Source organism: Mauremys reevesii, linkage group 17 (assembly GCF_016161935.1).
Source record: "Mauremys reevesii isolate NIE-2019 linkage group 17, ASM1616193v1, whole genome shotgun sequence".
Taxonomy (NCBI): Eukaryota; Metazoa; Chordata; order Testudines; family Geoemydidae; genus Mauremys; species Mauremys reevesii.
Genome location: NC_052639.1, coordinates 3606899 through 3747840, shown reverse-complemented (window position 1 = coordinate 3747840; position 140942 = coordinate 3606899). Strand labels below are relative to the sequence as shown.

General features: G+C 54.6%; 2 protein-coding genes across 2 annotated transcripts; both read left to right on the top strand.

Annotated features, from left to right (window-relative positions):
* Positions 1-20726: 20726 nt before the first annotated feature.
* C1QL1 (complement C1q like 1) lies at positions 20727-85521 on the top strand. The gene is made up of 2 exons (XM_039504275.1): positions 20727-21281; positions 85040-85521. The coding sequence occupies exons 1-2, from the start codon at positions 20733-20735 to the stop codon at positions 85217-85219; spliced, it is 729 nt and encodes a 242-aa protein (XP_039360209.1). The 5' UTR covers positions 20727-20732; the 3' UTR covers positions 85220-85521.
* A 20948-nt stretch (positions 85522-106469) lies between these two features.
* KIF18B (kinesin family member 18B) lies at positions 106470-140670 on the top strand. The gene is made up of 16 exons (XM_039504015.1): positions 106470-106528; positions 111281-111627; positions 113076-113233; positions 114140-114244; positions 121151-121261; positions 127919-128116; positions 128541-128717; positions 129239-129313; positions 132568-132680; positions 133189-133309; positions 133668-133768; positions 134887-135104; positions 136807-137398; positions 139192-139305; positions 139682-139779; positions 140424-140670. The coding sequence occupies exons 2-16, from the start codon at positions 111306-111308 to the stop codon at positions 140528-140530; spliced, it is 2610 nt and encodes an 869-aa protein (XP_039359949.1). The 5' UTR covers positions 106470-106528; positions 111281-111305; the 3' UTR covers positions 140531-140670.
* The last annotated feature ends 272 nt before the right edge of the window (positions 140671-140942 follow it).

The following is a 140942-nucleotide window of genomic DNA, read 5'->3' as shown; positions in this document are numbered from 1 at the left end:
TCTGCCCTTCTGCCTCGGGTGCAAATGGCAACAGCAGGTGCAGAGGGGCCGGGGCAGGCCCCTGGGTGCTGAAAGGCCGCAATAATGTGGTGAAAGCCACCAAGGAGCCTCCTTCCATGGGCCCTGCTGAGCCTAGCGGGCGTGTCGGAGATAACGAGGCAGCTTTGCCAGCCCGCAGGCCTCCCTTCCCTGGCCTGCCTTGGGCCCAGCCACTAACGGCCTCCGTGGGCTTTCTCTCAGGCCTTAAATCTATGCCGGGAAACTGGGCGGTGTCTGAGCTGGCTGCATTTCCGAGGCAGTGGAATCTGGGGCCTCGCAGTGTGGCCGTGTGCCACATCCCACGTAACAGCCTCCCGCTGCTCTCCCACTCTGCACCCTCCCTGGCAGGGGTCTCTGCGCCGTCTGCCTCTTTCCACTGCAGCTGGAATTCACCCCTCCGCTGCTCACACTGCACCAGACCCAGAGCCTGCAGCCCTGCAGGTGCCCTCCTGCCAAGGAACCGTGACTGTGTGGAAGGGAAGCTAGACCCTACGGCCCCCTAAGATGCTCACGAAATATCCCATGGCACTTTCTGCAAGAATGAAGACATTAGCAGCAGGTCCTGGCCAAATCCCCACTGGGGCAATTCCATTCTGCCCTCCGAAAACGCTTCTGCAATTTCAACTGGACACTGGGTTCTTCATTTCCTACCCCACCATTGCAGTTGTGCAGCTCTTCTGTGTGCTGTTAAACAGCTGCCTTGTTCCACTACAGAGGTGGCTGCATTTCAGTGACAGGGCCAGGCTTGGAAAGTGAATTCCGATCCTTTTGGCTAGAAGGTAGTAGGGAGATGAATTGGTGGCCCTGGTTAATAATATGGCAAGAGAGAATTACTGATGAACTGGCAGGGTTGTGAGAAGATACAAACTGGCTGGCGGCCAGAAGCAGCCTGGTTTCTGGGCAATGGACTCAAGATGTCCATGGAAGTGTAAGATGCAATTAGCTGAGTGAGGAAGAAGCTGTTGGAAGAAATTAATCCAGGCCAAATGAAAAACAGAGCTTTGAAGAGTTGTAAACCTCCTTCCAGACCCTAAAAGGCTTCTGTACACAGGGAGATTTACCAGCATAGCTCTAGGGGTTTAATTATACCACTAGGGTTCCACGCTAGAATTCCCCACCTGGGCATGCTTATTCCGGAAGAAGAGGGCCTTGTGGTTTAGCAGTTACTGCTTTCAGCCCAGTAAAGAGCCACCTCGCCTTGGCACTGTGTTGTTCCTCCAGCCATGGAGCAGGGCGACACTCCCAGCCACAATGGGTTTTATTCTAATTTCAGAATGAAACGAGGACTTTCTAAGTGGTTCTACATTTTAAAGACCCCTTCTGGGATGTTCCATGATTTTTATGTTCATGGCATGCAGAGAAAGTGGATAAGAACATGAAATCCTCCTGCTGGAAGATTGTAATGTAACGTGACTTTATTGCGTAGAATTCAGAATGACAACACACGGGAACCCAATGCCAGAGAGAGACAAAGCAGGCTGCTCCATAAAACAGAGAGGCACAACTCACCTCACTTTATTCTAGGCTGGGTTTTTTCAGATTGACTCAGATTACAGGCTTCCCTGCAGAGCCCCTTGGCCTGCAAGCAGGACGGGTAGCCCCTTACTCTTAAATTGACAGCTTACTATTGGAACACCGTTTTCAGTACACCACAATGATGAGCAAAAGGGTTTGGCTGATATATTCAACTGAGCCTTATGGAGCTAGGGGCTCAACTCGCAGAGGATTCCCCTGGGATCTGGGCTCCCCTAGCCTCGTGGAAAAGCCCAGCCTCTGTGCCATAGATTTGGTTTGATTTTAATTCACGCCAAGCAAGCACTGTTGCTGAGAAACTCCGGACAAAGCTGATTTCCTTAGCTCCTGCGCTGAGGCTCGCTGAGCTCCGAGGGAGCACGCTGCTGTGGATGAGGGTTACATTGCTCCACATCTGTTCACAAAGGCCCAGGCTTTGCAATACAGACCCGTTGCCCAGAGGGTTGGTCCCACTGGAGATGCCACAGCAGGTGATGCCCAGGCAGCAACCTTGATCCTTACTGTTCACTCCATGATGCACATGCTTCCGACTCCATCACTCAGCCAGAGAGAGCGCTTCAGGCTGCTGGCAGACGCTGAGCAGTGATGGGCTCCGAGGAGCACGCTGGAAAGGCATCCAGGAGGATGCACATTGAGCTTTTCATGAGCACACACCAACCACTGGCCTCCAGCACTCAGAACATCTCAGACGTTTCTGGGACGCTGCTTCAGAAGGCCAGGCAAGGGCGTGAGCAGCCCCACGAGGCACTGCCTTGGGTGGGGCTGTCCCCCTGGTTACCTGAGATCCCTTGTGGGATGTTCTGTGAGAAGCGCTTGAGGACAGCTGAGCTTGTGGATAATGCCCTGCTACTGGTCTCATAGAATCATAGAATATCAGGGTTGGAAGGGACCTCAGGAGGTATCTAGTCCAACCCCCTGCTCAAAGCAGGACCAATCCCCAGATTTTTACCCCAGTTCCCCCAAATGGCCCCCTCAAGGATTGAGCTCACAACCCTGGGTTTAGCAGGCCAATGTTCAAACCACTGAGCTCTCCCTCCCCCCGTCTCGCCTCACCTCTCTTGGGCTCTGTTCCCAGCTCCGATACAGACTCTGAGCCTCAGACCTGCCTTGTCCACTCAGACGTCTCACTCTGCATCGGGTGTAGTGCTCGGCACGATGGGGCCCTGCTCTCAGTGGGCCCCGGGACAGAAACCCCAATAAAGTCTGTCTGAGGCGAGTTTCTGGCTCTCCAGGCTGGATGCAGCAGGGCAGTTTTGTCGTTCATGCATGTCTAGGACTCTCCCAGACGGAAGTGTTCCAGGACTCAGCACATGCAGGATGCCGTATCCCACCTCCTGACATGTACAAATCCGGCTGTATCACTCCCTTCTCACCAATTGCCCCCGCCCCCCGTGACACTCCAATGTCATGTCATGAGGATGTGTTCTGTACAAAGTATGTCCTGGGAGGTGTCATTCTAACAGTTTTGATCTGCTAGACAATGATATCGCATTGGATTGTCTGTGCTATTGTCGTATGTGAAGTTATGAAGTTTCGCTATGTGTGTGTTACTGAAACAGGTTGTGAGGTTGAAAACACCCACAAGCAGCCTTTTAGGTACAGCAGTAAAAAGGCCAAACAATGTTAATGGCTCATTGAGGAAATGCGCACAAGCACCAGGCTTACCCCAGGAACTGTGTGCAACAGAAACCTCTCCGAGCCAGCACTGCTCAATGGGAACGGTCTGACCCAGGGCACAGCACAAGAGCTTTCCAGCGAGTGGGAAAAAGACATAAAAAAGGCACAGTGACATCATGAGGGGACCTCGCTCTCCCTACAAGCACGCACCTGGGAACACCTGAGGGGCAAGGACTGAACTGGGGGAAGTGATGGTCCCAGGCTAGAAGGATCTTTAGCCTGTGTATGAAAACCTGGGAAAGCCAAGGCAGCTTGTGCCTTAAGTATCTGCCAGCCTGAGTATCACTCAGGGTGAGAATTTGTTAATTTATCTCTTACCTATCTGGTGTGTGACGCTCAGTTTGTGTGTTTGTTTTATAGGCCCAGTAATCTGCTTTGATCTGTTTGCTGTCGCTTATAGTCACTTAAAATCTCTCTTTTGTAGTTAATAACCTTGTTTTTGTTTTCTCTAAAACCAGTGTGTGGAATTCATAACGGGGTGGGGGAGCTGTGCAGATCTTCCTCCACATTGAGGGGGGGGCGGATTTCCTGAGCTTACCTTACGGCTCTCTGTGCAGCACAAGTCGATACGATTTGGGAGTGTGTACTTGAGTGCTGGGATTTCCGTAGCTGAGTCTTCCCATGCAGAGCTGACCTCAGTGTCTGTGTCTTTCTGCAGCAGGGTGTGTCCCTACCTGTGTGTGCTGGAGGAGGCTTGAGGGCCGGGCTCAGCAGGACGGTGTAAGGGAGTCCAGGCAGGGGGAACAGGTGGGCTCAGTGGTACCCCAGTACATCAGGTGGCACCCCGGGGAGGGGGGTCACCCGTCACACCCCCATTCCCATCAGTCCTGCTCAACCCCGGCCCCGGGCTTTGGCAGGCATTGCCTGTCACCCACTGCTTGCCTGGCCCCAGCCTCCTCCCTCCCTCCCTGACTCTCAGCCTTCTCTGCGGCTCCTGCATCCAGAACAGACCAGCGGCCTGATGCTCCCGCTCATTGGCCTGCTAGGACCATCCCTTCTCCCACTTGCCGTCACGCCTCCCAAGCGTCCTCTCCCTGGGATTGAACTGCACCGAGTGCTGGGCAGTCCCCATGTGCGTGACAGCTGGGGGACGCCTGCGTATTAGACGTGATTTAAACACAGACCGTGCTTAATGGGCCCCCACTGCTGCAGTTCTCCCCTCTTACCACCAGCTGCCTTGTGTGACTTTCCTCTGGCAGAACCGAGCGTCTCGTTAGTATTTCTACCCCAGGAGCACTCCCGGCTCCAGCTAAGCTCAGGCCCTCGCAGTTCCGGGTGCTGCACGGACACAGGGTGAGACAGTGTGGTGCTGCAGAGGGGACCCGGGCTGTGAGATGTCTCGCTACCACCTGCCCTTAGCGGGAGGTGCCTTGGCTGTGCCTGCCGGGATCAGCACCCTAATGCCACCAGCCGCTGGCAACACCAGCTCTGCCTGCCGGGCCTCCACAGGCCCTGCTCTCTCCACAGGTTAGCGACTGGCACACTCCAACCTGAGCCCTCTGAGCATCCCCTGCAGAGCCCAGCCCCAATCCACTGGACACCCACAGACGTCCCAGCCCCTCGGCTCCCAAAGGGACAGCGCACCCCAGATCACACCCTAGATCTCAGCTCCCCTTAACACAGCACGGAGATTTGTCTACAGCAACAACAAGTGTCAGTTTATTTAACAGAGCAGAGACTCGGGTGCCAGCAGGCAGAACTATTGGAAACAAATGGCCACATATAAAATAAAACCAGAACATGCAAACTGGAACCCAAGTTTAACTAAGAGTCGTTCTCATGGCACGAAAGCAAAAGCTCACCCCAAATCCTTCCAGCGTATCACAGCCAGGCTTGGCCGTGATCTTCCATCCATGAGACAAGCATGCTGCTCTCTCTCCTCCTCCATGGAAGGATGCCCGGTGTGTGTCCGTCCCTGCCGTTATAGACCAGAAATCCACCCTCTGCACTTGCAAACAGGGTCACGCCCCCACTGCCTGGGTTTCCTGTCCAGGGTCTCCCCTGGAGCCTTTGCAATCACTCGATTAGCATTTTGCTCAGACTGTAAATAGGGGCCCATTGTGACCCATACAAAACTCCATTGACATGTAGACAGACAGACAAACATCTCTGGCCTGAAAGACACCTGTTTCTCCCCTTTTCCAGTGACCGGCCCCAAGTCACAGACCTTAAGAACACTGTGTTCAGTGCCTGTACATAACGCCCCGTGTTAGCCGTACACATGTCTCACCATGAAACAGGCTTTCACTGGAGACCTCTTTGGTGAACTAGACCCAAGGATGCCTGTAGCCTTTGTGCATTCCTGTATCCTCTGCCAGTTGGCACCAAGAGGCCTCTGGGTCAGAGACAGGCCTTGCCACAAGGATCTCACAATCTGAACAGAGAAAAGGTGTGAGGGGAAACTGAGGCACAGGAACTTGCCCAAGGTCACCCAGCAAGTCAGTGTCAGAGCTGGAAACAGAACCTAGGTCTCCTGAGCCCCACAGAGCACCCATTGCACCGAAGCATGGGGCCGGCTCCACCCCAAAGAGCCTCTGCTGCTGCTGAAACTAGGTGGCCCCATAAATATCCTGCTTCTCTGTTTGGCTACAGGAGGGAGCCTGAAGACGCTTGGCACGCGGGCAGGAAGAGCTCATGCCACCCACCAGGCTCATCCCTTTCCAGTGCTTCCAGCCCCAGCTCCCAGCCTGGGTGCTGCACTGCCTCCCCCCCAGCTCACCGAGCTTGTCACACTGCCCCGCACTGGCACCCGCCCCTGGACTCAGCACCAGGCCATTTGCTGGGACAAGCCTCTGCAGAGACACAGTAAAGCTGAGTGATATGGGGCACTGCGAGCAAGGAGCCTCTGCCCACGGCACCTCCAGGCTGGGCTCCAGGAGGGAGCAAGAGCTGCCAGGTTCCACCTGGGCATTTGATGCTTCTGTTTCCAGTGAGTGAGACAAAACAGCTGCCCCGCACCCTGGCTGACGCCGGAGGAGAGGCAGCAAACGGGCTCCGGCCCAGGGCTCAGGAGAGCGATCTGGCTTCTACTGCTGCTGGCTCTGCGACTGAGCTCCTGGGTCAGTCGCTGCCCCGCTCCCACTGCTCATCCAGAGGGGCCTGTGTCAGAGCAGCGCCCGGCATGATGGGGTCTGGCAGCAGAGGGGCTGCTTCCACGTATGCTCTGCAAAGCCCAGCAGGCTGCGCCGCACCGTTTCCATACTGCCTGGTGCCCAAGGTACCTGCAGCAAAGGGGCTTCCCTGGGCTGCCCTGAGAGTGGGTCACATCCCTGTGGAAGTGGGACCAACGCACATGAAGGGCCGGCTGCTCACCTGCTGCAGGCTCCAGTGCGTCAGGGCTCCTTTTCCCAGCTGGGGGTATTCACGTCACTCCACCCCAGCGGGCTGCGAGGCTGGGGGAAGGGGGGAAGAGCTCCGAGAGCTCCCAGGAGAGGCGGAAACGCAGCAGGAAGGCAGGGGAGAGGCTGGGCTACACGGGCAAGGCAGGGGACGGGGATAAGAACATCTGGGCTCTATTCCAGTCCTGGCTCTCCCCTTACACCCCCCCCCCCCGGGACACTGGGTATCGGCCCTACCCCGCCCCTTCCAGGGACACTGGGTATCAGCCCTACCCCGGGACACTGGGTATCGGCCCTACCCCCGGGACACTGGGTATCAGCCCTACCCCGGGACACTGCATCGGCCCCACCCCGGGACACTGGGTATCGGCCCTACCCCCCCGGGACACTGGGTATCGGCCCTACCCCCCCCCCGGGACACTGGGTTTTGGCGCTACCCCCCCCGCCCCGCCCCGGACACTGGGTTTCGGCCCTACACTCTCTCACCTGAGGAGCTGGGCCGGGGGCCCGAGGAGCTGGGTGGGGCTGGGCCGGGGGCCTGAGGAGCTGGGTGGGGCTGGGCTGGGGGCCCGAGGAGCTGGGTGGGGCTGGGCTGGGGGCCCGAGGAGCTGGGGGGGGCTGGGCCGGGGCCTGAGGAGCTGGCTGGGTGGGGCTGGGCTGGGTGGGGGCTGGGCTGGGGGCCCGAGGAGCTGGGTGGGGCTGGGCCAGGGGCCCGAGGAGCTGGGTGGGGCTGGGCCGGGGGCCTGAGGAGCTGGGTGGGGCTGGGCCGGGGGCCCGAGGAGCTGGGCTGGAGAGTCATTCCTCTGCCTGAGCCTCCCTCTGTCTCTCCTGCCTTGTCTTCTCCTTCACCTCCACACACCCTGGTCTCGCTCCTGCCATCTCCTCCTCCTCCTTCACTGTCCCCCGTTGCCCCCCCCGACTGTCCCTCCCCATGGTTCTCCCTTCACAGGCCTTGCTGTCCCCACCCGTTCCCCTCTGCTGCTCCTGCACCCCAGGCCCTGGCACTCCCCCCCCAAGCCAGGCACTGTCTGTCGCCCTGACCTGAGCAGGGGGCAGGCGTTGGCTCAGGCAGCCAGGGCTGGTTTCCGGCTCCTTCCCAATGTCTCTGCCTCTCCCCCTGCCCTGCACAGGAGCACAGCGCGGCCGTGACACCAAGGGGTTGTGCTCCAAGCCAGCCCCTGTTGCCGCTAGAGGCCATCGAGGGATGCGAAGGGTTAAGCTAACTGACCGGACAGAGGTTGAGGCTGGGCTGCAAAGGCAGCAGCAGGCGTTTTCCAGCTGGCCTGGTCTGACTCAGCAAATGGTCCCCGAGGTTAACGCTGGGGGGTCGCAAGCGGCCCTCAGCAGAACAGACTGAACAACTGTGAAAATGCAGGAGCAGGTTCGCAAGGCGCTAGCCGGCATGCTGGGCTAGTTACTGAGCCAGACGGTCCCTGGGCTTCGCCAAAACGCTGGGGCCGTGAGGTTTTGTGTTGCTTGCAGAAAGCTGGATGCTGTCACAGTTCCTGAGGTGCACCCGATGCCCAGAACTGACGACGCTGTAAGACACTTCAGGCAGAGCAAAATGCCTGAGTCCGGCTCACAGTGAAAGCGTCCAAGATGGGGCAGCTAAAATCTCTTACCTAGGTCCCTGGAGAGGAGAGGGGTGAGGGCAACTTTGCCTGGACCCTTGAAAGTGGGATTCACTGTTAACTGGCCTTTACCCGGAACCAAAAAGCAAGTCCAGTCTTTTCTAGGGGCGGCTAATGATTGCCACAGATTTGTGGGGGTTCCATGACATTGTGCCTGCTAGCACGGAGCTGTGCAGAAAGTCACAGCCGGCCCAGGCGGCGTGGAGGGCAGCTTGCCACGCAGGCCAGGCCAGATTTTGACAAGATGTTTGAACTGTGCGCTGACGCAGCTGACACGGGTCTAGGAGCAGTGCAAGGGGACGGGAATAAAAAGCTTTTCTGCATAAAACACTAAACCCCGCAGAACAAAAGCACTCAGTCATCGAAAGCGACTGTGATGTGGTTGTGCGGGGGGGTCATGCGGCAAAGACCTTCCCTGTTTAATAGGACATTCAGGGTCCTAACCCACCACTCTCCATTGGTCTGCTACACAGAGCCAAAGGTACCAACTCCACACTGCTACACTGGAGAATCACCCTTCAAGAATACGATGTGGAAATTTGTTCACCTGAAGGGTAAAGAATTGGGGCGAAGGATGCTGTGCTGAGGCAAGAGAGCCCTGAAATGACGCTTGCACATCAGCTAGTGGCTGACCCGACTGCATCAACATAAGAGGGGAGGTGTGACTTAGGGATGTCTTGATGCCAACAGGTTGCATAAGGGTTAAAGGAACCCCAAGGTCTGGTATCTACATACTAGTTCACCAAAGAGTGCCTTGTACGGTCTCCAATGAACGCCTGTGTCACACTCGTCCTCATAACCATGGTGAGACGTGTGTACAGCTAACACAGGGCGTTATGTACAGGCACTGAACACAATGGTCTTAAGGTCTGTGACTTGGGGCCAGTCACTGGAAAAGGGGAGAAACAGGTGTCTTTCAGGCCAGAGATGTTTGTCTGTCTGTCTACATGTCGATGGAGCATTGTATGGGTCACAATGGGCCCGGCAGGCAGGGTTGGTGTTGCCAGCGGCTGGTGGTGTTAGGGTGCTGATCCCGGCAGGCACAGCCAAGGCTCCTCCCGCTAAGGGCAGGTGGTAGTGAGACGTCCCACAGCCCTGGGTACTCCCAGGAAGCATCGCAATGGTGTAGTGGGTACTATCTACACCCACTGCACTGGTCAGATCAGGGTCACGCTCCAGGCACTTATGTCCCAGCTAATAGAAATACTGAGAGACTCACAAGTATGAAGCTTGGAAACATGATAAAAAGGCGACGGGTGTTACTTTCTGTTTGTTTATTTGCAGTATGGGAAATAGAAGCAAAGGAGGCCAGGATGAGTAAACCAGAGACATATGCTAAACTTAACAGACAATATTGGAAAGACTGTGTACAGATCGTGGCTTGAATGCTGCAGGGAGAAATGTGGCTGGGATGAAATCTCTGCTCCTGGAACATGATAAGCAGCAAGGAGATGTGAGTGATCCATCCACAGGGCTGGAGACGCAGGCTGAGAGAACCAGCCTGACACAATTCTCAGTGAGGCAGCCATAAACTAGGACGGGCTAAGCGTGCAGAGCCCACGGCTGGAACTAGAGAGCGGGAACTTGCCATGTGGCCACAGCTGGAAGCGGAGGAAGAGAAAAGAGCTAGAAGTGGCCACCCAGAGAGCTGGAGCTAGACGGCAAAGTGCGAAGCCCAAGAGAAGGAGCTTGGAGCAGAAAAGTGACAGCAGGAGGCAGACGACCAGGAAAAGCAAGGGACGGACAGTACACGCTGAGTATTCTGGACATAGAAAACCAGATCCCCCCGCCCATGGGTCAGCCCCACCAGGGATCACCCAGCTGGGACAAGCTGGGCTCTAGTTACAGGGCAGATCGCCGGGTTTTCAACCGAACACCCGGTCAAAAAGGGACCTTCCCCAGCCCTCCCCAGTCTGGTGAAAATGAGCAAGCGAGTAAGGGTGGGGGAGAGGGAGCGACGGAGGGAGGGGGGATGGAGGGAGCAGGGCGGGGCCTCGGAGAAGGGGCGGGGCAAGGGTGTTCGGCTTTGTTTGGTCAGAAAGTTGGCAAGCCCAGCTTGCACTGAAGACGATTTAACCACCTTCGGAAGGCGAGGCAGTGTCCGAAAAATCCCTGCCGGCCAGAGAACAACTGGCTGCCTCTGCGAACTGGCAGGGAAAGCCTGCAGGTGCTTAACGAGACGGATATAAATGAGGCTAGGCAGTATGAGATTTCAAATCGCACCAGCTGCGTATCACTGGGCATCTAGAAACCCCCCAAACTCGCCAAAACTAAGGACAGGGGTTCGGTTTGCAAAATGGAGGCTTTTTGGAGGAGCTGGATAGAAGTAACAAGGGACTAGAATCGCTCAGGAGCTGCTCGGCTGAGCTGAGCGTGCCTGGGGGGAGAAATCGCAGGCTGCTGACTCATAGTTACCAGCAAGACCCTTCACAGAGTTACAGGCCCCAAAGGGAAGGGCAAAAGCCTGAGGTAAAAGGGAGGTTTGTTCTTGGGAGGAGCGGAGCCTGGCACCCACCACTCCAGTCCTGGCCACCTCCTGGTAACCTGATGAGCGGACCCCAGCCCAAAGGTGACTTGCATTGGTCCCTGGCACTCATGAAGGAGCCGTGCCCTGAGCACAGGGCACCCAGAGACACTCTCCAGCTGAGTCAGAGACTCCAGTGGTGGCAGCGGGAGCCCTAGAGGGACAGAGGTCATTGAACAGGCTCAGGGAGGTGAGATGGGTGCCACGCTGGAGCACCACTGTCCCGAGGCAGGAGGGTGGGATAACCCCAGGGGAGGAGGTAAAACTCCTGGCCTTGGGGCAGGTACATTGTGCTGAATTGCTGGGGGTTAAGAGGTGATTTCAGTGTGGGAGGCTGGTTGAAAATGATGGAACATCACTGCCCAAAGCCACGAGTGCTGTGATCCGCCCGCGGCGCAGGGGACTATGGCTCTGAGGTCCCAGAGGTGAACCGGGGTGGGGGCGGGGGCAGGAGGGAAAGAAGTGTCTGTGCCCTTATTGGTGGAAAGCAGCCCTGTGTCCCGGGGGCTGAGGGAAAGGCGAGCCCCTTGGCAGCCTCAGGGCAAGCAAAAGCCAATGGAGCTTGCTGCAGAGAAAAGTGCCCCCCCCCCCCGAAAGCATGAGGGGTCCCCACGGCTGTGCCCGATACCCGAACAGGAGCAGCTCTTCCAGGAAGAGGGCCGGAGGTGCAGCACAGAACCGACAAACAACCCAACGCACCGTGCGGAGTTCATGTTACCAGCCCATGCCTGCCCTTTGCCGCCCACTCGGGAACAGAACGGGCATGAGAGAGGTGGAGGGAAAATGTCTTTTGGCCTCGGATTCCAGCAGGACGGGAGCCCTGCCGGACCTGGGACTTGTGCAGAACCAGGAGAGGACGCGGCAAGGCTCCCTTGCACCCACTACAGGGACCAAAGCAGCTTTTTCCAGGGAGGCCAAGGATGCCCTAGAGCCCAAACCTCACCAACCCAGAGGGCAAAGATCTGTGTAATAGTCGTGGTGGATTTCACCAGCAGGAACCCAGACGCAGCTCTGTCTAATGGGGAAGCTGAAAGAGTTGATAACTCGCTCGTTTCTATATTCGACGGGCTGGGTTTTCCACAGGGATCCTTATCAGATCCCAGGTCAATTTTCCCGTCCCAGCTCTGGAGTGAGTGATGGAAGATGTGTGGGGTACGGCCAAGGAAATAAGCCCCACATCACCCAGACACAGACAGGTCAGCTGGGAGAGCGAGTGGGACTCAGAGTCTATGCGGCAAAGCAAGGCAAAGGTGAGGGCGAGTGACTGGATATATGTTACCCTGTCGGTTATTTGCCTACAGGGAGGTACCCCGGGAATCCACAGGGTTTACCCCATTTCATCTCCTGTGTGGGAGAAAAGTCAGACATCCCCTGGATCTCATTCCGGGGCTGGAGCACCCACCAGCAGCCAGCTCCCCCCCAAGCACCTCCCCCCCCCCACACAATCAGCTGTTCAGCGGCGTGCAGGAGGTGCTGGGGGGGCGGAGTGAGGGTGGGGTGTGCTGTGGGTGGAACAGGCGAGGAAGAGGCCGGGCAGGGGCAGAGCAGGGGCGGGAAGGGGTGGGGCAGGGGTTTGGGGGAAGGGGTGGAGTGGGGGCAGAGCATTTGAAGTGGGTGATCTGGTTCTGGCGTCACCCCTGTAACAAAATCCACAGTGCAGCCCTCATGGGCAGGGCCTCTTGCGGGAGTGAAAAGGGTTAGCGGGATTATTTACAAGGTACGAAGGACCTGCAGCAGGGCGGCACCTCCGACAGGTTACGCGCGTCTCGCAGCTGCGCATGGCGGATAAACGGACGGGCCCAGGGGCCCTGGAACCTGTATAGAAGTGGGGTGAGCCGCCAGCCCCAGACCTGGCCTCTCCTCCCTGTGGCCCCGCGCCCCGGCCATGCCAGGAGCTGGAGACGGGCTGTGGCAGGGTGACCATATTTCCTCTCCCCACCTCACGGGGAGCTGCTCCAAGCCACCCTCCCACCCTCGCATGAAGCTGGCCCAAGCCACCCTCCCCCCGCCCCCGTGAGAAGCTGCCCCAAGCCACTTGCCCAAGCCCCCCTCCTCCCCTGCACGGGGCTGGCCTGAGCCCTGCTGCCGCCCCCAGAGCCCCTTTTTGGCAAAACTGGGCGTTTGTCCTGTTGACTCCCCAGCTGATGCTTGGCTGGCAAGAGCAAAGGGGACAAATGACCAGTTTTGCCAAAAAAAGTTGGGACACCCAGAGCAGGGCTTAAAAAGGGGCCTGTCCCGGCCAGATGGTCGCCCTCGGCCGTGGTAAGAGCTGCCCAGGGACCCCAGGCCACGGTGGGGAGCCCTGAACCTGCCACCTGACCTGGGCGAGGGGTGTGGGCCCCCGAAAGCAGCCCCCAGGCCGTGTCCCCACCCCCAGGGCAGGTGGAGGGTCCAGGGCTCCCTGTGTAACTGCTACGATAGCCTGGCTCTGGCTTCGTGCCTGGCCAGGGAGGGGGCTTGCGGAGGGGCAGGGGGGCTCTGGGGGCCCAAATGTTCTTTGCGCCCAGGGCCCCAATAAATCTTAATCCGTCTCTGCCCTGCAGTTACTCCTCCAGGCTTATGGCGCTTCTGGAAACTGCCGTCTTCTCCCTCCTGCTCCCAGCTCCACGGCCCTGCTGTCCCGGGGAACCTCCCCCCCGCCCCCAGGCTGCACAGCCCCGCTGTCCCAGGGAACCCCCCTCCCCCCAGGCTGCACGGCCCCGCTGTCCCGGGGAACCCCCCTGCCCCCCCAGGCTGCACGGCTCCGCTGTCCCGGGAACCCTCCCGCCCGGGCTCCATGGCCCCGCTGTCCCGGGAACCCCTCCCCAGGCTGCACGGCCCCGCTGTCCTGGGGACCCCCTCCCCCAGGCTGCACGGCCCCGCTGTCCCGGGAACCCCTCCCGCCCAGGCTCCATGGCCCCGCTGTCCCGGGAACCCCTCCCCAGGCTGCATGGCCCCGCTGTCCCGGGAACCCCCTCCCGGGCTCCACGGCCCTGCTGTCCCAGGGAACCCCCCTTCCCCTGCAGGCTCCTCGGCAGTCAGTGCTGACCCCCGACCGGGCCCCAGGGCAGCGCGAGCATTGGGGACTGTCTATCAGCTGAGATATGGAACCAAACTGGAACTACTTGGGAGCAGGAAAGCGTCACAAGAGTCTGTGTTAACCCGACTGTCTCTGCCCAGCTCACCCTGGTAACTGCTCTCTGCCTTCCCGCAGTCCCCTGAAGTTTCCCCTGAGTCCCCGCCCACCCACTCGTGCACAGCTGGCGTGCGCTGTGAAACGGCTGCTGGGTCCCACTCCAGAGGCAGCTGCACTGCAGTGGTGGCTGGTACAATTCTGCACCACTGGGTTTCTTTGGGACCAGCGGCAGCGCAGAAATACACGGCAGCAGCGTTACCTTCCGCGGCAGGGGGACTGTCTGATCCCATTGCGGAAGTCAGGCTAATCCATTGACCCCCTCCCCCCAATGGAACAATCCCCCATGTGATGTTACCACCAGCGCTGCTCGGAAATGGGACTCTTGCATTTAAAAACCTCCTGGTATTTTGTCACCTGTTTCCCCATTTCTCTGCAATGCTCTGGCATTGCTGCCCCATGGGGCCCTGGGACATTAAGGCCAAATCTCAAAAGTGAGTTCCTAAGGTCAGCCACCGAACCAGGGCTAGATTATGCAGTGTGGGCACAATGGGCTCATGCCCAGGGCCCTTGCCCCTCAGATCAGGAGATCACTGCAGAGTCGACGTTTTCATTTAAAATGTCCAGCCCAGCCCAGCCCTCCTGATTGTGAAGGGAAGTTTGAAAACATGCCCTGAGTGTAACTGCTGCAGCCGAGTCTGCCTGCGTCTGCAAAGAGCCTGAGGCCGTTGCTTTGAGGAGGGACGGCCTGTGCATCTCTGTGGGGTGTTACTCGGGGGGAGCCTGCCAACCCCAGCAGAGGACTGTGTGTGCCAGGCCCACTCCACCTATCCACGCAGACACAGCCTGGCTGCTGGGAGAAGTACCAAGGGGCACCCCCAATGCCACTCCTGTTCCCAAGTATAAAGGGCCTCATGCCATGGCCCCCCAGGGGTGGAAGTGGGGGGGGCATGGTGCAGGGGCAGGAGCTCTGTGTTGGGGGGAGCCAAGGATCCTCATCTGCCTTTGCACCCAAGCCTGTAGGCACCTATCTCAGTGGGGGGTTGATTTCCCATTTGGGGCCCCCCCCCCCCCCCCGCTCAGGAGATGTTTGCTCTCTGCAGCTGCTTTCATTCTGAGCAGTTGGGTGATGCTGCAGCTCTGAGAAACCCGCCGGCTTGGGAGCCCCCACCATGCTGCCTGCCAGGGAGGCACGTGCAGTCATATTTTTATATCTATATTCAGCTGGCCGCGTTACGGGCTGGATATTCCTTTCAGACGTTTGTCCCTTATATTTCAATGTATAATTGGGTTGCCTGTCACTCGTTCAGAGCTGCTGTCTATCTCTGCGCCTGACCCAGTGGCTTTAAGCATGATATTGGCTGATGCTTTGAATGGCGGCAAAGCCTTATTATTTATACATGCAGCGCTGTGCGCTTGGAGGGGCGGCTGAGGGGGTCTTTTGATTATCACATTTTCTAATTTAGTGTCTTTCACTTCCAGGGTATTAAAAAGCTGCAACATTGTTCTCCAAATTGGCCTTAATAGAACATTATTGGATTAGAAGATGGGGATTGGGGGGTTTCTTTTCCTCCGCTGGTGCTGATTATTAGAGGGTGTCGAACGAAATTATCCAGCAGAAAGGGCCGTATTCAGGACTGTTCCCATCGCCAGCCGTTCCCATCAGCCCCTGGCTCCAAAGGCTTTACCAGAGTGGAGCTGCCTAGGCAATTAAGTGGGAGGAAGCAGAGAAAAGGCAAATAGAAAGGAAAATTATGGGGACTAACAGAATCATGGACTCAGCTCTTATTGGCCAAGAAAGACCCGTCCTCTCTGCACCCTGGGCCCCTGCAGTGCTGGAAAGAGCCTCTTTGTGCGAATCTTCCAGCTCCCCCTGCGGCCCCTCACCCTGTCAGCGCTTTGGGGGCAGGGCCGGTCTCTTTGTTCTGCATTAATATAGCACCAAACCCAACGGGCCCCATCAGCACAGCCTGCGAGCCCCTCGCAGACATTCCCGGACGCCCTCCCTCGGGCCGGCGCCATCCCCGTTGCACAGAAAGGGAGCTGTGGCATCCACTGGTCAAAGGCCACACGGGGAGTCTGTGGCGGTGCTGGGAAATGAATCCAGATCTCCTGCGTCCCAGCCCGGTGCTGTGACCACCCCTCATCCCCGCCAAGCGCCCAGTGCTGCCGAGATAAAGACGACGGCTCCTCTTCCCATTCAAGCCCTGGTCAATGTCAGGCTTAAAACCACGGGGTCAGAAGCGGGGCTAGATCGCAGCTGGGAACAACGGAATCCTTCCCCTCCTGAGGCTAATGGGAGGCGCAGGTATCGGAGCCCTTCGCTGTGACCCCACATGCCTGGCACTGAGCCCGCTTTGCAGCCCGGGAGCAGGAGGCCTCACATTGCCGGGGAATCAGGCCAGAACTTTGCTCCTCCACTGGCAGAGAGAGGCTGGGTAGGACTCACTTCCCCTTTGGCCCAGTGGCTCTGGAGCAAGCGTGGGGACTGGGGATCAAGTTACAAGTCTGCATGGGTCTGAGCAGCCTCCCTTAAAGCTGGCCCCGGGCGGCCGCACGTGGGTCTCGGCTGGGGAATGGGGACGCTGCAGGGCCGGACAGCCAGTCCCACTGGCACAAAAGGAAGCAAGTCAGCCTCCCTCCTGCTCTGGGAATACCGTGCGGTCCCCGCGGAAGCCAGCCCCCGCCTGCGGGTGTCCCTCGGTTACTGCTGCTAGCTGCAATGCTGGGCAATGGTCACCGGCAACCCAGAGGATTCCCCTGTTCTTGCTGCCCACTGGACTCTGGGCCTGTCCCTCAGGACCCGGGGAAAGTCTGAGCTCATTACAGTCACTAACGAAGAGCCTGGCGTGGCCACACGGCAATCAATGGGGTTACACCAGGGATGAATTTGGCCCTTGCATTGGGCTCCTGAGAGGTGCTGAGCACTGGAAGCCCCTTTGGCTTCAGAGGGAATTGCTGGCACGCGGGACTGTGGCTCAGGCCAGCAGCTGGGGACTCGGGCAGGTCCTTGGTCTGGAGTGGGGAAGGGCAGACACCCAAGGGTGCTTTGCTCCTTTAGTCTCACCTCTGTGGGTCCCATCCCCAGGGCACATGCAGTAGGGATAGTGAGTCATGCTGCTGGGCCTGGGGCAGGATCCCAGGGCCTGTTTCCCCTCTCACACTGGGGTGGGCCAGGATGGACTCTGCTGAGCTAATGGGGTGATACTGGTGTGAAAGCAGCATAAGCAAAAGAAGAATCAGGTCCCGAGCCTGCCCCTGTCCAAACCTTCCCCGCTGTGATGGCTGAACTCCCTGAGCCAAGGTGGTCGGGTGGAGGAATCACAGGAAAGGCCACCCCAGCTGGGCCAGGAAGCTGAAAAGCTGGCGTTCTCCGGGAAACCCTGTTCTCTCCAGATCCTCAGGTGAACCGGGCGGCCCAAGCGGCTTGGGGGACCACCCACACGTCTGGACGGCTGTGCGAGCCACATGCCAAGCGCTCGGCCGTTCCTCCTGGCTCATGGCCTCGGTCGAGGCGCTGAAGCAGGGCTCATGAACTCAGGGCTCTAGTGGTGGGCTTGATGCAGGATTTACTTGGCTAAAGTCTCTGGCCTGTGCTAAGCAGGTCAGACTAGGCAGTCCCTTCTGGCCTTCAAATCTGTGAACCGAAGGTGTGCCTGGGGGTGGGTTGGTCCAGGAGTTCTTGCAGAATCTGGGGCATTTCAGGCACTGACTGGGGGCAGACACCACCACCAGGTGCTGCCAGGTCTTCAGAGGTGGGTGTTGATTCGGGGAGGGGGGGCTGGTTTTGAAGCCCAGCCTGAGCTGCCTCACAGCTGCTACCCACTAGCTCCAGCAGCAGCCAGCGTGCTTAGCCCCGCCGAGAGCCAGCTGCGAGCCAGGATCAGAGATGGAGACAGTCCGACTCAGAGGCCACTTTTGAATATGCGGATGCTACAGTGGCCCAGAGGGCCCAGGAGTCAGAGCATCCCCCGAGGAAGCCCAGAGACCCCTGCTGCAGCCGGTGGCAGTCTGCTCAGCTCCCTTGGGGTGATTCATGCTGAGAGGCAGAGCGAATGTGCCTTTTCCTTGTAATTACTGGAGAGGGAGAGGACCCCCCCACCCGCCTTTCCCTTCCTGTTAAACTCACTGGAAGCAGCAGCAGCAGCTCATGGGCCAAGATGGCTGTTAATTAAAGTGCTGGCGCCTTCTTCTCGGCAAAGTTTGAAGCTGTTATTTTCCACTCTAGCGAAGCGCGGAGAATCCATCTGGGGCTGACACCACTTGGGTGGTGAAGGGAGCAGCCATGGTGTGGGGGGGGGGGCGATTTGAGTAGATCTCCCTGCTAATAGGGGCACCCTGGCACAGGTGGCTCTGGGCTGCAGGGATGAGTGAAGGGTTGTGACGAAGTGGGGGGGGTTTCTTGGTTTGTCTGTGTTTTCCAGTGGGTTGCGTGCAGAGGGAGGGGGACGCAGTGTCCCCGGGTGTTACTGGTTTAACGAGGGGAGGGGAGAGGGAGTTTGTTGGGACACAGGACCGGAGAGGGAACTTGAGACCCCGGCCGATGGCCTGGAGGATGGAGACCCCAGGGACTGGTGACCCAGAGACCCGGCTCAGGAGTCACAGCCGGTTCTGGCCAGTGGGAGGACAATGGGCTGCGGAGAGAGGACCCCGGTGACCTGAGCAGCCGGTTCCAGCCAGAGGGGGCTGAGAGGAGAGGAGACCCAGGCCTTCCTGTTTACAACCCTGTTTACCTGGAGAGAAGACAATGGACAGAGGGGGCTTGGGGCCGGGGTAGCGGAGGCCCAGCTGGGAAGCAGGAGGGCTCTGGGCTGGAGAGGGGGAGCAGGCAGAGCCCACCTGGCTGCAGGGGGACTGGGATGTGCTGGGCTGAGGGAGGCCAGGCCTGAGGCCCTGAGAGTTTCCTGTGCTGGGTTCAACTCTCAATAAACCTCCTGTTTCACGCTGGCTGAGAGTCGCTCCAGTCTAGAGAACATGGCGGGGGGGAGGGGGAGCATCAATCCCTTCAGGGGTGAGGAGGCTCGGGGGACCCAGAGCGAGGGGACTCCCTGAGGGGCCCACGGCAGAGACAGACGTGCTGAGGCTCAGAGAGGTGCGGCTCCAGGAGGTGGAGGGGCCTGACCCCGAGAGAGAGAGTGGACCCCCAAGAAGGGCTGTTACACTGGGAGGGGCACCCCCCACGGACCGCGCGGGGCCGAGAGTGGGCACGATCTGTGAGTCTGTGACAAGGGTCATGGTGGGGAAGTTTGGGACTCCAACCAGGACCCTCCCTGGGTGCCCCGATGCCTGAAGGGTGGGTGCTGCCCCAGGCCCAACGCCGGGGGATCTCACCCGAAGAGGTGGGTGGGAGAAAGGCCCAGGAAAGCAGCTCCCCCGCCCCCACCTGAACCCCATTCCAGCTCCAGGCCCCATAGGGCCTAGCCGGGGCCCAAGGAGCCGCAGAGCCATGGAGCTGGGCTGGGGAAAGAGGCCAAGGCCAGGGAAACCCGCAGCGTCTTCTCCTTTGCACGCCCCAGAGCAACACTTCACGGCGAGAGAACCTGGCTCCTAGTGCTGCGCCGGGGGGAGGCAGGAACTGGCAAATGTCCCCATGGCAGGAGACGCAACTCGCCTTGTGCAGCGAAAGGCTTTACCGCAGCAGCGGCGGCCACGAGCCACGGGAGGCCGGGCCGGGCCAGCAGCGACCCCGGCGGGCTGCCCCCTGCCCCCGTGCCCGACAGGCTCCAGCCGGAGCCACAAACACAATGAAACCGGCCCGGGGGGAGGCGCTGGAGCTGGCAGCCAGGTCTGGGGAGAGAAACTGAGGCACTGGTGAGCCGGCCGCAGGATCCTGTCTTGCACCAGTAACAATGGGCGGTGGGTCCCCCCCAAACGTGAGACACCCCAGCCCCGTCTCCATCGCTAGGAGCTGTGGGCGGGCCGGAGGGGGGTGGGCAGGAACCCCGCTAAGAGACTCGCTGGGCGCCGGGACGCGCAGCCCCGGGCTAGCGGCGCTGACTCCGGGTCCGGAGCGCGGCTGCCAGCGGGGCTGCCCGGTGACGTCCCCGGGGGCCGGCGGCCTTGTCCGGTCGAGCTCAGATGAGCCCTGGGACCGGAACCCGGGAGCCGAACCTGCGGCTCGGTCCTGCGCTGGGCTCCCGTGAGAGACAAAAGACACAAACACCCACGGGAACGGCCCCGCGCCTGCCGGCTCCTTCGTGGCTATTTGTAAACAGCCGCAGCGCCCCCCCCCCTCCCGCCATACAGCGGCCCCCGGGAGACCCGGACCCCCCCCCCCGCCACACAGCGGCCCCCAGGAGATCCGGATCCCCGCCCCAGACAGCGGCCCCGGGAGACCCGGACCCCACCCCCCGAGTCCCAGGGACACAGGGAGGTCCCCGGACAGACCCCGAGCCGCTCACAAAGCAGCGAAGGTGACTTCTCCCCGGCCAACTTTCCAGCCGCGGTGGGGGGGGGGAGGGGGGCAGGGCCAGTCAATCCCGCTCTGCCCCCCCCCCCCCAGGTATCGGCAGGAGCCGCCAGTGGCGGGAATCAACGCGCGCTGATCACGGCGCGATCGATCCGCAGCCCATCGATTAGCCGCTCGCTGCCCCGCGCCCCCAGCCCGCCCCGCCGCGCTCCGGGGGGGGCTCCATGGGCAGGGACCAGCCTCCCGCCGCTCCAGCGCGCAGTCAGGCGGCGAGCCGAGAGCAGCAGCCGGCGCCTCCGCCTCCGCTCCTTCCCCGTCCCGGGCTGGGGGCACCGCGCCGCGGCCTCCCGCCCCGGGCCCGCCCGGGCCGCCCCGGCACCATTCCGCCCCGGGGCGGCCGCGGCCCCGGCCCCTCCCGCGGCTCAGCGCGGGGCGGAAAACTTTGCTGGCGGCGGCGCTCGGCGTGGTGATGCTGCTGGCGCTGGTCATCCTCATCCCGGCGCTGGTGAGCTCGGCGGGCGCGGACGGGCGCTACGAGATGCTGGGCACCTGCCGCATGGTCTGCGACCCCTACCCGGGCCGGGCGGCCGCCAGCGCCCCGCCGCCGCCCTCCACGCTGGTGCAGGGCCCGCAGGGCAAGCCGGGCCGGCCGGGCAAGCCGGGGCCGCCGGGCGAGCCGGGCCCGCCGGGGGCCGTGGGCCCGCCCGGGCCGAGGGGCGAGCCCGGCAAGCCGGGGCCCCCCGGCCCGCCCGGCCCGGCGGGGGGCAGCGGCGCCTTCAGCACCGCCACGGACAGCACCGCGCCCCGCGTGGCCTGCTACGCCGGGCTCAAGAACCCGCACGAGGGCTACGAGGTCCTCAAGTTCGACGACGTGGTGACCAACCTGGGCAACAGCTACGAGGCGGCCACGGGCAAGTTCACGTGCAGCGTCCCGGGCACCTACTTCTTCACCTACCACGTGCTGATGCGCGGCGGGGACGGCACCAGCATGTGGGCGGATCTGTGCAAGAACGGGCAGGTGGGTGCGGGGCGCGGCCCCCCCGAGCCGCGGGTCCGGCTCCGGCCCGGGAGCTCGCGGGGCTCCGGGCTCCCCGCGCTGAGCAGGGGCCGGGGCCGGGCCGAGTTCCGGGAGCTGGAAGTTGGGAAGGAGAATTTATTTCTAGACCGATTCTCACCCCGGGGATAAAAAGTTTCTGTTCGGAGAGCTGGAGCCTCAGCTTCCGAGCGGGGTGAAGGGGGTCCCGGGCGGGGAGAAGGGGGGTCCCGCGGCTGAGGTGGGGTCTCGGGGCGGGGTCCCGGGGCGGGGGAGAAGGGGGGTCCCGCGGCTGAGGTGGGGTCTCGGGGCGGGGTCCCGGGGCGGGGGAGAAGGGGGGTCCCGCGGCTGAGGTGGGGTCTCGGGGCGGGGGAGAAGGGGGAGAAGGGGGATCCCGGGGCTGAGGTGGGGTCTCGGGGTGGGGTCTCGGGGCGGCGGGGGGGTGGGTCCCGCGCGTCTCCCGGCTAGGGAGGAGGCAGGCTGGGATTGGCAGCGCCCTGCCCCCCCCCCGGTGGGGATCCACTCAGGCTGGGACATGTCTGGGGGGTTCAGAGAGCGGCGAGTCCCTTCGGCCGGCCGGGCTCCGCCCCGGGGGCGCGGGTGCATGCGGGAGGCTGGGTGGTGGTTCGGGATGGAGGGAGCCCTGGGTCCGCCCCCTGCCCCGCTCCCTCCCAGCCACCAGCCGGGGGTTCCGCGCCTGCCAACTGCGCCAGAGCCGGAGGAAGCGCCCCGCTGCTCGGGTGCGTGCGGGACCCGCCTGGCGCCTGGGCCGCGGTGTCTGACTGTGCTGCCCCGCGGTCTGCCCCCCGGGCGCGGATCCCGCCCCCTCTGCCTGGTAGCGCCGGTGGCAGCGGGGGAGCCGCGGGGGGCTGAGGCCTCGGGTACCAGGAGGGAACCTGGTGCTCCGCGTCCCTCCCGCGAGCCTCTCCCGGGCTGACACGGGTCTGGCTCCGTTCCCTGGGCTCCACCCGCCTCCCACCCCAGGGACATTGCCCGGGACACATGGGCTGAGGGATCTGGACCTTCTCGTACCGCACTGCTTATTACATTGGCCATTGCGCATGTGCAGCTAACCTGTGCGGTGCGATGAGTTTGGTGGGTCTCCGGGAGCTCCCGGCAGAGAGAAGTGACTTCACCCAAACCACAGCTGGTCTATAGAGCCGGGGCTGCTCAGGCCAGAGGGGAACGCTGGGATCCTCTGCTCCGGCCTCCCTTGCACCCCTAGGTCCCAGCTGAGATCACACAGGCACTGCAGACAGACCCTGCCCCACACTAAAGAGAGAGGACAGGGTGAGAAACAGCCACCAGGATTTGCCCAAGGTCACACTGCCAGAGCTGGGACTAGAACCAGCCTCACCTGAGTCCAGTGCACTAGCCACTAGGACCCACTGCCTTCTGTAAACCAGCAGGGACGCTGGGCAATCGCTGTACAGTGGGGGTTTTAGAACCCTCCTGTGCCACAAGCTTGGCGAGCCAAGGAGGAGAAGTGTGACATGAAAGGTTATTTCTTCTGCTTGCTTCTACATTAGAGTGTTGTACTGACTCCGGGATTTGCTGTCGAAGGACTGGCAGGGCCATGGAAAGTGGAACTTAAATCCAGACGGGGGTTGTGGGCTGGGTGCAGGAAGCCCTGGGTGAGGGGCTCTGGCTTGTGTTACTCAGGCATCAGCCTGGATGATCAGAATGGTCCCTCCTTATCTCCTGGGCAGCATCCCATCAGCTCTGCACACAACAGCTCTGCACACACACAGACGGCATCCGTCTCCAGGGCGGCCAATCCAGCACCTTTTACCACAGCTAAATTCCCTTCGCAGTGTTAAGGCTTTTTCATTCTCTCCTGACACTGAACTATTCTTCACAGGGGTTTACTCCAGCACTTGGCAAAATGTCCTCTGCCCTCACCCATGCTGTGTTCCGCCAAGCTGCCACGCTCCACCCCAGCAGTGGCTGCTCACTGGTGGTGTCCCCAATTTGTAAGGCTCCTTGAGATCCCACTTAGAATGCCCCGCAGACCTCGTAGAAATGTCAAGGGCTGTTTTATGCACTGAAATCTACCTTCCTCTGCACTGTCCCTAGAATCCCTCCCTCCCAAAGAAAAACTGCCTGTGATTTAATGCACAGATCATCAGCTTTAATAGTGACTTTCCTGTCACACCTTAAATGTCACCTGAGCTTAATTTTCTTCGCTGTCACCCGCTATTGTAGTGGAGCAGTCGTGCCACCATCATTAAGGATGAGTCTCAGTGATTCATTTGTAGGAGAGGGAAATCTGAGAGTCGCACCCTTCCCTTCGCAATGTGCTCTGGGGCTTTACATATCTACCAGCGTCCCTCCAGGGAGCAGGCTTTCTCCCCTAGTCTTTTCCCGGTCGTTCCAATTAGCATTTGCTAACCGTGGACCTGATCCTGTGTGCTCTGCACCCCCCACTGCAAGGAACTCGCAGTCGGAATGGACCAGACACACACTGGGCAAGAAGGGAAACAGAGGCAGAGAAAGGGCAGTCGCTTGCCAAGGTCACTGAGCACTCAGAGCCAGGATGAGACCCCAGCACTGCGGCTCCCTGCTGCCCTGTTCACTGGCCCATGGTCCCTCTCTGAACTTGTGCTCCCTTCAGAAAGCCCCTTTGTTCTGTTAGCAGAACACAGCGATACTTGGCCTTAACTTGGGTTCCCGTGTCTGGGCTCAGATGTGCAAGGTGCTGAGCATTCTGGCCCCAGCCTGCCAAGGCACTTAGCAGGTGCCTAACTGGAAGCATCTGACTTGTCCCATTGCAGCCAATGCCTTGAGTCATGTAATTAAAGTTAATCATCTGCTTGGGTGGTTTGGAGCCGGTGCACTCAGTGTGCTTAGCAGCTCACGGCGGTCTGACAGGTAGGATGTATTCCAGCCCCCATCAGCTTGGGTGAGGTTGGCTGCTGACTGCACTGGGGGCAGGATCCGGACAGTGTTACCTGAATTTTCACCCAGGTTCTTACCTGAAAATTCCCCCTGTTAAAAGCACCATTAGCCAGCACCGACTTCAGAACTGCGATTGGGCACCCACGGTTCTGACGTAGAGTGGGAACAAGGAAACAGTTACACGAGAACGTCTACTTGTGGTGTTGCTGCATTCTGTGAATAGTCATAATAATAATAAGTTGGGAGTAATAGAAATGGCTTTTTTCCTATTCAGAGTATTATTGTGCGTACACATCCCTGGTGAGCCCATCGTGGCTGTGTCGCCTGTTAGTGGCTGGGTCAGGATGCAGGATCGTCCTGAAAGCTACAGGGTGGGGGTTTCAGAGAGGCCAGCTAGAGACAGGCGTCGACATTCCAGGGGCTTCAGGCACGGAGCTCCCTTCAGCTCTGCTGGAAGATCCCAGCCCTTGTCGGTAGTTAGACGTTTTCTCTCTAAGGACGAACTTCTGCTCCTTACAGGCCCGACTCTGGGGGCACGGGATGAAGGCCAGGGTCAGCCCTGAACCTGGCCCCAGGCCTCTCTCCCCCGCTCGCTTAAAGCCTGACCCACTGCCCGCTGACCACACAGGAGGCTATTGACCGACTGCAGGGAGCTTTGGCTCAGGCGCCTGAACTACTGTTATTTCCCGCACTCGCGTAACCAGCTGCAGAGGCCTGGAAATGTCGGGGAGCTGGATCCTGCCGACACTGGTTTACTTGAGGGAAGCCCCTGCTAGCTGCTCGAACTTTCCGGCCCTGCAGACGCTAACTGCCACGCGTGGGGCTGGCTGCTGGGCGTGAGGCGACCCTGAGCGCTCTGGCCGGAGGCAGGAAAGCAGCGCAGTCAATGGGTTCAGCACGTGCTTAGAGTGAAAGGTGCGAGTCCATCTGTGTTCCTGACATGGGGACTCGCTTGGTGGTTGTACTTGCCAGACCAGGCGCTTCCAGCTGAGCCAAGAGCCAAGCAAGAGTAAATGAAACGCATCGTGTGCCCTCTGCAATACAGCGCGATGCTCTTCAAACGGTTAATAATGGGGGTAGGGACATGCCAGTCTCCAGCCCTGCTTACTAATTACTAACCAAATCTCGCTGTTACCGCACGACTCAAATACAACTCGCATGGGCGGCGAGTGCTCGGGGGCGACGGGGCTGGTTAAACCGTCACTGGGACAAGCGCTTGGATGGAAAATGTGACTAAGACTCTTTAAAAGGAAAATTCACAGTAATTAGGTTTCCTGTTTAAAAAAAGGCAAAATCTCCCAAATGGGAACAGAAGTTGGAGGTCAGTGTTGGACACCGCCCCCCCAGCCCTGTGTATCCAGCATGGGATCCCCCCTCCCACTCCAGCCCCATTGATGATGGTGTGCGAGAGAATGAGTGAGACAGGGAGAGAGAATCAGGACATACCTAGGCGGGCCCATGAGCTGTCTATTTGGCTGCATTCCTTTGGAGCTATAATCCCCAGGTGTCCGAGCAGAGGGCAGGGCAGGGTGCCAGGACTCCTGGGTTTCAGTGATCACCACCCGTGGTTGCAGTGGGGAATAAGGACTCTTGGATCCTATTCCCACTCGTTTTCTGGTCTTGGGCAAGTTCTTTAACCTTAAATCGGGTTTATAACTGATCTGCCTCCTCCTGTGTTGTGTGGCCAGACTTGGGACTGTCTGTGACGCGCTCGGCCGCAGGGGCCGCGGGAGAGCAGGAATTCTTACCCAGGGTGGATGGGTGAGGGCTTCTCTCTGCACAGGAGAGCTTCTGTTGCAATGGGAACCTCGCTGTGACACTCCTAATTGCCCAGATCGTTCCCCTGGGTTCCCTGCGATAGCATCTGTTGGACACCAGCCCCCGTTAGAAAGACAGAAAGTTCCTTTGAAGCAAAGTGCTGCTAATTACTGATGACATGATTGGAATCCGTTGTAAATCGCCTGATCCTGGGGAAGGAGGGGGCCGGGGCCGCGGAGCCATTGATTTCCTGTGGCTCTAGCAGGCCGGATTCTGCCCACCTTGCACTTTGCAGAGTGGGGAAGGCAGCTGGAGATAGTCCTGGCACGTTTCTGAGCCAGGCTCTGCCTGTGGCCCTGAGCCACCTGCTGAGCAGCCTGCTTCTCCCCACAGGGATTGGCCCAGCCCTGAGCCCCAGAGCCCTAGAGCTCCCCCCATCTGAGCCCCAGAGCTCAGCCCCCAAAATCCACCTGCCCCTGTGCCCTCCATTCCCTGATGTCCCATTATCCCTTTCTGCTATGCCACATCCCCTGCCCCCTCAGCCTGCCTCCTGCTCCCATGTTCCCCTGCCCCCCTCAGCCGCCTCCTGCTCCCACGTTCCCCTGCCCCCCTCAGCCGCCTCCTGCTCCCTGCATTCCCCTGCCCCCTCAGCCGCCTCCTGCCCCCCTGCGTTCCCCTGCCCCCTCAGCCGCCTACTGCTCCCACGTTCCCCTGCCCCCTCAGCCGCCTCCTGCTCCCACGTTCCCCAGCCCCCTCAGCTGCCTCCTGCTCCCACGTTCCCCTGCCCCTCAGCTGCCTCCTGCTCCCACGTTCCCCTGCCCCTCAGCGCCTCCTGCTCCACGTTCCCCTGCCCCTCAGCCGCCTCCTGCTCCCAGTTCCCCTGCCCCTCAGCCTGCCTCCTGCTCCCACGTTCCCCTGCCCCTCAGCCGCCTCCTGCCCACCCCACGTTCCCCTGCCCCTCAGCCGCCTCCTGCTCCCACGTTCCCCTGCCCCTCAGCCGCCTCCTGCCCCCTGCGTTCCCCTGCCCCTCAGCCTGCCGCCTGCCCCCCCATGTTTCCCTGCCCCTCAGCCGCCTCCTGCTCCCACGTTCCCCTGCCCCTCAGCCTGCCTCCTGCCCCCACGTTCCCCTGCCCCTCAGCCACCTCCTGCCCCCCCCTGCCCCTCAGCCGCCTCCTGCCCCCTCGTTCCCCTGCCCCTCAGCCACCTCCTGCTCCCACGTTCCCCTGCCCCCTCAGCCGCCTCCTGCTCCCAGTTCCCCTGCCCCCTCAGCCGCCTCCTGCTCCCACGTTCCCCTGACCCCTCAGCCTGCCTCCTGCTCCCATGTTCCCCTGACCCCTCAGCCTGCCTCCTGCTCCCATGTTCCCCTGCCCCCTCAGCCTGCCTCCTGCCTCCCACGTTCCCCTGCCCCCTCAGCCGCCTCCTGCCCGCCATGTTCCTCTGACTCCTCAGCGTTTCCTGCTCCCTAACACTCTGCCCTCCATGCTGCCCCCGCAGCCCCATTCCAGGCACCTCCACATTCCCCTGCCCCCTTCCTGGCTCTTCCCTTTGGGCAGCTCGTGGCTTCAGCCTTTGTGGCTGTCATGGGAGATGGCGGTCATGTCGGATAAGGGCGACAATGGGTGAAACCCCTTTAAAAAGCCCCCTGGGCAGGCGACGAAGGAGCCAACCCTCAGGACCGTGTCATTCTGTGGGCAGAGGTGCTGGAACTCGGGGTGCTGGGGGCTTGAAGTGGTTTGGTTCAGTGGCTCTCAGCCCCCCACTGTGCACATTGTCCCAGTCCCCGGCTGTGGGGGCAGCTAGGGAGACCGGAGTAAGGATCCCCAGTGGCATTTGGCCTGGACACCGCGTTGATCCGACTCCTGTGCAAAGGGTGCTGGGATCTTTGATGGCCACAGAGATGAGGGGGATGAGGGGGCAGATCCGAATGTAGCTAGACCCCAGCCAAGTGGCTCCTCCCTGTCCGACTGAAAACACTGCGTGGGGATCTCGGGGCCACCGGGACCGGGCTGGAGCGTTTCTAATCGAACCAGACACGTGGGGCTGAGGAGAAGGTCAGCCAGGGCCTGGGGACACCTCGCCGCCCACCCCTCCTGCCTTGTTACAGACCTTTAGCAAGGAGAAGGCCGAGGGGCTGAGACCTTGAGCCAGGAGGAGCCTCCTCCCTCCACTAATTGGGAGGAAATGGAGCGTGGGCAGCCCAGGTCTAGCGCTCAGCCCCCTGGGGAGAGCCACAGCTGCCCCCAAAGAGTCACCAGAGACCTGATCAGACCGAGTGCTCAGCACACTCCACTGGGGGTCCAGGATCGGACCTCGCAGGCCTCTTCCCGCAGCCATGCTCACAGCCCTCCCCCACGCTGCCCCATGGAGGTCTGTGACCCCACGCACAGGCAAGGGATGTGGCTGGGAGTATGAGCTGGAAAGGCAAGGCCCTGGGACCCCGGAATGGTGTCTGGGAGCGAGGGGGTGGCCGGTCGCAGGGCAAGGCCCCTCCAATCCTCTGGCTCTCTGGGCATGTCTCCACCACACCTCGGTCCCCAAAGCTCCTGCCCCAGGAGGCTGCAGGTGAATTGTTCCAGCTTGTAACATGCAAAAAACCAAACCAAACCTGCTCTTTGATATTTAAGTTTAATTTCCTCTGACGAACCCCAGCTCAGGGGTTGCTGATCTGTCTCTTATTTCAACTGCATTCCCACCGCAGGGGCTTCCTCCCCGCCCCTTTCGTGGGAATTTGCCTCTTAACAGGAAAACACCATCCTCTTGTGACAGCTGGTTGGTGCGTATTCCCAGGCACTCTCGTGCTGTGGGGTGGAGGGCGATGGAAATACCTGGGCGGAGCGATTCAGCTCCTGCTTATTAGTTATCAGGATGATTTTTATGGTGGTGTAGTGGATTTTAATGCACGGCCCTGGGACTGCACTATCCCGAGGGTCTGCACAGTAAAGCTACCAGCGCAGCAGGGAATGCAATCCACCCACTGCCCAGCGCTCTCGGGATGCTAGAGACCCCAGACTGCTGTGCCGAGATGGCTCTGGATTCCAGACACCCCCTGTCCAGGGACTCCAGAGTTTTACTTTCAGACTCATCTTTATTGCCAAGTGCTGGGAGAGGCTGGGCGTGTGAATGGCACTACACGGATACAGCACATGTTGCTGTGTATTTACTGAGCTCCAGTCTGGAGACTGTTGTTTAACCACTAGGAGCACAGTGAGGATTCTAGGCATTAGGGGCTCAGAGGGTTGGGAGCAGGTTGGATGCTCTAAACCCAATAGTTTGCAGCACTCGTTATGTAATGAATCACAGCCCAGCCCTGTATGGTACGTCTACACTGCAGTGAAACGCCCCCACCGCTGACTCCAGCTCGCAGGGCTATACAATTGCAGTGTCGATGTTTAGGCTCGGGATGGAGCCCAGGTATGGTCCTGTGCACAGATCTGGGACCCTCTGCCCTCGTGGGAGCCCGGGGCCAGCCCGAGTCAGAACGTCTAAGCTGCGGCCTGAGACAGCTGACCTGGGCCAGCCACGGGTGTTTTCTTGCAGAGCAGACAAGCCCTTAGGCAGGGATCAAACCTGGGACCGTTAGCTCCAGAAACACTGGCGCTAAAGCAGCAGCCCCTTTAGCTGCGAGTGACAGCTGCTCGTCCCACTGAGGCTGGCCCCTAAAAGCAGCAATGTCTTATGCTGGGGCCAGTCTTTTAACTCAAGACCTCGCAGGTGCCTCCTATATTGCACGTGGCCATCTGCACATGCACCACTTTGTCCATGCAAAACAAACCCACGTGCAAATGGCACTGACGCATGCAATCACCATTTTACACAGGCAGCCATGACACACACACAGTAGTAGGAGGATCCTGGGGAAAGCAGGTGGCAGTTTCATGGCAGGAATCTGAAGGCACAGTAAGTGTGCAGCTAGCTGGGCGTGTATGGTCCTGTGCACAGATCAGGGTGCACGTTGAGAATTGTGGGTGAATCTCGCAGTGCGGACACTGAACACTATAACCTGTGGTCAGCACAACCCCGTATGGTCTGTGCTGCACTTTTTATTAGCTGGGAAGTAGCACCCTGCTCACTGGACAGCAGGGCTGAAGGAGTCTCGTCTCGCGGTGCTGAGCGAAGCCGAGCCTTATAGCCAGCGTCTGTAATCATCCCAGACTGAATCGGCTACTCAGGTGCTCAACTCTTTTGCGTCTGATGGGTGGTTCTTGTCTTTCACAGATAATTATGGGTCTTAGGTGGGGTGGAGACCTTCCTTAACAGGGCTTGGTCAATTCCATTTCACTGCAAGTACCTGGCCCACCACTGCCTTACTCCAGGGTTAGGAAATCAGTGGAGTTACACTGGCGTAAAACTGGAGAAATGCAGCAGGGAATGAGACTTGAAATGTCGGTTTTCTTGAGTGGGGAGGGTTGCGGGGTACAGAGTTTAGAGTGTTTGGGGGAATTCCTTTTAATTTCAAAACATGCAACATATTTTTGGATTTGATTCCTCTGCAGCATCCTGGAGACAAAGGTAACCCCAGTCTGACAGGACTAGTGCATCAGAACCAACAAGTGAATCTTACTAGAAAAAATAATTGAAGCTACCTAAGCTGGTGTCCAGTATTGCCCACCCCAAGTGTTCAGCCATCATGAGCCAGAACCCCGCAAACCATGAAACTGACTTCAAATCATGAGATTAAAAAAACCAACCCCAAGCTGTAGGGTTTATTGCCGGCTGGTGTCTGAGCCATTGGGGGGCACTTGGGTCACATTTCTGAGTTTTGCCCTGCAACCAGGAAATGCTAGAAACTTTGAAACAAACACCAAGTATCAGAAGACTTGCAGTGAAAATGGTGGGAATTGGCAAGGCCAGGTTTTCCCATTTCAGGCATCATACGATTGAAATGAACCATGATCACGAGCACAGAGAAGTCAATCAGCTTTTAACTTGCTTTCAGAGTTTGCCCTCTGAGGCCCAGTCCCGCGAATCCAGACGTGTGGGAGTAATGTTACTTGTGACAGCAAGCGAACCGAAGTCACTGAGCCTGCCCCAGGGTGTGAAACTCTCCCCAGGCCTGAGGGTTTGTAGGGTCAGGCCCGAAGGGGTTACCAGTCAGACCAGTCAGGGGATTTTGTTTTAAACAGGGGAGTTTTGATTTTGATGGTGTCTTTTTCAGGCTCTTCTGTGTCCTAAAGATGAATAAACCCAGAGCAAGGGTTTGTGCAGGATAGAGCTTGCGGCCATTGCGATTTTCCTCCATTGACTTCAGTGGGGCTGAGCCAAGCGTGGGCCAGGGCAGACTGGGCCTTTGAGGCATATTTTCCAGCAAGCTTAGGGCCAGGTTCTCACGTGCGTGGCACCCGCAGCTGGTTCCCAGCCTTCCCACAAGCTCAGCACCCCCGGGTCATGCAGGGTGCTGAGCTCCTCTGAGAATCTGCCTCCAGATGTGGGTGCTGAGCTCAGCCGTGCTAGCCACTGACCTCCCTGGGGTGGCTGTTTGGAGCAGATGCCGTCCCTCGTGTCGTGTGTCCATGTCATACCAATGCCCCTGGAGGCCAAGGCCCCCTGGCATCCCTCCCAGGGAAACCGAAGGGTTATTGCAAACAGCTGGGCAGGAGCCAGTCCAGTGGCATTTGGGTGGCAGCTTTGCAGACGACGCAGAATTCTTGCGGGGGATGAAGACAGAGCAGACGGAGGAAGTTCAGCGGGGCCAGACCCAGTTAGCCGGACGGCAGATGAAATTCGATGTGGACAGATGGAAGCGAATGCACTTTGGGCAGGATCATTTGAACTGTTCACACAGTCTGCTCGGACCACTCGGCTCAGGGCCCTGGGCACGAGTGTGGGCAGCTCTGTGAGGGCCTCGGCTCACCGCCCAGCCGCCCAGCGCAGCAAACACGATGTGCAAAGAATGAGCCAGAGGAAGGATCCTGGGAACAACGCTAATGTCAGTGTGGAGCTCAGTGGGGTGCCCGCACCTGGCATCCTGAGCCTGGTTCTGGGGCACCCCACCCCCCACCCCCCGGAAAGGGCCGAGCGGAGATGGAGGGGTCAGAGACAGGCAATGGGGCGGACGAGCTCCGTCTGACGAGAGAGTGACAGGCCTGGCACAGCTTAGGGGCTGGGGTGGAAGGATGCAGCTCCCAAGAGCTGGGCAGGTGACTGTTCTCTAGGGCTCTGAACCCTCCAGCACTGGCCAGGACCAGACAGGATCCCCCAGACTAAATGCCCCTGGTCTGACCCACTCTGGCAGTTCCTACCCCCTAGTTACTGCAGCCAAGGGGGTGGGGTAGCGCTGTGCTCTGCAGGGAAGTCTGGGTCTCAAATGGGGGGGTCCCTTGTAAAGGGAAGAGGCTCAGAGACTCAGGTAAGACTGTGAGGACCTGCTGCTGTTGGGTGGGGAGGGGGGGAGAAGATCAGGGTTTCTATTTACAGAAATGGGGGTGGGGATCAGATTCTGGAAGCGCAGCAGAGGCCAGCTGGAAGTTTCTTTTTGCCTCAGTTTCCCCATATGCAGAGAGGGGATAATGCCGCTGTCCTGCTATGAGCTCCAGGGATGAAGGGGGCTAGATAAGGGCCAGCTGTTTGTGTTGTTCCCTTTGCTTCCTTGGGCTCAGACAATCGGCTCCCCTTAGCTTCAGGAACAAACCCACGGCAGGCGGCAGCAACCCCACCCAGAGCAGGCTCGTCCCAGGAGTCCCTGGGCACCTACTCACCCTCAGGCACAGCCACATCTGCTGCAGGCAGGGGTCGCACCTGGGTCCTCTGGCACCAGGGCTGCACCAGGTGGTTCGTTCCTGCAGGAGGGAGGCGCACTCGCTAAGCAGGTTGGGGGCGGGGAAGTGCTGTGTTTTGCAGGCCTGGGAATGAGGAGCTAAGGGAAATATTAGAGCTGGCTTGGCCTATAAATAAAAGCACATCAGGCGCTATCCTGGAATGAAATATTCATGAACAACTTCAGTAGCGGGCGGCCTCTCTGGAAGAAAGCCGCCTCCTTGTTCAGTTGTGTGGCAGGGAGGGGACCCTGCGAAGTGTGGGCAGGGATGCGTAATACTCAGGGAAGCTGTGTGGGGAGGGGGAGCGTGGCCAGCCTGGGCAGGGAGGGAAGGGGCACTAGAAATACAGGACTGCACTCTGCGAGGTGCTGAGCGACTCCAGTGAGGTGCTGGGAGCCCCTGGATCCCACTGGAGTCGTAGGAGCTGGGGGCAGTCGCATGCTCAGCAGCATCAGATCCACCTGGACGGGTCGCAGGAGATTTGATGCCTGGATTTGCCCTTCTCTGGGATTTGGGTGGGGCACTGCCCCTCCCCCCAGCGCTTTGGAGTGGGGCCTGGCTCTCCCCTGTCTGTGCTGCTTCTAGGGTGACCAGATGTCCCAATTTTATAGGGACAGTCCCGATTTTGGGTCTTTTTCTTATATAGGCTCCTATTACCCCCCACCCCCGTCCCGATTTTTCACATTTGCTGTAGGGTGACCAGATCACCACACTAAAATATCGGGACACATTGGGGTGCCATCAGCCTTGCCCACAGTCCAACCCTGCTTCTCCCAGGCTCCGCCCACACTCTGCCCCAGGTCCCGCCCCCCCATGCCCTTCCTCATCCCCTGACCTGCCGCTGGCTTGCTGTGTCCCTCCTCAGTCCCCCACCCACCACTCGCCTTCCCGCCTGCCCGCCACTCCCCTCTTCACCCCCCCCCGCCTGCCACTCACTCCTACTGCGCCAACTTCCCCTCTGCCAGGTGGGTGTTTGCCCACCCCCTGCCTCTTCCTGCCCCTGCACCGCCGCCCTTCCCCCAAGTTCCCGCCCCTGCCCTGCCTCCTCCCCTGAGCGTGCCGCGTCCCCGCTCCTCCGCGCTCCCTCCTGGAAAGCGCTAAGCGCCGCCAAACAGCTGTCAGGCGGCGGGAAGTGCTGGGGGTGGGGGGGAGCGGGGACGCAGCACACTGCGGGGATGAGGGGAGAAGGTGGTGAGGAGGGGGGAGCTTGGCTGCAATTTTTCCCCCTAGGTGCTCCGGGGCTGGAGCACCCACGGGCTCAGTGCCTCCCTCCCGCTCGCCTCCTTACCTGAATATCAGGACAAATGGCGTCCCGATCGTAGGTTGATCGGGACATGGGACAAAGGGTTAAATATCGGGACAGTCCCAATTTTATCAGGACGTCTGGTCACCCTAATTTGCTGTCTGGTCACCCTAGCTACTTCCGGCTGATCTCAGCCGGGGCCTCCAGGGGATGCCAGTGGCCTGAGCTCCAGCAGCTCGTTAGCACAGGCTGGCCCTGAAGCTGAGCACCTGCCTGGCAGTGCAGGACGGAGGTGTCTTTCTTGCAGGGTCTCAGTACTGGTCATGGATGGGGGCCCAGGGGCCAGGACTGAGTCCGGGAGAGCCAGGCAGGTTCCTGGGGCTGGCAGGTCATTCAGAGAAACCCTTTCATACAGGCCAAGGCCCTGCCCAGGCTGCACAGACACACTGGATCCCATGGGACTCTGATGGCCAAAGATTCCCCTCTCCCCACGGCCACTCAGATTGTGACCGATGAGGGGCCAGGGCTCCAGGCACTGCACAGACACAGAGTGGAGAGACGGGCCCTGCCCCAGGGAGTTGGCAGCCTGAGTACATGACAAGAGATACCAAGTGGGTGCAGTTGGGGGAGCACAGGGACCCAGTGAGCCAGTGCTGGCCAGCGGGGCAGGCTCTGGGCTCAGCACCCAGCTGCCTGACCTCTGCCCTGCATGCCCCGATGGGCAGCAATCCAGCTAGTGGTGCTGTGTGCGCACAGCTGGGTGCAAGGGGTGAGATAAACGTCGGATGAAATGGCCTTTAGATCCAACAGCAAATGCCACTTGTCCAGGAGAGCAGGTGATTAGGGGGCTGGAGCACATGACTTATGAGGAGAGGCTGAGGGAACTGGGATTGTTTAGTCTGCAGAAGAGAAGAATGAGGGGGGATTTGATAGCTGCTTTCAACTACCTGAAGGGGGGTTCCAAAGAGGATGGATCTAGACTGTTCTCAGTGGTAGCAGATGACAGAACAAGGAGTGATGGTCTCAAGTTGCAATGGGGGAGGTTTAGGATGGATATTAGGAAAAACTTGTTCACTAGGAGACTGGTGAAGCACTGGAATGGGTTACCTAGGGAGGTGGTGGAATCTCCTTCCTTAGAGGTTTTTAAGGTCAGGCTTGACAAAGCCCTGGCTGGGATGGTTTAGTTGGGGATTGGTCCTGCTTTGAGCAGGGGGTTGGACTAGAACCTCCTGAGGTCCCTTCCAACCCTGATAGTCTATGAGTCTATGATTAAATGCATGTGTGTGTAGGAGGGAGGGGAGCGGGGAGGGGGCGCTAGGGGGTTGTAAAGAAACTTTGACCTGAAGTTTGGAGCCAAATGACTTCTGTGACCAGGAGGCAAAGGGCCAATGAAAACTGAAGGGCTTCTGAATCCAGAGGGCTCGGCGGGGAGCAGATTGCAGCCCGGCCTTATCTCCAGGCTGGGCAGAATTCGGTGGGTCTGGTTTATCATTTTGAGGGGTAACATCAACGTTTATTTTTAAGCATTTTTTATTTTGATCAGTTCACATTTTCACAGCTGTAGGACACAGGGAGGGTCGGACGCTAATTATCTAATGACAGCAGCCTCGGAAAAGCCCAAAGTTAAAGGTTTTTAACCCTTGAAACACAAAGTGCCAAAATAGACAAAAGTAAATATCTGTAAGTCAAACTGCCGGAAGTTCTCAGGCAGCATTTCTCTCCCTTTGCCTCTCTAGGGTCAATTTCTGTTGTTATCGATGGAAATAGCTTTTCCTGGGTTTGTGTGCGTGCCGTGAAATCCAGTTACCCACATTTTGTGATACAAATCAAGTCCTTTCAAGTCTATTTTTCCTTATTCTTAATAGAGGGGGGCGGCTCACTGAGACTAAAAGTCCCAGCATGCAATGGTCTTGCTGTTTTGATCCAATTAATGGACCCTAGCCTGCAACACAGCCTGGCCATGTGGATCAAGCGGAAGCACTGCATGCTGGGAACTGTCGTCTCCGTGGAGCACACCCTGACTCAAACAGGGACGTTGCATGCTGGGACATGTAGCCTGTATGTCAAGGGGAATGGGAACCTTCAGATGAAGATGTGAGCAGTCACAGGCCAACCTGTAGGACTCCCATGGACTCCACGTCTGAAACCACAGGCACGTCCCTTATGTGACTAGAAAAGGTTTCCGTCCCGTCATTGCCAGTGGCACCAATGAGTGGTGATTGTATAGCCCCTGTGTGTGCCCAAGCTCCTCTAACTGAGAAAAGTGCCCGTGCGAGAGTGAATCCCAGAGAAAGAGATTCGCCAGCTGTTTACACTTTAGGGGTCTGTTGCATTTGTCGTGTACCTATGAGAGGTGACTTGTCCAGGTCTGTTACGGGAGTGGGCAGGAGGGGCCCTGTGGCCTGCGACGTGCAGGAGGGCAGAGTAGGTGCTCATGGGGGTCCCTTCTGGCCTTTGAGTCTATGACGCGTATAAGGCCCTTTGTGGGGAGAAGATACCAGGCGCTAGAGGTTGGTTAGTCTAGCAGACCAAGGCTGGAAGCTGAAGTCAGAGCAGTTCAATGAGGCATATTGTTTAACAGGCCGGGTGATCGGAACTAACTCCCCAGGGGAGTGGGGGATTCTCCATCGCTGGGTGTCTTCAGAGCCAGACGGGAGTCTTGCTGGAAGGTGCTTTAGCCACACAGGGTCCTGGGCTCAGTGCAGGGTAACTGGGGGAAGTGTAATGGCGTCTGCTCCAGAGATGATCAAGGCCAGAAGGGGCCATTAAAACGTCATGAAATCTATGAATCTCCATAGATTTTAGGGCCCCGTAGACCTGCTGCTGTCCCAGGTGTTCTGCAGTCTCAGCTGTGCATAGGATTTCTCTTCCCTGTCTGTCTCAAACTGTTGAGCGCAACAAGCAGCTGCCAGGTCTCACCCCAGAGGTGGCTGCACTGCAGTGGTGACGGAAATATCAGTCTTCCCCTATGTAGCTTGTACAGTCAGTGAAATGCCTCCTGGAGTCAAACTGGCAGAAAGATGTTTCACAGGTGCAAGATCATTGTAGTGATTCATCACTGAAGCAGCTCAGGAGCTCTGACATCGCGTGTAATTGCCAGATAGGGGAGATCAAAGCTATTCCAGTCACTGGGGAGAAACACATGCACCTTTCCCTGGCTGACCTTTGGGGCCACTCTGGAGTGACCCATCAACAATCCCCCGGCAGAAGGGCTGTATCTTTGGGCACTGGAAGCAACCAGATTTGCAGGCTACCAGGCATTACAAGCACATAACTGGGAGCTGGTTCCAACTGGGTCTTGAACATATTCCACCCACTGTTGAGAGTCCAAATTCAGCCCATGCCTGGGGTTTGACCTTAACATAGACATTAGTAATAGCACAGTGTAAAGATCAGCTCAAATCATCTTTCCAGGCTGGGATATTCCTCTGGGCTGCTCAGCCCACACCCTAGATCCTCTGTCCCCAGAGAACCACTCCCACCTCCCTTGCAGCTGCATGGGAAAATGAGCCACCTGCCTCAGCAATCAGTGGAACCCACTTAACCTTTCCCCAGCAGGATTAATACACGCTGCCAGGGTGGGACTCAGGCATAGCCCAATACCTTCTGTGGCCGATTTGCTGTTCCCCCTCTCAAGGCGCGTACGCTCCCTGGGACTCAGTTTCCTGTGTGTGTAAAATGGAAATTATGGTATTTATCACAGTTCTGCCAGAGCCGCCAACATGCCGAGCACGGCCCAGACACAGAGCGAGGGGCGGTCGTGGCCCCAGAGGACTCTCACTCTGACTAGGTGTGACGAACTGGGACTGTTCTTACTGTGGGCTGTGAATGCTGAGGGAGGGCGGGGGTGTTGGCCTGGGAGGACGATCTGCATTGGGGGTGGGAGACTGGCTGTAGAGAGGATACCTGAGCATGTAATGTGAGAATCCAGGAAGGGGGAGAGGCCAGGTGACACCTCTGCCCCGGGAAGCTGGACAAAGGCTGGGGAGTGAGAGGAGTTTCAGGAGCTGGCTGGGGAATGGAGGGAAGCCCAGACAGGGCTCTGACCCCCCAAGGGGGCTGTGGTGCTCCTGGGACCCCAAGATGGACCTAACTGGGGAGAATCCTGTTGTCTGTGCCTGCAAGACCTGTCTTGGACTGTGTTCCTGTCGTCTAAATAAACCTGCTTTACCGGCTGGCTGAGAGTCCTGGTGAATCGCAGGAGGCTGGGGGTGCAGGGCCTTGTCTCCGCCACACTCCGTGACACTAGGCAAGGTCCTAGGAGTGGAAGTGACGTGGCCAAGGCCCCCAGCAGGTCTGTGGCAGAGCTGGGAACAGAGCCCAGATGTTGAGAGTCCCCACCCAGTGCGCCAGCCACTGGGCCACGGTGTCCTTTTCCGAGTCCCTCTGCTTGACAAAGGTCAGTGACACTGCAATAGGTCCACGTTACCCCTGTTTCACGGACGGGGTAGCTGAGGTACGGGGAGAGGAAGGGACGTGCCGATGGTCACACAGAAAGTTAGGGGCAGAGCCACAATCAGAACTTAGGAGACCCAGTCCTGTGCTCCAGCCATTACTCATGCTGCCCCTTCAGTCAGTTAGCGCCAGAAATAAATGTCTGTGAGCTGGTAGCAATATGGGGTCTATGACACACAGCAGATTAGTTCTGACTGAAGGCAGCAGGGCACTAGGCAAACAGCCCCTAGGTCTGGGGCCTTGTCTCTGTGTTTTAACCTAATCATCTTTATTAAACATCCTTCAGAGGGGGGGAGTTATGTAACTGACAAGATCATGTAAAGCTCCCGCTGCAGCTGCTGCTACATTCTGGCTCCATTTGCTGAACCGCTCTGGATGAATTTATATCCTTGCTCCTGGAAAGACCATTCGTTCCCCCAAACAAACTACTCACTTGATCAGTACAAGGCTATTTTTTTCCTTGTCATCACACTGGATGCTGCCCAGCGGATGCCAGGCGGGCTCGGCACACGGCTTGCTAGCTGGCTGGGCAGCAAACTGACTAGCATGGGGTGAAACATCTGGATGGGGCTCAGCGAGAGAACCAGTGACTCAGGCATGAGATTTGGCGCTAGGACCCCTGGGCTGTATTCCCAGCCCTGCTGCTGGGTGAGCTGGGGTTCCCCTCCCACCCCTGTGAGCTCTTTGGGGCAGGGCTGCTCTTGCTCCGTGTTTGTGTGGCACCAGCTCAGTCCGGGGCGATAATACGCAGAATAATAAGAGGCAAGAGGAGCAGAGAAATGTCCGCTGTTGGGCCGTGAGCCGTGGTGCAGCTTTTCCTGGCCTGGGATGGCCTGTGGATGAAAGGTGCTGGCTACGTGCATACCCACGTGATTCAGCTTTGCATATTCCAGGCACCGTCCAAGGAGCTAATTAAGCCTCCCAACACCCCTGTGAAATGGGGAGGGGGAAACTGAGGCACAGAGGGGGCTGGGGCTCAGCTGAGGCAGCAGAACAGGGCAAGAGCTGGGAGTTCCTGGCTCAGTCCATTCCAGTTCCTGGCTGTGTTCTGTGAGCGGGGTGGAGGGTGCTGCCCCACCTTGCCCTGGCTAGGGGGAGCAGTGCCCCCGCATAGCACCCTCCTGCCTCCTCTGCTGTGGGAAAGCCCCTCCCCCCACTTGTTTCAATCTACTTTAACCCCGGACCCCGGTCTATTATCGGCACTAGATTTGCTGCCTGGCTGTAAGACCTGAATGAATTCACTGCCATTGTACCAGGAATTTCAGCTGGCAAATTCCCCCACTGTCGGGACAGCCCTGCAACGGTAAATCACTCGGCTTCTGCCTGTAACCGAGCGAGGCCCGTGGATGATTAGTATCCAGAGCGTGTACATCAGGAGGGACAGCGGCTGGCAAAACAAGCGTCCAGGCCCTCTGGTTCCTGTCTGTCAATATCATTTTGTGTTTGTTTCGTCCACCTGGAGGTAATTTGGCATCTCTAGTAACAAATCTCTGGCCACCTAGGAACTTTACAGTTGTCACTGCAGCATGGCACGACTGCTTGGAAGTTACATCAGGGACAGAACCTCCTGACCTTAGAGCCCAGGTGCCCCACCAGCCTGAGAATCTCCATTCGCTGCTAGCAATATGGGGTTTATGACACACAGCAGATTAATTCTGACTCCACCAGCAGAGGGCTGGTGCCAGTTCCTTACACCCCTCTAAGGAGGTGAGGCCGGGGCAAACCGAAGCTTTGCTCTAAACACAAATCAGAGCGGAGGTGACATGAGCAAGGCCGGTAGGAAGGTTATTCCAGGGCGCTGGGCCCGGCCTGGACGGAGGAGGTTGTGTACAAATAAACAATCGAGGGGCTCGGCCTAGAGCCTTCACTTAATAAACTAGCTGCTCCACCCTCTCATCTGTCTTAGCCTCAGCACCCTCTAGTGTTCACTAGTATGTATGGCGTGTGCCTCCCACTATTCCTGTGGATACGGTGGCACCGAGTGGCCCCAGCAGAGACCAAGGGCCTATTGTGCAAGGCGCTGTACGTATGCCCAGCCCCTTTACAGGCTAAATAAAGCAGACGAAGGGCAGGAGGGGAAACAGAGGAGCAGTGGATCACCCAGCATGTCGACCGCAGAGCCAGCTGTTCCAGCCCCTGGAGCACACTGCCTCTCTCGCCACGGAGCCGCGCTCTGGAGCTTTCCAGCCCTCTTGTGCCGGCCCAAGGGACTTGGATTAGCATCAGCCTGTCTGAGGAGATGCAGTATGACAGAGCGGGTGGGGAAACTGGACTGTGATGCCAGGAGTCCTGGGTTCTGCGTCTGGCTCTGCTGCTACTCCCTTGCTGCGTGACCTTAAGCAAGACTTGCTGTGTCACCTCCTCGTTCTCTGCTTTGGTTGCAGAATGGGGCTAATGGGACCGACTCCCCGGGAGATCTCGGGGGAGCGGGGGGGGGGGGCTGAGTGTCACTACTTATTACCCAGACTCTGTCCGAGCCCCCAGGCCCAAGCAGCCTCCCCCTGGCCCGAGCTCATCTCTGCTCCAAGCCTTTTACGACTGCCCCCTCAGCGACATGCAGCGCAGGAGAGAGCGGCGTTCTCGAGCCCGGCGTTGGATCTGCCATTTATCTTCACTAGTTAGGGGATAATGTCAGAGCCGGCGAGTTTGCTGTGACAAGGCATCTCCTTAACGAGTGAAGATGAATGGCCACAGCGCAGGCACGCAGCTGATCGCGCCCTGTTAGTGTTTGTCGAGCAGGCGACGGGGAAGGAGGGGGAAGAAAGGGCTGCCAGTCACTGCGCGGAGGATGCTCAAAGCAGCGGAATAACTGGCTCGTTCGGCGCTTGTATCTCCTCAGCTCCTCGGCTCAGCCCCCCGGAGGGAGCCGGGTGAGAGCCACAGCAGGAGTGGAGGCCGTTCACACCCAGCCACCCGGAGAAAAGAGGCTTTGCCCTTGTCTTGCCCCCTTGTAGCCCAGGATCTCAAAGCACTGTACAAAATGGGCGGGGGGGGGGCGCTTGGGGATCTGGGCTCAGTTCCCAGCTCTGTCACTTGTGTGACTGGGCCAGTCGGGGAGACCAGTGTTTTCACCTGCCCCCAACGTCCTGAGCATCTCTGGCCATCCAGCCCTTAGTTCAGCTGAGCTCTCTGGAGACCTGGCCTGACTGTGACTGCTGGGCACTCTGGTACCTGGCCTTAACTTACCCGGGCCTCAGTTTCCCCGTGGGTATAAGGGTCCCTGAGTCTGTCCTGTCTGCCCAGCCTGTGAGCTCCCTGGGCAGGCTCTGTCTTGCACCGTGTGTCTGGGCAGTGCCTGGCCTGGCCGGGTTCTGAGCTTGGGGCCACCAGGTGAGACTTGCACAAAGGTCACACGGCAAATTGGCAGTAGAGTTGGGAACAGAACTCGGGAGCGCAGCTTTTCAGTCCCATCCATGCTGTGCCCACAGGACTACGGTGCCTGGTGAACGTGGCAGGGTCGGTGCAGTGGCTGCTGCTGCAGGGAGATGTCTTCATGCTTCATATTCCCCCGCTCCCTCCCGCCCTTGTGTGATCGCTAGAACATGGAGGAGCTTTAAGCACCAGCCTGTGACAAGCATCCTACCCTCTGGAAATATAAATATCTGCCTACTGATTACCTGTGCACTGCCGCCGATTGCAGCCGAGAAGAAAGCCTCATTAAGAGAGTCCTGAGATAGAAACCGATTCTCGCCAAGTAGCAGGCGCTGCCCTCCCGCCTCGCTGTCAGCCCCCCCCGGCGCTTGGGAGTGGAAATGGGGAAAGGAGGGTGTCCCAGAGCAGGGTTCCCTCCCCGGCATTGTCTCCGCCGTCAGGCCTCCGGCACACCAGTGGCAAGTCCAGCCCTTTCTCTGCGCTGCGCTACACCAGGCCTGGCTGCCCCACAACGAAGGGCTTTTACCTACGTGCAGAGCAAGCGTGGGAAAGCGCCTACCCCCCTCTGCACTGCAAAATTACATCGTCCTCACTTACGCCAGCACACAGCCCCCACCGTCGTTACGTGGCTTCGGCATGTCGGCGGCGCCCCTCCTCCCCAGGGGGCACGTGTCTCGCTTGTGCGGTCAGTGGGGGATTGTGGGATGGCTCCTGAAAGCCAGGAACAGGCGACATGAGCAAGGCAGTGTCTCCACTGACACTGCATCCGCCTAACTCCGCTGACCTTGACCCTTCACCGCTCGGGGAGGGGGGTTATGGAGTCGGTGTAGCCGGGCAGGGAGCTCGGGGCGAGTGAAATGTTCCTGCAGACACTGAGGGCAGGTCTACGCTGCAACCGTGCATTGGCGCAGCTGGGGAAGGCGCTCCACGCCGACGGGAGAGGGAGAGGGAGAGGGAGAGGGCTCTCCTGGCGGCTTCGTAACGCCACCTGCGCGAGAGGCGGTGGCCATGGCGGCGGGAGATGCTCTAACTCCAGGTCTCCTGTTGACGTAGCGCTGTCTCCACGGGGGGTGAGGTCAGTGTAATCACATTGCTTGGGGGGGGGCGGGATTTTTCACCCCCTGAGCAACACAGTTATACCGACGTAAGTGTGTAGCGGAGCCCTGGCCTTACCTAGTTAGGGTGACAAGCTGCCTTGCGTCGACCTAACTCTGTAGTGTAGACCAGGCCTGAGGGCCTTCTCCGGCCCTTCCCTTTCCTGCTCCTCTTTCAACTGGCCTCAGCTCCTGAGCTGAATCACCCGGTTTCCTGGTTAACCAGCCTGTCTTTAGCCCCTCATCCGCCCAGAGAGGCCTGCGTAGGGACAGTCGCCAAGGCTCAGAGTGGGGAGAGAACCGGCGACTCGCCCCATCGCAGAGGGGTTATTAGGGTTTGACTGTGCTGCAGCAGCGCCCAGGGCGTGTCGCGGGGCAGGGCCCTGTCGCGCTAGGTGCTGTACAAATACAGAGCTCCCGGTCGAAGTGTGTGGGGGGGGAGGGGTTCGTGTAGCTAGGGCCGTTCTGGCCTGGGAGTTAGAAGAGGGGTGGGTAAGGACACAGTGGGCCGTGCAAGAACAAGATGGGGGGCTTTGTTCGCATGGCCCCTGCTCGGGATAGCTCATTTCCATGAGCAAAGAGTAGGTGACTGCTGTGCAGGCAAACATGGCAGCAGTTCGTCTGCTGAGTCCCCCCCCCCTCCCCCCAGAGTAAACAGCCGCCGTCCGTCCATCCGTCCGTCCGTCCATCCGGGTGCCCTTTGCCCCAGCCAGCCGGTAGGCACAGAAGTGAGCGCAGTGTCCGGCCGCTCTGGGACACTCTGCACAGAGCTCCCCACAAAAATGGCGGCCCCTCGCCACTGGCAGCTGCGGCTGTCGCGATTTAAAGGGACAGTGCAAGGAGAACAAAAGCATCCTGGTTACGCAGCTGCGTGCGCCGCAGTGCGGGGTCAGCAGCGGCCTGCTCGTGTCCTGGGACGTCGGTGCCTGAGCGAGAGGGTTTGCTGTGCCCAGTGCTACGGCTAATGGAACAGAGCCCGAGGGAGGGCGTGCAACGCACACTCGCGAGTACAAGGGAAAGGAGGTGCAGGCAGCAGTGGTGTGCTGGGCCGGGCTGGGCCGGGTGAGCTCCCCGCCCGGCTCAGACAGCAGAGGGGGGGAAAGGCAGGAGCTGGGGAATTGAGGTGCTGGGAGATTAAAGGGCAGCAGCCTCTCCAGAGCCCAGCTCCCATCCAGGCCCCTAACTAAGGGCTGGGTTTTCAGAAAATCAGCGCCTGGGGGGCCCGCTAGCTATGCAACAGAGGCACCCCCTGCATCCCCGCCCTGCTGCAAAGAGCAATCGGTGCCTTTCTGGGGGAGTCAGGACAGCTCCATGTGCTCTGAGCCACTGGCCATCTGGGCTTGGGGGGATTCCCAGGCACTGCCGGAGACACCCTGGACAGCTGGCCTGGGGCCGGGACAATGAGGATCCCCAGGGCCCAGCCCGTGAGGGGAGAACCGCTTGGGAGCTGCCAGGTGATGCTGGGAAGGGAGCGTTAGCGAGCCCTGCTCAGGGGCTGCCAGAACCCCAGCAGGTACCACAGCCCCATCCTCAGGCAGGCCCCAGGGCCAGGGCGCTGCAGCAGGTACGTTATGGGGCCGTGAGGCAGCCGCTGCTGCAGAGCCCGCTCTGAAGTCCCTGTCAAGCAGAAAGGGGCCAGGGCTGGGCTGTGAGTCTCCACTGAAGCTGCTGGCCACAGCCTGCCCCTGCAGTTCGCTCTGGCTCTGGCTACCAGCCTGTGCTGCCTTGTGGCCCTCAGATACTCGGGACTGGCTGGAGAATGGATGGCCGATGATGCTACAGAAACCAGACTCTGTTATTGACCTGTACTGCCCTGGAGACCTCGCCGGAGCCGGGGGAGGCAGCGAAGTGGGGGCAGGGCCTGACGCCTGCTCTACACTACGAAGTTAGGTCAAGGGACGTCGCCTTGCGGTGATCGATTGGTGCGTCTCCAGCTGCCCTGCTACAGCAACGCAGTAAAACCACCTCCCTGAATGGCACGGGGCCACCACCGACCTACTGAGGTCTGCACAGGCCAAGTGCAGCACTGCGCGACCTGTGTCAACCCCAACAGTCCTCCGGCAGGCGTCACGATGCGCCGTTCTCTGCAGCAGTGACCGCTCTGCTCACACCTGTAAACTGCACTGCCTGGGGGCACAAAGCCTGGAAGCCACCCCCCTTACAGCCCCCTGCGGGTGTTTGAAATGCCTTTTCCTGATTGCCCAGCTTGGCAAGGACACCGAGCGGCTCCCCCTTGCTGTGTGCAACTGCCCAGCCGACCCTGCCGGCTCCATGCACTAGCTGTGCTCTGGCCTGGAGTACCCAGGAGATATTGGATCTCCAGGGCCGACCAGCCGCAGAAACCTGGCCATCTCCGAGCAGAGCGCAGGGGGGATGCAGGCGAAGGGCTACGACAGGGAGCAGCAGCAAGGCTGCGGGAAGGCCAAGGAGCTGCGGCAGATGTACCAGAAGGCCAGGGAGGCCAACAGGCAATCCAGTGCCAAGCTGCAGACCTGCCACTTTTACAACCTGCGGCCTGCCATCCTCGGCGCAGACCTCCCCACCTCCCCGCAGCCCGAGCCCGAGACCCCTGCTGTGAACAGTGAGGCAGAGGAGGAAGGAAAGGAGTCGGGGAGATGCGGTAGAGGACTCCATGCTAGGGCCCGTTTGAGATTCTGCCACAGGCCAGCCAGTCCTGCCGGCTGAGCGTGGAGCCGGCTGATGAAGGAGATGGGAACTCGGGGAAGGTTGTGCTGCATTTTCCTTACAGTGTTTCAATATAAAGATGGCACCTGGCCCATCCCCACGTGAGCAAGACACCGGCATTGACTTTCCCGTGTTTTAGCTGCTAGAAGCACAACAAGAGAGTTGGCATCTGGGTAGAGTTGGCATCTGCTTTACATTCCCCTGGAGGTTAGGCAGGCAGGGAGTGAGGAGCGCTTTGTGGATGTGCCTCGGGACGTCCCTTTTATCCGGAGGGCTTAGGGACGCCAGCAGCAGCTGTGCTCTGTGCCTTCGGCGCCCTCGGGAGCGAGGTATCGGTTCAAATCATCACTGCCTGGAAAATGGAGCCCGGCCTCGGTGCAGGTGCCCTGTGTTGGATAGAGAACAACCTTTCACAGCTTCTTGCAACAGAAAATCCTTCACCCCTGCAGGCCGTGCTCACGGGGCTGGGGCTGGAGAGCGGGGCTGGGCCGAGGCGCTCCACTGCGGCCGTGCCAATAAGCATTTCTTCCTCAACGCGTTTTTGGGAATAAAGGAAGGGAGTCTGGAATCTTCTCTTCCCCTTTCCGCTGGGACTGTCAATCCCACAGAAGAGGAGGAGATCCTGCAGCCAGTGCTGCATCGGACTGTTAACAAAGGGCCGGGAGGGGCCACATGACCGACAGCGTGGAGAGAGAGAGGACAGGAGAAGGCCCAGGAGTCCCAGCAGGACACGAGGGAGATGCACAAGGACATAATGGGGCTTCTCAGGCAGCAAACCCAAATGCTATAGATCCTGGTTGGCCTACAGGTCCAAAACTCCAGGACTCTCCACCCTTTGCAGTCCTTGTAGAACTCACAGGTCACTGCTCCCTACACCCCCAAACATACCATGGGGCATCACGGGAGACGTTAGTCCCCCTACCACCCCATGCCAAGGGACAGCAAGGAAAACCACAGCTTCATAGAGACCGACCTTTGGGAACCATGGCTGGTGTATATGTAACCACAATGGACTACATTTGGGCACTGAAATGGGCATAGCTGTTTGCTTTCTTCTAATTTTAAATGATCACCCCATGAATTATGTTAAAATTGTTCATGACATTGCCGGTGGGGGGTTTTCCGCATTGATTTTCTGCACTGTTTTTTCCCATGCAATAAAATTCTATTTTTTGGGGAATCAAATTATCTTTATTAGTTCACAACAAATATTGCAGAATGGATAGCAGCAGTCAAAGCAAATGGAACACCGAGCACCACAGAATTCATAGCTTCAGGTGAACACCCAGCCATATTTATAAATGTACAACAAGCACCACAGAATTCAGAGTTTAAGGAAAACACACGTCGTAGTTATAAATGCACAGCGCACGCTACATTGTTCCTAGCAGCTGCAGGCCAGTGAGTGCTCCGGCGCAGAACACTGCTGGGGCGGACCGTTAAAAGTGCTCTTTCAAAGCCTCCCTCAACCACACAGCTCCATGCTGGGCTCTAGTACTGGCCCTGGTATCTGGCTGGTCAAAGGCAGCAGACAGCCGCTCCCCCTGCGGTCTGGCAGCAGCTTTTCCCCCTTTACCTTACAGTTATTATGCAGGACTCAAGAGGCAGCTGTAACATTGGAATCTCTTCCTTACTGAAATCCAATCTAGTGAGTAAACACCGCCAGCGTCCCTTCAGTCTACGAAAGGCACATTCAACTGTCATTCTGCACCTGCTGAGCTGGCAGCTGAGTCTTTCCTTGCTGCTGTCAAGGTGGCCGGTGTAGGGCTTGGTGAACCAGGGGAGCAATGGGTGGGCTGGGTTCCCTAGGATCACTCTTGGCATTTCAGTATCGCCTGTGGCAATCCACCAGTCAGCAAAGAAAGTCCCTGCTTGCAGCTTCCTAAACACTCCTCTGTCCTTAAAGATGCAAGCGTCATGCACCTTCCCTGACCAGCCAACACTGATGGCAGGGGAGCGTCCTGGGTGACCCCCCAGTGCTTGCATAACCATAGAAAAGTCGCCCTTTCTGTTGATGTGCTCTGTGGCAAGGTGAACTAGTACCAAAGTAGGCTGTGCGTGTCATCTATCGCTCCCCCCCACACACAGTTCAGGAGCCCCATTGCTGCAAATCCATCCACTATGTCCTACACAGTGCGCAGCGTCACAGTGCTGTGTAGCAAGAGACAGTTAACAGCCCTGCACCCTTGCATGACAACGGCCCCACAGTGGATTTTCTAGCTCCAAAATGATTTCCCACTGACTGGTAGCAATCCGGCATTGCAAGCTTCCAGAATGTGATCGCCTCTCACTTCCCCACTGTCAATGCCGTGCTCCTCTTGACCTGCTGCTCACAAACACGGAAGAATCAGTAGGGGAAGTAGAAGTGGGTGGCAACCTGGGCAGCAGTGACCATGAGATGGTCGAGTTCAGGATCCTGACACAAGGAAGAAAGGAGAGCAGCAGAATACGGACCCTGGACTTCAGAAAAGCAGACTTTGACTCCCTCAGGGAACCGATGGGCAGGATCCCCTGGGAGGCTAATCTGAGGGGCAAAGGAGTCCAGGAGCTGGCTGTATTTTAAAGAATCCTTATTGAGGGCACAGGAACAAACCGTCGCGATGTGTAGAAAGAAAAGTAAATATGGCAGGTGACCAGCTTGGCTTAACAGAGAAATCTCCAGTGAGCTTAAACACAAAAAGGAAGCTTACAAGAAATGGACACTCAGACAGAAGACTAGGGAGGAGTATAAAAATATGGCTCGAGCATGCAGGGGTGTAATCGGGAAGGCCAAGGCACAACTGGAGTTGCAGCTAGCAAGGGATGTGATGGGTAACAAGAAGGGTTTCTACAGGTATGTTAGCAACAAGAAGAAGGTCAGGGAAAGTGTGGGCCCCTTACTGAATGGGGGAGGCAACCTAGTGACAGAGGATGTGGAAAAAGCTGAAGTACTCAATGCTTTTTTTGCCTTGGTCTTCACAGACAAGGTCAGCTCCCAGACTGCTGCACTGGGCAGCACAGTATGGGGAGGAGATGAGCAGCCCTCAGTGGTGAAGGAACAGGTTAAGGACTATATAGAAAAGCTGGACATGCACAAGTCCATGGGGACGGTTGCGCTGCATCTGAGGGTGCTGAGGGAGTTGGCGGATGTGATTGCAGAGCCATTGGCCATTATCTTTGAAAACTCGTGGCGATCGGGGGAGTAATGTAGTGCCCATCTTTAAAAAAGGGAAAAAGGAGAATCTGGGGAACTACAGACCAGTCAGCCTCACCTCAGTCCCTGGAAAAATCCTGGAGCGGGTCCTCAAGGAATCCATTTTGAAGCACTTGGAGCAAAGGAAGGTGATCAGGAATCCAGGAATGTGGCCTTTCACATCAGAAAGCTCTGCAGCCACTGCTCAGCGTCCCACACCCGCATTACGCTGCAATAAAATTGCAGAATTTTAAAATATGGTGTGTAGAAGTGTAGGGTTTGGGAGCAGGATGTTGAGGGGTTTGGAGCAGGATGTTGAGGGGTTTGGGAGCAGGATGGATGTTGAGGGGTTTGGGAGCAGGATGGATGTTGAGGGGTCCCGCCCTGGTGACACTGCACCTCGAAGGGCGGATGCGCCAAGGCACCGGGTGCTGACCTGGTCTGCTGCTCCCTCCCTGGCTGCCCTTCCAGGTTCTGCTGCAGAGGTTGGAGGGTCAGAACAGCAGCAAGGACGGTGCAGCTTGTCTCCTCGGCTCGGGCGCTGCACCTGGCCTGCTGGCTCCCAATGTGATCCCCCAAAACAGGAACTGGGCTAGAAACAGTAGGGGCCCAATCCTGTCATGAGCGCCACGCACAGCGCCGCGGGCTTGGCACCATATGGCTGCCTGGGGGGCGCTCAGTGCCAGGTGGGGGCCTGGGACAGGGCAGGGAGCAGCAGCTGAAGGGTGGATTTCAAACTGGCGGCTGCTCCTGGAGCTGTGACACATGCAGCCCCCTTTCCCTCTCCCTGCCCCCCAAAGGGCCGGGCCAGGCCAGGCCGCATTTGTTCCCAGGCAGCCAGGCAGGCTGAAATCCGGCAGCCCGGCCCCTGCATTGTGCTGTGTGGCAGACAAGAAATACCACGGCAGCTTCATTCCCATGGCAAACAGCTGGGTCCCCTGTGAGCACTCGAGCTGAGGAGCCAGGCCAGGCAGCAGCCTCCGTGCTGTTCGCTCAGGCGTTGGGTTCAGTGGATTTGACACCAGCCCCCAGTTTCGTTCCCCGCTTGGAGTGACAGCATGGAACTGCCTGGTGAGCCAGCCCGGGAGGGGGAGGGATTGTCTGTTGTTGGCCCAACTGCGCTGGGGAGACAGACACGCGTTGGAGCCCCAGAGAAGGAGAACGGAGAGTCTGTAGCGCGAACGCTTCTCTCTCTCTCTGTAACTGGGTGCAGGATCCCCCGGCGGCGCCTCGGGAATTAGCTCTTCCAGCCTCCGGAGCGGCCGGGTGTCCCGCTGCCGCTGGCCCCTGTGTCCCTCCTGGACCCCGGTGCCCTTTAATCTGGGTGCTGCCCCCTGGCAACACCCCCACACTCTGCCTCTGGGTCACCCCACCCCTCTAATCCCCACCTTGCCTCAGTCTGGGCTCCTGCCAGTCGTCACCCAGCCCCCGCTCCCTGGGGCAGACTGCGGGGTAAAAGCCACTCATCACAGGCAACGGGGCTCGGATCTGCTGCCTCCCGGTACCTCTGTGGGCCTAGGACCAGCCTGGAGCTCCCCTGCTCCCCCGGCTCCCCCAGCCCTGCTGCACTCCGGTTCCCTTTAGGGCTCAGCTCCATCTCCCTCCTCAGCTACAGGGAAACTCTGCCAGCGCCTGGCTCACTGGCCTTTTATAGGGTCAGCTGTGGCCTGACTGGGGCATAGCCCAGCAGCGGCTGCTTCCCCAATCAGCCTAGTAGCTGCTTTCCCGGCCGCAGCCCTCCCCAGGTGATCACCCCGGCCCCGCTACACTCACCAGCAGCAGCTGGTCCAGTAACGGACATTACCTCTCCCACCTGGTGTCTCTGCCGTCCTGGGGCCCACACAGCTACAACTACCATGCAAACATCTGCCTCCCGGCCATTCTCGGGGGCAGCTGGGGGCTTTGGCAGAGGGGTAGGCGGCAGGTAGATGTGTGGGAAGCTGCTAGGGATTGTGGGTAAGCACATTACCTGGCTCTTTCTGTCCCAGTGCTCAGCAGCAGTGAGAGAGTTAACATTGCAGTGGTTAAATCATCGCTAGGTTTCAGAGCTAACGTCCCATGGGGATAAATGGGGTTGTTCACACCTCCCCGAGCTATTGTTTCAGGCTGTCTGCAGACTCTGGCAGTGTCACTGCCTCACTTACACTCAGCTCACTCGCTCCTTTGCAACCATAAGGCTGGGGCCGGATCTCTGCGAGAAAAGCTCAGCTCCTGGAGCACGGTTCTGCTGCAAGAGGACTGGCGTGCTTGGAGCGCTGTTAGGAACCACAAGGCTCCATCCAAACCCTTTTTACCAGAGAAACGAAACAGACGAGGAATTTCCAGGCCAGACTGGCTCTGCCAGTCACATGGCAGCAGCACATCTGGTGTGGCAGGCACCAGCCGGGCAGAGACCCTCCGCACAGAGTCAGCACAATTCAGCCTTAACTCTGAATTTCCTGGACCCGCTGTGTCCACTGACCACTTCACTGCTACCGTTCTCCGTTTTCATTGTTCTTTATAAAGCGCAGGATGAGGTGCTGAAATGCCTCCCAAGGCACAGCACAAACTCCGGTGAAATTACACCGATTTACACCAGCTGTGGATCCGGCTCAGGTGTGGGACCCGAGTCCTCACTGCGTTTCTCCAGTTACTGCCGGTGTTCCTCTTTGAAATCAGTGGTGACCCAGGCCCTTTATCTAGAGGAGACCAGGGGGGCGGAGCCTCATATGGCACAAATTGGCGTAGCCCCGTTGACGTCGATGGAGTGATGCCAGTTACCCAGTGGAGACTCAGTCGCTTCTCAGATGCAGCCGTCCAGGTTCACGGGTGCGCTCCGGTAATGCAAAGCCGCCACAAGGCAGTTTCAGTGGTCGCTGGCTTTGATGGAGTTACACCGATTTACCCCAGCCGAAGAGCTGGCCAGGGCTCGGAGCTTCCTGGTTGTGCCCAGGGTGTTTTCCAGGGAACCGGCCTCGCCTGTGCTCAGTCACAAACACAGACCCAGACCCAGAGCCCAGCACCCAGGACTGGGGCAGATTTTCACAGGGGTGTGTGCTGGGCTCTGAGCTCGGCAATCTGGCCTGTCCAGTCTGATGTTAACAGGTGTGATATGAATTTTACTCAGCTCAGCACTTCCGAAATCCATCCGACGGCTGCGGCCGACTATGTACCAACGAACCCCTGTCTGTGCAGTGTTACATTAGCAAACAGCTTTCGCCCTAAGGGCTCTGCACCGTACATGAGATTCCAAGACAGATCATCTCACCCAGCTCTTGGGTGGCACCCAGCAGCTGTTTAACCTCACACAGCAACACAACAAAAGAGCCGATGCCCTGAGGAGATGGTAGGGGGATGGGCAGGTGATAATTACCCCAAACTCTTGCACACAGGATACATGCCTTGTTAAGGGCAAGCCGCCCCAAGGAACTGATGCCACGTGTGCGCGGAGGGGTCCCTATTGTTACCAGTATCACAGGAAGCCAGGCAGTCACTGGGACTTGTGCTCCCAGCTCATTCAGGCACTGCTGGAAATCCATCCTAACCAGACAAAACCCACAGGCAGGCCAAGAAACAGAGGGGCAGGTGCCTGCCCAGGGTCACTAGCAGAACCAGGAATAGAACCCAGGAGTCCTGGCTGCTGGTCCATTCAGTCACACTGCCGCCCTCGAACTGTCCGGTACCTCCCCTCCCAGCCCAGAGAGGCACCGGGCACCTCCTAGCAGTGTTGCCCTGGGTGTCTATCCAAAGCCTGCTCCGCGGTGCTCCTGGTTCCGGTCGGCGCTCAGCCCCAGGCCGCGCAGCTATCGCCAGCTGGGGCAGCCGCCGGTCTGCGCCGTGCGGCGGAGGAAGGGGGTATTTACAGCCTAAAAGCGCCACGTGCTCCCCGTGGCTGGGCTGCCAGCGGAGGAGATAGCGGCAGATCTCTGCACCCTGCTCTGGTCGGTGTATCTGTGGCCCAGCCTCCCCCTGAGCTCCAGGGGTCAAATCCCTGGCCAGGCTGCTGCTTGTGACACGACACCCTGGGGTGGGGCACTGGCAGCAGGGATCAAACCAGGCCCCCCCAGCTCTAGCGCCTACTGCTACAGCCAAAGGCCTTGCCTCTGCTCACTGTGCTGACAACCCGCCCGGAGACCAGAGGCTGCGGGAGGACAGAGCGAGCCGTCACCTCGGCCCTGGCGAGTTTGGTTATTCAGCCTCCCAGTCTTGCCCGGCATCGATCTGCCCTTCTGCAAAACAGGAGCAAACCCTGCGGCCCAGAAGCCTCCCGCCACAACGAATGTGCCAAACGGGGCGATTGCTTTACCGCCAGCGCGCCTGGGCAGGGGGAGCAGAGCTTGCAGCCTCCCGGTGCTCAGGTGAGGAGTTCAGGGCAGGCAGCCCAGGCCTAGACTTCGCTCATTAAAAGCCAGTTTCCTCCCACTGTGCAGCGCTTAGAGTGTGAACGTCAATCTTGGTAAAACACAACTCATTTGCAGCCCCTGCTTAAAATATTTGCAGAGCCCTGAAATATCCCAAGCCTTAGGGAGCGATCATTGTCATCTTTCCCGTCGGAGGAGGGGGGTTCAGCAGGCTGCCGGCCTGCCACACGCACATTCCCAGCTCCGAGTGCAGGGGAGTCACGCTGGATTTACCCCACGCAGCTGAGAGGCGACGCGGGACCTTGGCGTTTTAGAGAAAGCTTCAGTTTTGAATTACCTGATGCCAAATCAGGACACGACACAAAACATTTTGTTGCAATCCCCAGCTTGTGAGATTTCCCCTTAGTTTCCTTTTCCTTTATCACTCTCGGAGCCTACAGCTTTCCAAAGCCTCCTTTGCCCAAATCAGGTTTGCTTTATGCAAATAGAGTCCCCTTGAGATTCCAGTGGCTGCGAACAGTTCTCTTTCAAGCTCTCTTCTCAGTTCACCTGACTCATCTTTCACTCTCCAGTTGCAGAGAAAAAAAGCTCTTTCGTTCTGTTATACAGACTTTCAATAGCGATAAATAAGTCAACATAGGTTATTGTAACAAGAAAAGTATTATTGTCAGTGGAGCTGGAGTTCAGGTTGCCTAACATTTTCCATTCTAAAACCCGGTTTTCAGTGGCTGATAATGTTGCCAAGGGTATGGCTACACTTACGGTTTGCAGCGCTGGTCATCCAGCTGTGTAGGAGCAGCGCTGGTGTGTGGCCACACTCACGGCTACCAGCGCTGGTGTGTGGCCATATTTGCAGCATTAGCAGCGCTCTTGGGAGTGCTGCATTATGGGCAGCTATCCCAGCATTCAAGTGGCTGCAACGTGCTTTTCAAAAGAGGGGGGTGGAGTGGGGTCTAGTGTGACAGGGAGTGGGGGGAGAGAGAGAGTGGATTTTTGGAGCCAACACTGTGTGTTTAGCTTCCTGCCTTGAAAAATCAGAACATTTTTCTGACCCCTTAGTCTTAACTCTTAATTGCAAACAGCCTGCAGCCAACACGACTCCCCGCTGTTTCATTCCCTCCCTGCCTGCCTCTCATTTGATTGTTTACAGCCAGGTACAGATGATCACAGCAAACAGGAGCTCTGTTTGTTTTTTAGATAAGCAGCAACGGCAACGGAGCTCGTTCATAACAAAACAAAGAGAGGCTGCATAACAAAACAAAGAGAGTAATTTATAAAAGCATTCTGGGATACATCCTTATACCCTGGAGGCCAATCACAGCGCTGGTGTGTGGCCACACTTGATGACCAGCGCTGCAGCACCAGCGCTGGAATCCTTATTCCCCATGCTGAGTGAGGTGTACGGCCAGCGCTGCAGCCAGGGAGTTGCAGCACTGGAAGTACCCTGCAGGTGTGGCCACTTACTAATTGCAGCGCTGGTGGAGGCTTTCCAGTGCTGCAACTCACCAGTGTAGCCATACCCTAAGTGTTGTCCCTTGGGGCTGTTATTTCCTATGCTGGGTGTTCGCCTCGGGTTGATTTTTGTTTTGGAAAGTCACAGCTCAAATGGTTCTGCTGTTCCTGAGATCAAAGGGAGAGGGAAGTGCAGTGCTTTGCCCCCATTAAAAATTCTCACAGCTGTTTAACAGACACTCTTGTGCCTCCAGACTTTGGAGCTGGCACTTGAAATTTGGCAGGGGGTGGCTATAGGGTCAGGGAGGTGCCATCAGCCACCCCTGTGAAAATCTGCCCAAATTTGGTCAAATTATAAACCCTCTGAAAATCACCGTTCACACATGCTCAGTAAAGGTTTATCAGAGTTGGGCAGGTAGATTAGCTGAAGATGCCGTTGTACTGCGCATGCTCCAGCCCAGGCTGCAGGCGCTGAGCAGATCTTTTCCTGTAGCTGTGCCTCCTGGCTGCCAGCTTTCATTGTGGTGCTGGGCTCTAGAACTGCGAGCTGGGAGCCTGTCTCACCCCTGCTCTCCCAGCTCCCCCGATGGCTCCCAGGCCCCGAGGAGCAGGACGCTGCCTAAGTGGAAGGCAGGGGAAGCACAGGAGACGGGGAGAGGCTGGGTGGGCTGGAGGGAACGTGCTGGGGGCAGAACGGGCTGGGACCAGTAAAGCATATTCCCCGCCAGAACCTGGAACGGAACCCAGGATTTCTGGATCCCAACAATGCTCTGCTGTCAGCAAATAGCTGTGAAACCCACTCGGAAAGTGGGCAGCCCCCTCCGGGGACTGGTCCCTATAGATGATAACAGCCTGCTGCTTTCACTAATACTCTAGCCTGAGGGGGGCTCCAGGTCCTGACCGGCTAACGAGCCAGACATGGGGTCAATATGATGCCCCATGATGGAATTTCTCATTCTTTCAGTTTCCTTTTTAACAAATAAGCACGTAGCCGCGGGAACTGGGAGTGTGGGGGGTGCTTCAGCACTCCCAGGTTCTGTGCAGGGTCCCAGCCGCAGGCCCCTGGCCCAGGGTCCCGTCCCCGCTGCCGGCCCTGTGCCGGGTTCCCAGCCGCCAGCTCTGCGTTCAGGGGCTCTGCTGACCCACGCCTGGGGCTCTGCACTCACCTCCAGCTGTGGCACCAGCCTCAGCCGCCTTACCCCTGTCCGCATCCCCCAGAGCCACGGCCCTGCTCCCGGCCCCAGGTCTAGGGGTGGTGAGGGGCTTGGACAGGGGCGGCGGGGGGGCAGCTCAGCACCCCCACTCTAAAAACTGTTCCAGCGGCATGAATAAGCAAATACCAACTCAGGAAGTTACAGACGTCCATCCTGTGCTGTGCCTGAGGCGGGGTCCTGTGGAGAAGACAGCAGGTATCCTGTAACTAAAGCCTAGCATGCGGGCTAGGGGGCCATGTTAAGTTAACATGGGAACCTTAATTTGGCCATGTCCTAGCTTTCGAGGGCTGGACTTCGCAATCTGAATAACGTTCTTAGCGTCATGTTTTGTATGTAATGTATCATCCGTATTGCCCTGCTGCCTTCACCCAGCTGCTCGGTTGTGACAGCTACGGTGACGCGCAGGTGCCGCTTTAGAACTGAGCTTCCAAAAACTCTGTAGTCACATGGGGCCAAATCTTCCATGGGGCTGGGGGCCAGGTTTTCAGTGCCCAGCAGCCAGGACTGGGGCCCAGCTCGGATCAGCTCCCATTTTGGCACCTGACTCAGGGTCAGATTTTCCAAAAGTCTGACTCTCGCTCCCGCTGGGTGCAGGTGGCCAAATCTCAGACATGCTCGGCACCCCCACAGTGAGCTCTGTGGAAAATCTGGTGCTGCGCCCACTGGACGGGTGCTGCACCCGCTGGACGGGTGCTGCCAGCAGCCTTGCCAGGCCAGGGAAGCAGCTTTGGAAGCAAGGATGCTCCACAAGGTCTCCCTTCCCCAGGGCACCGTGTAAACAGCTGGGTTTTCACTCCCTGCCCTTTGCCTCACTGTGGGACGGTAGGCATGACAGGAGGGGGCTTGGCCAGCATGTCCTCCTGTGTCCCCGAAGGGGTCCTGCGAGGTGGAGGCAGGGTTCTGCAGAGGCGCTGGTCTGAATGGGTGGATGGGGTGCAGCTGGGTCACAGCAGCCCATGCTAGGCTGGCTCTATACGGACGTGCGGCACCGCCAGTGGGGCTTCCCTGGGGCCCTTCTCGACGAGGTTTGGGAGCATTAACAAACCCACGATACGCACTGAGAGGGGCAAGCTCAGTCCTCTTCATTTTACAGAGACGGCAAAGCTGCCGCGAGTGGAAGCAACTTTCCCAAGGTTACTCGGCGTGGCAGGGACGGAGCTCGGAATGGAACCCAGGCGTCCTAGCTCCTGGGGATTTAGCCAGCTAACTGCCCTGCCTAAGTCCAAACTTTAGATCCTCAGCCCCTCTGCTCAGCTTCCACCTACCCCTGTAGGTGCCTCTGGTCCCCAGGATGCTTAACTTTCCATCGGGAACATCCCCTCAGTGCCTCACAACCTGCCAGGGAGCGTGTTGTGCAGACACCTGGGCGCTGGCGCACACCTAAGTCCCAGGGGGATCCTCGAATGAGGCCCCCGCCGTCTCTCCCTGCAGGGCCTGATGTCCTAGGCCTGCTCAGAAAGCAGCTAGTTCCGGGCCGGCGCAGAGGAGGAAGTGCCACCATTCCCTCCCCCGATAACTGTGAGGCCAGTGGGGGTGCAGGAGACCTGCTCTGCTGCGCAGACAGGGCTGGAGGGTGGATTTCCCAGCTCCCTGGAGGGTAGCCTCCCCCCGGGGCCAGACAAGCTCCTGTTGGAGCTGCTCTACTGCCCATGCGTTGGCCTCGGGGGACCGGCACCCGGGCTCGCCCCTCCCGGCAGAGTGCCCGGCCCCCATGACGCAGCGTTAGCCTCACACGCGCCTGGATTTATTTACGGAGCATCCCCCCAGGGACAGCGGGGGCAGGGCGGGGAGACCCAACTCCGGGCTGTTCCTCCACATCAGGCAGAGCGGGGAGCTGGGCCCTGCACGCCCACGCCTGGGGAGCGGCCCAGCACTGGGCTAAAGGTTACACCCGGGGGGGGATCGACTCCTTGGGTTTTTGAACAAAAGGACTTAGGCTGCCACCGCGATGAGGGGTCACGGCTGAGAATCACGGGCAGAGGTGCCTAGAGCCCTTTGAGGGCAGAGCTCAGGGCACCCCCCTCTCCCGGGCATTTCCTAGTGCAGGCAGCTTCCCACTCAGCGCCCGGAGCCCATCCTCAGGTGTCTAATTCCCCTAGGCCCACCCAGGGAGCCTGGCACCCAACTCGGGCTGTGGATTCTGCTGGGCAGCAGGGCACCTGCATGTTGGGTGTTACAACACCGACTCTAAGGCAGGAGCGACGGACGCTCCCTATAACTGGTGGGGCCACCGGCATCTGAACTGTACCCCCCCTCCCCGCTCACACCGCCCCTTCTGCCCCAAACCCCCGGCCCCCTGCTCGCTCCTCTCCACCCCCTCCCTCCATCGCTCGCCCTTACGGCCGGTAAAACGAGGGAAGGCATCACTCTCCCACTTTTAAAAGTGATGGGGCCAAGGCCCACCCTGTTCCGGCCCCCCTGCGTGGGGCTGGCTCTTAGTCCCTGTCCTAGCTGGTAGATCATCCTGGCAAGACTGGAGTGTTACGGCTAATGAGACCCCAACAAAGAGAGAGAGGGTGTGTGTGTGTGACAGAGACAGAGACAGAGAGAGCCTACATTGACAGCTACATTAACATACCCCAGCCTCTCTATGCGCTTGCACTTGCCAGGTGCAATGACCTGTGTGGGCACTGCCAGCTGTCTAGCACTAGGGATGCCCGAGGACTGGCATTGTCCCTGCTGTGCCCTCCAGTAAGGCTGGGTTCAGTCTGATGGGAGTGGGGGGCTGGCAGAGTTTTGGGCGCACTCTTTGTGTATTCAGCTCCAGGCCTTTACTGTTTTGCCATCACCCTGGCCCGACGCCAGCCATTCTCTTGTTAAACTACCATGGTTATTTCAGTTCCAGTTTTTAGACGTGATGGACCAACTGTGACGGGGAATGAAAACCGTTTTAATTTTGGCACATAACTGGTAGTAATGCACATAGTGATGGGGTGGCTTTAATGACCTAATCGGTACCCCTGGGGGAGTTCTGCACCACTGCGCATGTGCAGAATTCATGTCTCCCACAGATTTCTTGGCTTCCATGCAGAAAAATGACTTTCTAACAGGGAAGCTGCAAGAGCAGTCACGCATCACTCCCTAGCTGCGCAGGTACATCGTTTCAGGCAGCCGGTGGAGAGGTAAATCACTGCAGGGCTGGGGACACTCCAGCCAGTGGCTCCTACCCTGAGCCAGGATCAGCTGCTAGTCCCAGCTGGGCTGGAGACAGGAGAGGATGGGACTTCCTCTTCCCCTGCAAGCAGTGGCTGGGGCTGTGCCAGACCCACCCCCAGAAACCTTCCCCAGCTGCAGGAAGCTCAGCATCCTCCCCTGCTTCCTGCGCCCATCGCTCCTCAGCTGTCGGGGGAGGGGTCACTCTACGGGGAGCTGCTCCCCCTGCCACCCAACCTCCATGCATCTGGACCTCCCATACCCAGACACCCCCACCAAGCCTCACCCCGTACACCCACAACCTCCCAGCCCTCCATGCCTGAACCCCACCCCATTGAACCTCAACCCCTGCCCCTGGAGCCCCCTGCACCCACACCCCCTGCCTCCGGATGCACCCCCCTTCACCCAGACCATACCACACTGAGCTCCCTGCACTCAACCCCCCACTCTGATGATCCCCACACCCCTGCACCACCCTGAGCCCCCATCCAGACCCCCATGCCACTGACCCCAACTAGCTGCACCCAGACCCCCACTCCCCCAGCACCGAGGCCCCCCCCGCTGAGACCTCCCACACCCAGACCCCTCCACTGAGCCCCAGCCACCTTCACCTGGAAGCCCCTGCAGAGTTCCATTGCCCCTGCACCTGAACCTCCCCCACCACCAATGAGCCTCTGTGCACCCAGATCCCCCCACACCAAGACCTGCACCCAGATTGTCCCACACAGAATCCCCTCACCCCACACCTGGATCCCTCCACACTGAGCCCCTCCACACTTGAATCCTGCCTGGTTGAGCCTGCCAGCCCCATACCTGGTTTGCTGGGCCCAGAGCAGGGCCCCAGGGTGTTTCTGGGGCAGGCCCAGGCCGTGTGCTGTGTTAGGGTTGGGTGCAGCCTCACCACTGAGTCCGTGTCCCCAGGATGGTGGGTGGAGAGGCTACAGGGTGATCTCCCACCTTTGTGCACTGCCATACTGGAGCCTCTGCATTTATTTATTGACAAATAAAACTTGCAGAATTTTGCAGAATTGTAAAATATTGTGCGCAGAGTTTTTAATTTTTTGGTGCAGAATGGCCTCAAAAGTAACCTAGTTACCTGTAGCTGTGGTATGCAGTGTTGTGTAGCCATGTCAGTCCCAGGATATTAGAAAGATAAGGTGGGGAAGGAATATCTTTAATTGAACCAACTTCTCTTGGCCACAACGAGCTCTTCTTCAGGTCTGGGAAAGGTACTCGGAGTGTCACAGCTACAGACAAGGGGGAACAGATTGTTTCGCATAAGTAATCAGCAGATATTGTAAGGGACCATTGGTGAAGTGGCCCTCTGCAGTCATATGACAAAAAGAGGGGTTAGTGGGTTTCAGATTGTGGTAATGAGCCATGAACCGATGCCTCTGTTCAGTCCATGATGTTCAGTGTCTAGCGAAGTTATGAATTTATGCTCCCAGGCTCGTCTTTTGAAAGTGTTGGGCAGGTTTCCTTTGAGGATGAGGACTGACAGGCTACTTATGCCAAACAATCTATTCCACATTGCATTTAACTGTGACGCTCCGAGTACCTTTCCCAGACCCGAGGAAGATCTCGGTGTGGCTCGAAAGCCTCTCTCTCCCCAACAGAAGTTGGTCCAATAAAAGATAGTCCCTTCTCCACATTGTCTCTCTTGTTTGATGAAGGCCGTTTTGCGTGTGTTAAGGTGTGTATCCCAGACTTTCTCCTCAGAGCATATTCTGTGGTATCTGAGTGCCTGGCTGTAGATGGCTGATTTCTTGGTGTGTTTGGGGTGGTTACTGGATCTATGAGGTAAATAGAAAGGAGCATAAACTCTGCCAAATTAAGTGTAAAAATGTAAGAAGAAAAGCCAAAAAGGAGTTTGAAAAACGGCTAGCCAAAAACTCCAAAGGTAATAAAATGTTTTTTAAGTACATCAGAAGCAGGAAGCTGCTAAACAACCAATGAGGCCCCTGGACGTTTGAGATACAAAAAGAGCACTTAGAGATGATAAAGCCATTGCGGAGAAACTAAATGAATTCTTTGCTTCTGTCTTCATGGCTGAGGATGTTAGGGAGATTCCCAAATCTGAGGAACTGTCACAGACTGAAGTGTCATTAGAGGAGGTTTTGGAATTAATTGATAAACTCAACATTAACAAGTCACCGGGACCCGATGGCATTCACCCAAGAGTTCTGAAAGAACTCAAATGTGAAATTGCGGAACTATCAACTATGGTTTGTAACCTGTCCTTTAAATCAGCTTCTGTACCCACGGTCTTGCATCCGAAGAAGTGGGTATTCACCCACGAAAGCTCATGCTGCAAAACGACTGTTAGTCTATAAGGTGCCACAGGATTCCTTGTTGCTTCTGCACCCAGTGACTGGAAGTTAGCTAATGTAACGCCAATATTTAAAAAGGGCTCTAGAGGTGATCCCGGCAATTACAGACCAGTAAGTCTAATGTCAGTACCGGGCAAATTAGTTGAAACAATAGTAAAGAATACAATTGTCAGACACATAGAAGAACATAAATTGTTGGGCAAAAGTCAACATGGTTTCTGTAAAGGGAAATCAAGTCTTACTAATCTATTAGCAGGGCCGGCTCCAGGCACCAGCATTCCAAGCTGGTGCTCAGGGCGGTAATCTTCAAGGGGCAGCAGTCCCTGTTGTTTTGCCCCCAAGCGGCGTACCGAATTGCCGCCACAGGTGGGGGGGGGCAGTCCGTGTGCCCTTAGGGCGGCAGGCGCGTTTCCGTGGTGGTGGCAATTTGGTGGCAGCTTCTATGTTTAGCTGTCTGTGGCGGCTTCAGCTAAACATAGAAGCTGCCGCCGAATTGCCGCCGCAGTGGAAATGCGCCTGCTGCCCTGAGGGCATACGGACTGCCCCCGCTGTCCACAGCGGCAATTCGGTGCGCTGCTTTGGGCGGCGAAAACTGTAGAGCTGGCCCTGCCTATTAGAGTTCTTTGAAGGGGTCAACAAACATGTGGACAAGGGGGCTCCAGTGGACATAGTGTACTTAGATTTCCAGAAAGCCTTTGACAAGGTCCCTCACCAAAGGCTCTTACGTAAATTAAGTTGTCATGGGATAAAAGGGAAGGTCCTTTCATGGATTGAGAACTGGTTAAAAGACAGGGAACAGACTGGTTAAAAGACAGGGTAGGAATAAATGGTAAATTTTCAGAATGGAGAGGGGTAACTGGTGGTGTTCCCCAAGGGTCAGTCCTAGGACCAATCCTATTCAACTTATTCATAAATGATCTGGAGAAAGGGGTAAACAGTGAGGTGGCAAAGTTTGCAGATGATACTAAACTGCTCAAGATAGTTAAGACCAAAGCAGACTGTGAAGAACTTCAAAAAGATCTCACAAAACTAAGTGATTGGGCAACAAAATGGCAAATATCAGAGGGGTAGTCGTGTTAGTCTGGATCTGTAAAAAGCGACAGAGTCCTGTGGCACCTTATAGACTAACAGACGTATTGGAGCATGAGCTTTCGTGGGTGAATACCCACTTTCTTGGATGCATGGAGTGGAAATTTCCAGAGGCAAGTATAAATATGCAGGCAAGAATCAGGCTAGAGATAACTAGGTTAGTTCAATCAGGGAGGATGGCCCCTCTTCTAGCAGTTGAGGTGTGAACACCAAGGGAGGAAAAACTGGTTCTGTAGTTGGCTAGCCAGTCACAGTCTTTGTTTAATCCTGAGCTGATGGTGTCAAATTTGCAAAGGAACTGAAGCTCAGCAGTTTCTCATTGGAGTCTGGTCCTAAAGTTTTTTCTGCTGCAAGATGGCTACCTTTAAATCTGCTATTGTGTGTCCAGGGAGGTTGAAGTGTCTCCTACAGGTTTTTGTATATTGCCATTCCTAATATCTGACTTGTGTCCATTTATCCTTTTAATAGAATCTCAGGGTTGGAAGGGACCTCAGGAGGTACCTAGTCCACCCCCCTGCTCAAAGCAGGACCAATCCCCAGACAGATTTTTATCCCAGTTCCCTAAATGGCCCCCTCAAGGATTGAACTGACAATCCTGGGTTTAGCAGGCCAACGCTCAAACCACTAAGCTATCCTCCCCCATAGGGACTGTCCGGTTTAGCTGATGTACATAGCAGAGGAGCATTGCTGGCACATGATGGCGTATATTACATTGGTGGACGTGCAAGTGAATGAACCGGTGATGGTGTGGCTGATCTGGTTAGGTCCTGTGATGGTGTCGCTGGTGTAGATATGTGGGCAGAGTTGGCATCGAGGTTTGTTGCATGGATTGGTTCCTGAGCTAGAGTTACTATGGTGCAGTGTGTGGTTGCTGGTGAGAATATGCTTAAGATTGGTGGGTTGTCTGTGGGCGAGGACTGGCCTGCCACTCAAGGCCTGTGAAAGCAAAGGATCGTTGTCCAGGATGGGTTGTAGATCCCTGATGATGCGTTGGAGGGGTTTTAGCTGAGGACTATAGGTGATGGCCAGTGGAGTTCTGTTGGTTTCTTTCTTGGGCTTGTCCCTACATAAAAGGATAAATGGACACAATTCAGATATTAGGAATGGCAATATACAAAAACCTGTAGGAGAACACTTCAACCTCCCTGGCCACAGGTTGACTGCACCGTTTGAAGAAGAATTTCCTTTTATTTGTTTTAAACCTGCTGCCCATTCATTTCATTTGGTGGCCTCTAGTTCTTATATTATGGGAACAAGTAAATAACTTTCCCTTATTCACTTTCTCCACACCACTCATGATTTTATAGACCTCTGTCATATCCCCCCTTAGTCTCCTCTTTTCCAAGCTGAAAAGTCATAGCCCCTTTAATCTCTCCTCATATGGGACCCATTCCAACCCCCTAATCATTTTAGTTGCCCTTTTCTGAACCTTTTCTAATGCCAGTATATCTTTTTTGAGATGAGGAGACCACATCTGTACACAGTATTCAAGATGTGGGCATACCATGGATTTATATAAGGGCAATAAGATATTCTCCGTCTTATTCTCTATCCCTTTTTTAATGATTCCTAACATCCCATTTGCTTTTTTGGCTGCTGCTGCACACTTCAGAGAACTATCCACAATGACTCCAAGATCTCTTTCCTGATTAGTTGTAGCTAAATTAGCCCCCATCCTTATAGGGCCCTGGGCTGGGAGCCGGTGGAGTGGGGTGGGCCCAGGTCCCTCTACCCCCTGCTGCCATCCCACACCTGGGGTGGCTGCAGACTCATTCCAGGCCAAGAGGCCTGCACCAGCGATGGTGGGACTATTGTCTGTTCCATCCAGAAGGCTGAGATCTAAAGACTTTGTGCTTTGCCCTGCCCAGAGCTTCCCCATAGACTATTGGTTACTGTCTGCCTGTAGTGAGGCGGAGTGGCCTCTCTCCCCACTTGAGAGTGAGGGACCACTACAGGTGGACATCTGAGTGTTGTCCATTGTCTCCTAGATATTTGAGGCAGGCAGCGATGCCGCCATTGTCAGGGAAGTGGATGAATAGGGAGGAGACATCCAAGGTGTGACGAAGTGGGACTGTTTTTAATGTTTCCTTTGAATACTGTGTGGGTGCCTCAGTTATGGCCGACCCCCTGTCGCCTGGCAACGAATGGCCTGGGCCCTTCCCCCCTGCAAGGGGATGCTAAAGGTGTGGGAGAACAAAGAGATCAGGTGGCCTCCTGGCCAGGAAAGAGACACAGCCCAGAGAGGAGGGGCTGGAGGGGGTTTGGCAGTTTTGGAAGCTGGCTGGGAAATGGAGGGGAGTCCTGACAGGACCCCACCTGGGTGGACTCACTGTGGGAAGCGCACGGAGGGGCATATGCTGAATGCTCCAAGGTCAGACCCAGGAGGTGAAGCCGTGTGAGCTTCTTGCCCTGCAGACAGTCTGCTCCAAGGGAGAGGAGGCTCCCCAAAGTCCTGACTGGCTTTGCCAGAGCATCGCCCGCGGACTCTGTGACACAAGGTAGTGAGGAGGTTTTTCTGAGGGAGGTTGTTAATGTTGCAGAGTTTGTGGAGGAAGTCAGTTGTGTCCTGGAGGAAGCTGGGCTTTTGCTTGGTGAGTGGTTTGAGGATGGTTTCTATGAGTCCTGATATTCCTCCAGTCAGAGAGCCATGTCCAGATAAGATGGGTCTGCCAGGACACCCTTGTTTGTGTATCTTAGGGAGCATGTAGAAGGTCTGCGGGGTGGGTTCATGGGGGATGAGTTTGTAGAGTTTCTCCAGGGGTTGTTTGGTGAAGGATTTGATGACACCCTTAAATTCCTGGGTAAACTGTGGTGTGAGGTCTTCTTTGAGTTCCTTGTTGCTGCTGGTGTCAGAGAGTTGTCGATTGGCCTCGTTAACGTAGTCATCACAGTTGAGGCCTACGATGGCGCCCCCTTTGCCTGCTGGTTTGATCACTATCTGGTAGTTAGATTTCAGGGACAGGATAGCTGTCCTCTTAGTGGTGGAGAGATTGTGGTGGATGTGATGTTTGTTAAGGATTCCACAGTCAATTGTTTTCCTGAAGCAATCAATGTAATGATCAACAGTGTGGTTATGTCCAGTCAGATGATTCTTTTTTCTTATGATGGTCAGTGGGGATGTGGTAACTGTGAGTGATGTCACCGTTGTGAAAGAATTCTTTGGCAGAAGAATTCTTCTTGTCCTCCACCTGTTTGTCAGGCATCAGGTTCTGTGATGGCGCAGAAGTTCAGTCCCTTCGAGTACATATAATTCAGCTCCACTTGGGAGTAGTCTGGATAAATTGATGATGTCCGTGTGTCATGTAGTGTCCATGAGGGGGGTATTGGTGCCATGGTTTCTCTAGGAGATGGTGTTCTGGGGGTTGTGGAATAGTTGTAGTTGGTTCCACTTTTTGTTTTTGTGTCGGGTGGCTGTCATCAGGTTTTTCTGATAGTTGTTCTTGCATTTCTTGCATGATTTCCAGGTGACTTTCCTGATTTCTTTCTTGCAGTGTGTGAGAGCATGTGATGCTTTCCTGTTTGAGGGGGTCCCTTCTGGAGGATGCGAGGTGTAGTAAGTGACTCCTGTTTTTCTGAAGTCCGTCTGCAGAGCTGTTCAGCATAATTGGAGATGTAGGTGTGAGCAGAGGGTTATAGATGGTGACACCTCTGAGGATGTTGTTTTGTTTCCTGGATTTGCTTGGGAAGTCGCTGTCACTATTCGGTTACGTTTTCTAGTAGCCCGGGTAAGGCAGTGTCAAATCTCGAGGGGCTAACGGATGCTCTCTAGGGCCAAAGGGCTCTTTGGGTGTTTGTTCTCTAGTGAGCCTGCCCCCGGCCAGAGTGATGTGCTGGATTGTGTCCAGTAATCTCAGAATAAAAGGTTAAGTGTGTGGAGACAATATTCCAATGAAATCATTATACAAACTCACTGTAATGCTGTTAGAACAGTGTGCTGTTGATATTAACTCTCTTAAAACAGTGAGATTCAAATGAGAAGTTAAACTCACAAGAAATTTCCCTTCCTTGTGGCCTGGGATTTTGACACTTGCACCAACCGTCTTTTTTCCCCAGAAAGGTACCAGGCAGGACTCCACTGAGTTAACTGATGAAAGCGTGTCAATTACAGATCGGTTTATGTCACAAACCATCTGATTAAGTGCCTGATTAGAAGTGCACCACTGTAAATTGGCATGTAGTGACACAGTCTAGCTCCGATCTGTTTAAATGTAGATGAAAAGTTTCTAAATTAAATACATGGCATGATGGTAATTAGGGAAAATAAAGTGAAGTGTGTCTGCCTACCCCACATCAATTCAGCCCTCCCAGACCACCAGTTCTGCTTCTAGCCCCATCTGCCCAGCCCCCAACATCTGTAGCCCACGCAGCCTCACATCTGCTCCTACCGGGGGTCTTCACCCCTGTCTCCCAGGCGGTGGGGGGCGGAGCTGCTGTGGGGTCATCCCCCCCAGCTGGGTGTTACAGGGAGGGTGGGGTATGTAGCCAGCCTTGCTCGCAGGAGGTGGGGGAAGGAGGGAGTGGAGCACCCAGTGAGAATAGGCGAGGCTCCTGACGGGAGGGGGCAGGAGGGGACGGCTGACACCCAGCAGCGGGGGCCAAATGGGAGGCCCTTGCAACCAGACCTGGCCCACAGCCGCCAACTGAAGAACAATGCAGGAAATGAAATATAGTTTGCAGGGGCCTCAAAATATAGTCTGCAGCCCCTAAAGCCCCTGTGCTAATCCAGACCTGCCCTCAAGGCAGCAGCGCTGGGCTGGAATCCTTCCCCACTGAGGTCTGTGCCTCCCAGGGGTGGCAAGAAGAGGTTCCCTGCCCCTCTTTCTTGCCCCCCAATGTCACCCCAGGCAGGGCTACGCATGAAGGTGGAAAGGGCCCTCGTAGGGGTGCAAACTACGGCTATTGATTAATCGCAGTTAATTCACGTGATTAACTAAAAAAAATTAATAGCAGGTTTAATCGCACTGTTAAACAATAGAATAGCCATTGAAATGTATCATCTATTTTGGATGTTTTTCTACATTTTCATATATATTGTATTCTGTGTTGTAACTGAAATCAAAGTGTATATTATTTTTCTTTATAAATATTTGCACTGTAAAAGATAAACAAAAATAGTATTTTTCAATTCACCTCATACAAGTACTGGAGTGCAATCTCAGTGTCGTGAAAGTGCAACTTACAAATGTAGATTGTTTTTTGGTTACATAACTGCACTCAAAAACAAAGCAATGTAAAACTTCAGCGCCTACAAGTCCACTCAGTCCTACTTCTTGTTCAGCCAGATGCTCAGACAAACAAGCCTGTTTACATTTACAGGAGATAATGGTGCCCGCTTCTTACTTACAATGTCACCAGAAAGTGAGAACAAGCATTTCAATGGCACTTTTGTAGCCGGCATTGCATGGTATTTATGTGCCAGATATGCTAAACATTCGTATGCCCCATCATGCTTCAGCCACTATTCCAGAGGACACGTTTCCATGCTGATGATGCTCGTTAAAAAAAATAATGTGTTAATTAAATTAGTGACTGAACTCTTTGGGGGGGAATTGTATGTCTCCAGCTCTTTTTTACCCACATTCTGCCATATATTTCAGGTTAGAGCAGTCTCGGATGATGACCCAGCACATGTTTTCATTTTAAGAACACTTTCACTGCAGATTTCACAAAACGCAACGAAGGTACCAATGTGAGATTTCTAAAGATAGCTACGGCACTCGACCCAAGGTTTAAGCATCTCAAGTGCCTTCCAAAATCTGAGAGGGATGAGGCGTGGAGCATGCTTTCTGAAGTCTTAAAAGAGCAGCACTCCAGTGCGGAAACTACAGAACCCGGACCGACCTTCTGCTGGTGGCACCTGACTCAGATAATGAAAATGAACATGTGTTGGGCTCAGGGCCGGCCTTAGGGAAAATGGCACCCTGGGCGAATTTGTATTGTGGTGCCTCCCCCCTCCCCCCTCACTTCTGGCCCCTTCGGGCTCCCTGGGCTTCCCCCCCCCACAATTACCTCTAGGCCCTGCTGCCTCCCCCAGTGTTTAATTTGTATTGCAAGAGATGCCAGAGGCTAGAGCTCAGCCCTGGCACAAATTAAGCCCTGGCAGGGCAGCCTGATACTGGCGGGTGCTGGCCAGGCACCCAGCTCTGAAGGCCACGCCGCCACCAACAGCAGCACAGAAGTCAGGGTGGCCTGGCACATGGTGTGTTGCCACCCTCCTGCGCCGCTGCTGTGGCTTCTGGTGCCTGATGCTCCACATGTGGCTCAAGGCTTTGTGCTGTCACACGTGGGCTGCATCTTGCCAGAGCCCACGGCCTCCTGGCTCACCCAGGGACCATTTCAGATTGAAGGTGGGAGGGAAGGAAACTTTAACCATGATTCCAGGGACTACTTAGGCACCTGAAAACTCTAAGGTTTTTGCAGATAATAACTTAGGGATTAGCTGACAGCAGCACTGTATCTAATTGTTATATAAAGAAAGAAAAATATATACAAATGCCAATTAAAGCCACGTTTATAGTTTATATGTAAATTTAGAACAATCAGGAGATAACACAGCAAAATATTCCCAATCCCGAACCTTGAGGTATCAGTTCTGGAGCTTTACGACAGATCTGAGAAACACGGATTTGATACTTCGTACACTATTTTTATTAGAGATACATAACAATAAATAAAATCCGCTTAAAATCTGTGTCACTGCCATTATCCACTCTATTGATCTGCTCTATTTAAGTCAATTGTTTTTCACTAAAAACAATTTTACTATATGTGATTAAGGTTTTTTCTCTTTTATTAAGAAAGGTAATTGATTTTTCTAATTATTTTGGCATTTATGTTTACCGATCACAATCATGTATGTGACTCACTAACGATTGACTCCATCATTGCTATTGGTATCAGAGTTGGAACTGCAGTTATTTTCATGCAAATTTTAAGTTATTTTACAGATATAACTAAAAATACAATTTGAAAATAAGTGACCTTCATGTGCCCAGTGTCTATAGTTATGGGTTTCACTAATATTTTTTAAACTGGCACTGCTAAGGTTAGTACAAGCTAAAGATACATTCTAGAAGAATACTAGTATTTGATTGTATCACTTTAAATAATGAATGCCAAAGCACAATATGGTAATAACAGTAATAATGATCATTGCTCCAGCCAGGACAGGTTAGGCATTTTAGCTCTCACTACTCAAAGAATTCAACGTAAGCATGAGAGAGAAATAAAATAATGAAATGCACAGACCGGTCAAAACACTAACATAACAGCATTGTGAAAGAATAAAATGACAGAGCACATATACGCATTGCAGGAAGTACCAACAAGTAACAACAACAAGATAAGTATGTGCTGGGGGGTGAGTGTGAAAGAGTCAGCGTGTGTGAGTGTGAGAGACCGCGCGCTGCCCCTTTAAGAGAGTGGCACTCACCAGCCTGAAGGAAAGCTCCTTCAGACACAGCAGCAGCTGCCAGCAGCTTGGTCCCTCTCTTGGTGAGCCGTGTCCTCACCCCCCTCTGCAGAGATAGGGTACATGGGCAGCGGGGGGGGGGGGCAGGGAACACCCTGATATCATCGCCACACCCCCTTACAGCTATTGGGAAGCTCCCAGGAGCACTTGGCCAGGGGCGGCTCCAAGGCAGGGGGCAGAGCCGCGGGGCTGCAGATGCCAGCAGAGCAGCAGGGGGAGGGGCACCCCTGCTCCGGAGGTGCCCCGTCTATAAGGGTGCCCTGGGCTTTCAGCCAGTTCGCCCCTATGTAAGGCCGGCCCTGGTTGGTCTGCACTGTTTTGGATCATTATCGAGCAGAACCAGTCATCAGCATGGATGCTCGTCCTCTGGAATGGTGGTTGAAGCATGAAGGGGCATATGAATCTTTAGTGCATCTGGCACGTAAATATCTTGCGACGCTGGCTACAACAGTGCCATGCGAACACCTGTTCTCACTGTCAGGTGACATTGTAAGGAAGAAGCAGGCAGCATTATCTCCTGCAAATGTAAACAAACTTGTTTGTCTGAGTGATTGGCTGAACAAGAAGGAGGACTGAGTGGACTTGCAGGCTCTAAAATTTTACATTGTTTTATTTTTAATGCAGTTTTTTTTATACACAATTCTACATTTGTACATTCAGCTTTCATGATAAAGAGATTGCACTACAGTACTGGTATTAGGTGAATTGAAAATATGATTTATTTTGTTTTTTAACAGTGCAAATACTTGTAATAAAAAATAAATATAAAGTGAGCACTGTACACTTTCTATTCTGTGTTGTAATTAAAATAGACAGCTGCAGCGGCACAGGAGCCAGCAAACAGAGCTGTAAACAGGGGAGTTTGAGTGGGAGTTTACAGCGGGAGTTTGAGGGAAGACTAAGAGAGGCAGACAGAGGAACACACAGGCTCCGAAGGGAGTGTGCAGTGTTCTAGCAGTGTCTTGGTGCTTGTTGGGGGGTTGTTTTGCTGTGGGTGGTGGTGTTTTGGGTTGGTTTGTGTTTCTGCATTTAGGGATGAAGAACAAGAACTATTGTTATAAGCTGGGGAGGCATCAGTTGGAAGTAACAGAGGAGGAGAAGGACCTCGGAGTATTGGTTGATCACAGGATGACTATGAGCCGCCAATGTGATATGGCCGTTAAAAAAGCTAATGAGGTCTTGGGATGCATTAGGCGAGGTATTTCCAGTAGAGATAAGGAGGTGTTAGTACCGTTATACAAGGCACTGGTGAGACCTCATCTGGAATATTGTGTGCAGTTCTGGCCTCCCGTGTTTTAAGAAGGATGAATTCAGACTGGAACGGGTACAGAGAAGGGCTACTAGGATGATCCGAGGAATGGAAAACCTGTCTTATGAAAAGAGACTCAAAGAGCTTGGCTTGTTTAGCCTAACCAAAAGAACGCTTAGGGGAGAGCTGATCGCTCTTTATAAATATATCAGAGGAGTAAATACCAGGGAGGCAGAGGAATTATTTAAGCTCAGTACCAATGTGGACAAAGAACAAATGGATATAAACTGGCCATCAGAAAGTTTAGACTTGAAATTAGACAAAGGTTTCTAACCATCAGAGGAGTGAAGTTCTGGAACAGCCTTCCAAGGGGAGAAGTGGGGGCAAAAGACATATCTGGCTTCAAGACTAAGCTTGACAAGTTTATGGAGGGGTGGTATGATGGGATAGCCTAATTTTGGCAATTAATTCATCTTTGACTACTAGCGGTAAGTATGCCCAGTGGTCTGTGATGGGATGTTAGATGGGTTGGGATCTGAGTTACTACAGAGAATTCTTTCCTTGGTGCTGGCTGGTGAATCTTGCCCACATGCTCAGGGTTTAACTGATCGCCATATTTGGGGTCAGGAAGGAATTTTCCTCCAGGGTAGATTGGCAGAGGCTCTGGGGGTTTTTCACCTTCCTCTGCAGCGTGGGGCACGGGTCACTTGCTGGAGGATTCTCTGCACCTTGAAGTCTTTAAACCATGATTTGAGGACTTCAGTGGCTCAGGCACAGGTTTGATACAGGAGTGGGTGGGTGAGATTCTGTGGCCTGCGTTGTGCAGGGGGTCAGACTAGATGATTATAATGGTCCCTTCTGACCTTAAAGTCTATGATTCTATCATTCTATGAAATCAATATATTTGAAAATGCAGAAACCATCCACAAATATTTAAATAAATGGTATTCTATGATTGTTTAACAGTGCGATTAATCACAATTCATTTTTTGAATCGCTTGACAGCCCTAGTACAAACACGTCACTGCTGGCTCCCACCCTGGCATAGCTTCATAGATCCCAAGGCCAGAAGGGACCATTAGACCATCTGTTCTGACCTCCTGCACAGCACAGGCCAGAGACCTGCCCCAAATAATTCCCAGTGCCGAGCGGTTAGAAAAACAGCCAGTCTGGATTTAAAAATTGCAAGTGATGGAGACTCCACCCCCAGCCTGGGTAAATTGGGTTCCAATGGTTAATTAACCGGTGTGGTAAGAATTTACATCTTATTTCCAGTCAGAATTTGTCTAGCTTCAACTTCCAGCCTTTGGCTGGTGTTACCCCTTTCTGGGCTAGATTGAAAAGCCCATTAGTAAATATTTGTCCTCCACGTCCTCTTGAATGTAAACAGTCACTGCCGGAGGGGATCAACCCCCCCCCAGCCTTATCCCAAGGCAGAATCCTGCATAGCACTTTGCAGCAGGCAGGGCCAATGGGTCCTGCCATCGTTTGAGACAGAAGGACTAACAATGGGTTAGATCCAGCAATCCCTGGACAGCTGGAGTGGGAAGAATCGAGTGGGTGATCTAAAGCATTCCCCTCCCGCAGCTAGTGCAGGCCCGTGACCTCCACCTGGGCCCTCTGTGCTCAGCACACAGGCAGCAAATTCTGTGACAGCCACTCCGGCCACTGCGCCATCGGTGCATTCGTGGCCAGGGCAGACCCTTGATTCCTGCAGGAGGTGCACATTGCTAACAGGGAGGTGAGCAGGCCTTGGAACAACCTACCAGGGGCATGGGGGATTCTGTCCCTGGAACCAGACACTCTGGGCTGGCTGCAGGAACCCTGGCGTTCTGCCCTGTGCTCTTGAGGAGATCAGCCATGGGGACCGTTACCATCCCTTCTGGCCCAAAACCTCCGGCTCTGTGATTCCCCTCTCCTCGCACGCACACTCCAAACGGGCGCACACGTGGTGCACACACTCCACATGTGGCACACACACACATGACACACACACACGCCACAGGGGCACACACACACATGCCACAGGGGCACACATACAACACATGTGGTGCACACACACACCACACGGGGTGCACACACACCACACAGGGCACTCACACTCTCCACCGGGGCACACACACTCCACAGGAGCACGCACACACCACACGGGGGGCGCGCACACACTCCACAGGGGCACACACACTCCACACGCGGGGCACACACTCCACAGGGGCACACAGCTTCAGTGCTCATCGGCGTAAAAATTCACGGCCGATTCTGGACAATGACTTTCCGGGGAGAGGATTTGGGTGGTGCTCTCCAATGGCCCAGCCCCACTCCCCAGGCCCAGGCTCCCTTGGGACTGTCCCGGTGAGCCAGGTCACAACCTCCATCCCTCCACGTGTGCCAGAGAAAGGGGGAGCCTCTTGCCGACTTCAGTGGTTCATCTCCCAGCTCCCCAATCCTGGCCTGCTGCTCTGCTCACCAGGCTGCCCCTGCGGCTCCGCCTGCAAGTTGGGTGCCGGCTCTGGCTCCCCGGCCCCTTGGTTCCTGGCTCCATGGAACAGGGAGATTATTAGTAGGGGACCAAACTGACCGCAGGTCTCTCGAGGCCAAGGGAGGTTACCCCAGGGCGGGATCCATGACAGCCAATGGGGTCACCCCGGGGTGGGAGCTGGCCTGTTTTCCCTGCCTAACTAATAAGAGAAGGCGAGAGTGGGCTTCCACTGGGGATGTTTTGTGGAAGTCGGCCCTGCTGTGTCCCCTCTGGTGAGCACTGTCCCCTCTCCCCGCTCTGCCCGCCTTGGATTGCTGGGTGCAGGGCAAGTGCCCAGCCCAGCTGGGACACTGGTTGTTAATCCACAGCTGTGGGTGCTGTTTGGATGAGCAGGCGCCTGTTTACTGGTGGTTGCTCTGTGTCCGGGGGGCTGGAGTCCCTGGCGAACTGGGGAGCTGTGTGCTCTCCCCCTCCCATGAGATCAGTTGCTCTCACGCTGCCAAGTTCTGCACTTGTCTCGCCTGCTTCATAAAATCATGTGAATCCCGGGGCAAGGTGACAGCAGCGTTTGCTAAGTGACTGAAAATAAAAGAGCAAAGAAAACAACCGGGGCCATGTCCATTAGCAGCGTCTCTGCACGCGCTGCTGAGGAGTGGAGTGGCTGGGCAATGTCACAGCTCTGGCTAGGCGGTTCTGCTGTGGCACAGGGCTAGTGATGTGCCACCTGGGGGCTGGCCGATGGGGAGTTCCCCTGGCCTGGAGCCAGTGTCAGATCCATGTGGGTCACTCTAGGCTGCCCCTTTGCAAGCCCTGGGGCTGGGCCTGGCGAGGGGGTGGGCCTGCAGCACACGCTGGTGCAGGGATTCTGGGCTGTGCCACAGCCCATAGGCAGGCAGAACGGGTTGCTGTGAGTTAAAGCTCCTGGAGCAGCTCAGAATCGCGGGGGCACAAAGGTGGCAGAAAGCCCCTCGACCTCCTTCCCCTCCCCTGGCACTGCTGCCGGGGCGCCAGGAGCCGAGTGCGATTTGCAGCATCTAGGTCTGGTGCTGGCTGGCTTCTACCTTCGCAGCCATGTCTGCAACACATGCAGCCCCCTGCAGCACTGAGGACCCCAGCCCCACCCTAGCACCGAAGATCCGGCTAGTGAAATGGACGAGCACCTTCTAACAAACCCCACCAGCCCGCGTCCTCCGCCCACGCCCAGGGAGATGCACAAAAGGGCAGAAGAATTTGCCCCCCCCCCCTCCGTGCCATATTTTGAAAATGATGTTTGGTTTGTGCCCTTGTCTTGACAAATATGCATGATAAATCCTCCCCTCAGTGGATTCAGAGAGAATACGGGGCAATATTAAGTGTCTCCATTTATATTGATTCTACACTGCTATAGCCCCACTGATCTCAGTAGATAGCTCAGTGGTTTGAGCATTGACCTGCTAAACCCAGGGTTATGAATTCAGTTCTTGAAGGGGCCACTTAGGGATCTGGGGCAAAAATCAGTACTTGGTCCTGCTAGTGAAGGCAGGGGCTGGACTCGATGACCCCTTTGGGGTCTGTTCTAGGAGATTGGTGTGTCTCCAATTATTATCAGCAGGTTACTCCCCATTCACACCCATGAAATGAGAGCGGAGTCAGGCATCTGGGGCCACATCTTCAAAAGAGCTAAGGGACAGGTTTCCTCAGAAACTCTGGCCCTGGTTTCTGAGACAGTTTCTCACACACACACACCCTCGATTATTTATATTACAGTAGTGCCTAGGCCCAGCCTCAGGCTGAAGGCTGCACTGGTCCCTGCTCCAAACAGTTTCGAATCTAAATGGGACAGACAAAGGGTGGACGAAAGGAAGACTCATTATCCCCATTTTCCAGATGGTGACCCCAGGCACAGAGAAATGATCTAGCAAATCACATGAATTCAGTGGGACTCTTTAAGCACGTGCTTAAGAGCATTGGATCCAGGCCTCAGGACCAGGTTCACAAAGATTTTTCAGCAACTAAAAGTGACGCCAGCACCTACTGAGACTGATCAAAGTACCTAAGCTGGTTAGGCGCCTGTGTCCCATTGACGTCTATGGGAGTTAGGTGCCTAACCTGCTTACGTGCTTTTGTAAACCCCACTAGATGCCTGTCTGCATGTAGGTGCCTGAAGACCCTTAAAAATCTGGCCCTAAGTGTCTTGGCCAAGGTCATTGGGGGAATATGTGGCAGAGTCCCCCCGGACGGCCTGAAGCACAAAACCATCTGTCCAGCTTCTGCCAAGTTCCTGCATACATACATACATACATACATACATACATACATAAATACAGTCTCCTGTCTGCAAACAATCTCTCACGCCCAACAGAGAATCGTTCCGAGGGTAATTGGACGAGCTCTCCTTGAGGCGCTAGACTATGGGAACAGTGCTGGGTTGTTTTTTTAAACGATGTCTTTCTATAGGAAGTTTAAACAGGTTTAAAATCCAGCCATGAAATATCAGAGACAAAACATAGTGATTACAACAGTGAGCTTCTGTTCAGCGGAGCAATGCACAGCAATATTCTCACAGGAGCTCTCTGGTTAACAGGGTTAGAGAGTGAGCATCTCTATGTTCCCCATTACAGGTAGTTCCTGGTAGGTTTATTCGATCGATTGATATCCCTGATTACACATCTTTTAGCAAACCAGGCATGTCTATTGTGCAGGGTGGCTACAGGAGAGTGATCGAAGGCAGGTATATTAGCCCCAGGTTAAGCAGGTCCCCTTTCCCTGGGTAAGGTAACAGGGAAGGTTCCAGAACAATCAGGAACTTTCTGGAAACAATTAAGGCAGACAGGCTGATTAGAACACTTGCAGCCAATCAAGAAGCTGCTAGAATCAATGAAGGCAGGCTGATCAGGGCACCTGGGTTTAAAAGGGAGGTCACTTCAGTTTGTGGTGCACACGTGAGAAGCTGTGAGCAAGAGGCGCAAGAAGCTGAGAGGGAGAGGCTGTGCTGCTGGAGGACTGAGGAGTACAAGTGTTATCAGACACCAGGAGGAAGGTCCTGTGGTGAGGATACAGGAGGTGTTGGGAGGAGGCCATGGGAAAGTAGCCCAGGGAATTGTAGCTGTCAGCTGTTCCAGGAGGTACTATAGACAGCTGCAATCCACAGGGCCCTGGGCTGGAACCCGGGGTAGAGGGTGGGCCCGGGTTCCCCGCAAACCTCCCAACTCCTGATCCAACACAGGAAGATCTCTGAGGCTAGCAAAATCCACCAATAAGCGCAGGACCCACCAAGGTAGAGGAGGAACTTTGTCACACTATCAAATGTTAATATTTAAAAAATGTGGACAGGTGGGCGGGGTTCTTTGCAAGTGTGAATGCAATCAAATCTCTATCTAAGTATCTGTCTGTTTTGCTGGGAACATAATTGGTGCATTAATTTTTCCATATAACACCCACCTCCCATATTATTTGAATCATTGTGGTTGAGCTATTTTTCTTTTTCCAAGGGAGGCTCTCAGTAGCTGAGCAGCTACTAGCAGATGAGAGATTAATTCTTCATTTCCTCTTGTGTGATCATTTCCACTGGGAAGCCCCAGAAGCATCACCAAAGGGTCATTTGGTAATCAATATCCAACAATTACAGATTGCATCCCGGTGCTCTTTAATGACTGGCCACAATAAATGCATAAAATCTCATCTATCTATCTACCTATCTAATCACCTGCCAGGAGTGAAGTGCCACTGAATCATTATCTTAAAGAAATTTTCTTTTTTTGTGCTACAGACTGAGGTTGCTGATCCTCTTTTCCAAATCAAGCCCCATTCTTTTGGGATAATTTGTCTGTCCAGTTCCTTTTCCCCATGTGTCGTATTTGGACATTTTTTGTTAGGAAAATTGTCTGCAAGGATTGATATAAATTCGTTATCGTTTGATTTGTTTTCCAACTGACCGGTTGCGATTGCTTCGGGTAAAGTTAGCTTTCTGTATAAAACAGCTTTTCTAGAAAGTTGAGAAAGTTGAGAAACTTTAAAGTACTGGTGTCATGGGAGAGTGAACCAATTAAAGGTAGTGTTGATCTCTAAATAAGTTAGAAGAGTTTCTTTACTGAATAGCTGGCCACCCATTTGTATTCCATAGCTTTCCTAGACTTTAAAGCTCTCTGGTTTGTGATTTGGGTTAAGATCTGGCTTGTTTGCAGTGGTTGTTATCGGCAAAGGAAAAGAACGTATTTTGTCTCTAAGTCTATCCTAAGCCCATAGAGTAGCCTTTGCTAAAGGAGATGTAGACATTTCTGGAGGGCATGATTTTTAATTAATCCATGGTAGCCTAGCAATGTTTACACTGCCACAATCCCCTTGTTCAATAAAGACCAAGTGTTTGATTGGGCTAGAGCACCCCCAATCCACTACCGCTTTGAGCTGGATGGCTTGATAGTACCACAAAATATTTGGAACTACTAGTCCACCCTACTCGATAGGTCGGTACAAAGTATATACAGTCACTCTTGGTCTTTTCTTATTCCACATAAATTCTAACAACATTCTCTGTATTCCTGCTAGGATTGGATCTGGGATGGCTACAAAAGATTTTAAATCAAGAAAGATGGAACAAAATGTTCATTTTGATCATGGCGATGCATCCTAACCAAGAAACTGCATGCTGCCCCAGCACTCCCAAGCTCTTTTCATTTGCTGATGCAGTAGTTTGACATTTAGATCATAGGACCTTTTATGTAGTTGAAAACTGTTCTCATGTCCCCTCTCAGTCTTCTCTTCTCCAGACTAAACAAACCCAATTTTTTCAATCTTCCCTCATAGCTCATGTTTTCTAGACCTTTAATCATTTTTGTTGCTCTTCTCTGGACTTTCTCCAATTTGTCCACATCTTTCCTGAAATGTGGCACAATACTACAGTTGAGGGCTAATCAGCACGGAGTACAGCAAAAGAATTACTGCTCGTGTCTTGCTTACAACACTCCTGCTAATACATCTGTCATGGAGTCTCCGGCGATGCTCTGGAACTGCTCCCCACAAAGCCAGTCAGGACTTTGGGGAGCCTTCTCTCCAGGGCCGGTGCAAGGATGTTTCGCACCCTAGGCGAAACTTCCACCTTGCGCCCTCCCCCGTCCCGAGCCCCTGCCCTGAGGTGCCCCCCCTGCGGCAGCTCCCCACCCTCTGCCCTGAGGCACCCCCCACCCCAGCTCACCCCTGCTCCGCCTCCTCCCCAAGCACGCCATGGCTGCTTCACTTCCCCCGCCTCCCAGGCTTGCAGTGCCAATCAGCTTAGGCGCCGCAAGCCTGGGAGGCGGGAGAAATGAAGCAGCCACAGCATGCTCGGGGAGGAGGTGGGGCAGGGGTGAGCTGGGGCGGGGAGTTCCCCTGTGTGCGGCCCCCCCCCCCGCCCTTAATTGCTGCAGGCGGCCCTCCCCGCGCTCCCCTACCCCAGCTCCCTCCTCCTAAATGCTGGCGGCGACCAGGGCAGCCGAAGATCTGGCCACTGCGATCGCTGCCGAAGAAAATGCCGCCCCCCACAAATCCTAGTGCCCTAGGCGACCGCCTAGGTCACCTAAATGGTTGCACCGGCCCTGCTTCTCTCCCTCGGAGCAGACTGTCTCCAGGGCAAGAAGCTCACACGGCTTCACCTCCTGGGTCTCTCCTTGGAGCATTCAGCATCCTCTGCCCCTCCGTGCGCTTCCCACAGCGAGTCTGCCCAGGCGGGTTCCTGGGGAAGCCACAGGGTCCTGCACCCCCACTTCGCAGTCAGACGTGACTCTCAGCCAGCCAGTAACACAGAGGTTTATTTAGATGACAGGAGCACAGTCTAAAACAGGTCTTGCCGGTACAGACAACAGGACCCCTTTTAGTTAGGTCCATCTGGGGCCCCCAGGGAGGCCACAGCCCCGTTGGGAAGCCCAAGCCCTGTCGGGGCCCCTCTCCATTTCCCAGCCAGTTCCCAACCTGAAACTGCCTCCAGCCTCTCACTCAGCCTCCCCCTGGCTCCTCCCCCAGCCTTTGTCCAGTTTCCGAGGAGAGGTGTCACCTGGCCTCCAACCCCCCTCCTGTGTTCTGAGGTTACATGCTCAGGTATCCTCCCTTTCCCAAGGCAGTCCCAGCCCAACTCCCCTGCAACCTTCCCCGGTCAATACTCCCCACGCAGCATTCACATAACACAGCCAGAACATTCCCACTTCGACACAACATCCCAGAATGATGTCTGCTTTTTTTGGGACAGCGTTACACGGTTGACTCATTTAGCTTGTGATCCACTATGACCCCCAGATCCCTTTCCCCAGTGCTCCTTCCTAGGCAGTCATTTCCCATTTTGTATGTGTGCAGCTGGTTGTTTCTTCCTCCGTGGAGTACTTTGCATTTGTCCTTATTGAATTTCATCCTGTTTACTTCAGATCATTTCTTCAATTTGTCCAGCTCATTTTAAATTTTAATCCTGTTGTCCAAAGCACTTGCAACCCCTCCCAGCTTGGTATTGTCAGCAAACTTCATACATGTGCTCTCTATGCCATTATCTAAGTCATTGCTGAAGATATTAAACAGAACTGAACTCAGAACTGATCCCTGCAGGACCCCACTCAATATATCCTTCCAGCTTAACTGTGAACCACTGATAACTACTCTCTGGGTACAGTTTTCCAACCAGTCATGCACCCACCTTATAGTAAGTAGCTCCATCTCAGGTTTTTTCCCTTAGTTTGTTTATGAGAAGATCAAGTGAAACAGTATCAAAAGTGTTAAAGTCAAGATATACCATGTCTGCTGCTTCCCCCCTATCCACGAGGTTTGTTACCTTGTCAAAGAAAGATATTAGGTTGGTTTGACACAATTTGTTCTGGACAAATCCATGCTGACTCTTATTTATCACCTTATTATCTTCTAGGTGTTTGCAAATTGATTGCTTTATTATTTGCTCCATTATCTTTCCGGGTACACAAGCAGAGCTGACTGGTCTGTAATTCCCTGGGTTGTCCTTATTTCTCTTTTTAGAGATTGGCACGATATTTGCCATTTTCCAGTCTTCTGGATTCTCGCCCGTCTTCCAGGACTTTTCAAAAATAAACACTAATGGCTCAGATATCTCCTCAGTCAGCTCCTTGAGTATTCGTCTAGAATGTATTTCATCAGGCCCTGGTGACTTGAAGACATTTAACTTATCTAAGTAATTTTTAACTTGTTCTTTCCCTATTTTAGCCTCTGATCCTACCTCCTTTTCACTTGCATTCACTATGTTAGACGTCCAATCGCTTCTAGCCTTTTTGGTGAAAACTGAAACAAAAAAAGGCATTTAGTACTTCTGCCATTTCCACATTTTCTGTATTGTTCCCCTCGCCCCCCAGCTTTGAATAACATGGTGTCCTTGGTCTTCCTCTGACTTCTAATGTATTTGTAGGAGGTTTTCTTGTTGCCCTTTATGTCCCTAGCCAGTTTAATCTTGTTTTTTGTGCCTTGGCCTTTCTAATTTTGTCCCTTCATACTTGTGTTATTTGTTTATATTCATCCTTTGTAATTTGACCTAGTTTCCACTTTTTGTAGGATTCTTTTTTGATTTTCAGATCATTGAAGATCACCTGGTTAAGATGGGTGGTCTCTTGCCAGACTTCCTGTCTTTCCTACGCAGTGGGATAGTTTCCTCTTGTGCCCTTAGTAATGTCTCTGAAAAACTGCCAACTCTCTTGAACTGTTTTTCTCCTTAGACTTGCTTCCCATGGGATCTTACCTACCAACTCCCTGAGTTTGCTAACGTCTGCCGCCTTGAAATCCATTATCTTTATTGTGCTGTTTTTCCTCCTACAATTCCTTAGAATCATGAACTCTAGCATTGTGTGATCACTTTCACCCAAGCTGCCTTCCTCTTTCAAATTCTCAACCAGTTCCTCCCTATTTGTCAAAATCAAATCTAGAGCAGCCTCTCCCCTCGTAGCTTTCTCCACCTTCTGAAATAAAAAATTGTCCCCAATACATTCCAAGAAGTTGTTGGATAATCTGTGCCCTGCTGTGTTATTTTCCCAACAGATGTCTGGGGAGTTGAAGTCCCCCATCACCACCAAGTCCTGTGCTTGTGATGATTTTGTTAGTTTTTTAAAAAAAGCTTCCTCCACCTCTTCTTCCTGGTCAGGTGGTCTGTTCTAGACCCTTTCCATGACATCACCCTTGTTTTTTACGCCTTTTATCCTTACCCAGAGACTTTTAACAAGTCTGTCTCCTATTCCCATCTCAATCTCAGTCCAAGTGTTTATATTTTTAATACATAAGGCAACACATCCTCCTGTTGTTCCCTGCCTGTCCTTCCTGAGCAAGCTGTACCCTTGTATACCAATATTCCAGTCATGCGTATTATCCCACCAAGTCTCTGTGATGCCAACTACGTCATTGTTGAGTTTATTTACTAGCATTTCAAGTTCTTCCTGCTTATTCCCCATACTTCTCGCATTAGTATACAGACATTTCTTCAAATTACTTCAAAGTGTCTGCAGCAAAGAATCCTGTGGCACCTTATAGACTAACAGACGTTTTGCAGCATGAGCTTTCGTGGGTGAATACCCACTTCTTCGGATGCAAGTAGTGGAAATTTCCAGTTGCTTGCATATATAAACCTGCCCCTGGAAATTTCCACTACTTGCATCCGAAGAAGTGGGTATTCACCCACGAAAGCTCATGCTGCACAACGTCTGTTAGTCTATAAGGTGCCACAGGATTCTTTGCTGCTTCTACAGAACCAGACTAACACGGCTACCCCTCTGATACTTCAAAGTATCTGTTTCTTCTCACTCTGTTTTCTAGATCAGCCAGTTGAAGCTGCACCCCTCTCTCTCTGGTCCATGAGTGCCATGTGGCTCTGCAGCTCTGTCTCCCTCTCACTTGCTTCTCTTAGGCCAGTCTCTACAGGCTCAGCGACACGTTCTTCCAAGTCCGTAACTTCCTTCGTTACTGCTCAAAGCGTGGTTGTCAGATCCTCTCTCATGACCATAAACTCCAACATCACTCTCTACTGTTGCTGCTAGCCTTTGGTAGCCATTCGGTTTTCTGCAGCCCTGGCATTTCTGCCTGATTTGCTTGCCATATGTTCACTTGGTCTCTTCCATCTCCTCGCTGCAAGCTGGAAACACTCGTTTGAGTGAAAGATCGTTTTCAATTTTCCAATTTTTTGGAGACTGCAATTCTGTGCTCAGGTTTTTGGGGCACTTACTAGGTTTCAGGGGGGTCAATCATGGACGGTGGGTATCAAAGGCCTGGCCAGGCTAAGGCTCCCCTGACCCAGGCCATGGCCCCGTCCAATCTCTGTCCTGAGGCCCTGCCCTCCTTCGCTGTCTACCCTTAAGCTGGTGGAGGGTGCTCAGCTCCAGCCTGCAGCCTGGAGTTTGGGCCTGCTGGCGGCACGGGGTGGCACTCGGCCAGGCCGGCCTGGGGCGGGGTGTGTGTGTCAGGCCAGTGGCCCAGGGTGGCCCAGGGGCTAGGCTGGCACTTGGGAGGGCCAGCCAGCATGGCTGGAGTGGGCAGGCTGGAGCTCCTCTGGCCCTGAAGGGAGGGTCTCCAGGCACCTCTGGTCATGGGAGGGAGCCTTGGGGCTCCAGCATACGGGAGGCAGGGCCTTAGGCAGAAAGGGCAAGGCCATTGGGCTAACATCCCCAAAGGGGGGTTCACCTGCCACCCATGGGGTCGCTGGAGGCAGATTACTTTTCTATCCCCTCAGAGCTCAGACTTCAGGCAGCCATGTTAGTCGGGCCCCTGCTGGTCTCCAGTGCTGCTGGGTTTTTTAATTCCTGAAAATTATCCTCAGTTTTATTTTGGTCCACTCCTAGAAATGGCGTCCCCTCCCCCCAAAAAAGTATTAAGCTGTATGGAGCTATGAGAACTAGAGCCTGAGGCTATTCGGGCCAAGCTGTGGCACAAAGGTTTTTATTTATCAATGAGCCAAGGTTGCTGCCTGTGCTTCTCCCATGGTATTAACCTCGTATTACAGGGATACATTCCCAGCCTTCCTGCTGGACTTAGTCTGGGAATAAATGTTATTTCTACATGGAGCTTCTCTGAGACCAAAATGGTTGTGCCCCAGATTGGGACTCAGAAGTTTTCTGCTCTGCTACAGACTCGCCCTGGGAGCTTGGGCAGCTCCTGAGGGGCCAGACTTTCAAAACAGTTGGTAGCCAACATGAAAATGTGGCTCAGTCTCCATCCATCACAGGGGGCTGATGGTCCATCCTGGGCCTGGCGAGCCGGTGTTAGCCTGCAGGCTGGGTGGATCCGGGACTGGCTCTAGGCAAGTCTATGGGCTGGGCCCTGCTCTGGGCTGAGTCCCCTAGGAGTTCCTGGAACAATCACCCGAGCGGCCGAGCTGTGAGCTGTCCGGCTGGGCCTGTCTCGCCGAAAGCCTTCCCGCCGCCTGACTGACACTCGCGGCATCGACGCCCCAGAACACCCCACCGCCCCCCTCGAAACAAACACAATCAACAAGTGAAAAGGGAAATTAATCACATCCAAGCCACGAGCCCCCAGCCCCTCCCACAAGCAGAGCTTACCACAGAGAGGGGCTGCCCGAGATGCCACTCGGGGCTTTGCTATGCTATTGATTTTATGGGCAAGGTGCCTAGATACTACGGTGATGGGCAGCCATAGAAAACCATCAGATAGAAAGATTCCCCTTAACCTCCCTCCCCCTTGGGAAGCTGGGCTCTTGGCAGGGGAGGTGACGCCCTTGTACCCCGCCTGTGCTGGCAGCTCTGCTCCATGGACTCAGAACAGGCTCTGTCGGGTGCCAGGGGGGTCTCTGCACTCTCAGCACAGACCTCATGATACTGCTCCCGTCTGCGCCAGTCACGCTGCACTCAGAGCCATGGCACCTCCAGAAACGTCTGCCTTCGCCGCGCCTCCCTCAGCACCGTTCTCTTCTCCTCCCTCCCAAATTACAACCTGCCCCTTCCCCTGCTGCCTCACCTTGCCCATCACGGCTCCTTCCCCTGCTCTTCTAAGGCCTCTTTTCCTTTCTTCTTCACCTCTTCCCCTTCTCCGTCCTGCCTTTCCTCTCGTCGCCTTTGCTCACTCTGCTCCAGCGGCTGCTTTTTCTTTCTTTCTTTCTTTCTTTCTTTCTTTCTTTCCCTCCCCTTGCCAGTGTCATAGATTCCAAGGCCAGATCAGCCGGGCTGACCTGTAGGACCCAGGCTGTAGAGCCGCCCCAAAGCAACCCCTGGAGCAGATCTCTTAGAAAAACATCCAGGCTTGAGTTTAACATTGTCAGCAATGGAGAATCCGCCCCGACCCCCAGGAAGCGGTTCCGCTGGTCGCCAGTTCTCCGGCTCCATTCCTTCCTGAGCCCGGCTCCGGCCGCATGTCTCCAGCTCCCGTTAGCGTCCCTGTGATGTGGCCCCTGCCGCAGCCTTGCAGGGGGAATGTGAGAGGGCAGGGCTGGGGGACGCTGTGCTGGCTCGTGGGAAGGGAGGCAGCAAGGCCTGGGGTCTGGGCCCCGAACAGCCCTGGTGATTGGTACGACACAGCTGCCTCCCCCCCCGGGACGGGGACTGGCCGTGGGGCGAGGGATGACCGCACTCTCGCTCCTCCCCCAGGTGCGGGCCAGCGCCATCGCGCAGGATGCTGACCAGAACTACGACTACGCCAGCAACAGCGTCATCCTGCACCTGGATGCCGGCGACGAGGTCTTCATCAAACTGGATGGCGGCAAGGCGCACGGGGGCAACAACAACAAATACAGCACGTTCTCGGGCTTCATCATCTACTCGGACTGAGCTGCCGCCCGCTCACCCTCGCCAAGCAGACTGGGAAGGTTCCCCGGGGCGGGGCCCATCCCCTGGCCATGGCCTCCCTGCCACCCGGAGCGCTGGGGAGGGCACCCGGCTGCCGACAGTGAGACTCTGACATCTGCCCCTTTCGCTTCCCTGCTTTCCTCCCCCAACAACTACGCGGCCCCCGTGAGCCCCGTCTCCCCCCCGACAGCCCCTTGAGCCCCGTCTCAACCCTGATGGCCCTGGGGCCCCTGTGAGCCCCATCTCTCCCCCCCCCCAACAGCCCTGCGGACCCCCGTGAGCCCCGTCTCCCCCACAACGCCTCTGCGGCCCCTGTGAGCCTCGTCTCATCCCCCGACAGCCCCACGGCCCCCGTGAGCCCCGTGTCCCCCCTAGACTGCCACGTGAACCCTCGGGAGCCCCGTCTCAACCCTGATGGCCCTGCGGCCCCTGTGAGCCCGTCTTACCCTCCAACAGCCCCGTGGCCCCCGTGAGCCCCATCCCACCCCTGTGAGCCCCGCGGCCCCTGTGAGCCCCATCTCACTCCCTGACAGCCCCGTGAGCTCCGTCTCACCCCCCCAACAGCTATGTGGCCCCCATGAGCCCCATGAGCCCCATCCCACCCCTGAGAGCCCCGTGGCCCCCGTGAGCCCCATCTCCCCCCGAACAACCCCGCGGCCCCCGTGAGCCCCGTCTCACCCCCAACGGCCCCATGAGTCCCATGTCCCCCCTAGACTGCCACGTGAACCCCCGTGAGCCCCGTCTCAACCCTGATGGCCCCGTGAGCCCCGTCCTCACCCCGACAGCCCCTTGGCCCCGTGAGCCCGATCCCACCCCTGAGAGCCCCGTCTCACCCCCCGACACCCCCTTGGCCCCCGTGAGCCCGATCCCACCCCTGAGAGCCCCGTGGCCCCCGTGAGCCCTGTCTCACCCCTGCGAGCCACCGTGAGCCCCATCTCATCCCCCAACAGCCCCTGTGAGCCCTGTCTCACCCCCTGATGGCTCCATGGCCCCCCGTGAGCCACGGCTCCCCCCACAATGGTCACATGGCCCCCGTGAGCCCCATCTTACCCCCCGACGGCCACAGGAACCCCCCACAAGCTCCGTTCCATCCCAACTACCAGGTGGCCCCTGCTGAGCCCATTCCCCCAATGACCATGCAGCCCCTCCTGAGCCCCAGCCCACCCCCTGACGACCACGTGGCCCCCCACAAGTCCCCGTCTCACACCCTGATGGCCATGCAGTCTCTCATGAGCCCTGGCCCACCCCCCAATAACTACGCAGTCCCCACAAACTCCATTCCACCCCCGACTACCACGCAACCCCCGGCGAGCCCTGGCCCACCCCCAGTGGCCTCACAGCCCCCATGAGCTCCATACCATCCCCGAGGGCCACATGGCCCGAGAGCCCTATCCCACCCCCCGAGAGCCCCACTGCCCCCAATGAGTCCCGTGCCACCCGATTGCCACACCGCCCCCCGCAAGCCTCGTTCCACCCCACCATGGCTACATGGCCCCCAGCAAGCCCTGTCCCACCCCCTGACAGCCATGCAGCCCCCTGCAAACACCTTTCCACGCCCCCTCCCCACTGACAGCCACATGGCCACTGCAAGTCCTGTTCCACCCCCCACCCCTGACGGCCATGCAGCCACTGCGAGTCTCATTCGTTCAAACCCCCTCCCCCAATGGCCATGTGGCCCCCCTCGAGCCCTGTTCTCCCCGAGGGCCACATGCCCCCCCATGACCCACCTGGTGGCCACACAATCCCCACGAGCCCCTTATCACCCCCCAACAGCCACGTGCCCCCACAACTGCCCCAATGGCCCCCCATGAGTCCCCTTGCACCACTGACAGCCACATGGCCCCCGCAAGCCCCATTCCAGCCCCCTGATGGCAATCGCACCCCCGTGAGCCCCCTTCCACTCCACCGATGGCCATGTGGCCCCCCGCGTGCCCCATTCCACCCCTCTCCGCGGCAGCTACAGAGCCCCCCTGCAGGGCCTGTTCCACTCCCTGGTGGCCATAGGGCCCCCCATGAGCCCCCCCAAGAGGCACATCGCCCCCGTGAGCCCCAGTGGCTCACAGCCCATCACCACAGCTCCCCTGGCTTATTCTCATTGCTGGGGAAAGGCCAGTGGGGGGCGGGAGTGGGGGGAATGTCCTGTCACCAGCCCGACCCCTTACAGCCCTCACTGCAAATTCGGTATTAAGCCCACTCGACGCCCATGCCCTCCCCTCCCCCGTCACTCGGTGCCCGTTCCCTCCCCCCCCACCTCGGTGCCCATGCCCTCCCCTCCCCCTTACTCAGCACCCATGGCCTCTCGCCCCCCACCTTGGTGCCTGTGCCCTCCCCCTCACTCAGTGCCCATGCCCTCCCCTCCCCTGTCACTTGGTGCCCGTTCCCTCCTCCCCATTCAGTGCCCATACCCTCCCCTCCCCCTTACTCAGCACCCATGGCCTCTCGCCCCCCCAGTCGGCGCCCTTGGCCTTCCCCTCCCCCACTCAGTGCCCATGCTCTCCCCTCCCCTCCCCACTCATCGCTCATGCCCTCTCTTCCCCACTTGGTGCCGGTGCACTCCCCCCACTCGACACCCATACCTTGCCTCCTGTTTCCCTGGCTGTTGTCCCTCCTGCGATGGTGGGAACTGGGGGGCTGCGGGTGCTCCCAGATCCCTGCTGCTCCCTGGTTCTGTCTTCACCCTGGGAGCAGGCAGATCCCAGCTGGGCCCCAGGAGGGCACGGGGTGAGCGCTGGCTCCAGTGGGAGGGCGGGCAGCGGTTCCTGGGCAATCAGTCGCTCATCCCCTCCCGCTGGCGTGGCTGCTGGGTCCCCCCAGGCCTCCCCCAGTGTGACAGTCCTCGCTGGGGGGCGCGGGCTCCCAGCCCGCGTGTACATATGTACAGGATGTGTGTATATTTATATGGGGGCCTCTCCTGGGGAGCGGTGGGGGGCAGCTGGAGCTGCAGCCCCCTCCCCCGAAGAACGGGGTGGGGGCGACAACGCCACCATGGGTGCACCAGCCTCCCTTCCGCACAAGCCCTCGCAGGTGGAGCGAGGGACCCGGCCTTGTCAGTCCCCTCCATGCCGCCTGTCCCGACACCAGAGCTGGGGCTGGGGCTGGAGGTCAGGCGGGGGCAGGGATTGATTTTCTTACCAACATCAGAGCAAATCCGTGATAAATAAGAGCTGTCACCTCTCCCGAGTCTGGTCTCTTCTTCCATGCGCTGCTCTTCACGGGCTCGGCTTGGCTGTCCCGCCTCAGGGACAGGGCTGGGAGTGGGCGGGGGGGTGGGGGTTGCCAGACACGGCCTTTCCGAGACTCCATCACAGCCCAGAGCCAGGGTCAGATCAGTGACCATCTGTCTGTCCATCCATCTGTCCAGCCACTCAGCCAGCCCTCTGGCCTTCCATCCCTCTAGCCTTCTATCCAGCCAGCCAGTCCTCTGTCCATCTGTCCCTCCATCCATCCATCCTTCTGTCCGTCCATCCCCCTTTCCTTCCATCTGCCCAGCCAGCCACCCCTCTGTCCATCCATCCCTCCATCCTTCTGTCCGTCTATCCCCCTCTCCTTCCATCTGTCCAGCCAGCCACCCCTCCATCCATCCATCCCTCCATCCATCCATCCTTCTGTCCGTCCATTTCCTTCTCCTTCCATCTGTCCAGCCAGCCACCCCTCTGTCCATCCATCCCTCCATCCATCCACCCTTCTGTCCGTCCATCCCCCTCTCCTTCCATCTGTCCAGCCAGCCACCCCTCTATCCGTCCATCGGTCCAGCCAGCCAGCCCTCCATCCATCCCTCCAGCCATCCTTCTGTTCAGCCAGCCACCCCTCTGTCCATCCAACCCCTCTCCTTCCATCTGTCCAGCCAGCCACCCCTCTGTCCATCCGTCCCTCCATCCATCCAGCCCTCCGTCCTTCTGTCCAGCCAACCAGCCCTGTCCATCTGTCCTTCCATCCATCCCCCCATCCATCCTTCTGTTCAGCCAGCCACCCCTCTGTCCATCCATCCATCCGTCCCTCCATCCATCCTTCTAGCCATCCATCCATCCCTGTGTCCATCCCTCTGTCTAGCCAGCCAGACCGCGAAGTCAGCAGCCAGCCTTCTGTCCATCCATCCCTCCATCTCTCCAGTATCACTCCATGGGCTTGAATGAAACAAACAAGCAAGCTAAAAAATGAACCCACCCACCCACCCACCCACACTAAGCTGGCATGTTCACTTGGGGGGGTGGGGAAGGCACCCAGGCAAGGCTGCTGGTCAGGAAAGGGCAGATGGGTTGAGCCCTAACTGCCCTCTGCCCAAGCACACTGAGCAACAGAAGGATGCCCTGGTCCCCACCCCGTCAATGTTAGGGTGAGCCGGCGTGAAAAGGCAGCAGAGGGAGGGGAAGGGAGAAGGGGGTTGGATCATTCACTTCCCTGCCTGGGCAAGTACTGACAGGGAGCGTGCCAGGCCTGCCGAGCCGTGCCTCAGCCACGGGGAGCGCGCCAGGCCCGCCGAGCCGTGCCCCAGCCGCGGGGAGCGCGCCAGGCCCGCCGAGCCGTGCCCCAGCCGCGGGGAGCGCCAGGCCCGCCGAGCCGTGCCCCAGCCGCGGGGAGCGTGCCAGGCCCGCCGAGCCGTGCCCCAGCCACGGGGAGCGCGCCAGGCCCGCCGAGCCGTGCCCCAGCCGCGGGAGCGCCAGGCCCGCCGAGCCGTGCCCCAGCCGCGGGGAGCGGGCCAGGCCCGCCGAGCCGTGCCCCAGCCGCGGAGGGCGCGCCAGGCCCGCCGAGCCCGGCCCCAGCCGCGGGGAGGGGGCCCGGCCCGCCGAGCCGGGCCGCAGCCGCGGGGAGCGCGCCAGGCCCGCCGAGCCGGGCCCCAGCCGCGGGGAGTGGGCCAGGCCCGGCGAGCAGGGCCCCAGCCGCAGAGGAGCGCCAGGCCCGCCGAGCCATGCCCCAGCCGCGGGGAGTGCGCCAGGCCCGCCGAGCCGTGCCCCATCTGCGGGGAGCACGCCAGGCCCGCCGAGCCCTGCCCCAGCCTTGTGAAGTGCGCCAGGCCCGCCGAGCCGTGCCCCAGCCGCAGGGAGTGCCAGGCCTGCCATGGGGAGCGCACCAGGCCTGCCGAGCCGTGCCCCAGCTGTGGGGAACACCAGGCCTGCCGCGCCCCAGCCATGGGAGGGGATGGTGTGGGGAAAATGCTAACAAAAAGGTGAGTGAGGCCCGGAGCTGAGGGTGTGGGGGAAAGAAGCAGGTGGGAGCTAACGGAGAGTGGGGAAAAGGGGGCTTTTGTCTCAGGCTCTCTTCCTACTAGAGCTCTCAGTGGGGGAACCTCACGGCTTGGGCAGGCTGGGTGGGGTCTTCCCCATCAGTGCTGTCCTGCAGCAGGGCTAAGCCTGAGACCTGATTGTCAGTGATTCCAGCTCTAGTGCGCACTGGTCACTCAACAAAACAAAACACTCTCTATGGAGCCTAATCAGCTCTGTCTCTAAACAGGAGAGAGGGGCAGGTCAAATAGTGCCTGGGACTCTTAGCAGAGCCCACCCCACCCGGCCAAACACCTGCCCCCACCCTCTCTCTCCTCACTAGGATCTGGCGTCCAAACCTCCTGCTTAGCGAGTGCAGTTCAGTTGCAGGTCCCCAGTGCTTAATTTATAATGACAGAGATACTGGGGGCTCAAGCAATTTTGTGCTTTCATAACTGATGTGGCAAGCCCAGCAGTCCCAGAGCTATAAATCACCCAACCCAGAGATCCCAGCGCTATGAATTACCCAGCCTAGATGTGCCAGGGCTCAGACTTGGCACAAATGAAGCACTGAGGGTGACTCCCTCAATCAGCACAGGCTAAGTCCAGCCCTTCTGCTTTTTACTCATACAATAAGGACAACATTTCATTCCTGCCACAGTCAATCCTAAAGTGATCCCAGCTCTGTCTGCTGGATACCTCGGCAGAATAGGTGTGTTCACGTAAATACAGTCTGGACCTGAAGCCTTCCCTGCCCCCTGCCCCCTGCCTCATCACTAGCTGTCAGGGGAGAGCTCGCTCAGACCTTGCTTACAAATCACACTTTGAAATGATTAAATTGGCCCAGATCACCAAAATGAACGCACTGACATCGTCAGAAAAAACAGCAGCCGTGTGAGGGAGCTAGTCTTTGTTCATGCTTTTCAAACCTAGTCTGCTTTTTCAGGCACACGTATTTTATCATCTACTCTATGTGCTTTTTCAGATTTCCAACCAACGACTAAACTGGCAACACCGCACAGAACTAGTTGACCCCTGGGGGGTGTTGGGGAAATTCAGGGGGCGTGTACACCCTCCCTGGCAGAGGGGGTGGAGGCAAAGCCCTGCCACCAGGCCTCACCCTGAGCGGGAAGTGGCACAGGAGCTGTTCCTTCTCCAGGGCTCCATGTCCCCATGGAAATGACCCAGTGTAGCCAAGTGTCCGTGCTCCCAGCGCTGCAGTCTGGAGCCACTGGTGTTGCTAGGACACTGAGGCCGTTCCCCTGAACGGCACTGGGGGGTGGGAAGCTGCCAGGTGCAAGCAGGGTGGTGGGGTGAAGCTGTTGGGGGACAGACTTGCCAGCAGTGCTTCACCCTCCCCAACCCACCTGGCCTAGACTCTTCGGCAAGAGCACCAGGAGAGGTGCCCGACAGACCTGCCTTGGGCTGAGGCTGCCTCATCCAGTCCTGTGATCCTCGTCGGAGACACCTCGTCGGAAATCCTGACAGATCCAAGAACAGCTCCCAGTTCTGAGCCTTCGAGCGCCCCCAACTCCAGCTGAACTTGATGGGACACGATGGGACAGTGCTGACAGGCGAGCAGGCCCTCGCGGCCAATGCACAGCACTGTGAGCTGGAGCCCTGGGCTCTGTGCTGGGCTCGCTGCAGGCGAGGCCCTTCCCAGCTCTGGGCCTCCGTTTCCTGAGGGACGGGGGGTGACCCTGGGCTAGAAGGTGCTTGGAAAGGCAAAATGCGCTGATAATACCGATTCCTGACCCCACAGCTCGCAAAGCGCTCCGCAGAGGGCAGGCTCCTTTGCCCCGTTTCCAAGAGCAGGGATGTCAGACACGGGCCCGTGTTCAAGCACATGCTGATCTCGGTAACAGGCCTGGGATCTGGGGGGAAGTCTGGCTCCAGAGCTCAGTCCATCTCTGCTCAGGGGTTTATTTCCCGGGGTTGTTGGCGTTTTCCTCTGCCCATGGAGCAGGGAAGCTCCTCCCTTGTTCTTCTCACCCGTCCATGCAACCGGAGCACTTTGTTGGGAAGGTCCCATTGGTGCTGTTCCCAAATGGACCCGGAGCCCTTTTCCCAGGGACCCAGGCACTGCTCTTACCGAGCCTGGGCCATTTGCCATCTCAGTGGCATGAGAGGAGGCTGGCTGTGCGAGTGGAGCGTGGCATCTCAGAGTCCTGGCCAAATTCCTGCATCCCCGCCCCATGGACCATGGGGTTCTCCCTCCCTTCTCTCAGGTTGTAAGCTCTGAAACCACCCCAGAGGTGGCTGCACTTGAAAACCCAGGGACTCAAACTGTCCCAGTCAGCAGGAAGGTCCCAGTCTATCAAAGCCAAGGGGAGCTGAGGGCGCCCACCCCCCTCAGGACCCGGCCTGGGCAGCGCGTTAGCCTTGTACGAGCACATGGCAGCGTGGTGCCTGCGGCACTCTCTGCTCTGCAGCCGGAGGCGTTAACCCCTCGCCCACGCCGGTGCCGTCACCACCTGGCTCTCCGCAAGAGGGAGAGAAGAAAGAGCAGTTGACGGACGCACAGACAGCTTTTGATTTCGCCTGGGCCGCTGCCAGACGCCTCTGCCTCTCCCCCTGCGTCGCCCCACTTCTGAGGGCAGCCTCAGCTGCAGCATCACTTGCCGCTGTCTGGGCTGCTCGCTGCATGTGAGCACAAAGCGCCTGGCCGGCAGACTCTGCCTTCCAGCCCAGTGGCTCCCTGACACCTAACCCAGCCTGACAGCCACTCCCGCGTGCTGCGCGGCTCGTGAGGCATTGGCGTCGCTGGGGGGGCAGGGCCAGGGGCAGCGCGCCTGCCCGTGGGAGGGTTTGGGGCAGGGAAGCTGAGGAGTGTGAGACCCCTGCCCGCCCCTCCCATGCCCAGCCCCAGAGCGGGGGCTCTCCGGGACGAGCAAGCAGCTCCTCAGCTGCAGTTAGATGCAGGTGGCCCTAATGCACCAGCCTGGGTGCCATGCAGCTGGTGATGGAAGGAACCACACGAGCAGCCTGGCTGGGTTTGTTCCTGCTCCCTTCGACTGGCATCGCTGGAGCGTGCAGGCTAGGAGAGCAGCTGGCCGGGAGGCGGGCACCTTGCAACAAGCCTGGGAGTGCCTCAGGGGACGGGCATGAGGAACCAGCACACCCTCCCGCTGCACAATGGCCCAAGTGCTGCCTACTTTGCATGGCACCTCTCCCCAGCTGTCCTGTGTCCAACCCCGCTCCACCCTCTGCTCTCTGGGCTGGAACAGCTGGGAGGGAGGGGAGCAGTAAGTCACCCAGGGAAGCCATGGTAATAGCAGGCAGCTGCAATGGGAGGGCGCAGTGACAGGATGAAGCAGTAGCAGGAGGCTAAGGGGATGGCAGGTGGCAGTTACGGAGGCCGTGGTGGAGGCAGGTAGCAGTTACAGAGGCCGTAGTGGAGGCTGGCGGCGGTTATGGAGGCTGTGGTGGAGGCTGGCGGCGGTTATGGAGGCTGTAGGGGTGGCAGTGGATGGTTATGGAGGCTGTAGGGGTGGCAGGCGGCGGTTATGGAGGCCGTAGGGGTGGCAGGCATTGGTTACGGAGGCCGTGGTGGAAGCAGGCGGCAGTTACAGAGGTTGTGGTGCAGGCTGGCGGCAGTTACGGAGGCCGTGGTGGAGGCAGGCAGCAGTTACGGAGGCTGTAGGGGTGGCAGTGGGTGGTTACGGAGGCCGTGGTGGAGGCAGGCGGTGGTTATGGAGGCCGTGGGGGTGGCAGGTGGCGGTTACAGTGGAGGCAGGTGGCGGTTATGGAGGCCGTAGGGGTGGCAGGCGGTGGTTACAGTGGAGGCAGGCAGCAGTTACGGAGGCTGTAGGGGTGGCAGTGGGTGGTTATGGAGGCCGTGGTGGAGGCTGGCAGCGGTTATGGAGGCCATGTTGGAGACAGGTGGCAGTTATGGAGGCCGTAGGGGGTGGCAGTGGGTGGTTACGGAGGCCGTGGTGGAGGCAGGCGGTGGTTACAGAGGCCGTGGTGGAGGCAGGCAGCAGTTACAGAGGTTGTGGTGGAGGCTGGTGGCAGTTACGGAGGCTGTGGTGGAGGCAGATGGCAGTTACGGAGGCTGTAGGGGTGGCAGTGGGCGCTTACGGAGGCTGTGGTGGAGGCAGGCAGCGGTTACAGAGGTTGTGGTGGAGGCAGGTGGCAGTTACGGAGGCTGTAGGGGTGGCAGTGGGTGGTTATGGAGGCCGTGGTGGAGGCAGGTGGCAGTTACGGAGGCCGTGGAGGAGGCAGACGGCGGTTATGAAGGCCGTAGAGGTGGCAGGCGGTGGTTACGGTGGAGGCAGGCAGCAGTTATGGAGGCTGTAGGGGGTGGCAGGCGGTGGTTATGGAGGCCGTGGTGGAGGCAGGCAGCAGTTACAGAGGTTGTGGTGGTAGGGTTGCCAACTTTCTGATTGTAGAAAACCTAACACCCCGCCCCTTGCCCCAAGGCCCTGCCCCTGCTCTGCCCCTTCTCCTAGGCCCCCCCTGCTCACTCCATCCCCCCTCCCCCTCCGTCACTCACTCTCCTCCACCCACGCTCACTCACTCATTGTCACCAGGCTGGGGCAGAGCATTGGGGTGCAGAAGGGTGTGAGGACTCCAGTTGGGGGTGCGGGCTCCAGGGTGGGGCCGGAAATGAGGGGTTCAGCATGTGGGAGGGGTTCGGTGTGGGGCAGGGGGTTGGCGGTGTAGGGGTGTCGAGGGCTCTGGCTGAGGTTGTGGGTGTGGGTTCCCCCCAGGATGCCCCTGGAACTGGGGTACCACTGAGCCCCCTGACCCACCAGCCTGGGCTCCCTCTTACACTGCACTGCTGTGACAAGCTGCAAAGCCCTCCAGGCTCCAGCCTGCACTTTCACCAGCATACGTACAGGTAGGGACACACCCAGCTGCAGTTACATGCAGGCGCTTTGACCAGCCCCTGCATAGGAAGGCGACAGCCAGGGCAAAAACCAGCTCCTCAGGCACAAACCCCCTCGGGAGTATAAACCCAGAATTATACCGTCCTGCGCTGCACAGAGAACTGTACAGCGTAAGCTCATGAAGTCCACCCGCTTCCTCAAAGTGCAACCACCTTCTGCCCCTGAGTAATGATTCCCACACCCTGGTTTAGATAAAGCAAAAATGAGTTTATTAACTACAAAAGTTAGATTTTTAAGTGATTATAAGAGACAGCAAACAGATCAAAGCAGATTACCTAGCAAATAAACAAAACTGCAAACTAAGCTTAATATACTAAACTGCTTGGCTGTGAATAGCAGATTCTCACCCTAAGAGATGTTACAAGCAGGCTGCAGATTCTTAAGGGGCAAACGCCACTTGCTTACAGCTTGGAATTCACAGACTAAAAATCCCTTTAGCCTGGGTCCAGCACTTCCCCCAGTTCACTCTTTGTTCCTTAGGTGTTTTCAGGAGTCTTGTGTGAGGAGCGAAGAATCCCAGACGATGTCACTCCCTGCCTTATATAGCTTTGGCATAAGGCGGGAACCCTTTTGTTTCAAAGCTTAGTTCCCAGTTCCCAGACCAGTCTGTGGAAAATTACTGACATCCCAAGATGGAGTCTAGAGACATGTGGTGTCATCACGTGTCCTTGCAGAGTCCTAGCAGCCAGTACTCCAAGGCTGTCTGTAGCGTTGTCAGGAAGGCTCCCCAGGAGGGAGATAAGCTTCTTCTAAGGCCTCTTGTTTTCCTAATGGCCCAGTCCCCACACACTGTCTAGAATGAAAACATCTTGTCTAGTGGGTGTTACCCAGGCATAAATACATGTGAAATACAGAGCATAGAATTACAGAATCATAGAATATCAGGGCTGGAAGAGACCTCAGGAGGTATCTAATCCAACCCCCTGCTCAAAGCAGGACCAACCCCAACTAAACCATCCCAGCCAGGGCTTTGTCAAGCCTGACCTTAAAAACCTCTAAGGAAGGAGATTCCACCGACCCCCCTAGGGAACCCATTCCAGTGCTTCACCACCCTCCTAGTGAAATAGTGTTTCCTAATATCCAACCTAGACCTCCCCCACTGCAACTTGAGACATTGCTCCTCGTTCTGTCATCTGCCACCATTGAAATAGCCGAGCTCCATCCTTTTTGGAACCCCCCTTCAGGTAGATGAAGGCTGTTATCAAGTCCCTCCTCACTCTTCTCCTTTGCAGACTACATAACCCCAGTTCCCTCAGCCTCTCCTCAGAAGTCACGTGCCCCAGGCTCCTAATCATTTTTGTTGCACTCCGCTGGATTCTCTCCAATTTGTCCACATCCTTTCTGTAGTGGGGGGGCCAAAACTGGACACAGTACTCCAGGAGTGGCCTCACCAGTGCCAAATAGAGAGGAATGATCACTTCCCTTGATCTGCTGGCAATGCTCCTACTAACATAGCTCAGTATGCCATTAGCCTTCTTGGCAACAAGGGCACACTGCTGGCTCATATCCAGCTTCTCGTCCACTGTAACCCCTAGGTCCTTTTCTGCAGAACTGCCGCTTAGCCACTCAGTCCCCAGCCTGTAGCAGTGCATGGGATTCTTCCATCCTAAATGCAGGATTCTGCACTTGTCCTTGTTGAACCTCATCAGATTTCTTTTGGCTCAATCCTCTAATTTGTCTAGGTCACTCTGGACCCTATCCCAACCCTCCAGTGTATCTACCTCTCCCCCCAGCTTAGTGTCATCCGTGAGCTTGCTGAGGGTGCAATCCATCCCATCACCCAGATCATTAATTAAGATGATGAACAAAACCGGCCCCAGGATTGACTCCTGGGACACTCTGCTTGATACCGGCTGCCAACTAGACATGGAGCCATTAATCACTACCCATTGAGCCCAACAATCTAGCCAGCTTTCTATCCACCTTATAGTCCACCTTATTCATCCAATCCAGACTTTTTAACTTGCTGGCAAATATACTGTGGGAGATTGTATCAAAAAGCTTTGCTAAAGTCAAGGTCTATCAAGTCCACTGCTTTCCCCATATCCACGGAGCCAGTTATCTTATCATTGAAGGCAATCAGATTGGTCAGGAATGACTATTTAGAAAACAGAGCCATTGGCCATTATCTTTGAAAACTGGATGACTGGAAACAGGCCAGTCAGCCTCACCTCAGTCCGTGGAAAAATCATGGAACAGGTCCTCAAGGAATCAATTCTGAACTAGAGGAGAGGAAAGTGGTCAGGAACAGTCAGCATGGATTTAATTGCCTTCTATGAGGAGATAACTGGGTCTGTGGATGAGGGGAAAGCAGTGGATGTGTTATTCCTTGACTTTAGCAAAGCTTTTGATACAGTCTCCCACAGTATTCTTGCCAGCAAGTTAAAGAAGTATGGGCTGGATGAATAGACTATAAGGTGGATAGAAAGCTGGCCCCAGTCCTGGGGGCGGTTTTGTTCAATATCTTCATTAATGATCTGGTGGACTGCACTCTCAGCAAGTTTGCAGATGACACTAAACTGGGAGGAGTGGTTGATACACTGGAGGTAGACAAATTAGAGGACTGGGCCAAAAACCTGATGAAGTTCAACAAGTGCAGAGTCCTGCAATGCACTGTTACAGACTAGGGACCGAATGGCTATATGTCTCAACAGTGTGCCCATTGGTGAGGCCTCATCTGGAGTACTGTGTCCAGTTGGGCCCCACACTACAAGAAGGATGTGATTAGGGGCTGGGATGGATCTAGACTGTTCTCAGTGGTACCTGATGACAGAACAAGGAGTAATGGTCTCAAGTTGCAGTGGGGGGGTTTAGGTTGGATATTTGATATTCTATGATTCTATGACCTGCCCTTGGTGAATCCATGCTGACTGTTCCTGATCACCTTCCTCTCCTCCAAGTGCTTCAAAATGGATTCCTTGAGGACCTGCTCCATGATTTTTCTGGGGTCTGAGGTGAGGCTAACCAGTCTGTAGTTCCCCAGGTTCTCCTTCTTCCCTTTTTTAAAGATGGGCACTATCTTTGCCTTTTTCCAATCATCTGGGACCTCCCCCAATCACCACGAGTTTTCAAAGATAATGGCCAATGGCTCTGCAGTCACATCAGCCAACTCCCTCAGCACGCTCGGATGCAGCGCATCTGGCCTCATGGACTTGTGCATGTCCAGCTTTTATAAATAATCCTTAACCTGTTCTTTCACCACTGAGGGCTGCTCACCTCCTCCCCATACTGTGCTGCCCAGTGCAGTAGTTTGGGAGCTGACTTTGTCTGTGAAGACAGAGGCAAAAAAAGCATTGAGTACTTCAGCTTTTTCCACATGATCTGTCACTAGGTTGCCTCCCCCATTCAGTAAGGGGCCCACACTTTCCTTGACCACCTTTTTGTTGCTAACATACCTGTAGAAACCCTTCTTGTTACTGTTAACACTTGCTAGCTGCAACTCCTTGTGCCTTGGCCTTCCCGATTACACCCCTGTATGCTCAAGCAATGTTTTTATACTCCTCCCTAGTCTTCTGTCTGAGTGTCCATTTCTTATAAACTTCCTTTTTGTGTTTAAGCTCACTGAAGATTTCACTGTTAAGCCAAGCTGGTTGCCTGCCACATTTGTTATTCTTTCTGCACATCGCAACGGTTTGTTTCTGCAACGTCAATAAGGCTTCTTTAAAATACAGCCAGCTCCTGGACTCCTTTCCCCCTCAGATTAGCCTCCCAGGGGATCCTGCCCATTGGTTCCCTGAGGGAGTCAAAGTCTGCTTTTCTGAAGTCCAGGGTCCGTATTCTGCTGCTCTCCTTTCTTCCTTGTGTCAGGATCCTGAACTCGACCATCTCATGGTCACTGCTGCCCAGGTTGCCACCCACTTCTATTTCCCCTACCAATTCTTCCCTGTTTGTGAGCAGCAGGTCAAGAGAAGGACGGCCCCTAGTTGGTTCCTCCAGCACTTGCACCAGGAAGTTGTCCCCAACACTCTCCAAAAACTTCCTGCATTGTCTGTGCATTGCTGTATTTGTCTCCCAGCAGATATTGGGGTGATTGAAGTCCCCCATGAGAACCAAGGCCTGTGATCTGGAAGCTTCTGTTCGAAGAAAGCGTCATCTACCTCCTCCTCCTGGTCTGGAGGTCTATAGCAGATGCCCAGCATGACACCACCCTTGTTGCTCTCGCCTCTAAACTTAACTCAAAGACTCTCAACGGGCTTTTCTCCAGTTTCATACTGGAGCTCTGAGCAGTCATACTGCTCTCTTACATACAGTGCAACTCCTCCACCTTTTCTCCCCCACCTGTCCTTCCTGAACAGTTTATACCCATCCATGACAGTGCTCCAGTCATGTGAGTTACCCCACCAAGTCTCTGTTATTCCAATCACATCATAGTTCCTTGACTGTGCCAGGACTTCCAGTTCTCCCTGCTTGTTTCCCAGGCTTCTTGCATTTGTGTACAAGCACCTAAAATAACTAGCCAATTGCCCTATTTTCTGAGTATGAATCAGGAGGACTCCCCTGTTGCACGCTCCTCCTTGTGATTCCTCCCGGTGTCCCACTTACCTCAGGGCTTAGGTCTCCATCCCCCAATGACCTTAGTTTAAAGCCCTCCTCACTAGGTTAGCAAGCCGGCCTGCAAAGATGCTCTTCCCTCAGGACACATTGCAGGGGGGGACCGGCAGAGGGGAAAAAAAAGGCGGAGTGCCGCAAAATATTGGGACAAATTGCATCCTGCTCAAACATCAGTCAGGATGCAGGACAAATGCCTAACTATCAGTACAGTCCTGATTTTATCAGGATGTCTGGTCACCCTATGTTAGGTGGATCCCATCTCTTCCTAGCAATCCTTCTTCCTGGAACGTCTCATGTTTGAAGAATCCAAAGCCCTCTCTCTGGCACCACCTGAGTAACCATGCATTTACGACCACAATTCCATGGTCCCTACGCAGGCCTTTTCCTTCAACAAGCAAGGAAAGTCACAGGGCCAGTCTGGGATTTGAACCTGGGATCACCTCTCACACCCTAAGCGAGAATCCTACTCCTAGATTAGTCCAAGCAGCCATGGTGCATCAGGTCGTGATACAGTTGCACCTGTGTGATGTCAAACACTTGGATTCATAGAAGTGACTCTGTCCTCTTGATGCAGGCAATCCTGAAAGCAAGAGATCACCCTGAGCAATCAGATCTGAGACTTCCCGGTCAGTCCATGCTGGGGAGAAATGGGATTCCAACTGTCCAGACAGGAAAATTAAATGGCTTCCTGGTGACCAGCCCCTAGTCCAACAAGCCACCCTTAAGTAGATACATAGATAAATAGTCAATGTTCATAACTTCCGATACAAAAGTGATACATGCATACAAATAGGATAATGATATTCAGCAAATCATAACCTTTCCAATGACATCTCATATGACTTACCTTGCAGAAAATACATCATAACTATGTCATAATCATATCATCATATCATTATGAAGACTATGGGGTGAAGTGTCACAGTGGGCTCTGGTGTGGGGCCGGGGGTGAGGGGTTTGGGGTGCAGGAGGGGATCCAGGCTGGGGCCAACAGATTTGGAGTGCGGGAGGGGCTCAGGGCTGGGGCAGGGAGTTGGGATGCAGGAGGGGCTGAGGGGTGCAGTGTCCAGGTGGCGCTGACCTCAGCAGCTTCTGGAAGCTGATGGCACTTCGCTTGGCGCAGGCGCGGCCTGGGGACTCTACGTGCTGCCCGCGTTCACAGGCACCCCACAGCTGCCATGGGCCGTGGTTCCCAGGCAGCAGTTACGGAGGCTGTGGGGGCTGCAGGCAGAGGTTACGGAGGCCGTGGGGGAGGCAGGCGGTTGTTACGGAGGCCATGGGGGCTGCAGGCAGCAGTTACGGAGGCCATGGGGGCTGCAGGCCGAGGTTACGGAGGATGTGGGGGAGGCAGGCAGCAGTTACGGAGGCCGTGGGGGCTGCAGGCAGAGGTTATGGAGGCTGTGGGGGCTGCAGGCAGAGGTTACGGAGGCCGTGGGGGAGGCGGGCAGTGGTTACGGAGGCCGTGGGGGAGGCAGGCGGTTGTTATGGAGGTTATGGAGGCCGTGGGGGTGTCAGGCGGACGTTACTCCATCATAGTATGTAGACCTAAGCAAAACATAAAAAATATGGTTTGATATGAACTGAAATGAAAATGTTCTGTGTTTCTTCCTGAACTGAAAAATCCCCCTGAATGTTTGTTTCAGAATCGTTGCCACAGTGTGTTTCTAAAAGGAAATTAGCTGCCCGGCACTGCTGCCAGCACGTCAGCTTCACAGTCTGGAGTCTGGAAGGCCCCTGCTCCAGAGGTGCAGAGCCTTGGACCCACCCCCGAGCCACCAGGCTACTGGCTCCACAGGCGTGGGTCCCCAGGCTCCCTGCTGCAGACCCAGGAGCCAGCTCAATTCGAGTCAGGGCTCCCAGGGTATCCAGGCTCCCTGCCATGGAGCTGGGACTATGGAGTTCCTGGGAGCCTGGACACCCAGGCATGGCTGGTCTCTCCCTGAGCTGCTGACCTCAGAAGCACCAGGATCCGCTGCAGCCCACCAGGGTCCAGGCAGGTTTCTGTGGGGAAACTTCTGACCAGCTCCAGTGGTAAGACATCTCTGCACCTCCCTTACTCTGGACCCAGGCCCCGCATGACAGTAACCTCAGACCTAGCAGCTCTTCATGAGGTACCTGAACCATTGAATCCAAATCTTAGTGCTGGGGTTGGCTTCAGAGCCAGTCTCCAACCCCCCGACCCCTCCAGGAACAGCCCCTCATCAGCCCTGGTACCATTTGCCCAGTGCCTTTTATCCCAAATGATCCTGAAGCACTTTTCAGATGGTAGACACCCTTTCCCACTGCAATACAGCCACCTCTGGGGTGGAACACACCAGCTGGTTTACAGCACACCACAACAGGGTAGGACATTGAAATGATGAGAAATTCTGTACTCAGCTGAATTTAATTCCCAAAACGGGGCCCAGACACCCTTAGAAATGGGCGCGTGTGGCAGTACTAGGGGATGTGGGTTCATTTCCCTCCTGAGCATGGGAGTTGAGTTCATGATCCCCCAGGGCACAGGATCAGCTGTGAAGGCTGGGAAGCTGGCACACACAGTGCTGTTTGTCACATGGAGGGTTGGTGACTAGCTCAGAGGGACACTGCCCCAGTGAGACTCTGCTGCCTGGAGCAAGCAGCACTTGCATACGTGTTTTCTGCTTCATTTGATCATTCGCTCCCCTTGTGTCCTGTTCTGTTACACCTCGGTCCCAGACACTGCCACGCAAACACACCATCGAGTGCCAGGCTACCAGCTTCCTCACCAAACATTGCTCAGAGAAGCCAATACTATGCACACTGAACTTAAGGTGACGGCCAAACTAACCCCAGTTTAGCTTGCTGTATATGACCAAGCAGGGGCCTAGAGGTCAGGACTCCTGGGTTCTATTCCTGGGTCTGACACTGTGGTCAAGTCATAACCCCTCTCCGTGCCCCATTCGTAAACCAAAGGTGATCATACAGCCCTAGTTCACAAGGAAGATGAGAGGAGCTCTTAGCAGCAATGTGACCTCTCCAGAATAAAAGCACTAGGGGAATGCAAAGGATCAGATCATTACCTGGAGCTGGACTCACACAGCCACTGGGCCCTTCCCCCTCGCAGAGCCCAGGCCCAAACATCTACACACAATGAAACAGCCCCTTAGCCCGAGCCCCACGACCCCGAGGCAGATGGCCTGGGCCAGTGGCGGGTGTCTAACTGCAGGGTAGACATGCCCTATGTTACAGCCTGGCCACAAAGCCAGTGGATCTGGCTCCCCACATGGCTTAAGCTGACACAGTGGCTCTATGTCACTTCCCACCACGGTCCCTGGCACAGGGCCATGGCCCCGGAGCTGCACTTCAGCTATTCTCAGCTGCTGAACCTTAACGCCACAGGCTGCTGCGGCTGCTCTAACTCATCACGAAAGCTGGCTCCAGAACAGGGGCCGTCCGGAGGTGGCCCTTTGCCCCGCCCGTTCCTGTGCCAAGTACCAAGTCTCAAGCTGGGCACCCAAAGTCAGAGGCCATTTTCGAACCACGAAGCCTGATTCACACTCAGCTCTGCTACGGCACAAGCCATTCCACAAACAGTTCTCTGAGAACTTCCCTCCACGCTGAATTTATCCTTCGCTCTTCTGGCTGCGGAGCCCCGGCTGCCTTTGCAGGGCTCTTTTCCCTGGCAATGGGAAGGAATATTTTGAAGCTCTGGAATCTGAGGTGTGAGCTGCTCTAATCTCACGGGCAGGTATCAAACCTTGAACTCTCCCCAGGAGGTGATAATGAGAGAGGCACACACAGCGGGAGCATGTTAAAAGCAGCGCTAGGCTACAGATGTTGTCAAAAAGACACTTCTCCATCTGTATCCGCTTCCCCGCCCCCGCTGTGACAGTACTGGCTGGAGGGGGCTAAAGTCTGCAGTACGGAGCCAGTACTCCAGGCGCTTGATGGTCTCTGGAACATGGGGACCATGAGCAGAGCTGGGCAACATTTTTTCAGACAAATAATTTATTCACTGAAAAATGCAGCTTTGGTCAACCTGAAACAATTTGCAAATGTGACCGGCTTGGGTTTGGCTGGGAAAATATTCGTCAAGGCCAGTTTGAGAACAGTACGAGTGTCTTCCCTCCCCCCCCGGCATTTATAGCCTCAGACCAGTGACTAGGCTGCTTGCCCAGAACATAGAAGTCCCCGATTTCAACCCACACTGGAGCAGGGACTTGACGTCAGAGGCTGCCCCCAGCTGGGTGAGCAGCCTGAGCAATGGCTACAGGCTACGTTAGGGGGGCGAGAACTCTCAATCTCTCCTGTTGAAGCTGCTCCACTTTGTACAAATACGAAATAACCCTTGGGCCAGTGTGTGTGAATGAGAACAACTCTGGAGCCTGGTGCTTCCGACAGACAGCTGGGTGGTAGGAGATGTGAATTCACATTTTCTCTCCGCCTCATTCAGAGGAAAGATTTGAATCCTGTCTCCTGCGTGGCAGGCGAGTGCCTTCATCACCAGGCTACAGAAATGCTGCTGCTGTCTTTGGCCCAGTGAATTTGTATGTGGTTATTTAAAGTGGAGCAGGTTCAACAGGAGAGCTTGAGAGCGCCTCGCTCCTGCCTAGCCTGCACCTTGGTGGATTATCTGAGTTCAAATCCCTGCTCCCGAATAGGGACTCAAACCTGGGTCTCCCACCTCCCACGAGTGCGCTAGTCCCTGGCTAAAGATCACAAAGGAACGTGTGGTTGCTGGCCTGGAACAGAACATTTTCAGATCTGAACCAAGTATTTTCCTGGATGTTTCCATGTGGTGGCCAAACTGCCACATCGGTTATTCACCCAGCTCCAATCTTGAGTCCGCCAGAGCAGGAGCTGAGGTACCCTGAGGGGGAAACATTTTGCAGAGTGCCGGTTGTACTACCCATTGCCCCCAGGGGGCAGCATGGAACCCTAGGAAATGCTGCTTTCTTGCGCATGGCGGGGCAGGCGCTCTCTGGAAGATGTGAGCTCAAGGCCTGGCAGGTTGGTTGGCACCCTCCCCAAGTGAAGTGGGAGAATGGAGGAAGTGGGCCACATGTCATGGGCTAATTTGCATGCTCTGCTCTCTGGGTAAATGGGGAAGACTGAAGCCCTCTGTACTTGCTGGCAGGTATAATTTCCATATACCCCAGGAGCTGCATAATGTACCAAATGTGAACAATCTGGAATGCCACACTCCCAAACCCTGATATACTTGTGGCAGATACCTGGCAGCGGGAGGGAGTGGGATAACATCTGGGAGTTGTCCAGTGGGGAAAGTGGAGCACCCTAATCTCGACAGCTGTGGGGCCAGATTGGCAGGTCAAACTCACCAAGGAAATCTGGGGTCTTTTTGATTTTTTTTTTTTTTTAGGTTGGATTTCCTTGGTGAGTCCTGTTCTAGAAAGAGCTGGTCAGATGATCTTGGGTGTATTAAAGCTATTCTGAGTGACAAGGGGCCATTTCAGGCTCTGGGTGTGGAGGAAGATGGCTGGGGGCTTTATGTTTTTAATTTGTAAAACATAAAAGGGAACAAAGTTTTAGCTGGGGCTGGGATTTTAGACATTTACTTTTGCTATGTTAAGGAGAATATTGTTAGAATCAGGCCATTATTACTGCAAATACCACCCCAGCTGAAGGATTATACAGAGCAGAAGGGGTCCCTGTCAAACATATCATGTGTTTCTAATCCCTCTGGCTCCGAAGCAGAGCCATTGACTTCACTGTGGTTGCATTTGCTTACTCCAGGGATGAATTTGGTTGTTTGGTTTTGGTGGGCCTGGTGAGCCTTCACAGCAGAACCACCTTATGACCCCAGTGTACAGTGTTTGCTTTATTCTGCTGCATGTTCACCCCAAACTTCGTTTCTGTTTCAGCTTCCCATAAGGCCTCACCAGCTCCCCACAAACTGCCCCCCCCCCCGCCCCATGGAAGGGCTGTTAGTCCAGTCCAACCCCATAACTATCAAAATAAAACTGACAATCCCAAAGGAGATTTCCGCAGCTTTCCTAAGGGGTGTGGAATCCTTGGCCCTTTCACATAACCTGGAGTTGTATGTTGTGGAGCTGGGATTTTCAAAGCCTCCGAAGGGACGTTCCCGTTGATTTTTAATGGGAAGCAGGTATCCAAATAGGAGGGCTTGACAATCCCAGCCTGGGTGTGTATTAGCTGTTCCACTGCTGGCACTGAAGAAAATAAAACCCAGCACTATATAGCTAAGCACAGGGGCCCACGCGTCTGGGCTCAGCGCTACCATGCGGCGGGTGGGGAAACTGAGGCCCAAGTGGGGCCATGCCCAACATCACTGCATAGCAGCCGTGGCTGAGCTGGCAATGGGACCCGTCCGTGCTGCTGCGGGGGCCTGACCAGTGACCTGCAGCCAGGGGCGCCCCCCTGGAGCGGGACCCCGCGCCTCCATCCCCAAGGGGCCAGGGGCGCCACAGTACGTCCGCGGGACCCTTCCTCAAAGAACTACAACTCCCGGCGTGCCCTGCGACCCCAACCTCTGCCTGAGGACACGCCAATTGGGTGTGTGCCGGGAACGGGCTCCGCCCCCTGGCGGCGCGGAGCCAATCAGAAGAAGGCGGGCCGCCAATGGGGAGAGCGGCCGGGCGTTGCCGGGTGATTTGAAAGGCGGCAGCCGGAAGTGGCCGGTCGCGCGGGAGGTCGGGCCCCGTTCCACGGTAAGAACCGCGGCCCCTCCGCTCTCCCCCTTCGCGGCCGGGCCGGGCCCCCCGAGCGCCAGGGGGAGCCCTGGGCCCCGCCCGAGCCGCCGCCCCGCCCCCACTCGGCGCCTCCGCGGGTGGGGGGCCGGGCCCGGGGCCCCTGGAGCCAGGGCCTCAGGCCGCCCCCGGGGCGGGGCGGAGCCGAGCTGGGATCCGGGTCAGGCCGGGCGGCGGCGCCCCCCCCCCACTTCCAGCCCCTTTGTCAGCGCCGCGGGGCGCGCCCTGCCCGTCCCCTCCCCGCGCTGCCCCACTTTCCACCTGACCCGCTTCGTTTCCTACATAAACCAGTGTGAACCCGGCGGGGGGCGGGGGGAGCGGGTCTAAAATAACTCACCCGTCTGCGCGCCCCGCATGGGTGCGAGCGACTCGAGCGACTGTTCGCGCGTTCAGCGGGTGGCCGAGCAGAGCAAAGGGGGAGGAGGCTTATTTGGCAGGTCATTAGACGTTTCTCGCTGCTGCCTTTTCCGTTTCTTCTTTAGAAGGCGGGTACGTGCCACCTGGTGTCCGTAGCGTTCGGGGCCTTGGTGTCTCCCATTCTCCCTGCCCCAGAGTGTCTGAGACCCACAACTCCCACCGCAATCAGGAGGATCTGTGGGTGTGGGAGACCTGAGCCTGTGCGCGGTGCGGGGCTGGGCTCCCGCCCAGTTTGGTGCAGTAGGATCTGTGGGTGTGGGACAGCTCTGACAATCCGGCTATTCATGCCCAAACTAAAGGGCTTTGCTGATCTGGAACATGTCTGTGGAGAAGCTAATAGGCATCAGAAGGGATTTTTCGTGACCCCCTTCTCTGGTCTCCTTGCACTAATAAATACAAGAGGAGGCTATATGACCTTTCACCTCCAGATCAGGGGTGGGCGAACTTTTTGGCCTGAGGGCCACTTCGGGGTATGGAAATTGTATGGCAGGCCATGAATGCTCACAAAATTGAGGTGGGAGGGGGTGAGGGCTCTGGGAGGGGGTGTGAATCATGTGGAGAATATTTACTAGGGCTATTGATTAATCGCAGTTAACTCACGATTAACTCAAAAAGTGAATCACAATTAAAAAAAGTTAATTACCCTGTTAATAGAATACCAATTGAAATTTAAATATTTTTGGAAGTTTTTCTACATTTTCAAATGTATCTAAAGGGTGTTAGGAGGAGGGAGAAAACTTGTTCACCTTAGCCTCTAAGGACAGAACAAGAAGCAATGGGCTTAAACTTCAGCAAGGGAGGTTTAGGTCAGACATTAGGAAAAAGTTCCTAACTGTCAAGGTGGTTAAACACTGGAATAAATTGCCTAGGGAGGTTGTGGAATCTCCATCTCTGGAGATATTTAAGAGTAGGTTAGAGAAATGTCTATCAGGGATGGTCTAGACAGTATTTGTTCCTGCCATAAGGGCAGGGGACTGGACTCCATGACCTCTTGAGGTCCCTTCCAGTCCTAGAATCTATTAATCTATTTCAATTACAACACAAAATACACAGTGTACAGAGGCTCACTTTTTTATTTATTATTACAAATATTTGCTCTGTAAAAATGATAAACAAAAGATGGTATTTTTCAATTCACCTCATACAAATACTGGAGTGCAATCTCTTTATCATGAAAGTGCAACTTACAAATGTAGGGTTTTTGTTACATAACTGCACTCAAAAACAAAACAATGTAAAACTTTAGAGCCTACAAGTCCACTCAGTTCTATTTCTTGTTCAGCCAGTTGCCAAGAGAAACAAGTATGTTTACATTTACGGGAGATAACGCTGCCCATTTCTTAATTAAAATGTCACCTGAAAGTGAGACCAGGCATTCACATGTCACTGTTGTAGCTGGCATCACAAGATATTTACATACCAGATGCGCTAAAGATTCATATGCCTCTTCATTCTTTGGCCATCATTCCTGAGGACATGCTTCCATGCTGATGATGCACTTTTTTTTTTTTTTAAACCCTTGTTAATTAAATTTGACTGAATTCCTTGGAGGAGAATTGTATGTCTTCTGCTCTGTTTTACCCACATTCTGCCATATATTTCATGTCAGAGCAGTCTCAGATGATGACCCAGCACATGTTTTCATTTTAAGAACACTTTCACTGCAGATTTGACAAAATGCAAAGATGGTACTAATGTGAGATTTCTAAAGATAGCTACAGCACTCGACCCAAGATTTAAGCATCTGAAGTGCCTTCCAAAATCTGAGAGGGATGAGGTGTGGAGCATGCTTTCCGAAGTCTTAAAAGAGCAACATTCTGATACGGAAACTACAGAACCCAAACCACCAAAAAAGAAAATCAACCTTCTGCTGGTGGCATCTGACTCAGATGATGAAAATTAACATGCGTCTGTCCACACTGCTCTGGTTCATTATCGAGCAGAACCTGTCATCAGCATGGACGCATGTCCTCTGGAATGTAGGTTGAAGTATTAAGGCGTATATGAATCTTCAGCACATCTGGCATGTAAATATCTTACAATGCCAGCTACAACAGTGCCACGCATTCACCTGTTCTCATTTTCAGGTGACATTGTAAACAAGAAGCAGGCACCATTATCTCCTGTAAATGTAAACAAACTTGTTTGTCTGGGCAATTGGCTGAACAAGAAGTGGGACTGATTGGACTTGTAGGCTCTAAAGCTTTACGTTTTGTTTTTGAATGCAGTTATTTTTTGTACAGAATTCTAAATTTGTAAGTTCAACTTTCATGATAAAAAGATTGCACTACAGTGCTTAGGTGAATGGAAAAATACTATTTTGGGTTTTTTTACAGTGCAAATATTTGTAGTAATATAAAGTGAGCACTGTACACTTTGTATTCTGTCTTGTAATTGAAATATATTTGAAAATATAGAAAACATCCAAAATATTTTAATAAATGGTATTCTCTTATGATTAATTGTGCTGTTAAGCAGCTAAAAAAGTTAATCATTGTTTAACAGCCCTAATATTTACCCTTTCACATAACACAACAGAAGTTTCCTGATTAAAATTAATAGGCAGCAGGTTTAAAACAAACAAAAGAGAGCATTTTTTTCAACACAATGCACGGTTATCCTGTAGAACTCATTGCTGTGGATGTTGTGAAGGCCAAAAGTATAACTGAGTTCAAAGAAGAATTAATAAGTTCATGGAGGATAGGTCAATGGCTATTGACTGCCAGAAGCTGGGACTGGACAACAGGATGGATCACTTGATAATTGCCCTGTTCTGTTCATTTCCTCTGAAGCATCTGGCACCAGCCACTGCTGGAAGACCGGATACTGGACTAGATGGACCATTGGTCTGACCAAGTATGGCTGCTGTTATATGAAATGAACTGGTCAGATGTCAGTCCAGTGTTTGGACAGGTGACCCTGTAAACAAAACATCATTTCAATTGGCAGTGCTAACTGCCTTTTTATCAATAGTCACAGCAGAAAGACCAAGGACTGAAGTCCTTTTGCCCCAGAGGTGGTTGAGTGAGCACCGGTGGTGGTGATGGGAGGCATGAGGCGGTAGGGGTAGGCAAGGTTCCCATGTTGTACTTCTGCAGATACATAGGCTTTAGTCTCCAGTCTGTAAATCTGGCATTTAGAGCAGTACACAGTGTGTGAGAGGCAATAGGTTGATAGCCAAGAACATATGGCAAACAGCAGTCCAGTATTCTTAAACAAAGGGGTCTATTTTTTTTTCTATTGGGTTTCCGGGAAACGGGGTGGGCAGAAGCCCGCCCCATGCTAACGGAACCCCCCTCAGCCTAAGGGGAGGTTCCACAGGGCCTCAGAAACCCACTAATTGCGGGGGACAACTAATAAAAGAACAGGGACAGGAGTGCGGTCAAAGGGTCATAAGAAGGGAGCCTGACGGGTGCACCGAGCAGAGAACCCCGGACAGCGCCCACTGCTCCTCGAAGGCGTCAAGGGAGCCAGTGGACACCGCCCAGAGGAACTCCGCCCGGAGACGTGAACGGACTAAGGATCGGAAACAAGCCCCACAGTCGTAGGAGTCTCCGTTGGCCCACCGCCTCTCCCTGGTCGCGTAGGTGGCCATTTTAGCCAGGGCGAGGAGGAGGTTGATCAGGAGGTCCCGTGACTTTGTGGGGCCACGGATAGGGAGTGCATGGAGAAGGAGGTGAGGGGAAAACCGCAGCCAGAAACGCAACAGGATGTTGGTGAGGAGCTGGTATAGGGGCTGCAACCTGGCGCACTCTAAGTAAATGTGCGCCAGGGTCTCCGTCACGCCGCAGAAGGGGCAGGTGTCTGGGACAGGGGTAAACCGCGCCAAGTACACGCCCGTGCTCACGGCCCCATGGAGGAGCCGCCAACTGATATCCCCGGCGGGCCTCGGGACCAGGGTGGAGTAGAGGCTGGTCCACCGGGGCTCCTCACCCTCCAGAGGTGGCAGGAGGTCCCGCCACTTGGTGTCGGGGCGGGACACGAGGGTGAGGAAGTGAAGGGTGTGGAGCACGAGCGCGTAGAGATGCTTCCTTGGCGCGGTTTGGAAACGGACCGGCTGCAGATCGTGCAGCCGGCTGGCGGAGAAGGGGCGGGGGGGCCGGTCGGGTCCACGGGGCAGGGGCCCGATGAAGAGGTCCGGAGAAGAGAGAGTTAGTTCCCTAAGTGGTTGCTAATTCGGATCCATTCATCTTGCCAGCCCCTCTGGATTGTTGAAAAGGTGTGAATCCAGTAATCAGTGATGCGTATTCAGTGTCCGGCTTCTGACTGTGGCTTTCGTTCCCTCTTTGGATGCAGCACTGACTGAAGCTGCTCTGCAATCATGGTGTCAGTCCTGCCCACAGAAGAGGGCAATGTGGCAGTGGTGGTGCGGGTACGGCCCCAGACTCAGCAGGAGCAGGAAGGGAGTCGACACGCTGTGGTGCAGGTGATTGATGACAGCATGTTGGTGTTTGACCCTGAGGAACCCTGTCTATCGGGAGTTTTTACAGGCTTCCGGGGACATGATGCCCCCAAGCGCAAGGGCAAGGAGCTGAAGTTTGTGTTTGACCAAGTGTTTGGTGAGAGTGCTACACAGGAGGAAGTATTCCAGCACACAACTAAGGAGCTCCTGGATGGGGTGCTGAATGGGTACAACTGCTCTGGTAAGGAGCCCTGCTGGGGCATTTTATTTGGCTTCATCATACAGAGTTAACCGAACACATTGCAGGGTTAAGTATGCAGTGAACATAGTCAAATGCCATTGCTCAAGGCCTGAGCCAACTGCCTGCAGCGTGTATGAGGGCAATTTTTATCACATCCAGCGCTGTAATTTGCAGGGAGCTGCTGCATGTAGAAGAGGCTCTTCCACTCATTCATTTGATTTCCCCCAACAGAGCCACCTTCCCGCTGTTTGGTCCACACAATTAAACTTTAATAACTTCGCTTGAGATTGGATCCCAGACTAGACTGGCTCAATAGAGGATCAGGCCTGGTCAGTCCTGTATTCCTGTAGACCAGTGGTTCTCAACCAGGGGTCCGTGGCCCCCTGAGGGGCTGCAAGCAGGTTTCAGGGGGTCGGTGTCAGACTCGCTGGGGCCCGGGACAGAAAGCCTGAGCCCTGCCATGCAGGGCTGAAGCCTCGGGCCCTGAGCTGCACCATGCAGGGGCTGAAGCAGAAGCTGAGCACCTTAGCTTCATGGAGGCCCCTTCGGTGGTGTGGAGCCCCAGGCAATTATCCAGTTTGCTACCATCTTCTGTTGGACTCACCAAACATGGAGCTCCCCTTTAGTATGAAGACACTAATGCAGTTCTGCAAGTCAGCCATGCTGGTGCAGTAATAAGGAACTAAAAACAGAAGGGAGTTGTCTAGTGGTTAGAGCATGGGACTGGGCATCAGAACTCCTGGGTTCTATTCCTGGCTCTCTTTGGGGTGCTTTGTGAGCACAGACCTGTGACTGGCTCTCTCTTAACATGCCCTTCTTGTGCAACATATTTTTGATGCTGTAGAAGTACAAAGTATTGTTAATGGGGAGAGACTGAAATCACTAGAATACAATGTCCTATTTGGAGGTCAACACTTTTAAAGGATGTTGAAAAATTGCAAAGGGCTCAGAGATGAGCTACAGGAATGAGTCAAGGTCTGGAAAATCTGCCTTATAGTAAAAGATTTAGGAAGCTCAGTCTCATGAGTTTATTAAAGAAAAGGTTAGAGATGACTTGATCATGTCTATACGTATCTAAATGGGATGGGGAGCAGATTTCTGATATTAGATGGCTCTTTAATCTAGCAGACAAAAAGCATAATGAAATCCAGTGGCTGGAAGCTGAAGCTACATAAAAGCAGAGTAGATAATAGGTGCAAATTTCCAACAATGAGGGTAATTAACCATTGGAATAATTTATCTAGGGATGGGGCTGATTCTCTGTAACTTGACATCTAAATCAAGATAAGCATCCTTCTTTTATAAAATATAGACCCTGGCTCAACCCCAGAGGGGTTGTAGGAATTATTGGGTAAAATTCTCTGGCCTAGATATAGGAGGACAGATTAGATTATAGTGGGTTTTTCTGGCCTTTGAATTTTTAGTGTGTCTTGTCTTTCTCTTTCCAGTGTTCGCTTATGGTGCAACAGGTGCAGGAAAAACCTACACCATGCTGGGCTCTGAGAAGAGTCCAGGCATCATGTACCTCACCATGGTGGAGCTTTATAAGAGGATTGAGGCGAGGAAGAAGGAGAAAAGCTGCGAGGTGCTCATCTCCTACCAGGAGGTACCTGGGTGTCTGACACTACCCCCTTCCATCCGCTACCACCTTAAAGGAGGAGTCTCAGGGTGTGGTAGTTAGGATTACATGGCTCTATCCCCTCAGGTTCAATATGGTGCCAGCAAGCTGCTGAGATTCCATAGCACGATGCCACTGACTAGTCCAGCTGTTCCTGGGGCGGGAAAGAAGTTCTGTCTCCATTTTCCCCGCTTGCTTTTTGGCATCCTCTCACTGCTCCACGAACAGTCGACAGTGACTCTCCTGTGCTTGCCTTAACCATTAGGGAGGGAAATTTTCACTTGTGTAGTCCCTTCTCCTAGGCCGTTACTGAGTCCAGCACAGTGTATTGTGTCTACACCCAGCGTCCTTGTTGGAGCAGAGTCTATCTAAAATCCCCAGTCTGGACTCTCAGGTGACCTGTAATCAGGGTTTTGTCCCCAGCTCTACAACTGCTTATGTGAACTTGAATACGCTGATTCACTTCTCTGGGCCTCTGTAATATGGCAACACTTCCCTGCCTCACAAGGATGATTAAGGGGTGTGCGGTTTGTGAGGCTTCGTATTTGTGAAGCACTAAGAGATTCCTGGATGAAAGGGGCTCTTAGAAGGGCAGTTGCAGTGACGTGGGATAAAGTCCTTGTAACGGTCTAAAGCTGTCCTTGGAAATAGGTGCTTGCATCTATGGTGCTGCAGCACTCTTCCTTGATGGAACTTGTGTAAAGCCTTTCCAGAGAATCAGCCCTTCCTCCCTAGGAAGAACTTGTCTGACCTGTTTGAAGTCCACTCTCTTTGCTCCTGTTGTAATCTATGATACTGTCTATCTCCCTCCATGCAAAGACTTCCCTCTGGCCTCCTGCACCCAGCTTCCTAGGGTCGCTGTTTAGGATGTTTACTCTTGATTCCTTGTTCTAGGTGTACAATGAGCAGATTCATGACCTCCTGGAGCCGAAAGGCCCTCTAGCAATCCGGGAGGACCCAGAGAAAGGGGTAGTGGTACAGGGTCTCTCCTTCCATCAGGTACGTATAAGGACTCCCTACAACAACAGAGTGCATGGACTAGGCCCAGCTACAGGTCTAACTGGGTTTCAATAAAGGAAAAATAGCAGAGGAGATGTTACATTGCTTGAGCCCTTCCCACTGTTTCTGAAGAGCTGGGTGACTGTGGCTCTGCAGTGCTTCCTGGGGATAGCCAGGGTTGTGAGAGACCTTGCTACCACCCACCAATAGTGTGAGGAAGTCATGTTTGTTCCTGGCATGGGTCAGTTCGCCAACACCACCAGCCCCTGGCAACGCAAACTCGGCCTTCCAGGCCCCACTTGCTCTTTAGAAGTTAGTGATAGGCACGAATCAGTCCCCAAGTCCTCAGTGTGTGCCCCTGGAGAAGTCCTGGATGCCCTGGGCACTCTCAGAATTTCCAAATCCCTGTTCCCAAAAAACCTGCATAGCACAGCTTACTGGTGCCACAGCACTCGGCTGGGTGAACTAGAGTGCCTGGTGTTAAATGAGGGTATGAATGTAATAGGCAGTGTGGAAAGTTGGTGGAATGAGAATGATCAATGGCCCAAGGTAATACGTGGGTACAAAGTATACCGGAATGACAGAGTAGGTCATACTGGTGTGGGAGTGGTGCTATATCTGACAGAAGGCATAGTCAAAGTAACAATTTTAAATAAATCAACCTGTACCATAGAATCTCTATGGATAGAAATTCCATGCTTGAACAATAAAAGTATAGCAGTAGGAATATCCTACCAGCCACCTTGTGATTGTGAAATGCTCAGGTAGATTAGAGGCTACAAACGCAGAAAACACAATTTCAACGATTCTCCCATTGACTGGGTATATCCCCTCAGAATAGGATCCAGAGAGAACATTTCAAGACACCATTAACGACCGCTTCTTGGAGCAGCTAGTTCTGGAACCCACAAGGGGAGGCAATTCTTGATTTAGTCCAAGTAGATCACAGGATTTGATCCAAAAGGTGACTATAGCTGAACTGCTCAGCAACAATGACCATAATGTGATTACATTTAACATCGGGGGAGTGGGGTAGGGATGGGGAGAATGCCAAAGAAATGCACCACAGTAACATTTAACTTCAAAAAGAGAAACTACACAAAAATTAAGAGGCTAATTAAATGGAAATTAGAAGGAATAGTTACAAGGGTGACGTGCCTACAAGCTATATAGAGACTGTTTAAAAACACAGAGGCTCAAACTCAATGTATACCCTCAAATAATAATAATTAAAAAAAAAAAAAAACCCACAGTAAGAGAACCAAAAAAAATCACCCTGGCTAATCAAAGTAAAGGAGGTTTTACAAGCAAAAAGGCATCCTTTAAAAATTGGAAATTGAATTCTAGTGAGGAAAATAGGAGCATAACATCTGGCAAGTCGAGTGTAAACGTATAATTAGGCAGGCAAAGAACGAATTTTAAGAGCTAAAGGCACAAAAACTAAGATTAAAACAAAATTAAATGTACTGGAAGCCTGCCACTGTACAATCTAGCTGCTACAGAAAGCACTCAAGGAAGACAAGGCCATTGTGGAGGAGCTAAATGAATTCTTTGCATCAGTTTTCATGGCAGAGGATGTGAGGGAGGCCCAAGCCATTCATTTTAGGTGACTAATCTGAAGAACTGTCCCAAATTGAGGTGTCAGTAGAAAGAGGTTTTGGAACAAATTGAATTGATAAGTGACCAGGACTTAGAGAGCATCAGATATTCATCTAAGAGTTCTGAAGGAACTTAAATATGAAATTGCAGAATGACTAAGTGGTATGTAACCTATCACTTAAATCAGCCTCTGTACCAGATGACTGGAAGGTAGCTAATGTAACACTGATTTTTAAAAATGTCTCCAATGGTGATCCTGGTAACTACAGGCTGGTAAGCCTGACTTCAGTACCAGGAAAATTGGTTGAAACTATAGTAAAGAACAAAATGATATGTAGATGAACACTTGGGGAAAAGTCAACACGGCTTGTGTAAAGGGAAACAATATCTCACCAATCTACTTGAATTGTTTGAGTGTGTTGTCAAGCATGTGGACCAGGGTGATCCAGTGGATAAAGTGTATGTGAACTTTCAGAAAGCCTTTGACAAGGTCCTGCACCAAAGGCTCTTAGGCAAACTAAGCAGTGCTGGGATAAGAGGGAAGGTCCTCTTGTCACGGAGTTCCTGGGTGATGCTCTGGAACTACCCACCAAGCCAGTCAGGACTTTGGGGAGCCTCCTCTCCCTTGGAGCAGACTGTCTGCAGGGCAAGAAGCTCACATGGCTTCATTCAGCATCCTCTGTCCCTCTGTACGCTTCCCCTAGCGAGTCCGCCCAGGCGGGGTCCTGGGGAAGCCAGAGGGTCCTGCACCCCCACTTCACAGTCAGATGTGACTCTCAGCCAGCCAGTAAAACAGAGGTTTATTAGATGACAGGAACATGGTCTAAAACATAGCTTGTAGATACAAAGAACCGGACCCCTCAGCCGGGTCCATTCTGGGGCCCAGCGAGCCAGACACGCCCGTCTGCCCTCACTCCCCATCCCCAGCCAGCTCCAAACTAAAACCCCCTCCAGCCCCTCCTTCTCTGCTGAGTTCCTTTCCCGCCAGGAGGTCACCTGACCTCTTTGTTCTCCCACACCTTGAGCATCCCCTTGCAGGGGGAAGGGCCAGGCCATTAATTGCTAGGCGACAGAGGGTCGACCAGAAACTGAGGCACCCCCACAGTATTCAGGGGAAACATTAAGAACAGCCCCACTTCGTCACACCTCTCATGGATCAATAGTTGCTTAAAAGATAGGAGACAAAGGGTAAGAATAAGAGTAGGTCAGTTTTCACACTGCAGAGAGGGGAACAGTAGGGTCTGTACTGGGACGTGCTGTTCAACATATTCAGAAGTGATTGGAAAGGGAGTGAACAATGACATGGCAAAGTACGCAGACAAAACAAAATTATTCAATAGTTAAGTCCAAAGCAGACTGTGAGGAGTTAAAGGGAATCTCGCAAAACTGGGTGACTGGGCAACAAAATGGCAGATGAAATTTAATGTTTAAGTGCAAAGTAATGCACATTGGAAAAAAATAATCCCAACTATACATACAAAACCATGGGGTTTAAATTAGCTGTTACCATTCAAGAAAGAGATCTTAGAATCATTGTGGATAATTCCTTGCTAAATGTTGATTGGCTGTCAAAAAAGCTAAAACAATGTTAGAAACCATGAGGAAAGGGATAGATGATAAAGCAGAAAATATAATGCCACCCTGTAAATCCACAGCAAGTAGAAAAGCTTCAAAAACAGACTCCAACGAGAAACTGCTGAACTTGAATTAATATGCAAACTAGATACCATCAATTTAGGCTTAAATAGGGACTGGGAATGGCTGAGCCATTACACACATTGAATCTATTTCCCCATGTTCAGTATCCTCACAGCTTCTTGTCAAACTGTCTGAAATGGGCTATCTTGATTATCACTACAAAAGTTTTTTTTTCTCCTGCTGTTAATAGCTCATCTTAATTAATTAGCCTCTTAGAGTTGGTAGGGCAACTCCCACCTTTTCATGTTCTCTGTATGTGTATATATCCTCACTGTATGTTCCATTCTATGCATCCGAAGAAGTGAGCTGTAGCTCATGAAAGCTCATGCTAAAATAAATTTGTTAGTCTCTAAGGTGCCACAAGTCCTCCTGCGCTTTATGCGGATACAGACTAACACGGCTGCTACTCTGAAACCTATAAATCCATGGTACACCTATACCTTGAATACTGTGTGCAGGTCTGGTTGCCACATCTCAAAAAAATATATATTAGAATTGGAAAAGGTACAGAGAAGAGCAACAAAAATGTTTAAGGGTATGAAACAACTTCCATAGGAGGAGAGGTTAAAAAGACTGGGGCCATTAATTTTAGATGATGGATGACTAAGGGGGGCAGGGGAAGTATAATAGAGGTCAATAAACTCATGAATGGTATGAAGAAAGTGAACAGGGAAGTGTTCTTTACCCCTTTACATAACACAACAAGTAGGTGTCACCCAGTGAAATTAAGGCAGCAGGCTTAAAACAAGCATAAGGAAATAATTCACACAACCCACAGTCAACCTGTGGCACTTGTTGCTGTGGATGTTGTGAAGGCCAAAAATATAACAATGGTTCAAAAAAGAATTAGGCTAGGGATCGCGAGGGATAGGTTGTCTGTTAGCCAAGATGGTCAGGGATGCAGCCCCATGCTCCGAGTGTTCCTAAACATCCAAATGACAGAAGCTGGGACTGGATCACTTGAAATTGCCCTGTTCTGTTTATTCCCTCTGAAGCATTTGGCATTGGCCACCATCAAAAGGCAGGATACTGGGCTTTGATGGTCCATGGGTCAATGTTGGGATATTGTTAGCCTTTTCCAGAGGGTCTGGCTGGAGAGTCTTGCCCGCATGCTCGGGGTTCAGCTGATCGCCATATTTGGGATGGGGAGGGGATTTTCCTCCTCAGGGGTAGATTGGGTGTGGCCTGTTTTTTTTCCTTCCTCCATGGGGCAGGGGGGGGGGCTGCTGCTGGTGGATTATCTGCTAAGTGAAGTCTTAACGCACGATTTGCAGCATTCAACAGCAGAGAGGAGAGAGAATTTTCATGAGTGTGTGTGGATATGGCCTGGGCCTGCATCTTGCAGGAGGTCAGACTAGATGATCATAATGGTCCCTTCTGATCTTGAATTCTATGATTCTATGGTCTAATGCAGAATGGCCATTCTTAGGTAAAGTTTACTTACTAATAAAGAACAGAAATTCAAATGATAGCAAGCACAGATATTGGAGACAAAGGCATACGTACAAAATAAAATCATAGCACATGTACTAGAGCCTAAGCTTAACAAATAGGACGTTGTTATGTCATACAGAGCAAAAGCTCCCCCAGAACCCTTCCAGTGTCCTTCAGCCAGGTTTGGCAGTTGTCTTCTATTTGCGAAACAAGCACACTGGCAGCTTACTTCCTAGCTGAAAGATGTACGTTGGGTCTCTATACCTACAGTGTTAGTCCCAGGAATCCATTGCCTGTACTTGGAAATCGGGTAACTCATGATGCTTGTGTTTTCCTGTCTAATCTCCCCTAGGGCCTCTGCAATCCCTTGATTAGCGTTTCATTGTGACGTACGCAATACTCAGTTTGCACATAGACTGAAAGATAAATATCTCTGGCCTGTAGCCTTACCTAATTAGTTTTCCCAGGCACGGAGACAGGACACACCAGACCACACACGACAGGAAGACAAGTACCACACCTGTTAGCTATCGTTCAGCTGAGTTCAGTTCAAAGCCAGAGAGCCAGAAGAACACACACACACATGGCCAAACTTTTACACTACTATACAAACAAAACAAACAAACGTTTTTGTTGTCATTGTTGTTGACTGTTAGAACTAACCTGTGCATACACTGGATGGGGATGATATGATATATATATATACATATATAGGGGGCTACAAGATACACATACAAGATACATCTGTTTGTCATTCTGAAGGGGACACAAGATACATCCGTTTGACCCTTTGTACTAGATTTAGAGATACTGGATATGCAACGCAGCTTGCAGATGCAATATAGCATATACATATTGGGGCAAACAAAAAACTGAATAAGCGAAATAGACTTTAGTATGATACACGCCTCAGTCTAATGAGTTTCTGTAAGCTTTCCACCACAGTTTGACAAATAATAACATAAACTTGGTTTACTCAGCCTAATCTGGAAAAGGCTTCATTAGCACTATGATTTTCCAACAGGCCTGAAAGAAACTTGTTTCTCATCTGGTGACCAGCCCCAAGTCAAACACTTTAAGAACATTATGTTCAGCGTAGTTACATAACTCTACACTGATTAGCCATACATTCACTTCACAATGGCTGTGAGAACAGGCAGGATTCAGCAGAGACCTTACATGACGCCCATTGGCAAACTAGTATGCAGATACCACACCAAGGGGTTCCCTGTAACTCAGGGGTTCCCAAACTTGGTTCGTGGCTTATTCAGAGTAAGCCCTTGGTGGGCCGTGAGACACTGTGTTTACCTGAGCATCTGCAGGTATGGCCGCTCGCAGCTCCCAATGGCTGCGGTTCGTTGTTCCCTGCCAATGGGAGCCGAGGGGAGTGGTGGCGTGGCCTGCACTGCTTCCCACAGCTCCCATTGGCCGGGAACAGCAAACTGTGGCCATTGGGAGCTGCGAGCGGCCATACCAGCAGGTAAACACAGCGTCTCGCAGCCCGCCAGGGGCTTGCTGTGAAGCAAGTTTGGGAACTCCTGCTGTAACTCTTGTGTTACCTGTAGCTCTGCCAGTTGGCACCAAGAAGATCTTGGCTGCCAGCGTCAAGCTAAGACACTTGGTTCAGGAGACCCATAATGGGATATGGAGCCCCAGTCACACAGGCCATGTGTTTGGCCCCAGCTCAGCTGAAGAGTAATTGGCCACCATTGCCATCTGATGGCAGTTGTGTGTGAAATGTGATTGGCCTGCGTCTAGTTCCAGTGGACAGCAATCTGTATCACAACTGACCTGCTCGTTGGCACTCTGATGAGAGTGCCAGCGAGTGAATGAGCCACGGAGAGTCTGCACCGTCACAGAGATGATCCCTCAAGGTGAGAGCTGAGGCACCTTGGCAGGGTAGCATGGGGGACGCTTGTCCTGCTTTTGCCCATGCTGTACCCATTCTTTGGAAAAACGGCTTCAGTCTCAAGGGAGATTAATGTGGCATCTTTTCCCAGCCCTATGCTCACCTTCCCCACAAAGGTTTTTATGCACCTACTAGTGCATTGGTTGATGTGCTTACAAACCTTTGGGAGGGGGAAGGCATAGCTTCCCCATATGGGTGAGAGCTGCAAAGACCTCCCATTTGAAGCACTGTATGGTACTAACTCTTCTCTCTGTGTTTCTTTCCAGCCAAAATCAGCAGAGCAGCTCCTGGAGATGCTGGCAAGTGGGAACAGAAACCGCACACAGCACCCCACAGATGCCAATGCTACTTCCTCACGCTCACACGCGGTCTTCCAGGCAAGTGGTAGCAGCAACATCTATCAGGACTCTTATCTTCAGGCGTCCGTGCCTAAATTGAGCCAAATGAAGAAACAGGAAGAAAGCTCCTGCAGTCTTGGAATGCAGGGTCTCCAGTTACTACTTCTGTTCAGTATGTTAAGTAGGAGGATCATGTCTTCCTTTGAAGAATCTGGCAATAGCTACTGAGAGACAGGATCCTGGGCTGGACCATTGGTTTCTTCTTGCAACTAGAGCTGACATACTGGGTCATCCACTTACTCTCTGCCCTGCCAGGGTAGGGTTCTCCTGCAGTGCGTCCAGTGTCGTTTTAAATGTCCCAAGTTCTGGGACTCCCCCTTCCCCTCATTCCCTTGGGAGATTCTTCCATTCTCTACTAGATTTCACTGTCAAGATGCTTTTCTTGGCCTAAATGTTCCCTTGTTTTGTTTTGTTTTATCCCTGTACCCCTGTGTATTGCAATGAACAACTAGCCTCCTTCTTTGGTGGCCTATTTGCAGGTTTTTCTCCCCACCTTCCCTTAGGCACTAAAGAGCCGGGTAACTACTAAACGCAAGTTCAAAGTACGTAATAAGCGTAGCTGAAGGCTGAATTAGTTTCAGCCTAGTTCACCGCCCCACCCGCTCAGCCGCGGAATCGAAGCGGTTCGGGCTCCAAGGTCGACTCCGCCGCTTTGCAGAGTGAGTCGAGGCACTCTCCTCCCTCGGAGTTCAAACTATCCAGATTAGATAGATGAGTAGTTCAACTCGAAGTCGAACTCACCAAGGCCCGACCCGGCTGGTAAGTGTAGACTAGCCCTTAGACACACTTTACCTACTGGGCTCTCAATCTTTCCTTGGAAATCAGTCCCTGCAGCCTACAATCACTTGCCACTCGTCTCTGAAAACCTTCCAATTTCTCTTCATAGTGTTGTGCCCAGAATGGAAAAAATGAGTAACTCCAGGACTGTACAAAGAGACTATGATCTCTCTGACTGCAGGCTCATCGCTAACTTGCTGTCATTCGGCCCAGCTCTCACCACTCCTGTTTCCTAAGTTTTCTCTCCACACAAAGCCTGGGTGTTAGGGATGATTTTTCCTCAGATGGATTAGTTGCATTTTCAAGGTTGAATCTGCTGTTGTGCTGCACCTAGGACAAGGACTAGCCAGTTCCAGTCCAGGTTAGGGCACTTTGCCAGGAGGCAGATCTTGTCGTTAGGGCCTGGACTCCCAGCTGGCCACACTGGAAAACCCTCCTGTAACAGAGTCAGCACCCACCTCTCACGAGCACCCACTCTGGTTGGGTGTGTCTGCGGTCTTTAAACCAGTCTAGCCCTGGTATGGGGCTGTATCCCCAAGGCTTCCTCCCTGGAGATACTATCTTCCTGCTGCTCAGTCCCTACTCAGTGCCCACAGCCAGCCAGGAGCTCCTTCCTTGCTTCTCCAGGCCCTGCTAGCAAACTGGCTTTGGCTCAGTCCTTGCAGCCAGCCAGGAGCCTCTTGCTCCCCCAGTCCCTGCCCACACTGAGCTGTCCGTGACCCTGCTGCTCTTCCAGGTAGCCAGGCATGCAGTCCTTTCTTCTCCAGCTCCAAGCAGCAACTGCCCAGTCTCTGGCGCTGTAGCTCCTTTTTATAGGGTTCGCTCTAGCCTGCTTGGAGGCCCACTCCACTGCTCCTTACCTGGGACGAGTGTGGCAGGACACTGAGGCCTCCACCAGTGGGCCTCTGGGCCTAGTCAACCCCATCACACTTCCTCTCCTACTGGTGGCTTCTGCTGTTCACTTAGGCTGGCAACTAATAATGTGGGAGGAGAGGAACTGGCTCAGAGTGGCTCTGTGCAGGGAGACCGGGCTGATTGTTGGTCCTGCTCCTTAAGAACATAAGAAGGGCTACACTGGGTCAAACCAACTGTCCATCTAGCCCAGTTTCTTGTCTCTGACAGTGGCCAGTGCCAGATACTTCAGAGGAGATGAATGGAACAGGGAAATTATCTAGTCATCCATCCATCCCCTGTTGTCCGGCCCCAGCTTCTGGCAGTTGGAGGCTTAAGGACACCCAGAGTTGCGCCTCTGACCATCGTGGCTAATAACCATTGATGGACCTGTCCTCCATGAACGTATCTAATTCTTTTTCGAACCCAGTTATACTTTTGGCCTTCACAACATCCACAGCAATGAGTTTCACAAGTTGACTGTGCGTTGTGTGAAGAAGTGCTTCCTTTTGTTTGTTTTAAACCCGTTGCCTGTTAATTTTATCAGGTGATCCCCTAGTGCCTGTGTTATGTGAAGGGGGTAAATAACACTTTCCTTTTCGCTTCCTCCACACCATTTATGATGATATAGTGTGACAGATTTTGTTACCAATCTGCCTGAGGCGTCAGGTGATTAGGCTGAGGCCACGGGATTTTTAGGGGAGGAGATGACGAAACCCACCAAGTGTTTAAGTTTTAAAGCTTTATTAATAAAATAACAGCGGAGAGTGAGGGGTGGAAGGAAGAAAGCGTTAGTGCCCCAAGCCCTAACCCACTTTCATACTCACACACACTTTACCCGAGGCTGGCCAAGCTGGGTGGAATGTAAGAAGAAGAGGGGGAAGGATGGATGGGAATTCTGTTCTGGGCACAGGTTGTCCGGGGTCCGCTGCGATCTCTGACTTCCTCTGGCTCTTGGAGGGGTTTTAAGTCCTGGGTTTTTTTGGGGGTGTTTTTGTCCAGGGCCATCTGTTTCTGTTGCTTTTTGTGCCAGTCCAAACCGGCTCGCTGTGGCCTCCTTGGCTTCCTTGGCTTCCCAAAACATCCCAGCTCCAAAGACTTTGTTTTCCCCCCGTTGGCCTTTGCCGTCTCATTTGCTTTCACTGTTTTTACTGCTATTTTTGCAGCCCCTGCTCAGCTTTGTTTTTCTTTTTTTATGGCTAGACAGCTGCAGATTTTTTGTTGCGCCCATGACCTTGGACCGGGGCCAGCGTTTTATTTTTACACAGAGCTAGCTAAAGTGTCGAGTTAACCCATTCTTTGCTCATTTCCTTCTTCCCCCTCTGGCCTCTCGGACCTGCAAAGAAATTTTCCATTCCACACTTACTCACATCTTTGATCCTTTCCAAAATGCCCTGCAATGCTTGCAACAGCGTTAGCAACATACAATGCTGATCTGCCTTCCCCAGGGGACCCCTTGAGGGAGGGGGCCAGTGGGGTGTGACAATAGACCTCTGTAATGCCCCCTTTTATTTATCTATTGGGGGTAGCCATGTTAGTCTGTATCCAAAAAACCAAGGAGTCCGGTGGCACCTTAAAGACTAACAGATTTATTTGGGCATAAGCTTTCGTGGGTAAAACACCACTTCTTCAGATGCATGGAGTGAAAATTACAGATACAGGCATTATTTATTTATCTATCTTCTAAACTGAATAGTCCTGGTCTTTTAATCTCTCCTAATATGGGACCTGTTCCATCCCTCTAACCATTTTTGTTGCTCTTTTCTGCACCTTTTCCAATTCTAATATCTTTTTTGAGATGAGGCAATCAGAACTGCCCACAGTATTCAAGATGTGGGCGTACCATGGATTTATATAGCAGCGCTATGATATTTTCTGTCATATTATCTATCCCTTTCCTAAGGTTCCTACCATTCTGTTAGCTTTTTTTGACTGCCCCTGCACATTGAGCAGATGTTTTCAGAGAACTATCACGATGACTCCAAGATCTGTTGCTTGAGTAGTAACAGTTAATTTAGAACCCATCATTTGGTATGTATAGTTGGGATTATTTTCATCAATGTGCATTACTCGGTTGTTATCAACACTGAATTTTCATTTGCCATTTTGTCACCCAGTCACACAGTTTAGTGAAATATCTTTGTAACTCGTCACAGTCATCTTTGGATTTATCTTGAGTAATTTTGCATCATCTTCAGATTTTGCCACATCACTGTTCACCCCTTTTTCCATATCATTGATTAATATCAAGTATCAGAGGAGTAGCAGTGTTAGTCTGGCTCTGTAAAAAGCAACAAAGAGTCCTGTGGCACCTTATAGATTAACAGACATATCAGAGCATAAGCTTTCACGAAAGCTCATGCTCCAATACGTCTGTTAGTCTATAAGGTGCCACAGGAGTCTTTGTCGCATTTATGAATATGTTGAACAGCACAGTTCCTAGCACAGATCCTTGGGGGGGCCCCCCACTATTTACCTCTATTGTGAAAACTGGCCATTTATTCCTACCCTTTGTCTCCTATCTTTTAACCAATTATTGATCCATGAGAGGACCTTCCCTCTTATCTCAGGACTGCTTAGTTTGCTTAAGAGCTTTTGGTGCGGGACCTTGTCAAAGGTTTTCTAAAAGTTCAAGTACTCTGTATCTACTGCTCACTCTTGTCCACATCCTGAAGTTAAGTGTAGTGGCCTTTAATTGTCAGGATTGCTGCTGGAGCCTCTTTTAAAAATCGGCATCACATGAGCTACTCTCTAGTCATCTGGTACAGAGGCTGATTTAAGTGATAGGTTACATACCACAGTTAGCAGTTTTGCAATTTCATATTTAAGTTCCTTCAGAACTCTTGGGTGACACCATCTGGTCCTGGTGACTTTCTACTCTTTAATTTCTCAATTTGTTCCAAAATCACCTCTATCGACACCTCAATCTGGGACAATTCCTCAGATTTGTCACCTAAAAAGAATGGCTCGGGTGTAGGGAATCTCCCACACTTCCTTTGCAGTGAAGACCAATGGAATTGCTTTCGTTTCTCCACAACAGCCTGGTCTTCTGTAGCACCTTGATCGTTCAGTGGGTCTACTGGCTGTTTGGCAGGCTTCCTGCTTCTGATATACTTACAAAGTTACAGCAACTTTTTTCTGTGTCATTAGCTAGTTGCTCTTCAAATTCTATCTTGGCGTGCCCTATTATACCTGACCTGGCAGAGTTTATGCTCCTTTCTGTTTTCCACACTAGGATTTGACTTCTAATTTTTAAAGGATGTGTTTTTTGCCTCTAACCACCTCTTTTACTCTGCTCTTAAGCCATAGTGGCATATTTTTGGTCCTCTTACTGTTTTTTGGGTCTGGACAGAGTCTAGTCACTGTCTCAAGGTCTGGGCTTCCTGGCACACTTTCGGGATGCAGATCCTCTATCTAGCACCCCTTCCTGAGATACGTGGTTCTGCAATCCAACTACTGCTGGCCTCCCCAGTAGCAAATGCATGCTCCCCAAAGTTCCTCCAAAGCTACGGACTCTCTGGATTGTGATTTCACCCTTTGGAGACTACATGATAGTTAAAACAAGGGACGCACAGACTCAGCAAAGGAATTTCTCAACCAGTCATTCTTCACTGATAGGCAAAGCACAAGATAGATACAAATCTACAGAACATAACAAACATCTGCACATCAAACCCTCCTTCCAGCATCCTCACCACTCTGAGAGCCCTTTGGGGGTTGGTCAGTCCTTCCAGTGTCCCAGGACCCTCCTCTCCTCCTGCACAGCCTTGTTATCTTGTTCTGGTCAGTCAGAGAGCCGTTGGTAAGAGCAGTTCCAGTCCCCTCTGTCAGCAGTGGCGTAGCCAGGTGGAGGGAACAGGGGGAGCGATAAAAAAAGAAGGTGCCACCCGCTGCAGTGCTTTTACTCACCCGGCAGCGCTCCGGGTCTTTGGCGGCAGGCCCTTCACTCGCTCTGGGTGTCTTCGGTGGCTCTGAAGGACCCGCTGCCGAAGACCTGCAGAGCGAGTGAAGGTCCCGCCTCCAAAGTGCCGCTGAAGACCTGGAGCCCTGCCGGGTGAGTAAAATAAAAGCGCCGCAGCGGGTGGCGCCTTTTTTTTTTATTAATCGCTCCCCTGGGTGTGTACAAAGGCACCAAGGAATTGACAAGGCGCCACTTGTGCTCAGTGGGGGAGCGGCTGCTGCCCCGCTCCCCCCCTAGCTACGCTACTGTCTGTCAGGTGCCCCCCCCCCCAGTCAACTTCAAGTCCCTTGTCCGGTGTGTCATTGCTTGGTTACAGCCCATCTGCAGTTCAGACTGGGGGCACTGGTCCCCGTGATAAGCCCACCACCGAAGGGACAGCTTATTGTTCTAGGACACTTCCATTTGAATGGAAAACCATCCAGGTTAGTGACTCTTGATTGCTGTCTTGTTAACCCACCGCTAGTGGGCAAGGTCTCTGCTAATACCTTCTAGATATCCCGTACCAATATGATGGAGGGTAAAAGGCAAAAGCGAAGGTGCAGTACAAGTTGCAATCAAAATGGAGTTTGCAGACTGATACAGACATACACATGCTAACCTGTCATATCCTGTATCCATTACAAGTTCTCCTCCCACAACCTGAGACCAATCAGAGTTGGCCTTATGGCCTGCGAGATCCTAGAACTGAGCGTGGGGAAGACTAGGCAGCATTTTCTCTCCTCTAGACCCTCAGTAGGGGGAAGATAGTTGATCTGTAGCTTGGCAACATGGCACTGTAGATCAGTGAGTGGAGAGGAAACACATGCTCTTGCTTTCATTGCTTGTGATGATGGCTAGTCCTGCAGTGAATCCTTTGAGTGGTGGCCTTATCAGACCCCAGGAGAGTTCATATTCAGTTCTCTGCTGTCCCCTTCGATAAGACATTGCCTGTTGACTGGGCTGAGCAGGTCTTGAGGCCTTGCCTTATCTTTCCTCACTATCTTTATCTTTTCTTCCTGTCCTCGCAGATCTATGTGAAGCAGCAGGACCGTGTCGTTGGCATCACTCAGGATGTGCAGGTGGCCAAGATGAGCCTGATAGACCTGGCAGGCTCGGAGCGAGCATCAACCACCAACACAAAGGGAGAGCGGCTCCGAGAGGGCGCCAACATCAACCGTTCACTGCTGGCCCTGATTAATGTCATCAACGCCCTGGCTGATGCAAAGGTAATGCCCCTGATCCACCCTTCCACAATACACCCTCCTCGGAAAACCACCAAAGGGCAGGGGGCGTTAAAAGGACACTTGACATAAGGTATTTCCTTGTCTGATAAACCTAAGGAGCTCTCTGCTGCAGGATATTGAGTGTACTTAGAGCTGTCATATAATACAAGAACTAGTCACCAAATGAAATTAATGAGGATGGAGATGGATGGATGATATTGACACATCTAGCTCAGGAAGACTTCATAGGATTAGGAACAGTCTCTGACATTAACTGTGGTAAAACAGGGCTGGACCAAGTGCCTCTTCGGGCACTTGCTTCCTAACCTGGGTTTATGGGAATGAGTCTGAGCATTAGGATATTAGCATTCTAGGATTCTTAGAGATACCTGACAACTGAGGTGAGTCCCCTGATCTCTCCGAACAGAGCAGGAAGTCCCACATCCCGTACAGGGACAGTAAGCTCACACGCCTGCTGAAGGACTCTCTTGGGGGCAACTGCCGGACCATCATGATTGCTGCCATCAGCCCGTCTGCACTCGCCTATGAGAACACCTACAACACGCTCAAGTATGCCAATCGGGCCAAGGAGATCAAGCTGTCGGTGAGTCCCGCACATCTGTGTACAGACCTCTCTCTGTACGGTGCCACTCTGTTGAGAGGCTGTTGGCAAGTGGGCGGGGGCAAAAGCTGGCTCCGTGAGCTTCATAACCTACCATAGTGCCTCTGGATAATGAAAGGGGTCTTAGTTCAGTTAACCCACTGGTAGATATTTAGATGTCGGAACTATCCAGTCCTCGTATCTGTGCCTGCTCTGGGGACAAGCACAACTGGAGTTGCAGCTCAGTCTGGAGGAGATGTGAGCATTGGCTAAAGCCAAGCGTCACTTCACGGGCGGGAATTAGTGACCATGAAAGGGAGCTTCTCCCTTCAGAATTGTCCCTCCGTGGTTTTCCCTGCATCACAGGGGTATCCCAGCAGCTCTGCTTAAACTAACCCATAGAGGGACTGGGACTCAGCAACAGGGCTCACTGGCCTCTCAGTTCTCTCCACAGGGCCAGGGCTATTCCACCTCTGTTTCTTTAACCCTCTCTCCTCCTTCCCCGCCCCCTTTCCACCCTGCAGCTGAAGAGTAACGTGCTCAGCCTGGACTGCCACATCACTAAATATGCAGCTATCTGTGAGCAGCTGAAAGCAGAGGTGAGATGCCTTGCAGGGGGCTGGCTGGAGAGCAGTTCTTGCCAGAGACCAGCACTGCTCTGGGACTGTAAGTACCATGAGTTCTGTGATAGGCTCGTGGTAAGGGCTGTGCAGCCGGAGAACTGCTTAGCCAGTCAGTGGGCAGTGTCTTGTGTCAAGGAAGAGCAGAGGACTGGAATGGACTCTTCTGGGGCTGCAATGAGAGCGCTGCTGCTGGACATATCCAGGGGCCCAGGTATTCTGGGATCCTGCAGCATTTGCTCTAGGACCCAGTAATGAGTCACTCTCTGCCATGTTTGTGAAGAGAGGTGAATGGCGTGTAAGTGCTGTAGCCCTCCCTGCCTGAATCTGCAGCAGGACAGCCAGAACCAATGGCACTGAAGTGCGAACTGCCCTACTGATCCCCAAAGCTCCTAGTGTCCCCAGCCAGCTGCCAGAATCTCCACATTCCCCCTTACCTCTTCTACAAGGCAAATGGTCAATGAACCACTGAAAAATATTGGGGGCAAAGTAAGACTGTATGGCTTACAACTGAGTGTGCCAATCTCAGGTCAGACTGTCCGAAAACTAGTGGTGTGTTCTGTAATTAGATTTCATAGAATCATAGATTATTAGAGTTGGAAGGGACCTCAGGAGATCATCTAGTCCAACCCCCTGTTCAAAGCTGGACCAATGGTCCCCCTCGAGGATTGAACTCACAACCTTAGGTTTAGCAGGCCAATGCTCAAACCACTGAGCTATTTCACCAAGCTGGTAACAAATGTGTGCTCCTGGATCACTCTACCAGTCTTACCACAGAATCATAGACTATCAGGGTTGGAAGGGACCTCAGGAGGTTCTAGTCCAACCCCCTGCTCAAAGCAGGGCCAATCCCCAACTAAATCATCCCAGCCAGGGCTTTGTCAAGACAGGCATTAAAAACCTCTAAGGATGGAGATTCTACCACCTCCCTAGGGAACCCATTCCAGTGCTTCACCACCACCCTCCTAGTGAAAATTTTTTTCCCAATATCCAACCTAAACCTCCCCCACTGCTACTTGAGACCATTACTCCTTGTTCTGTCATCTGGTACCACTGAGAACAGTCTAGATCCATCCTCCTTGGAACCCCCTTTCAGGTAGTTGAAAGCAGCTATCAAATCCCCCCTCATTCTCCTCTTCTGCAGACTAAATAATCCCAGTTCCCTCAGCCTCTCCTCATAAGTCATGTGCTCCAGCCCCCTAATCATTTTCGTTGCCCGTCACTGGACTCTTTCCAATTTTTCCACATCCTTCTTATAGTCTGGTGCCCAAAACTGGACACAGTATCCAGATGAGGCCTCACCAATGCCAAATAGAGGGGAATGATCACATCTCTCGATCTGCTGGCAATGCCCCTACTTATACAGTCCAAAATGCCGTTAGCCTTCTTGGCAACAAGGGCACACTGCTGACTCATATCCAGCTTCTCGTCCACTGTAACCCCTAGGTCCTTTTCTGCAGAACTGCTGCCTGGCCACTCAGTCCCCAGCCTGTAGCAGTGCATGGGATTCTTCTGTCCTAAGTGCAGGACTCTGCACTTGCCCTTTTTGAACCTCCTCAGATTTCTTTTGGCCCAATCCTCTAATTTGTCTAGGTCCCTCTTTATCCTATTCCTACCCTCTAGCGTATCTACCACTCCTCCCAGTTTAGTGTCATCTGCAAACTTGCTGAGGGTGCAATTCACACCATCCTCCAGATCATTAATGAAGATATTGAACAAAACCAGCCCCAGGACTGACTCTTGGGGCACTCCGCTTGGCATTCCGCCGTGGACAGTCCCCTTATGCTCTCCAGCCCCTCTTTACCATCCAGACAAACTGAACTTTGTGATGAAAGGTTATTAACACCAAAATCACCTCGTATTAGGTTACTCCCAACCCCAAGGGGTCGGTTACTTACCCCAGGTCGATGGATACTCGATCTCACACCAAAGACAATGCTGGCAGCCATTTTCTCTAGTAAACTAACAAAAACTTTATTAGCTAAGAAAAAGCAATGAGCATTATTGAGAGGTTCAAGCAGGTAAAATGCATTCACAGGGAGTTGAAGTTTGTATATGATAGGAGAGAGGTAGTGAGCTGCTAGATTTCAATAAGTCTCTCAGCGTTACCCAGAATAACTGTGGGGATCTCTGTCCATTTGTTCAATATTCCACACTATTAGAATCCAAAACAGTTCAAAGATGCAGAATCATTCCCTTGAACCAGTATTTATAGATTCTTGCTCACAGAAAATTCGCTGACCGCTTCTATATCCATTGCTGAACTCAACGACTCTTGCTTTGAAGTTAGCCTTCTACTTTTTGCATTCACAAGTAATGTAGTTGCAGTGACATACATAATGCAATTGCCTGCCGTTACATTCTAACAGGGATCGAGAAGTGAAAACAATACAAGTATCATTCACTAATTTTCATGCAGTTTACACACCACGTAAATTCTCACTAACATACACTTCTGATCTAGGGTTAATTACATACAGGGTTTACATAATGTAATGAGATAGTAAACAACAGGTTATAACAAGACAACAACATCAGCATTTTGCTAGTTTTCATAAATTTAGAGCAAATGTAGTTGGGGACATATGCCATGTAAGTGCAATGTGATAACATCCCCCTTTGGGAATTGGCTTGAACACGCAATGACCTTTTAGCATTTCTTTGCTCTCCACACAGCAGTGAGTTGCGCTATTGCTCCAGCCTGAGCTGGGGATCTGCTAGGACAGGTCACAACACTGACAAATGTCGGGGCAGAGTAGGACTGAACTGAATGTCAGACCAACACAGGGGCTAGTGCAGTGGCTGGATCCTTGGACCTGAAGGTGCTGCACAGTCCGATGCAAGTGAGCCGCAGAATCCGGGGGGTCGGCAGACTGCTTGGGGGAAGAAGGGGAATAAAGGGCAGGTACCTGGCTGCTCCCCAAGGACTCCAAGTGTCATGGGTGGGGGCTGGGGAGGAGTCTCCTGGAAATGCACAAACTTCTCCTGACTGCAGTTTCTGTAGTGGAGTATGACTGCCGGCTCATGAGGAAGTGGCAGACATGCCTGGGGACTGTTATGTGGTGTCCCTTGCTGCTCTGGGACTCAAGTGAAGGAGGAACACAGCAAGTCCTCAGTGTCAAGGTCTCTCCTGCAGCTGCTCTCAGAAGGGAGGTGTAGTTTTGTGGAGTTGACAGCGAATGCCATGAATGGATGGGGAAATTGGATCTAAATGGGTGGAATTTCCCTTGCAGGTGGCAAATCTGCGAGAGAAGCTCCAAGCTTATGAGAGAAACACCCAGGATCCAGACCACCAGGTTCCAGCTCCTCAGGCACAGTGTAGTCTTTGGCAAGTGGAGCTGCTCAGGTACGTTTCGTTGATCATCAAAATCTTGTCCTTCCGGGCGCCTGAACAATGCTGAATGCTACATCCTATCCCCCAGGCTTCCCCATCAAGGATTTTTAGGGTTCATTTTACTCTTGATTGGCTCCCAAATCATGTGTCTGAAAGCAGAGCTGATTGGAATGCAGCCACACCTGTTGACTTGCTAAGCACATGGTCATGTCAGTCAGACACTCCTGCCTATGATGAAGCCATAGTCTGCCCACCAGAGCCCGGGTGGGCAGAGTGACTCACTGACAAGTGAGAGGGAAGGTGGTCCAAGAAGGCCTTTTGCCAGACTAAGCACAGAACAAGACTTGGAAAATCTGACTGTAAAAGAAAGGTCTCCATGAGGGTCTCTGGCCTCCCCAGAGAAGCCTGTAAGTGGTGGCAGAAAACACGGCAGCTTTTCACCCAAATCTGCTCTGGCAACTGCTCCTAAATAGCTTGTCTCCGTGTTGTTATGACTGCTTCTTCCTCTGCATTGCTACAGGTCAGCAGTGTCTCCAGATCATGAAGTCCCTGATAAGGGTAACCAGGAAATGGTGATACAGCAGCAGGAGCGGAAAGTGAGACCCCCCTTTCAGCAACAGGACCTGGGAGCAGTGGAACAGGTGAGAGAAGGGGCTGGTTGGCAGAGAAGCGCTCAGGCAGGTCTGGAGACTTGGCAAGAATGAGACAGCTGCAGGGTGAGGGGAAGTGCAGGATAGGTGGTGAGACACAGCAGGGCTATGGCAATAACTGGCGGGGGGGGCACTGAGCAGCAGGGGGGTAGAGAAGCTGGGAATTGTGGCCTTGGAAGATGAGCATTATCCTGGGGGGCCAGTTACAGCATGTGCTGAAGCTGTGTCCTCTGCTCTGTAGTCAGCTCTCCCCTCCTCCATGAAACCTGCACCAGGTGAGAGCGGCAGGAGCTGGCAAACCTGAGCAAAAGCCTTTGATACTAACGTTCCCTCCTTGTGATCCATTCAGGCGCCAGAGAAGGATCTTCGTGACCATGCCACAGACCTTCAGCAGAAAACCAATAACCCAAGCTCTCTGCTACAGGCACTGCCCCAGGATCAGACCCAGAGGTGAGTGTTCCCCCACTGCCGCCCCCACATACATGCACATGGGAGAAAGGGACGTGCTCCTCCCTGTGGTGAGGTGAACTGTGCGGCAGTACCGGGGCGGGGCCGTGCCCAGGCTGAAAGAACCAGCCCCGTCTGCAGGGTGCTTGTGCTCCTCATGGTGATTGTGAAGGGGCAGGAACAGTTACGAGGGATACAGGGCCTCTGCAGTTACCTGTCCTATAAAGGCAGCACCTACTATAGGTACTAGTGGTCGGAAAGTAACTGCCCTTTCTCCATGAATCCCAGTAATATGGGTTCTGCCAGCAGAGCAGAGTTGGAATTCCCAATGTGGCAAATGGTATGTGAACCTGAACTTCAGAGTGGTATAAGTCACTTCTGGAAGCTCTGCTTATGTCCTGGGCTTCTATAAGTTGTGCCCTGGGGTGGGTCCATGAAACAATCTGCTGGGATCTCTGCCATAAGTCTGTTGCCAGAATGGATCCCTTGGGAAAGTTAACCCCCTCCCCCAGGCCTCCCACTGAAGAGTATTTAACTTAAAACCTGGCAAAGTCTCACTGCCAGCCTGGCCAAGAACCAGAGGTCCTAAAAGCCCAGCCCAGCGTCCCAAGTGCCCCCTGATACGAGCTCTGGAACCAAAGGGTGACTCTAGAGTTGACAACCTGCAGGTTCTGTTGCCGGTGAACTCATCAAGCACTCTGCTATTGCAGTCTTAAAATAGTCTGACCAGATCTCACCACCTTGGATTGGGCTCCACTGTCCGATCCATTTACAGCTGAGGTACAGCCTTTGGACTGGCAGCAAGCTGCAACACTGCTGTACTGTAAAGTTTGGCCACCCCTTGTACTAACAGTCTGTGCTCTGGCACGGCCCTAAGAGGACACCTGGAATTGAACAGGTGTGTCTGGGTGCTTCCTGGAACCATTGCAGGTAGGTGGTATGTGGGTGTGAGGTGCTGATAATGGAACCTCGGTGCCCAGAAGACCTTGGTCAAAGTCACTATTTTCAGCTTCCTAACTGGTTCTTGGGGCCAGGTTCTCACATGCTACACTGCGCTAGACTATTGGTGACAGTGTTCATCTCTTCTAGGGAAACTCATGTTGTGACCCTTTCTGTCCCAGGCTGGTCATTGCTGTCCTGCATGTTGCACAAAGGCAGTACTCTCTGCTGAAGGCTGCCAACCTCCTAACCCCTGACATGGTCTCAGAGTTTGAGGAACTGGAATACCTGGTGCAAAGAGAAACTGGTAGGCGTCAAGAGCCAGCTGGGACTCTGGGCGGATCCGAGGTGACCAGTGAAAGCATCCCAGCCCAAGAGGAGCAGCAGCACTCGGATAACGGTGAGCTTGTGTGGGTGTGGTCTCCACAACAGCTGGGCCTCAACCCCTATGTTCTGCTGTCCCCCCGGGGTTTGAAGTATGTGCATGAGCGACAGGGCGGAGGAGCCTGGAAGGCTCTGTGCTGTGGCTCACGCTTTGGGGTGGTCACTACTGTCCTCCCCCCCCAGTGGGAGTGGCTGCCTGCCCTGGAGCCTCTGGTGCTGCTCCCCAGCCTCCCCTGCAGCCCAAACGCCCTAGCAGGCTAGAGCACAGCTGGGTGCGACGTGTGTCACTCGGCATCTGGGACCCAACTCAAATGCACTTTGAGGACAAAGGCAACTTGAGGGTGGGTGGGCAACTGAGTGGCTGCAGCCCTGGGACTTGGTGCAGTGGCCTCTACCCCCAGCTAAGTACCTCAGTGAAATCATTACAGTTCTGGCAGATGAGATGAGCTCTGAGTGCAGGTCACGCCATTGGTCACGCTTGGTTCGTGTTTGAAGGCTTTCTCTGTAGCTAATAGGGGCCAGGGGCACTTTTGGTTTCAGACAACCCAGCCTGTAGATCCCGCAGTGCAATTATACACACATTTAAAAAATTTGGATGTGGCCATTTATATGGCAGTTTAATCACATTCACAGAAGCCTGGGCATAGCCCTATAAGCCATCTCCCAGCACCGTATAGCTGAGGCTCTACGAGGCTCCTCTTTGTGTACGACAGGTCAGTATTTCCTGGGTTTACAGATCAGGGAAGTGAGGCTTAGAGACTTTACAGGGCTTCTTTTTAATTCTGTGTTTAGACTTCAGTGCTTTTGGTGCCTGCACAAAACTCAACCCAGTGACCCCACAGCTCTTCCAGCTGCTGGCTGCCTCTCCCCAAAACCTGGGGAACACACACTGCATACACAGATGGGCCTAGGGATCCGTGTCTCATAGATACTGCCGCCCATCTCCAGAGGCACCTGCCACGTAAAATCAGTAGCAATAGCAAAGTGCCTAATGGACTTCAAAAGCAGCAAAGAATCCTGTGGCCCCTTATAGACTAACAGACGTTTTGGAGCATGAGCTTTCGGGGGTGAATACCCACTTCGTCGGATGCATGCATTCACCCACGAAAGCTCATGCTCCCAAACGTCTGTTAGTCTATAAGGTGCCACAGGATTCTTTGCTGCTTTTAATGGACTTCAGAGTCTCGGGGGCCTCCCCCGTTTCAAGGTAAAAACTCTGCTCTGGGCGGGTAAGGCTTTTTGTTCGTTCTTTTAGACTTGTTCTCTTGAGGTTGACTTGTTCCAGGCTAATGTTTACGTCTTTGTAGTTTGGTTGGCTTGGGTAGAAGGGGTGTCATGCCTGGCCTCTGGATTGCAGGGACGGGAGACAGCAAATGTGAATGTCTAGTGCCCCTCCCTGAGAACAGCCGCTAGCAGCCCCCTTCCGTGTAAACCAGGGGGCTGGTTTTCACATCAAGCTCAGGCACACCAGGCAGTGACAGATGCCTTAGAATCACTGAGGAGTTGGGCAGAGGGAGAACCCGAAAGACCTACCTCCTAATGTCTATGACTGTGCCAACATGGCCTTTCTTACCTGCTTCGGGGTGGGGGCATGCAGGAGGCTCGGCTGTAGGGCTGCTTAGTGACTGCCCCAGGTGTCTGCTCTGGATGGGCTGGCACTTCAGAGAGAGAGCCATAACTCCCCATCCTCTTAACACTCTACTTACCTACTCTCCTAGTGGTACCATTGGCCACCAGGCTGCCGGGTGCGCCTGCCACAGAACGTGCTGCCCCGATGACGAGGGCTGTGACGCGGTCCTTGCAGGAGCTTGTGTTGGTCCCTAGTCCCTCAGCCGAGACTCCCAGCCTGCCGACGAAGAAGAGAAGGAGGTCGGAAATGAGCAGCCCATCCAAAACAGGAACTCCTGCCACGCCAGAACTGCAGGCGAAGCGCCAGCGGAAATCCTCCCTTCCTGGCCGGCGAAGGCGAAGGGGCTCTGCAAATGAATCAGCTGCTCCTCCAGTGACAATCAGTCACAGCACCCACATTGTTAAGGGAGCTAAACCTTCTCAACTAGTGCCTTATTGCATCCCCAAACCCTGCCCAACAACAGTCACCAAAAGCCGGGTGCCCCTGACAACATCTGCTGCCCAAAACTGCTGCACTCCAGCTACGCTGACCGTCCAAGACCTGAATCTAACCTTTGACCTTGCTGAGGACAGCTGTTCATCTGGTGTGGACAATCCTGTGAAATTCAGTGCCCCCGAGTTCCCTGGCTGGGAGAACGTCCAGTGCATCTTTAAAAAGCCCGAAGGTTCCTTCATGCCCAGGTTAGTGCTGCTGGGACTCTCCGATCTACCAGTTCCACTGTAACCTGCTCACTGTGCCCCACTGGGTTGGGACGGGGAACTGGGCTGGTTCATGTCATTCTGCTTTCTACTCAGTTTCATTTTCTGGTTCATCTGTACTCGTAGGATGTTCTTGTGGCTTTGAGTCAAAATGCTACAAGGGGATTCTTTCTCTGAGACGCGTGTACCCCAAAACGAGCAGTCAGATATGTGAACAAACACCAGTCTAACCTTGCACATGCATTGTTTATGGAGAATTGGAAAGTGTTTAAAAAATCCATTCCTCCTCGTCTTTTCCTGTCGATATCCAAGAGGAATCTCTTCTTCAGATAGCTTGTCCAGCTCTAAAGGCTTGTTAGAATCCAGCAGTGCCTCGCCTCGCCTCCCCTCTGAATGCTGCCTTAAGGCACTTCGCAGGTGCAGATAAACAAATGATGAGACTGTTCCATTGTACCACCTTTATTTTGACTCCTGCCTGCAGCTGCACTTCAAAAATGACTCTGGTTTGAGCTGAGTTGTATAAACCGAATGTGTATTGGTCTGTAAATGCTGGCTGGGAATGTGCTTGGTGACAAAGTAGATACTCCAGAATGCCCTTTATATAAGAATCAGTGGGGAAACTGAGGCACGGTGGGGTAGTGACTTGCCCATGGTCACCTTGCAAGCCAGGAATAGCGCCCAGGAGGCCTGACTTCAGTCTCTTATTCAAATCTATAGATGCTGCAGCCTTGCTCGGAACTTTAGTTAGAAAGCAGCAAGGAGCCCTGTGGCACCGTATGGACTAACAGACGTATTGGAGCATGAGCTTTCGTGGGTGAACGCCTGCATCCGACCAAGTGGGGATTCACCCCCGAAAGCTCATGCTCCAATATGTCCGTTAGTCTATAAGGTGCCACAGGACTCTCTGCTGCTTTTACAGATCCAGACTAACACGGCCACCCCTCTGACACTTAGTTATAAAGGTTTGCATTTCATCCATCTAGCTCAGAGGTGGGCAAACTACGGCCCGTGAGGCCGTCCTGCCCAGCCCCTGAGCTCCCAGCCGGGGAGGCTACCCCCGGCCCCTCCCCTGCTGTTCCCTCTCCCCTGCAGCCACGCTGCCGTGTGGGGAGCACTCTGACCCACCGCTCCTGCCGGGCTGTGTGGCTTGTGCCCACCCACCTCCCAGGCTTTCCAGTAAGCCAGTCCTGCCGCTCTGAGCGGCATGGTAAGGGGGCGGGAAGCAGGGGGGGTTGGATAAGGGGCAGGGGATCCTGGGGGGAGCAGAGGGGATGGGGTTCGAGGGGGCGGTTGGGGCAGGGGGTCCTGGGGGGCATTCAGGGAGCAGGGGGCGGTTGGATGGGGTGGAGGTGTGGGAGGGCAGTCAAGGGACAGGGAATAGCGGGGTTGGATAGGAGTGGGATTCCAAGGGGGGCCTGCTAGGGGGCGGGGTTGTAGATAGGGGTCAGGGCAGTCAGGGGACAGGGGGGGGGGGTTGGATGGGGGCGGGGTGCCAGGGGGGCGGTGCTGGGAGAGGGCGGTCAGGGGACAAGGAGCAGGGGGGATTGGATGGGTTGGGGATTCTGAGGGGGGGCAGGAAGTGGAGGGGGCAGAGGCCAGGCTGTTTGGGGAGGCACAGCCTTCCCTACCCTCCATACTGTTTTGCACCCCAACGTTGTAGGGACTCTTCTGTATTTACAATGGCAATGACAGTCCAGACGAGATGGGCCTGAGATTCTGTCTAGGAGACGGTGTCTCAGTGCACGTGTGTTAACTTGTTATCTGATTGGATTCAGAGCCTCCGTGCCCGTGTTCACCATGAAGGGCTCCTCCATCCCACCTGGCAGCATCCCGAAGCCGTCCTCCTTGGGCTGCAAAGCAACGGGACAGAAGAGAAGGCGTTCGGTGAGGTAAGAGCTCGCTGGAGGCCGCCAGCCCAAGACCAGGTCACCAGCTGGTGGATTGTGTGTGTCCATATCCTCCCTCGCTGGTTCCCCAGCAGCTGTCCAGGGCAGCCCATGGAGGAGCCAGCAGCTGTCTGAGGGACCACTGGAGCATGCAGTGCTCGCGCTTCCCCTCTGAGCCTGACCGCTCTCCCTGTCCTGTAACAGGCCTGCGCTCCCCAGGGCTGAGGCCGGTGAAATGGTGTTGAGGGGCTGAAGGTAACTGCTGCCCCAGAGCCTCGAGGTGCCTGGTGCTGTTCAGGAGCCCTGCCCTGGGGGCTGGGATGGAAACGGGCTCCTGCTCTCTGGTGGGTGCCGCTAATTGCCCTGCCTTCCGTTTCAGCACTGCCTCCCGCTCGCTGGCTGGGCTGCGGAGCCAGAGCCGAATTGCCAGGCTCCAGAGCAGCACTGTGACGTCCTTGCAGCCCCCGAGTATCCCAGGTAACCCCTTCTCCTCTCAGTGCTTGGCTAGACAGGCTGGGCTGCCTGTGGGAGCAACCCCTGGGCTCAGGCAGGTGCTAGGCCTGGCCTTGGCTAGTACAGGTGCCAGATGAAGCTCCCCTGCTACAGCTGAGCAGTGGCCTGAGCTGCCAGTGTCGCAGTGACTAGGTGAACTACGACAACTTATGCAAATCCTTGTGTTTCCCCATTGTGTCCAGGCAGCCCACCCTGGGGTGCCTGTACCCACCCCCCACTGCCACATGCTCAGCCCGGGGGTGCAGAGAGTGCCTTGCCTCACTGAATCCCCCCCGTCTGTCATGGGCCCTTGGGGGCTGGACCGTGGAGGGGAGGGGGATAGAAACATGGCTCCGAAGACCCTTTCCTCCTCCGGGGCCGAGCGGTGGCTCTGGCACTACCACTTGAGCTTTCATGCCTGCGTAGCACGAGGGGAGGAGGGCAGCAAGTCGATAAAGGGAGGATGTGGGACCTACTGGCTGGGGCCAGGGGTGGGAACTGGGCTCCAGGGCTCCATTGGGGGCATGTGACTTGCTGCAGGTCTGGGAAGCTCTGAGGGGCTGCAGTGATGTCCAGTGATGCTCAAGCCTCTGCTTTTATTAACCTTGTTTGTGTGTTTTCACCTCCAGAGCGTCCTCCCTGCACTCTGGGCAAGAGGAGCAGAGCAGAGCTAGAAGCAGTTGGTGGGAAAATGCTGGCTGCACCCAGGTCCCAGGCTATGAAGCTTTTCTGCTGACGTGTCCTTGGACCCCAGGGTCATCGACGCAGGGGCCGCTTGGCCGTTTTAGCTTAGCGCTGCCTGCCAGACCAGGCCTGGGACACGGCCGGCATGCCTGGAGCATGGCCATCTTCCCCCTCTCCTCGGGTACAGACTGGGCTCGCACCTCCCTTCTGTGGCAGTGTTCCCTGAGCTGCCACTCGCTGGGCCACTCCCAGCGGTGCTAGCTGTTCAGTGCCGTCTCCTCCGGCCTTTCCTGCTCCTCTCTCGGCAGCGGAGCAATGAAAGCAGGAAGGCAGCGCTGCTCCTCGTGTCTCCACGCCCTTTCCCCCTCTGCTCCTCATCTCAGCAGCCTAAGGAGAAGAGTGGAATGGGGCCTTCTGCCAGCAGTTCTCTTCCCCAGCCCAGATCCCACTAGTGTCCAGAAGCT

Bases quoted from the DNA above. Each gene is read 5' to 3' on its own strand.
- C1QL1 (XM_039504275.1), top strand. From the start codon at position 20,733: ATGCTGCTGGCGCTGGTCATCCTCATCCCGGCGCTGGTGAGCTCGGCG. The intron at 21,282-85,039 runs GTGGGTGCGGGG...CTCCTCCCCCAG, and splicing joins ATCTGTGCAAGAACGGGCAG to GTGCGGGCCAGCGCCATCGC.
- KIF18B (XM_039504015.1), top strand. From the start codon at position 111,306: ATGGTGTCAGTCCTGCCCACAGAAGAGGGCAATGTGGCAGTGGTGGTG. The intron at 132,681-133,188 runs GTACGTTTCGTT...GCATTGCTACAG, and splicing joins TGGCAAGTGGAGCTGCTCAG to GTCAGCAGTGTCTCCAGATC. The intron at 137,399-139,191 runs GTTAGTGCTGCT...GATTGGATTCAG, and splicing joins GAAGGTTCCTTCATGCCCAG to AGCCTCCGTGCCCGTGTTCA.